The sequence below is a fragment of the Syngnathus leptorhynchus genome, chromosome 3 (assembly GCF_054491065.1).
Source record: "Syngnathus leptorhynchus isolate UIUO chromosome 3, UIUO_Slep, whole genome shotgun sequence".
Taxonomy (NCBI): domain Eukaryota; kingdom Metazoa; phylum Chordata; class Actinopteri; order Syngnathiformes; family Syngnathidae; genus Syngnathus; species Syngnathus leptorhynchus.
Window position 1 is genome coordinate 1,896,039 of NC_141197.1, and position 121,826 is coordinate 2,017,864.

General features: G+C 41.8%; 2 protein-coding genes, 1 non-coding gene and 1 pseudogene across 7 annotated transcripts; 3 read left to right on the forward strand and 1 right to left on the reverse strand.

The window, feature by feature from the left end:
* Nucleotides 1–1,666: 1,666 nt before the first annotated feature.
* On the forward strand, nt 1,667–1,785 carry LOC147058833 (5S ribosomal RNA). Its single transcript, XR_015065764.1, has one exon. It is a non-coding gene; the product is annotated as a 5S ribosomal RNA (ribosomal RNA).
* A 2,825-nt stretch (nt 1,786–4,610) lies between these two features.
* LOC147058834 (ras-related protein Rab-11A) lies at nt 4,611–15,477 on the forward strand. Its single transcript, XM_085908685.1, has 5 exons — nt 4,611–4,800; nt 6,657–6,852; nt 8,363–8,556; nt 11,360–11,440; nt 13,030–15,477. Exons 1-5 carry the CDS (start codon nt 4,761–4,763, stop codon nt 13,164–13,166), a joined length of 648 nt encoding a protein of 215 aa, XP_085764811.1. The 5' UTR covers nt 4,611–4,760; the 3' UTR covers nt 13,167–15,477.
* On the reverse strand, nt 15,216–118,588 carry LOC147058835 (multiple epidermal growth factor-like domains protein 11). Of its 5 annotated transcripts, XM_085908684.1 has the most exons (24): nt 118,496–118,588; nt 95,801–95,934; nt 94,682–94,783; nt 89,002–89,102; nt 84,436–84,528; nt 53,434–53,680; nt 52,897–53,017; nt 52,682–52,818; nt 44,724–44,936; nt 43,685–43,859; nt 41,717–41,837; nt 40,229–40,392; nt 40,035–40,137; nt 37,767–37,913; nt 33,981–34,115; nt 25,681–25,809; nt 25,450–25,578; nt 24,455–24,583; nt 24,256–24,384; nt 22,876–23,121; nt 22,358–22,503; nt 21,889–21,958; nt 20,540–20,758; nt 15,216–17,336 (listed from the first exon to the last, which is right to left on the reverse strand). In XM_085908684.1, the coding sequence occupies exons 2-24, from the start codon at nt 95,914–95,916 to the stop codon at nt 17,152–17,154; spliced, it is 3,357 nt and encodes a 1,118-aa protein (XP_085764810.1). In that variant the 5' UTR covers nt 95,917–95,934; nt 118,496–118,588; the 3' UTR covers nt 15,216–17,151. The 5 variants fall into 5 exon arrangements, with proteins under 5 accessions (XP_085764810.1, XP_085764806.1, XP_085764805.1 ...); XM_085908680.1 differs by lacking the exons at nt 21,889–21,958; nt 22,358–22,503 and having other exon boundaries at nt 22,888–23,118; XM_085908679.1 differs by lacking the exons at nt 21,889–21,958; nt 22,358–22,503 and having other exon boundaries at nt 22,888–23,121.
* Nucleotides 97,721–98,369, forward strand: LOC147058836 (uncharacterized; annotated as a pseudogene).
* Nucleotides 118,589–121,826: the final 3,238 nt, after the last annotated feature.

Below are 121,826 nucleotides of genomic sequence, written 5' to 3' on the forward strand. Positions count from 1 at the left end.
CCACGACCACAAGGCATCCTGTTTAAGGAGAGCACGCAGCGGTGCTGTGGTTTCGGAGTAGTGGGGAAGGAAACGCAGGTAGAACGCAGTCATTCCCAGGAATGAGGACAGTTGTGCCGGGCAGGGGGGCTCAGGCAGGCGCAGGATGGCATCAACATTGGAGTGTAGCGGGCGGAGACCGTCAGTGGTCAGACAGAAACCCACGAACTCGAAGGTGGACGCCGAAAAGGTGCATTTCTCAGCATTCAACGTCAGGTTGTAGCAGGAGAGAACATCCAGCACCTTGGAGAGGCGGTCGTCGTTTAGGGCTGACGACGCTCCATGAACCACTATGTCATCCAGGTACACGACCACGCCAGGGATGCCAGCGAAGATAGTGGCCATGATCTTCTGGAAACAGCTGGGGGCGGAGCTAAGTCCGAAAGGCATGCACGTGTACCTGAAGACCCCCAAGTGAGTGATAAAAGCGGTGAGGTTGCGGCTCTCTGGGTGCAGGGGAACCTGGAGGTAGTCCTGGCGGAGATCAAGCTTAGAGAAGACTGCTGACCCGTGAAACTTGGCTGAGAGCTCCTCTGTTGTGCGCCTTGTTCAACTGCCTGAGATCGATGCAGGGGCGTAGGCCGCCTGTCTTCTGCGCCACCACCAGGTTGGAGATCCGTGGTGATGCGTCCACCCACTCAATGATGCCTGCGTCCAAGAGTTTTTGCAACTCGGCCGTGACCCCGTCACGCAGGGAAAGGGGCAGGCCCATAGCCATACAGGTCCTCTGCGCCTGGTTCAATCGTCAGTCGGGGAAAGAGCGGACGGACCGTGGAGATGTTCAAAAGAGACCTGGAGGCCGCAGTGTCCAGCAGCAGTGGCAGGCACACACCATACAGCTCTAATGTGCACCTCTTAAACGGCTTTGCACTGGAATCCACAGAGTGGATGGTGGTGTGGCTTTTTTACGTGCTCACTGTCGTTTATTTTCCATCACACACACACTTCACGTTTTTCTGTCAAACAAACTGTTTTTAAGGCAGTCACGCCACACTAATGTACTGTGATGTAAAGTCACATACCACATTCTCACAAACCACAAGCACTAACTTAGTTGCTGTGTGGGGAAACCAGCTATGTATCCCCCGATTTCAAAGTTTTAATATCATTCTGATTCTGATTGTCACTCATATTGTTTCGCCTCTGTTGTGTACAGGCTTCATTACATTATGAACAAAGCTCCGTCAGGCAGCACTAACTTAGATGCTGTTGAAGAAACCAACTATTTATCCTCCAATTTCACGTTTTAATAGAATTGTCAACAAATGTCAATGTAGAAATTGCTGAAGGTTGGTAGTGTGGCCGAGCGGTCTAAGGCGCTGGAATTAGGCTCCAGCCTCTCAAATCCTGCCATTTATGCATCAATTCAGGTGTGTTCTTCTTGCCCAACTCCTGTCAGTGCAGCTGCGTAGAGTATCTGGACCCTCAAAAGGTCTTTGCGAAATATCAATCTTTGCCTTTCATTCTAACCTGGAGTACCTATTTAATAGGCAACGACACTGTATATTTGGACTCAGAATGGTGAAAGAAGGCACATAAGGAAAGGAAAGCCATCAAGTACCGCCGTTGCTTGGCAGTTTCAGGGGCGCTTGTGTCTATAAAATGCAAAACTTGGACGAGTTCCACGGCTTACGGCCATACTACCCTGAGAACGCCCGATCTCGTCCGATCTCGGAAGCTAAGCAGGGTCGGGCCTGGTTAGTACTTGGATGGGAGACCGCCTGGGAATACCAGGTGCTGTAAGCTTTTACATATTTACTTATTTTTATTTTTATTTTTTTGGCAATGCGTCCTCTGAGCTCTATAAAGTTACGTGTGGTGTCCCACAGGGATCGGTACTAGGACCAATTCTATTTAATATTTATATGACTCCGCTTGGGAACTTAATACGTAAATATAATATTAGTTTTCAATGTTATGCGGATGACACCCAATTATATATGCCATTATCAATGACAGATCCGCGGGACTGTTGTAATCTTGAGGCATGCCTTGCAGAGATCAAGCAATGGATGTCTCTCAACTTCCTTCGTCTGAACCCAGATAAAACTGAGATGTTGATAATTGGTCCAGCTCGTTATCAACATTTATTTAAGGAAACCGCTATAACTCTAGATAGCCGTACTATCACTCAGAGTGATACTGTAACTAATCTCGGGGTAATATTTGACCAAACGCTCTCCTTTCAAAAGCATATTAAAAATATAACCAGAATAGCATTTTTTCACCTTCGTAATATTGCTAAGATTCGCCCAATCCTCTCGACCGGTGATGCGGAAATTATTATACATGCATTTATCACGTCGCGCCTGGACTACTGTAATGCATTATTCTCTGGTCTTCCCAAGTCCAGCATCAAAAGTCTACAGTTAGTACAAAATGCTGCTGCAAGGCTGCTCTCACGGACAAGAAAATTTGATCATATTACCCCAATATTAGCCCATTTACATTGGCTCCCGGTCCATTTAAGATGTGACTTTAAGGTTCTTCTATTAACCTATAAATCATTGCATGGCTTAGCGCCTTCATATCTCGTCGACTTAGTTGTTTCTTATGTTCTGTCTCGTAACCTTCGTTCGCAAAACGCTAGTCTTTTAGTGACACCGAGGGCCAAGAAAATGTCTGCAGGGGCCAGAGCATTTTCCATTCGGGCTCCAGAGCTCTGGAATGCCCTGCCAATGGATATTAGAACTGCTACCTCAGTAGAAACAAACAAGACACATATTTCTATAATATGGCCTTTAATTAACCTCTCCCCGACCCCACTCCCCTTACCCCTCCCCGGCTGGGGAGGTGGTTAGGTGACACCCAAGCTGACGACGGCTATCTAGATTCTCGTGGACCAATTCAGCATGAGGGAACTTCAGCGGAATACCCTCCTGGAGGACACTGCCAGGACAATCGAAGGCACCTCCGACAGCTCTTGGCTTTGGCCTGGACATCCACTTTTTGATTTCCATATTAGGTATTTTATGTGCCCTCTTTGCATCCATTGCAGCCTGGTGATCCTGAAAGGGGGATCCTTCCATCTGTGGTCCCTTCTCAAGGTTTCTCATTTTTCCCCTGGTAGGGGTTTTTGAGTTTTTCCTTGCCCTTTTGGGAGCATAAGATCAGGGGATGCTTTGAGAATTATTGTCAATTGATTGTCTATGTGAAGCCCTTTGAGACTGCTTGTGATTTAGGGCTATACAAATAAACTTGACTTGACTTGACTTGACATATATGACTCGTAAGCTGTATGCATTGAGGTTGGGTCAACTTCCATGCAGCACAGCCAACGTGTGGAAAATATCCGCACAAGATTTCTTCTCAAAAGTATGACTACAAAGAAGGTCCAAAGCCCCAAATAGCAGAGGATGGTTTCGATCCATCGACCTCTGGGTTATGGGTTATGGGCCCAGCACTCTCCCACTGCACCACTCTGCTGCTCAGCACTAGTAACTAACCTGCATGCTATCATATGCTCTGGTTTAAAAAACAACTCGCCCCTAACCTAACAACTTAAAGATGAGTCTAATATATTTTATAATGGATTAAAATGCTTCCATATTAAAATTTTATAAATATATTTTAAAAATTGAGTTCACTGTAAAATTTTGCCGAATAAATTTTTGAAGGGATCGGACATTGAGGTAGTGGAGAACGACAAATTCCTGGGTGTTCACCTTAACACCTTAACAACTATACTGGACTGATCACTCTCACGCCCTGTACAAGAAGGGCCAGAGTCGCATCCACCTGCTGTGGAGACTGAGGTCCTTTGTTGTGTGCAGGGCTCTCCTCAGGACCTGCTATGACTCTGTGATGGCCTCAGCCATCCTCTATGGTGTGGTCTGCTGGGGTGGGGCAGTACGGACCGGGACAGGGGGAGACTAAATAAGATGGTCAGGAGAGCGAGCTCTGTCCTGGGCTGTCCCCTGGACTCCATAGAGGTTGTGGGTGAGAGGAGGACATTAATTAAGCTGAAATCCATCATGGACAACACCTCTCACCCCCTCCATGACACTGTGTGGTCCCTGAGCAGCTCTTTCTATTACACCCATGGTGTAGGAAGGAGAGATTCCACAGGTCCTTCATTCCCACTGCTGTCAGACTTTACAACATGTGTGGCACCTGATTATGTGGTTCGTCTCTACCGCCACTAGTGGCGCTTGTCTTTGTCCTTGTCTTATTATCCATTTTTATGTTTATACATTTGGCACGTGTCTCCTATTCTATTCTGTTCTATTCTATTCTATTCTTGCACTCTTGTACGCTGCTGTGGCATCATCATCATCATCATCATCATCATCATCATCATCATCATCATCATCATCATCATCATCATCATCATCGTCGTCGTCATCATCATCATCATCATCATCATCATCATTAAGTCATTGTGAGTTTGCAGGTCAACGCGTTTGGGTTGGAAGAATCTGAAAACAATGACAGTTGCGTTTGGAAGTGTTATGTTCCTCAGCAAAACGTACATATAAGTTTCCCAATGCATTCAAACAAGGCACATTGCCAATATGAAGTACTGCCCGCGGAAACTACACTTTTTCAGTTCCTGTGTGTGGCCGCTAGGCACAAGAGATCTCTTGGTGTGCGAACATGCAAAAGAAGAAGAAATTACGGAAGTAGGGCTTCCAAACAGATTCCCATTGGGGGGAGTAAATCAAACTAGATTGTTTCTTTAACTTAAAACGAGCTCGATCGTGGACTAAATATTGCTCAGTATGGGCACCAGAGATGACGAATATGATTATTTGTTCAAAGGTAAAATTACTTTATTATCATTATCTTGCCCCTTGCTTATGTTAGCTGTCAAGCTAAACTTAGCCGCCACTACCTTTGTGCTCGTGATTGCTTTTCGTCAAGCTTCTCGGACAATGTCAGCAAGTTTATTTAATTTACACGAAACCAACGCGTCATTTCCCAAATATAACTGTCGTAAAAAGAGAAAGACAAGTTTGAAACGCGATTTGTGACCATAAGGAGCCAGGCCTTTTGACAGTGTTGGGTGCGGACTAGCGGACACGCCTAACGTTTACCGTTATCAGTCACATTATCTTCATGGGATTGCCACGAGGAGCCAGTCCACACGCTTTATTTGCTGATACCAATATTATCGAAAGCAAATATTTAACAAGTCGGTTAAACGCATCGTATACGTATCGCACTTTAAACACGGAATAGTCTGGTAGGGCATTTACCTTGATTTCAAGTAGGTCATCAAAACTTAAGGAAGGGATTTTTTATTAACATTTTTAAGCATCTTGCAAATTAACCAAATGTATAAGAAATAATTGCAAGGCAACAACTAATCAAGTATAATTGAGCTATATTGCGTTTTTTGTGGCTGTATAGCGGGTGGAAACGTTACGTCTTTCCATTTGTAATGTACATTGCTTCGAAGCCCCATATTCATTAAAATTGACATTATATCCGTGACACTTAAACGACTTTATACCGTCATCAACCACCTTGAGGACTATCTTAAACGTGTTCCTAGTGTTAAATGTATGCCAAGACTGGTGATGGTTAGTATTTTCATTTTAGTGGATCAATTTTATTTACGAATAAAACTACATTCGCTGGCTCCACAGTACCATCAGCACAATCTCATGAAATGTAGTATATAGTACTGTAGTATATCTAAAGTCATTTCTAGAGTACAATAGTACTGTAGTATATCTAAAGTCAATTTTGAAGAAAACACATTTTTAATCATTACCAATTTGCCAGATAGCTGTTTATTCAGATATTAAACTTCAAGAACTGGCTATTACCAAATGGAGGCTAATGTTACGGTATCATTTTATTTCTATATTTCAAAGTTATTACTATAAATGTTGTAATCTCCAGCTACAAGAGTTGATGTAGTAATATTGCCACTGCATAGTTTGTGTACTTCTCTGCCATAACTGAGCCTTCATATGTTCATAAAGGCTTAATCTTTGACAGAGCTCTTGGATTAGGTTACATTATATTTCAGGTGTACCTGCATGTACCTGCTATGCTTTTTCTAGTGATGTCCCAATCATCAAGATTTTTTGGCTTCCGATCCAATTTATTTAAGACATGCTCTTTCCAATACCAATCCGATACCTACCTCCCCCACACACACTTTTTTTAATTTTACTTCAACCTTAATGTGTGGAAGGTATCATATACGCATTTAAGGGATTTCTTACGTGTTCGTGGTTAGCTGTTTTTAACAAACCTAAACTGTCAGTCAGGTCATATAAAAAGAACAAAATATATTAATTATTATATCTTAAGTCTTAAAATTGCTTGGTTCAAATTGAACGGACCCAGGAACTTGGGTCAGTTTGTAGGGTTTTCTTGTGCAAAACAACCCAGGAATGTTTAACCCAAACTGAGTTGTTTTTAACTCAGCTCTTTTAAGGGTTTAGTAAAATTCAACTTAAACTGCAGATTCATATAATTTATGGATACCGTAAAGCACATAGACGCTGTAAAAACAGATGAAACATGATCCAATTCTGTCCAATACTTACAAAAGTGCTGAATCAAAAGCCAATACCGATACAGAATATCAAATCGGGACATTCCAACTTTTTACAATGGATGCGTGGATGGAACATTAATATATATTTTCTGAATTGTAGTGGTCCTTATTGGGGACTCTGGTGTGGGAAAGAGTAACCTGCTATCACGTTTCACTCGCAATGAGTTCAACCTGGAAAGTAAGAGCACCATTGGAGTCGAATTCGCCACGCGCAGCATTCAGGTGGATGGAAAAACAGTGAAGGCCCAGATCTGGGATACAGCTGGTCAGGAGCGCTATCGTGCCATCACTTCAGCGTGAGTACTGACAAAAAGAAGCAACGGGAACTGTGAAAGCCACCTGGTATGAGCCTTTTTTGGTGCACAAAATTCAGATTGGTTATGGGAACATTGCTATTTGCCCAAAACATTATGGTTCCTTTAGACAAGAGCTATAATCACAGTCAATTACTGATGTTTTTTTATTTATTTTTTTTTTTTTTATATAAATCATCTGAATCAGGCTTGTTGAAATTGTGCTTCCACCTTGCAACTGAAACATACTGGCTCAGCTGTCATGCTTTAACGTTCAATTAGGGACCTATGTGTTTCTTTTCATGCTTTGTTTTGTGCAAATCAAGCGTGCAAATAATTGCGACATATACTCTCCTCCTCAAGTAATGGAACAGTGAGGCAAATTAGTTTTTTTTCCTGTAGACCACAAAAAACATTTGAGTCAAAAGAGTGAAAGCTGCAACCCAGTATCATCATTGTAGCTTTTTATTAACCCACAACCCACTGCTCAAACAACAAAGTACTTCCAACAGAGAATAAAATATTTTTTTTTGTCTGACCAAGCCAATATTCAGACCTAAAACCACAATAGCTTGCATTTTATAATGCTAATACTAGAACATCTAAAAAATATGCTCAAGTGTAGTACAGTAATCCTTCGTATATCGCGGATAATTGGTTCTAAAAACCATTCCGCGAAGTAGGGTCACCCTCTCACATGTACATTTTTTGTGTCAAATGTATATGGAACCATTTAAGTGCATAGTTTCAAACATGTAAATAATACATTAATAGTTGAAAGAAAATATTGTATAAATATTGAAAATATAAATATGTGTGTGGGTGTAACATATGTAGATGTGAGGTTCTGTTGTTAACCTTGGTTAAACAGGGACCTCTAGTGGTCACAAGTTACTATAGCAGCGCTATACACATTTTGTAGATGTATATGTAGATGTAGCTAAAGTATACATACTGTAAATACGATTTTAGGACTCTTTTATTATTATAACAAGGTACAATACTGTAAATATGTTTTCAGAAGTCTTTTATTATAACAACTTCTTTTATAACAAAGTACAACACTGCAAATGTGTTTTTAGAACTCTTATAACAACTTTTTTTTGGGCTGGAAGACATTCACTATGCAGTGAAGCCACGATAAACGAACCGCGAAGTAGCGAGGGATCACTGTAATGCCAATTGGCCACAGGTTTGTTGTATAGAGTACTCCTAGATATGAATTAACTTTTAAGACATGAGTGTATTATATATAGTATGTGGCTGGAACAGTTTCAAGGCAGTAATCTCAAGGTGGGAAATCTTGATGTGCATGTTCTCCTTTTCTCCCTTCCTATACTCGATCTCAAACAAGTCTCAGCAATAACTCTGTTTCACAAATGATTTCCAATCAGTTGCATTGCCAATGACAAAAGCTGACTTTCTGAACTCCGATTACCAAATGGCTGTAAATCACTAGCTTTGTAAGGATGAATTGACTCAGATGAAAATTGATTCTCAATGGACACTGCAGGTACTACCGCGGTGCAGTGGGCGCTCTTCTGGTCTATGACATTGCCAAGCATCTAACTTACGAGAATGTGGAGCGCTGGCTGAAAGAGCTGAGAGATCACGCTGACAGCAACATCGTGATCATGCTTGTGGGCAACAAGAGCGATCTGCGTCACCTCCGGGCCGTTCCAACTGATGAGGCCCGGGCTTTTGCAGGTAAATCAAAGTTCACTTTGATTAACTTTGCAGTTGACTTGTACGTGCTTTTTGTATGTTCTACCCTTCACATACGGTAACCTATGCTGTGCACTCACCCAAGAAATAGGTTGACATTTTTCATCCAACTTTTTAAAAATTAAGAATAGGGTCAGCAACTTAAATTGTTCACGATCTTGTCCTTGTAGGAATATTTAGTGTGGATACAATGCACTTCAGTTGGATGGACTCTGTCAGTTTGATTGTTTCAGCTCAGTGTATCTTTAAGCAAAAAGACTGCATTTTTCACAAGTTCAAGACTCATTGAATTTTTTGCTGAATGATGTGTCATTAGAGTAAATACATCCACGTCAATACTTGAGTGCAATATGAACTATTAGTGCAATGCAAGGGTGTGAAACTCAATTGCACAGGGTGGTAAAAGTCAAAGGACACTTAAGGTAGTGGGTCAATTATAGAGAACTGATGAAAATGAAATATTTTTTAATATAGATGTGAATCCAAAATGTACCGTAATTTTTGGACTGGGGGGGGTGAAAGCGTGTCAATTTTGTGTCACAGGGCTGGTGCAGTAGCCTGGCAAGCCAGCTTCCAACAAGTGAATTTCTGAAGCGGTGAAAACCAGAGCACAGACATTTGGAAGGAACCAATCAGCCAAGAGTGGACATGACACCAAAGAAAAAAGAAAAGAACAACACATCTTCTTTTGATTGTACTTTCTGTCTTGAACCAAGGCAGAGTCGTGGTGAATGGCATGCTCTCCAGACTCCTTTGCTTAGTGGGTGCGGCTTGCCGGCCTGCTACTGGTGCACAGCACAGACCGTCTGTGATGCATGAAGGTTAATTCCTTCCCGTATAAATAATTGAACAAATATCAGAGTCTACTTCTGTACTTTGCAGCGTTCACGTAATGGCCGTCTAACTTAAATTGCACAATTTGCTACGTTGTGTGCACATTTTGTGCTGGCTCCCTCGATCTCCTCCATTTACTAAAGCACAGCCTGGCTTTTTAGCAATCACAGTGATGGACCAGTGGTACATGTAGAATTATGAATTCTGTTTTGTTCAGTCCTCTTGTAAACGCAATTATATGGCCGGGTGGGTCTTGAATTATCAAGCGATCGCAAACTTGAATGCTAAATCTATATTTAGTTTGTGTTTGAAGCAAAAGTAGTTGGATCACTCATTCCATCCATGTAGCAGACTTGTAGCATATGATTGACTATTGTTTTATGCGGTTCAAACATAGAGGAACGTACTGCAAAGTAAACATTGAAGTCACGCGTGATTGACACAAAGTGCATTCACAGTAAGTTACTTCAAATTCAGACAGGAAAAAACCCTCAACATTTTACTACAAATATATAAACATTGTGGGCTTTTTACCAATCTCTAAAAGCTGACACAGATAAAAAAAAAATGATGGGATGAACTCACTTTGCTATTTTACATCATTACAATCAATGGTTCATTTGGTCACTAGGCTGCCATCCTCCAATCAAGTGGTTGGGATGTCAAATGTTAGATAATCAGTGAGATTTTATAATGTCTAAAATAAAGAAATCAAGACCTTTGTACTCAATCTGAAAATTATTCGCAGTGTTTAAACATTTTTCTCTTAAATTGCTCTTAAGTTTGCAGAAAGTGTTTAAAAATACACAATTTATCAAAAGTATTCTAGTAATTGTTTGAATGACTACATGTGTGAGCTGTTAATCCAGTTTTAAGTTTCTGTCAAGGTATCGTTTCAGTTTCAGTATTGGGGAAATGTATGCAGATATCGTATGTGCAAACATGTAGTACACTATCGAAATTTCTGTATGTTTACGGTGAATTTACAACACTATACTACTGTTTTTCATAACTGTTAAATATTCATCTATAGGAAGTCAATTAATAGTTGAATCGGTCAGTTAACAAAGACATCAGTGTAATTTAAATAATAATGAAAAAATACCATTAAATTTTCATCCCGCATATAAATTTACAGTTAAGATTACCAAAATGTAATTTAACAGTATAAAAACGTAGTTACTGTCAAGCAGTAGCGATAGACACCACATCAATTGTATTTCCACTGCTTGACGGAAAATATATTCCACTTCTTTATTGATCACCTTTCATTAAAACAATTGACACAAAGATGGAAACACCAAATATTATTACTAACCCTTTTTCTATCGATACCTTAAAATGAGCTATCCGAGGTGCACTTTTAACCTACTGCTTTTTTTCAGTTGGCACAGACAGGCTAAGAGTGTGGAATGATGCTGGATGTGTTTGTAATTAGGTTTCAGAAACACAAGAACAATTTAAATGAAATATAAGAGATGTCAAACTACAGAGGGGCCCTGGTGCAGTAGCTAGCGCGGGTCGAATCCCACTCTGTCCGCCTCGTGTCGTCAATTTAGTCCATTTATTCCCATCTGATTGTGAACATGCGAGCACATCCATCGTGGGCACTTTCGGTGTGTGTCATCTCTTTTCAGTGCTTCTTTTCTAATTGTGTAGAAATTCAACCCAATTAAAATATATAAAAAAGAGGTTTTCCATACCACATAATGGCCATAGTTAATCACAAGTGCACCCCAACACCGACTTAACTATGTCACGAATAACAATGCACACATTCGCAGAAAGAAGACATTTCCTTTTTCTTTTACTACATGAAGCATCTCACAGAATTACTGGTTTGTACTTGTTGTGCAATCAATACAATTGTGTTTGAGCAAGTCAAGGTCGTGCCATGTACTGACTGCATCACATTTCAGCATTAAGTAACATTTTTGATTTTGTCCTGCAGAGAAAAACGGTTTATCCTTTCTGGAGACATCGGCGCTGGATTCCACCAATGTTGAGACTGCCTTCCAGACTATTCTCACAGGTGTGTATTCTATCACTGATGTGTTTGTAAATCCATCAGAACAGTAAATCACAGATGTAATGATGATTCAGCACATTTAGAGAGATTTGAGTATTTTCTGCACTGAGGCGCACTTAAAAGCGTTTAATTTTCTCAAAACTAAGGTGCACCTTTTGTGTGGACCGAATTCCAAAATCTGTGAAGTTGTTTTGTGTGACGTCCTTAATATACAGGCGTAATATGTAGACCTGATGAACCAATCAGAGGACATTACGTTGTATGTAGTCGGGGCAAAAAAGACAATCAGAGGATTGCACGTAACACATACAGTACGTACCGCCGCCGCCATTGATAAAGGAATACTATCGTTTGTATAAAGCAAACAGCATTAGGACCCTCTAAAATGGCATAGACGGAGAGACATGCTTACAAGGCACAATTAGACCTTTCTGGAAAGCCAGGATTATTGCAGAAGAGCAATGTGACAATGATGAGAGGGAACTTGGCATGTTTAATGGCGGGCTTGCCCAACTGTTTAATTTGAATACAAAAGATGAGGATTTTCATGGATTTGTCACCTGTCAACAATTTTTGAAGGACATGTTTTTAATCAGAGAGGCAGGAACCTTTGAGATAAATGTCGACAATTTTTGAATATGTTTTTAATCCGAGGCAAGAACCGTTGATATAAATATTATGTAATGACTCTGAATCTGCCTCAAATTTAGTTTTTTGTCTGTTTTTTTCCAGTAATACAAATAATTACAATATTTACAAATATATATAAATTAAAGCTTTAGTTTCAGCATTAGATGGATTTTATTTCCAAAGTGTCATATGTATTACAACACACACACACCTTTATAGGTCAAAATTAGAAAAAAATGAACATATCTTGTGTCTAAAATATGATTAGGGACACTAAGCTCTTCAAAAAAAAAAAAATGTTGTTCGCTTCAGAGTGTATTGAAGAATCAATTATATTTTCTGTTGAGTTAAACAAAATGTAATACGTAAATGAATCAAAAGTTAATGCAGGATATTTTGTTTTTACTTTTGTTAAATTGTTTTTTTTTTTTTTTTTTTAGAGCTGAGCATTTAGAAAGTTATGAGACGCGAGTTTCATTTGCATAACCAGCTTTCCAGAACTGGTGTTTCCACTGTGCATAAACTGTATATGGGGAAAAAAAAGTGTTAGGATGCGTGGCCAGTACGCCAACTGACCCTGAAAGTGGAGGATTTGCAGTTGAACCACAATTTTCTGTAATCGTGAAGGAGAGGAAAGTTCTCAAATCAGTGTGGCTAATCTTGGCCCAGGATAGACGCAGTTTGATTTAAGGTTCAAATTGACTTACAGATTCCAGTGTCTGTAATTTCTTATAAACAGCGGCACAGGGAAACCGCCTTTTTTTTTTGCAATAACTTGTGATATCATAAAATCAAATTAGTTCATCTTGTCTTCAATTGATTTTTGTTTGTTTTTGTTGTTTGTCAAACAATGATGTTCTTTATTTAGGTAAAAATAGAACCGCATTGTCTGACTGAAAGTGAAAATAAATCAACTAGTGGATGTTACAAAATTAGGCATTTACCCTCTGGTCCCTCTACAGAGATCTACCGCATCGTGTCCCAAAAGCAGATGTCAGAGCGCCAGGAAAGCGACATGTCCCCCAGCAACAACGTGGTGAACATCCAAGTGCAGCCCACTGAGAACAAACCAAAGATGCAGTGCTGCCAGAACATCTAGCTTACCCCTGGCTCTTCCCACCCTTGCCTCCAAGACCCCAATCCTGTCCCCCTTCTTTCATTCTCCATAGTCCCTTCAAGGCTCCAGGGCTGTGACCTGAACTCGCCACTACTTTTAACCGATTTCTCTCCCCTGTCCCAAGCCCCTCTGCCCTTTTGCCCCCACCCCTCCAGTTAATGTTTCAGTATAGAGTTACAGCCCCCCCCCGCCCCAAACTGAGCCGCTCTGTCTTTAGGCTCAGAGACAGAAGGCTGCAGGCATTTCATATCACTTTAGATTTCATTCCAGTTGTTGCACTGACATGTCACAAAAATGTCTTAATATATGAATGTGATTTGTTTCCTTCCTCTTATGTCTTTATTCTTTGTCCGTTTTGATTCTTCCACATTTTTTCTGATCTTTTTCTGTATTGCATCAAATATCAACTACTAGTACATATGAATATAAAGCACATGAAAGTAGATGAGCTCCTGTCAATGTAGACTCCCCTCTTTGCCACTTAGTGCAATGTACTGTTTAGGAAACCACATGCAGGAGTGTCATGACCTTTGATCCCATTGCTGTGAACATGATGGTAAGTGAAATTTAGAGCCGTCAGTCCTCATTATGCTGTGGAGAGGACACTAAGTGCGCCACAAACGTGCGGCCTCCTCATACGTCGTTACCATCTCGTTTACAAAACAAAGCAGGTTAGGGGCAGCTTTGCATGTTTTGAAAAGATGGCCATATGCTCTGCTGCATGTTTTATTAGTCAAGAAACTCTCTGGGCTTTGCTATCGCCTTGGACGTATGCCACCTTGAAAGCTCGCCGTGTTCATTTGTTTGCCCTCCTTCACAGAGGAATGCTCACATGCTTGTGAGGTTGGGAACTTCTGTTCTGAATTGAGGAACAGTGCTTACATCTGTCACACAATTGACAACAACTATACAGGAACTAGCATGCGGCTGTTCAGATCTTTTCACCAGTTGAAAGAATTCTGATCACACTGATGGAGGCTTGTGACATCTTTCTGTGGTTCTCAAGGCTAAAACACGCATTTGACCACAAAGCTAAGACAACACTGTTGGACGACCTTAGTTTTTTTTTTTTTTTTTTTTTTACTAGCTTTAGTAAACAAGTGTAGTTTTCAAAACTCAACTCATTAAGAGGAAAAGACTGGATTCATCCATGTGATTGGCTGTTTTTTCTAGTGCCTACTTCACCGGTCACCTTTGCAACCCCCCCCCTCCCTCTCTCTCTCTCTCTCTCTCTCTCTTTCTCTCTCTCTTTCTCTCTCTCTTTCTCTCTCTCTTTCTCTCTCTCTTTCTCTCTCTCTTTCTCTCTCTCTCTCTCTCTCTCTCTCTTGGGCTCTCCCTCTCGGGCTCTCTCTCTCGTGCGCTCTTTCTCTCTCTTGCTCTCTTTCTCTCTCTCTCTCTGTGTGTGTGTGTGTGAGACACACACTGAGACAGAGACACACACACACAGACACACACACAGACACACACACAGACACACACACACACACACACACACACACACACACACACACACACACACACACACACACACACACACACACACACACACACACACACACACACACACAGACAGACAGACAGAGACACACACTGAGAGAGAGAGACACACAGACAGTGGTCTGCCCCCTCAACATATTTTCCCTGTCACATAAAGCCTACTTTACACCAAGCTGCCTCTGACTTGAACACAATGCATGGCTTTTGGTGGGACTCCCTCCACACTCCCGCCTTCTGTTGCAAACATCCGATGTCTACTGAATCAGTTTAGCGTGCTAGGACGACAAGCTAAGTGTCAGTCCAACACGCCAGTGTTTATTCAGCTTTGTGATGATTTGGCAGGCATATATGCACTACCCGCACTCTGTGTATGTATGTGTGTGTAGAGGCAGAGTATGGCTGGATCATTGGTTGGTTCCATGTGATAGCTTGGCTGGCAGTACCAATGGCGTTTCCTCGAACAGACGGCGCTGCCAACCAAGCTACTCCACATTCGCAAGCTGGCAGTTTCACAATGAGTTGAAGTGATTCCTTTCAAGATAAAAAAATTATTCCAAAATAATAATCCATTGTTTTATCTTTTTTATTTGTCATTTTTATGTTTTGAAATTCATAAACTGACTGTAATTCCAGTGTAAGAGTGAAATGATGTCATTTCAATTACTATGAAGCGTTAAACGTGAGTGGCGGCTCAGAATGAATGGTTTTATGTTTTGTACAGACTGATAAAATTGTACAATTGTCTATATCTTAAGTTATCAGTTCATCTTAATAAAGTGCACCAGTCATAAACCTAGATGCTTTGTCTTCTCACTCGAGAGTTCACTAACCTATTAGTGCATATGACTACCACTCCCTGAACCTTTATTGATTGGAAGCATGAGCAGTAAAGAACATTTCTATTTATATTGGTGATAGAAAAAAGGTATATTAAGTGGGTCTGTTTGGAACAATAACAGGAGGTGAGTTGAGCGGGAAACAAATCAGATTGTCTGCATGTCATCTTATTGCTGAGTGAAGTTGTACTTTGACATAGTTTCACAGTACTGATTTATGTGTGCATACATACAGTATTTATCAGTTTGACTGGGGGAGCACAATTTTTGTTGCTTTGTTTTTGGGTGCAGAATCCAAAACTGATATCAGTTTTTCTCTCACATCAAGTGTTTGGGCTTGAGCCTTGTTTTCTTAAAAAGTACACATGTAATATAAGTGCATGTAGCTGTGTTAATAAAACACTAAGATTTACATCTAGTTATGTGTTCAAATTTAAAATAATTGCATAAAACATATCACTTATGTTTTTCACATGGTTACAAGTTAAGAGAAAATCCAGCACAAATGCTCTTAATTCTGACCATGCTATCTTTTTTTTGTTCTTTCTATTGGGAGCTGCATGCACCTCTCACTGCACGCATTTGTCATTGCACAAAAAGGTTGACAGGTAGCTGTTGAGTCCAATTGTAATCAGACCTTATCACAGTCTTGCTACAGCTAAAATGTAAAATTTAGTTTATCTGGAGAATATGCTGTGGAGAGAAAAACTGACTGCAGTTTTGTAATCAGCATGCCTATTTTAATCAATCTGACTCTTATTTATGTCAACAGATTGTTTTGTAATTGTACCCCAGTGTTATACTAAATTCAGCAGTACAATATAGATAATGTTGATAGTAAATACAAGTTAACCTTGGCATAAAATGCCATCTGTTGGACCAAATGACTAGGTTGCTTGAATAAATGAGTCTCAACCAATTCTTGTTTCAAATCCTCTCACTTTAAAACTGCTGTTGGCACAACAGTATATGTGGATTGACAGATGACTAACTTTGCTCCAACTAGTGTAATTATATTGTTCTAATAATCTTAGGCATGCATGTGTATTCACCCGGATGCAACAACAAAATGTAAATGCAATACATCACTTTTTTCTACACTAACCACGAAAAAGAGTAAGAAGAAACAATGTAAAAAAGTGTATTGATGCTTTGTTTATCTGGCTTGATGATGTTGTTAGTGATCACTTAAAAGAATACTGAACAAGCTGAATCAGCCGAATTTGCTAACACACATAAGGGTGTGTTCAAATGGGTCCTGTCCACCTTTGAATGTGTGAAAAACATCTGCATACCACAAAAAGATACACTGCTGTACACAAGCATATAAATACCTCTACTTCCTCTACTGAGTTTTGTTGTTGGTTAGGGGTATACAGTGAAAACACAAAAGGATCATGGCACAAAACACCTAAAGTCGAATATATTTACAATGATAAAAGATCAAATAGCAGTGTATTGTAGTAGACACTGCACCTCAGATCTGTTGTCCTTTCCGTTTTTCTGGTCAGCACTTACCGAAAACTACAAAAACAAACGGCTTCTTCACAGTTTCTGAGTACGTCACAGTGAATTCTATCCAGTTCACAAAAGGCAGGCAGGGATGGCCAGGATTCCAGCGTGTGGAGAGTGTTTTACAGCAGTGAACCAGTGGGGCTTCCCACCACAGGGGGGCTATGGCTCTGAGAGGGGCTGGGCCGCACAGGTAGCAGGTCATAGTGGCTGGGGATGTGGCTGTTCCTGGGCAGGTCATAGGGGTTCTGCGGGTAAGTAGGTACCACCACCTCTCCAGCTCCTGGGATGATACTGATGGTGGGTTCTGGGCGAGTCAAAAGACCAAAGCTGTCATTTTGTGCGCTCCTAACAAAACAGCCATAGGGGAGTAACATTTGTTTTTCCATCAATGAATTGGTATTCTCATTCAAAATGATCTTGTATTGAGCCACCTTTGTCTGTTACAATTAACACACACTGGATTATCTTTGACAAAACTGTCGGCCTCAACAAGATGCATGCTAGTTTCTAACAAGGTTCATATACGCGGTATATGACTGTTGTGAATGCAGCCTTTTATTTGATGTGATAAAGTTTGGTTGAACAAATTCAGTTGTGGTTTGAGATACAAGTTTTATTTATTCCGTGACCATGCTCATAACTCAAATTGCATATACTCAAATCATCATTGAAAGAAATGAAAACGGCACAAATTTTTTCCAGCTTTCTAAAACAACACAAAATTGTTGTACTGCAATTTAATGAGAAAATGAGCAGTCTATAATGGATGAATAAAAACATACAGTAGTTGAATAATTAAATCCATCTATCCATCTTCTGTACCGCTGGGGTCGTGGGCATGCTGGAGCCTATCCTAGCAGTCATCGGGCAGTAGACGGAGGACACCCTAAACCAGTTGCCAGCCGATCGCAGGGCACACAGAGACGAACAACCATCCGCACTCGCATTCACACCCACGAGCAATTTGGAGTGCTCAATCAGCCTACTATGGTAGGCATGTTTTTGGGATGTGGGATTAAACCGGAGTTCCGGGGGAAACCCACGCAGGCACGGGGAGAACATACACACAGGGAGGGTCGGAGGTGGACCCGCATCCTCGGACGTGCTAACCTGTGCGCCACCGAGCCGCCCAATAATTAAATCACATTAAAAAAAATGGTGATCAAAAAAAGGACTTGTCACATTTAAATGCACATTATGCTGGTCATTCTGGTAAATATTTACACCTTGGCCAACTGCCCCTCTCTCATCTTCACAGAACAGCAGTAATATTAGTCATTCTTCGCATAGGATAAAGAATAAGTTCCTGTGAGAATTACTATAGTATTATCCTTGTACACATATGTATGTTGTTCTACTGTTTGTGTTCTGTTCGTTAAGGGGTAACAATACCATGACATAGTACATGGTTATCGTTATACTGTGTGCCTATGGAATTCGCCATTGCATTGTATGTTAGCATAAGATTAGCAGAGGCCTATAAATCTGTTTAGCTTTATGTCTACGTCTATAAACTGAGAATGGCAAATGGCTTGAATTTTTTTTCAACTACTGATGCCTGCTGTGAAGTGAGCTGAGTCACCTGCCACCACAACACAAGGCTCACCATTTTAAGCAAAAATAAAAGAATAATAAAAACTAGTAGATTGGCGCCTGATATCTTGAAAAATGTTGATGTTGTATCTCAAGTTACCACTGTAACTTTAACTACACTTTCAGTGGACGGTCTTTTTAGATACTTAGTATTTTTAGGGCAAATTTTGCAGATGACGTGGTGCTGTTGGCTTCTTCAGTCCGTGATCTCCAGCTCTCACTGGAGCGATTCGCAGCCGAGTGTGAAGCGGTCGGGATGAGGGTCAGCACCTCCAAATCCGAGTCCATGGTCCTCGGTCGGAAAAGGGTGGAATGCCCTCTCCGGATCGGGGATGAGATCCTGCCCCAAGTGGAGGAGTTCAAGTATCTTGGGGTTTTGTTCACGAGTGAGGGCAGGATGGAGCGCGAGATCGACAGGTGGATCGGTGCAGCGTCGGCAGTAATGCGGACTCTGTACCGGTCCGTCGTGGTGAAGAAAGAGCTGAGCCAAATGGCAAAACTCTCGATTTACCGGGCGATCTACGCTCCTACCCTCACCTATGGTCACGAGCTATGGGTCGTGACCGAAAGAACGAGATCCAGGATACAAGCGGCCGAAATGAGTTTCCTCCGCAGGGTGTCCGGGCTCTCCCTTAGAGAGACTCGGAGTAGAGCCGCTGCTCCTCCTCCACGTTAAGAGGAGCCAGATGAGGTGGCTCGGGCATCTCATCAGGATGCCTCCTGGACGCCTCCCTGGGGAGGTGTTCTGGGCATGTCCCACCGGTAGGAGACCCCGAGGACGACCCAGGACGCGCTGGAGAGACTATGTCCCTCAGCTGGCCTGGGAACGCCTTGGGATCCCCCGGGATGAGCTGCATGAAGTGGCTGGGGAGAGGGAAGTCTGGGAGTCCCTCCTAAAGCTGCTGCCTCCGCGACCCGAGCCCGCATAAGCGGAAGAAGAGGGATGGATGGATGGATGGATATTTTTAGGGCAAATTTTACAATATACATTTAGTTTTGTTTCTTGTGTGACTAAAAATAATAATAAATATTGTTATTTTAAATGCAGTTTTGGTGTTATTTCTCTCTCTCTCTCTCTCTCTCTCTCTCTCTCTCTCTCTCTCTCTCTCTCTCTCTCTCTCTCTCTCTCTCTCTCTCTCTCTCTCTCTCTCTCTCTCTCTCTCTCTCTCTCTCTCTCTCTCTCTCTCTCTCTCTCTCTTTTTGTCTGTATCTCACTCTCTCTCTCAGTGGTTGTTGGAGGTATCGAACCCCACCAGTTTCATATGCGCATTCACCGAACTCCTCTTTAGTAAAATATATATGTTTTTGTTCAAATTCAAGACATCAATGGTTTTTTATCCAAATTTTTCATCTTTGTGTATATATTTTGTATCATAGTCTATTTTATTGCATGACTCATCGTCAAAGTCATTTTAGATATTTTTATTATTTATCCTAACCTTTTAATGTTTCATGTTGCACGGTTGTACAACAAAAAATTCCTAGTTTGTGAATGCCTTCACAGACCATGGTAATAACGCGAATTCTGTTCCTGATCTCAATTTCTATATGATAACGGTATAACGTCCAGCCTTAGCTTTAATTTATGAGTTTAGGTAGTTTTCACCCTTTTTTGGATCAGAATCCTGACCAAGCATGCTGGGTCAAATCCTCAAATTTAGGCGCTGGGGATAAGTAACCCAGCATTGGCTCAATCCCGTTTGGACCCAACGCTAGGTTAGTATTTCACCCCACTTTTAACCCAACAGTTTTAAGAGTGTAGAAGTCCACCGCCGGTCCCCCCAGCAGGTGAAGAAGATCTGGAATGGCATCCACAGTCCACTACTGACTTGTTGAGGCAATTTTTTTTTTTTCACCCCACTTTTAACCCAACAGTTTTAAGAGTGTAGAAGTCCACATTCAAGTCAAACATACCCATGTTGTAGACATTCTTGGCAGGCACATTGGTACTGGAAGTGGTGATGATGGTAGCTGCACAGCAGTGTGCCACGTGTTGGTGGTGAGCTGGTGATTTCATCTCCACGTAGCTGCTCTCTGAGTGTTTGCACACCAAACCAGGTGGGTCGTTGATGGTGGCGTACGGGTTTTCACTGTTGAGGGAGCAAGTGCTGGACATGGAGCTCTTCATGTAGTCTAAGTGAGCAACAAACACAAAAGAAAATGTTTATCGCTAATTGTCAGCAGAAGTATTCTTTATCGTTATCATCCTATTAAATATGATCATAGAAAGGTTCTGTCACACGTTAGTAAATTCCAGAGATCATATGCACACAAGCTCAACATCAGAAGTGGTGGCATTCTGTGAAGCTTAAAGGAAAAACAGCACACAATGATAACTTTCAGTGGTGGAGAGATGTGGGTGGCACACAGAGGAGAGGAATCAGTTGCAACCTGCAGACAAAGACATTCATAAGGACCAGCTCATACACAACATGTCAGCGGTGTAAAAAACATTCAGGTACAAGTTTAGGTTGAGGACACTGATGATTTCCATGCTTCACCTTTTTAGTTCACCTTGTCAGTCTTATGTGTAAAATTCTAAAGACAATACACATAATATAGGCAATTTTATTGATCATCTGTGATGGACACCCCAAATTCCATCACTGCATCCGTTTTCTCCTGCTTATCCCATCCAGGGTCAGGGGGAGTTTTGAGCCTATTCCAGCTGTCTATTCTATTCTATTCTATTCTATTCTATTCTATTCTATTCTATTCATAACTTCACTGAGTAAGAAACTTAACCCACGCTTAGTTTAGTAAGATCTTGTAAGATTTTTTGTATGGCAACAAAGTTCAGTCTGTGGTGACTTTAAAACACAGTGTTGTATGACATTCAGTGCTCCAATATCAAGACACAAGTGAGGAGGTTTAAAATGCAGGAGAGGCAATCTTTGGCTAGGGAAAGTGTACAAATGAGCGGATTGGATGAGGAGTCTGAGGTGATGAGATCCCAACTTGGGTCCTTCTCTCAATGTACCTCTGTAGAGTGGCTCCACTTGGTAACTGTAACGCCGGTCAATGCAGTACACACCTATATGGTAGCAAAGACCAATTGCCAGACAATTAAAGCAAGGCCGAGGGGGTGCGTTCATGTATGCATTTCATCTGAAGTGTGTGTGTGTGTGTGTTTTTTTTAGGCGAGTTTCCATAGAGAGGTTGAGGGAGGTGGGGATTTTAATTCTTGTGAAGCATTTGAGTTGACCTTTATGTATGAAAAAGTTTGAGTCATCAGTTTGATGCAGCAAAAAGAGGTGACTGACCCAACTCACTGAGGTTACAATAGGCGCCCCACTCTGGAGCACTGTTCCTGTGTCGTTGCTTGGCCTTCATCTGGGCAATAAAAGGAAAGCCTCATTACAGAAACAGGGGAGGAGTTAGAGCATTGACATCATTATCATTATTGAAAGGCAAATTCAACTCATTATCATTATTAAACAGCAAATTCAACTTGCACAGCTGCACATTTGCGCTGCATACCACACAGAATCGGAAAACACACAGAGAAGAAGCGTAAAGAGGCGCAGAGCACAGACTTAAGGTGTTAAAGTCAAAGTAGCCTCACTTTATTTGCCACATCATTTTATGTGGCACCTAAAGTGGTGCTACTTCATGTTTTTTGCCAAATGGCTTTGTTTCTTTTCATTTTGTCAGTACCTTTGTCTGCAGCAGGACTTTCACTAGCACATGACATTTAAGGTCTCCCCTATGAGAGAAGTTATGTTGGCCCACCTTGGTGGAGCGCCTCTTGTCTGGTTTGGCGTAGGGGGCAGCGCAGGTGTAGGGGGCCAGTGTGCGGTAGCTAGGGTTGGAGAAGCAGTGGCCTATGGAGCTGTTACAAGGTGATGACTCTGAAGAAGCCAGCAGGCCAGCACACCCTGTTGTCACCACATTCTCTACACATCATCTTTTTTACAGTACATACGTCTGGTGAACATGACAATCAGAGGTAAAATTCTGGTATCTGGCGCAGAAAGAGCTTAAGTGACACCTTAACGATGTTGCCTTATTTGATGATGGTGGATGCTGCAAAGGAAGGATCAGATTATCTCATTCATCTCAGGTGTAGTGCCAGCAGCAACTTGTATCCCAATAAATTATGCTTTGCCAGGGTTGCAAAGAAGCATAGGATCAACTCTGTAGCTGCGAGGCACACACTAATCTTCTTTTTAGAGAGAGAGAGAGAGAGAGAGAGAGAGAGAGAGAGAGAGAGAGAGAGAGAGAGAGAGAGAGAGAGAGAGAGAGAGCGCGAGAGAGCTTACCAGAGAGGGAATAGTCGGTGGAGTTGATGTGCAGGGCGGGTGTATAGGTGACGTTGGGGACATTATGGCCTTTCTCCCTCTGTCGGTAGCGCAACCAAACCACCAGAGACAGCATGGTCATGATGAGCAGCAGCAGAAAGATGATACCCAGGATGGCGCCCGCTGATTGACGCTCCGATGCAAGGGCAGGGCTGATCTTGGTGTAGGGGTTCAGCTCCTCCATCACGAGGGCTGCTGAAAAGTAAAATTCATGAACATGTAAAACAGGGCAACTCAAATGCTTCTTGATATACAAAGCTCTGAATGGTCCTGGGCCCAAAAACTTTGTTTCCTATAAGACTTCCGGACCACCCAGGTCATTGGGTGCAGGCTTATTGAGCATTTCCAGAACCAGAACTAAACCAATGGAAGCGTCTGTGTTCTTCAACTGGGGAATTGATGAACTTGCTGAACATCTGAGAGCTGATTAAATTGTCCATGGATTTAAATCTGGCCTGGAAACTAGCCTGTTTTCACTAGCTTGCTTTTCATTATCCTGCTTTTATTTGGATTTTTCCTTGTTTTAATCATTATAATACATTCAATTAATGATTCAGGGGACTATCCCACGGTTGGGTTATCCAATTATTTTTTGAACCACGTATCCTCCCGAGGGTCGCAGTTGTGTTGGAGCCTATCCCATCTGACTTTGGGCAGCCGGCGGGGAACACCCTGAACTGGTTGCCAGCCCATCGCAGGACATAGAGAGACAATCAACCATTATACCTATGGGGACTTAGGAGTGCTCAATCGGCCTGCCACGGATGTTTTTTGAGACGTGAGTGGAAACCGGAGTACCCGGAGAAAACCCATGAAGGCACGGTGAGAACTCCAAACAGGGAGGACCGTAGGTGAAATCGAACCTGCAACCACTGGACTGTGAGGCGGATGTGCTAACCAATGCTTCACCGCGCCACCCTGCTTGTGTCCTATTCATGAAGACCCAGTTACGAGTAGTGTGTCTACCAAAATCATTAACATCTAGAACTAAACCATTGTTCCTGCACACAAATGACAATGCGCACGCTTTTATACCAAGCGCAGAGAGACCTTTCTTTCATATTGGGATGCTTCGTGCGCCGGCACGCCCAGATGTGCAGAATATGGCCCCAAACACGCAAGACTGGACTTGCACGGGCACAAAAATGAAGTTACGGCTATTTTTTGCAGTTGCCCTAAATGGAAACTAAATAATAAAGGTCCATTTACTCCTCTACTCCTCTCAAAATGTCGTTAATACAACATTTGAAGATCCCTGTAAATTCGATTTATTCACACAGTCTGATTATCAATGTGAACCCGTGTATCTTAACACAAGAAAATGATCACCTTGATCGCACCGGATGCCTTTGAATCCAATGCTACAATAGCAGGTTCCCGTTACGTAGTCACATGTGGCGTTGTTCATACACTCACATAGCTGCTGGCAGCCGTAACCAAAAGTCCCAGCGGGACACTCTGCACACAGAAAAAGAGGTTTTACCTGGCTCACAGGTTGGGCAAACGAAACAATGGAAGCACCACTCACTGAGTTCACAACTTTCGCCAATGAAGCCCGTCCTGCACGAACACTGCCCACTGACGTGGTCACAGTCAGCCCCGTTCTGACAGCGGCAAACTTCAGCACACTGAATACCGTAGAAACCTGTTGGGCAGCCTGAGGAAGGAACAAAAACAAAACACACAAACAAGCAAAAAAACAAAAACCAACGTAAGTATGTTAGACACACAAATCACTTAAGCCACTTTATACTTGCTCCAAACATGCAAATATGAAATAATTTCTAAGATTTTAACCCACTTTTACTCATTCAGTTTTTGAGGTTTGTATTTACAAAAAACAAGAAACAAACTGGACTTATTTTCAATGTAATTAGCCAATGGTGATTATTAAATTATTGGAGATTTTTAATCAAGCAGAACTGCATTTTTTAAATGGATATTGCTCCATCAATCCGTTTGCTATACTGCTTCGACTCAGGGTCTTGGCTGTGCTGGAGCCTTTCCATCTGACTTTGGCGAGAAGTGGGTTACACCCTTGACCGGACATTGACATTTCATATGCACATAAGGAAAATTTACAGATTCTAGGTAAAGCAACTTGTATGTTTTTGGAATGTGGGAGCAAGCCAGAATATGCGTAAATCCCCCCCCCCCCACAAGCACGAGGAGAACATACTCCATCAAGAAGGCCGGAGTTCCGAACTGATTTGCAGTTACTTCAATAAGAGGCTGTGCGTTAGCCATGTAGCTTTATCAATCAACCACTAGATGGCGACTAAATCGCAGAATGTAATACGTGTGCTTGTGTATTCAACGCAGGTGGACACTGACATTGCTGATCTTGTATTAAAAACAAGTTTTAAACCTGTAATTACAGTTAGAAATGATATATCGTTTTGGATTGAAGGTTGATGTAGTTCACATGATTTACAGGTCGCTGAAGTGTGGGATAAATGTATTTTTTTCTAAAGTTGTGACTAAGGTACGTGTGTGTGGAGTCAGAGAGCGACAGAGACGTACGCTGAGTACAGAAGAGTCCTGTCCATCCAGGGCTGCAGTCACACTCTCCATCCGTGGGGCTACACTGAGCATCATTGTGACAGTTACATGTGTGAATGCAGTCGGGACCCCACGAGCCCTGAGGACAGGCTGCCAGCAAGACACACAAATATGTCACAGAGATGACTGGATGTGCGAGTAAAAACATCTGAGTGGTTATGCTTATGTAGAGTATTGTCATTCATGTCTTACGTTTGGAGCAGTCATCTCCAATCCATCCAGGGTAGCACTGACACGAGCCATCGATGGGATTACAAGTGCCGTTGTTTGTGCACAGGCACGTCTCGGCGCAGTGTTTACCATATTTTCCACTGGAACATACTGTTGACACATAATCACCCAAAAAGGATGCATTTTATTCCTAAAAAAAATTAACATTCACATTTTTCATATTGTATGCAAAGCATTGGCCATTGAATATTATAAGCGACTTTAAAATTCTGGTATATGAATTTTTAAATATTTTCAGTTTTAATGAATGTATTATTTCAAATTGTGATAAAGTACTGAGCAAACAAAACATATAGCGAATGATCTGTTTTTCTAATCGAAACAAAATTAAGAGAGATGTTAATTATACAACATTGGCAACTGTCAGAAAATTTTCAAACGCACGCGTGCGCGCGCACACCCCCACTCACACAAAAGGTTGAAGGACTTACACAGAAGATTTGCAATTAATGTTAAGGACAGATTTATGAGGCATGCAATGAAGATGAAGAAGGTCAGACAGTTAACTAAGTACAAGGTCTTTGTGCCTTGTTGGTTCCGGGGAGTAACTTGGGCATTTTGAATGTGGATTCTGAATGTTGTGGAAGTGAATAGTAGGTATTGGAATCAATAATAATGCGGTCCCAATTAACTCTTGTTTAAGTTTGGACAAAAAGCGAGGCACCTGATTAAGGCACAAATATACAAAGGTAAACTATTAGAACCCAGATTAAAGGGAGGGTAAAGCGAGCCAAAATTGGCACGTATGTGATAGAAATGTACCAAAAAATGGTCAGTGCTACAATTCCACCCTGAAAAAAAACTTTGAAGCGATTTAATGGTATTTTAGAACAGAAGGGTGGTACACTGAATGAGTTTTTTGGGTGGAGTTTGCTTGATTTGACACATCAGTTTGACTACGTCACAGAAGGAAGCGATCACAATTTTCCCATTGGAAATCATTGTAAAGACTATTGCTTTAAATGTCCAAAAACAGCTATCAATTAGCACCAACATTTACATGAACATCTCTACTTATGACTACTTCAACATATCACAAGGATTAGCCTCTCCGTGTCTGATTATAGAGAACCGAGCAGCCTCTCAGCAGCTGAAGTTTCCTGTCGCGTCAATTTCTTTTCACCAGTCATCAACATATGCAAACACAACGCATTTTGAGAGGTTTTATGTAATGAATTCTCCATCCATCCAATTTTCTTACAGCTTTTCTCTACGGGGGTTGTGGGCGTGCTGGAGCAGTCATAGGGCGGGGGACACCCTGAACTGATCGCAGGTCACAGAAAGATGAACAACCATCCGCGCACACACTCACACCTACAGGATATTTGGAGTGCTCAATCGACCTACCATGCATGTTTTTGGGGTGGGGGAGAAAACCCACGCAGGCATGGGGAGAACATGCAAACTCCACACGGGGAATCGAACCTACAACTTCTGAACTGTGAGGCTGATGTGTTAACCAGTGGTTTACCGTGCCGCCGTGTTCATACATTGTTATATATTCAATTGAAATAGGCAAGGGTTAATTTCCCCTGAAGTCCAGGTATGGGGTACTGAAAAGGAGGTGCTGTGAATGGCCACATTCAGCTGAAGGGTTAGCCTCCTCTCGAAAGTCCAGTGCTGCTAATCTTCCCAACAAGCTGACCTCCGGGTGTTGTGACACGGTCCATACATAAACTGGGCTAGTTATCCATCCTCGGTTTACCCTCTCTGATGCCCTGACCCTCTCTGATACCCTTACAGTTCATAAGCGTGTAAACATTCAGCGTTCAGCAGCATCTGACAATTTTAGACCAAAATAACTGATACAGTGTTCCTCCACATTTGATAAACAGATACTTCAGTCAACCTACTTGATCGGATCATAAATGATACATTGACCAAAACCATAAGAAGGTCCAATCCAAACCGACTTAATTCTTCTAGTCACACAGACCAAAAGTTACCACTATAACATCAAATCAAATTAAAAGGCAAGGCAAGGATTTAGGACCTGAACTGTACAAAATGGGCCACACCAGGAAGACGTGTTTTCCACGAACTAATCAGTGACTGAAAATGAGGATAATACTGAACACATTATCCATCCATCCATTTTCTGTACCGCTTGTCCCCACGGGGGTTGTAGGCATGCTGTATTCTATCCCAGCAGTCATCGGCAGTCGGCGGGGGACACCCTGAACCAGTTGCCAGCCAATCGCAGGGCACACAGAGACATACAACCATCCGCACCTATGGGCAATTTGGAGTGCTCAATCAGCCTACCATGCATGTTTTGGGAAGTTGGAAGAACCTGGAGTGTCCGGAGAAAACACACGCAGGCACGGGCAGAACATGAACACTCCACACAGGGAATCAAACCTGCACCCTCTGAACTGTGAGGGAGATGTGCTAACCAGTGCCCCACCGTGCCGCCTCTCAACACATCATAATGCAACAAAATATTGTGAAGACAAATTAATATAAAAGCATATTTTGAAAATGCAATAAAAAAGATCTTGAATTGCATACTAATTTTAACGTGTGTCCTATAGAAATGTCCGCATTTTTTTTGCGGGCTGCATTGTAGTCATTGGTTCTTTTGGAGGGCCATTATGAACCCAAATAAATGTGTGAGCACTTCATATTATATACAGTAAAAGCTACATAACAAACTGACCAATAACTCATTTTCAAATCAGACGAGTAAAAACTGGTCAAATATTAAAAAAAAAAAAATTTTTTTTTTAAAAGCGAAGACAATTAGCAATTCTAGTAATGACACACGAATTTGATGCACAATTTGTCTTCGCGGGCCACATAAAATGATGTGGCGGGCCTTGAGTTTGACACCTGTGCTATGGAGAGTCCATAAAAGTCCTTTGAATTAAATTAAATCCCAGTCCTCTCATATGCTGGCGGTGAAGGTCTGATGTGTGAGAGGATGGATGGGCGCTAACACCGGACATCGACTTTATCGGGGCTTCCAAGTTATCTATGGATTGCCTCAAAGATGCAGCAGAATAACTAATGTAGGACAGACTGCCTTCATGTTTAATGCGAATGAATATTTTACAGCTCACTTCTCCAGCATCTCCATTTAGAATTCAACTTGGCAATGAACCTTTTATGGCCTTCATTGATGAGTTAAAATCAGTTTAACCCACAGAACTATGAATCGTGCGAAATATACAGCATATCAAGAATGTGATCAAATGTATCCCCCCCCCCCCCAAATGTGTGTAATGGATGGAATATGTAACAAGAATATGTAAATAATCTCAAGGTCCACAGGAAAAGAGCAGGGTAGAAGCGCCACTTGGACTGTGAGGCAGGTATTCTAACCAGGTATGATGCTGCGTAATTCGTTGAAATTAGTCAGGAGTCGATGAACCACCTCTTGGAAAATGTACCTAATTTGGCCACTCGTCAGGACTCAAATGTCTCGCCACAATATCAACGAATCATGTGAAGAGCGAAGACAAAATGAAAATCAATACAACACTTAAACCTCTCAAACTTTCATGGAATCGCTATATAGAAACACTGTGACTAAACATTTTGACTACAGGATATTGGTCTTGGGGTGAGAGAAAATACCTCCAAAACAAGCTACAGTGTGTCACATAGATAACAAAACATACCCCACAACTTTCTCTGAATTTGCAGTTTATGCCACTTTGAAAAACAGTTCCTCTCCAGAATAAGACTCTCTGGTGGTATTCTGACAAATCTGCCTGGTAAGCCTTGTAGGTGTTGAAATGGTACTATGTTGATTACCAATATGGCTAGCTGGACTATTAGCATTGATGGTCAAGTCAAGTCATTTTTATTTATGTAGACATTAATCACAAACACGTCTCAAAGGCAGACACGTCACATGGCCACAGTTGATAATTATCTCCTGACCTTAACTCCCAGGAGGGCAAGGAAAAACTCACAAGACCCCAACTGGGGAAAAATGAGAAACCTTGAGATGGGACCACAGATGGGAGGATCCCCCTTCCAGTACGACCAGGCTGCAATGGATGCAGAGAGGGCAACATTGAATACACTATATAAAACAATCCAAAGAAAAGGTATTGTATATGTCCATAGTCAAATGAAGAGCTGCAGGAAGATGCCCTCAGTCGCTCGTCATGGCAGTGTTTCGAGGAGGTGGTTCACCTCGGATTTCGTGGTTGGTTGGCGCGGAATCCAAACAGCCACTTTCAGTTTGGGTGTCACCCAGCCCCTTTACGTTTTCATGTGATGATTGACAACCAAAGGGAAACTGGAAGAATCATACTCTTTAATCAGCATGCTGGTATGTCTCAACTGCCAACCATAAGCATTATGTCAGGAAAGGTGAAGGTACACAAACAATTATTATGAAACATCTGTGAACCATATTTTATTTTTCAGATATAGCCATATCTGACACCGATTCTGTTCATAATTTTTTTGGACAGAATTTCTAGGCGCAGCCGAGGCATTGAGGGGGTCCGGTTTGGGGACCTCAGCATCGTGTCACTGCTTTTTGCAGATGACGTGGTGCTGTTGGCTTCTTCAGTCCGTGATCTCCAGCTCTCACTGGAGCGGTTCGCAGCCGAGTGTGAAGCGATCGGGATGAGGGTCAGCACCTCCAAATCCGAGTCCATGGTCCTCGGTCGGAAAAGGGTGGAATGCCCTCTCCGGATCGGGGATGAGATCCTGCCCCAAGTGGAGGAGTTCAAGTATCTTGGGGTCTTGTTCACGAGTGAGGGCAGGATGGAGCGCGAGATCGACAGGCGGATCGGTGCAGCGTCGGCAGTAATGCGGACTCTGTACGGTCCGTCGTGGTGAAGAGAGAGCTGAGCCAAATTGCAAAGCTCTCGATTTACCGGTCAATCTACGCTCCTACCCTCACCTATGGTCACGAGCTATGGGTCGTGACCGAAAGAACGAGATCCAGGATACAAGCAGCTGAAATGAGTTTCCTCCGCAGGGTGTCCGGGCTCTCCCTTAGAGATAGGGTGAGAAGCTCGGTCATCCGGGAGAGACTCGGAATAGAGCCGCTGCTCCTCCACGTTGAGAGGAGCCAGATGAGGTGGCTCGGGCATCTCATCAGGATGCCTCCTGGACGCCTCCCTGGGGAGGTGTTCCGGGCATGTCCCACCGGTAGGAGACCCCGGGGTCGACCCAGGACGCGCTGGAGAGACTACGTCTCTCGGCTGGCCTGGGAACGCCTTGGGATCCCCCGGGATGAGCTGGAGGAAGTGGCTGGGGAGAAGGGGGTCTGGGAGTCCCTCCTAAAGCTGCTGCCCCCGCGACCCGACCCCGGATAAGCGGAAGAAGATGAAGATATAGCCATATCTTTACAGGTTAATTCAAGCTGATTGGTTTTTTTTTTCCCATTGCATTTTACAACTTTGAGGCTGAGAAAATTGAGCAGCACATCCTGCAGTTAAGGTAGTTCAACCTGCCAAATAAGATGCTGACCCAATTCACTTTGTATCACCAGAACGGATTGCTTGTGTTAGCAGGCAGGACATGGGAAAACCACATCACCTTCCTGATGTATGCCACAGGAAAGATTACAACCGATGAGGGTCTCAAGCTATTTCCCCTCTGGTAGGCACAACAATTTGATTGCTATGAAAACAAGAGAGCACCAGAACACACAGTGCCTTTTTTCTCCCCTTCAGTGGAATAATGTGATAATCAATTTAAATGATGGTTTAGTCATTTAGTCATCATTATTATTTTGTGTATTACAAAAAATGTTAAACTTCATTTTAACCTGTTTGAATGAAAACTTGTTCTTTAAAAAAAAACAACTAGTTTCTTTTATTGTGTGAAAGCGAATAACTTGCGTTATTCCTGTACTTTATTGTGTACTTTATTGTTCTCACATGTTATTCTACACCAGGGGTGGGCAAACCTTTTGACTGGCGGGCCAAATTGGGTTCTAAATTTTGACCGGGGGGCCGAACCAGGAGCAGATAGATGTAGTGTTTGTGTGAAGTAATAGAACTGACATGTAAAGGTCATTGCATAAAAGGTTTTACTTTTAGTAGGTATGGATATTCAAAAAAAGCTTTTTGAAAACAAATGCATTTAAAAAAATATTTCACCAAAAAACTACCATCAGTGATTCTCATCAAATACGACACTGTTATTATGAAGAATACCGTAATTTTCGGACTATAAGTCGCTTTTTTTCATAGTTGGGGGGGGGACTTATACTCAGGAGCGACTTATATGTGTTTTTATTTTCAAAAAAATGTACTTGATCATTAACACATTACTTACTAGTACAGTTGATCACCTCACATATTATTTTTAATACACAGAAAAAACGAATAAAGCAATGCACACTTTAAAGCACAAGATTCAAGTACATGAAACAAATAAACAAAACAAAGAAAACAACTGAAAAAGAAATATAGTGAGGAGAATTTAGTGTGGTGATGTAAAACAAACAAACAAACAAACAAACAAACAAACAAACAAACAAACAAACAAACAAACAAACAAACAAACAAACAAACATAAAAACCGGTAGGGGCAGCAATGCAATTTAGGATGCAAGCTCTGCTTGTGATAGACAGCATGCGAGCACATATCACGCCAGACATGCAAATCACGAGTCCGACGGCGCGCGTACGCGGGATTGTTTACACGATCGATGATCGATGTATTTTATGATTTGGAGTGACAGATGGTTTGGTAATATTGTTGCTATATGATAGTTATTTGAAATATACTTTATATATCGTTATATGGGTCTGTGGAATAATTAGACATGCAAATCACGAGTCCGACGGCGCGCGTACGCGGCATTGTTTACACGATCAATGGTCGATGTATTTTATGATTTGGAGTGACAGATGGTTTGGTAATATTGTTGCTATATGAGTCATTTGAAATATACTTTGTATATCGTTATATGGGTCTGTGGAATAATTAGACATGCAAATCACGAGTCCGACGGCGCGCGTACGCGGCATTGTTTACATAATCGATGATCGATGCATTTTATAATTTGGAGTGACACAGATGGTTTGATAAACGTGTTATTTATGTAATAATCATTTGAATAACTCTGAATGTTACGTTAGGCCCGTTCTCAGCCTCTCGTTTGTGTATGTCACGTTAGCATACCGTATCGTTTAGCCTGTTGTTGCTGGTTCGTGTCTGTTTTTGGTGTTGGATTTTAACAAATACATTTGCCCCAAGAGTGCGACTTATACTTCGGAGCGACTTATATATGTTTTTTTTCACGTTATTGTGCATTTTATGGGTGGTGCGACTTATACTCCGGAGCGACTAATAGTCCGAAAATTACGGTAGTTTCCATCACTTCAGCGCCTGCAGGTCAGATTTATGAAATATGTTTATCTAATGAGGCGAAATCACATCAAACGGCAAACATTCTGACCAAATACATCATCTTGAAGAATCAGTGAAAGAATACATCTAAATAAAGTCATAAAGAAATCAATAGTATTGTTGGTCTTCCTTTTTTGCCAGTACATCATGGTCTGGAGTAAAATTTATTGTGGTAATTCTTAGGATAGAGCCGAGGTGTCGGTCCGTTAACCTAGATCTGTGAAGGGCTTTGTTGACGTTCATGTGGCTGAACGTCTGCTCACACATGTAGGTCGAGCCAAATTGTCCACTCTTTTTTTAAACACTTGGCACTCAGTGTCCACATTTCTTTTCCTCGGGCTACTCATTTTAATGGAAGGATTCCAGGGTAAGGTTCTTGGGTGGCATTACCGTAAAACTGTATCTGAAAGGTTGCTCTTGCTTCTCTTATTTGTCTATTTATTTATTTATTTATTGTTTATTTATTTGGGTTATTTGTTTAATACTTGTTCGTTGCTCTTGTCTGTTCGTTTTTACTCTTTGTGCTATTTGATTGTGAGTGTTGTGTACTGTGTCTAGTCACCGTGGGACGGTGGGAAACGTAATTTCGATCTCTTTGTGTGCCTTAACGTGAAGAAATTGACAATAAAGCGGACTTTGACTTTGATTACTACTAAGTGTACATAGTTGCATGCATAGGAATGATTTATCATCAATTCTGTTCCTGAACTGAGCTCTTGCACTTGCATTGATCTTATTTGTACTTTCTTCTTTTGGTCCCACATTATGCATACATAATATTTTCAGCTGTTTTATTTTTTCATTTGGGTTCATGTCAAAACAGCTGTGTGAAATCCTCCAAACAGTAAAAAACAATTGAATTTCAGAGGAGTCTGTTTTTCATTGTTTCTCAGAAGAATACATCCCAATTTAGGAAAGTGTCAACTTACCCTGGTTGCAGAGGGTACCGAAGAAACCAGACAAACATTCGCAATGGCCAGTGACATGGTGACAAGACCCATCACTGTGGATGCACTGAGGACACGACTGGCTACAACGATGGCCGTAGAATCCAGGTGAACATGCTGCACGTGACACACACATTTTGTTAGAAAAGAGGGTCCGTCATGGAGAGCTGCATTCTGTTGGCTGAAACTTTATTTTTTAACATTATAATACACTGTTGTCTTTGCAAAACATGTAGTTAATGTAATTCCCGACATTGGTGTCAGCCTGTTGGTAGCATTACTTTTGCTTTGTTTGCCTTCCACAACGGATCCTCCCGCAATCGTCTTGCTAAAACCTGTAATTTGTTTTAATTGATGTTAGCCTATGTAGAAAGCCAGGCCATGGAGACGTTCTACCATTTCTCTCATGCTCCTAATTAAGACAATTGACTAAAACTTTGAACCAAGAGCTGTTGAATTGATTCCACCAGGCAGGAAGAAACAAAGGAAAGCAGGCGTGTGCACTGCATTTAAAAATAGAAAGTCATGAACTATGTACATATGATGTCTGTTCTGTCCACTTTTTTGAGTATCTGTTTTCAAGCTTGAGACAGACTTTCAATCAAAGGTAATGACTTCAGCACACCCGATACTATTGTCAATTTATATTGAAAATAAATCTATTCCGAACTATGGACAGATTTGAAGTTGTTGTTGATCAAAGAGCCACAGGACTAATCTGGAAGCAAACCTGGTCCAGCACCTATGGATGTGAGGCACATTTGTGACACAACCTGTTCTAATTTCAAGTTGTTATTAAGGCAGATGCACTTTTTTTTCTGCAACTATGTATTGCATCGTTTGACAAACTGCCATTTTTTAAAGTCAATTGTTAGAGTTGACCGTAATCCCTTGTTTATCGTGGATAATTGTTTCTAAAACCGCAATAGGTGAAACTCCGTGAAGTAGTGTCACCCTCTCATTTTTAACATACATACATTTTTTGTGGAGCATCCATCCATCCATCCATCCATCCATCCATCCATCCATCCATCCATCCATCCATCCATCCATCCATCCATCCATCCATCCATCCATCCATCCATCCATCCATCCATCCATCCATCCATCCATCCATCCATCCATCCATTTTCTGTACCACTTTGTCCCCACGGGGGTGCTGGAACCTATCCCAACGGTCATCGGGCAGTAGGCGGGGGACACCCTGAACCGGTTGCCAGCCAATCGCAGAGCACACAGAGACGAACAACCATCCGCACTCGCACTCATACTTGGGGACAATTTAGAGTCTTCAATCGGCCTACCAAGCATATTTTTGGGATGTGGGAGGAAACTGAAGTGCCCGGACGAAACCCACGCGAGCTCGGGGAGAACATGCAAACTCCACACAGGGAGGGCCGGAGGTGGAATCGAATCCGCACCCTCCTAACTGTGAGGCGGACGTGCTAACCAGTGCGCCACCGAGCCGGTTTTTGTGGAGCAGTACATGTATATTAAATCGTAAAAGTGCAGATGTTATTAGAACATTAAATAATAGTTTCAAACATGTGATAAATACTTTATTATTAGGCAGTATAAATGACATACAGAAAATAATGTATAAATGATATAAAATAAATGTCGATGTAGCTAGTCTACATTCTGTAAGGATGTTTTTAGAATTCATTATTATAACGTTTTATAACAAGGTACAAGTGTACATACTGTAAATATGTTTTTAGAACTCTTATTATTATAACAATTTTTTATAACAAGGTACAATACTGTAAATATGTTGTGTACGTACTGCAATTGTGTGGGCACTCCCTGCCTTCTGCTGGCGTGCGGCCAACTTTCGTGCCATAATTCCTCAATTACATTGGTTTTCAATGTTATGCGGATGACACACAATTATATATGCTGTTATCGATGACAAATCCGCGGGATTTTTGTTATCTTGAGGTGTGCCTTGCTGAGATTAAACATTGGACGACTCTCAATTTCCTACGTCTTAACCCAGATAAAACCGAGATGTTGATATTTGGTACTGCTTGTTATCACCACCTATTTAAGGAAACCACTGTAAATATCGATCTATCTATCTATCACCCAAAATGATATTGTAACCAATCTCTGTTATGTTTGACCAAACGCTCTCCTTTCAAAAACACATTAAGAATATGACTAGAACTGCATTTTTTCACCTTCGTAATATTGCTAAGATTCGTCCGATTCTTTCAACTCGTGATGCGGAAATTATTATACATACGTTTATTACGTCGCGCCTTGATTACTGTAACGTATTGCTTTTTGGTCTTCCTAAATCCAATGTTAAAAGTCTACAGTTGGTACAAAATTCTGCAGCGAGACTGCTCACATGGACGAGAAAATTTGATCACATTCACCCAATATTATTCAAATAACATTGTCCAGTCCATTTAAGATGTGACTTCAAGGTTCTTTTATTAACCTATAACACACTGCATGGCTAAGCGCTTTTGTATGTCGTCGACCTTACGTTCAATCCCGTAACCTTTGTTCACAAAACGCTAGTCTTTTAATGACCCGAGGGCCAAAAAGAAGTCTGCAGGGTCTAGAGTAGTGGTTGTTAACCTTGTTGGAGGTACCGAACCCCACCAGTTTCATATGCACATTCACCGAACCCCTCTTTAGGGAAAAATACAATTATTTTTTTCAAATTCAAGACATCGATGTTTTTTACTGGGGCACAAAATGAGCCGTGCATGAACATCACCTTGTTCAAAGAACAAAACCAACACAATGCACGAAATTACACACCTGCAAATGACTGTGTGACTTCTGCTGTTGCCTTTGCGAGACCAGTTCAGATAAGCGTCATCACAAATTTACACAATAAATCAGGGGTGTTCGGACCTCCACAGTGGAGGCTCTGCTGAACCCCTGAGACCGACTCACCGAACCCCTAGGGTTCGATCGAACCCAGGTTAAGAACCACTCGTCTAGAGCATCCTCTATTCGGGCTCCAGAGCTTTGGAATGCCCTACCGATAGATATCAGAACTACTACCTGAATAGAAACATTTAAGACACGATTAAAGACACATTTTTATGCTATGGCCTTTAATTAACCTGTTGGCCGATTCGGCTAGAGTTTGTGTTCTCTGTCCTATCCTTGATTTCTGATTTCAGAAGTAGTAATCCATCCATTTGTTGTGTACATGATTAAACAAAAGGGAGGCCGTAACTACAAAGTGGCCGCCGTCAAAATTGAGTTTGACACTCCTAGTATGTTGTCAATTTAGTTTCTATTCACAGCTAGATTTTAGCTTAACTAACGAAAAGCTTAAGGCTGTTTGGTTTCCCCAATGTAGAAATAGTCTCACTCCTGACTGCATTACATATACCTGAACGAGTCTTGTGATTTGTATATTTGATATACACAGACACCAAAGAAAGTTCTTGCAAGTTTGTCGGATAAAACAAGGATTGGGGTACAGAGTTGTTATGCCTGACCCATGAAGACCCAAAAGTCTGGATGCTTGTCATCTTTTTCTGACATATTTTGTCCACGGTAGGGATTTTTTTTTCACTTTTATGCTAGGTACGCCAGGATTGTGTTTCTATAGGTGAGGGGGAGTCAAGACGTTATGTATTAGAATACCGTGGAGAGGTTATGTATTGGGATGCAGTCAATTTTGTAGAGTACATTTTACTCTAAAATGAGTTTAATTGGTCCACACTGGACAGAGTAAAAAATAATGTTTACAGTTCAGTCTTTTGAGTGTGGGAGTGTATTTGGCTTTCTTACTTCGTTTGCAGTTGGTGCCACGGTAACCGGGAGCACACACACACGTGCCTTCTTCAGGGGAGCACGAGCCTCCATTCTCACAGGTGCAGCTGTAAGAACAGTTGGGACCCCAGTAGCCCTCATTACACACACTGTCACAATGGACACCTGTGAAAGACCAACACACATGCATGCACACATGCACACACAGAAAGTCGTATGAATTTGAGGTAAAAAGAAAAAAACAGCTTTAAAAGACTTTGAATGGAATTGGTCTGTCATAGAAATAAAATGCTAAGATTTTGATGAAGAAATTTACTTAAAATGACCAAGAGCAAACCATCAGCACACTTGCCATGCTGTAAACTTGAGAATGTGATCCCAGAGGTGAGTCCAAAGATTTTGTTTTTTGTTGTTTTTACCTTACAGGACACACTCAGTAGCTCCGATGCCCCCTCCCAGAATTCCAAAAAGGGTGGCTACCTTCCTTGAGCTGGTGTTTTCAAATTCCAGGATTTATTCAAGTTTAAGTTACGAGTTCTCTGTCTTGATCCCTATGCATCACAGCTGTTGTGTGCACATGAGGTAGGCCTACCTCATTTTGAACTAAATATTGAACAAACTACTATCCTTGTCTTCAGACAAACTAACATACCGTTTGTTGCTCATGTAGGTTATTACTGTCCGTTATAAATGGACTACAAGTTAAGGAAAAATCCCAGAAGCCTTAAAATCGGCCTCAGTTCTTTGCCTTTAAATCATTCTCATGTCTCCGTCTTTCATCAGATTTACACTTGTGTCCTAAGAGAGAGTCTTAAAGAATGGATCAGAGTTGCCAGTGTTGACGGGGGACAGTCTGGAGGCTGCAGTATCCATGAGACTCACAGTGCATACATTCACATTTACACACTGTCATACACATGCAGGCGCACGCACGCACGCACACACACACGCACACGCGTGCCACACAGCAGGACAAGTCAAGTGTGTAAATGGAGAATTTCCTCATCCCTCCTCTGTAACTTGGCATATCAGAGGCTTATTAGAGACTTCCTTTGACATAGAATATGAGAGAATATGAGAGTGAAGTGTTAGCAGCTATTATAATGACTCAATTGATAAACTATCTTTAAGCTATACCATGATTGCAAAGCAGTCGGGCTGTGTTGTCCTGAAAACCCACCGCGAATTAAAATTGAAGAATTGACAAAAGGTTAACCAGGCACTGATCAAAACGAGGAGGTAGATAAAAAGTGCTATTTAAGTCTTCTGCAATTACTTGTTTGGGCAAATTTTATTTTAGGCACTCTTGTTGTTTCTGTCATGGCTCACAGATGAGGGTTGGAACCTAAAAGAACAGGTAAACAGAGATTTTCCCTCCTTCACTACAACAAACTGATACAGAGTCAGCATCACTGCAGATGGTCCATCTGTCGATCTCTATTCTTCTCTTACAAGTGAACAAGACCCCAAGATACTTGAACTCCACTTGGGGCAAGACCTCAAGTTTTAAGTATTTCAGGGGAAATCGTGTCAATATATGGAGTGACATCGCTCTGTTGGACTAAAAAAACTCCTCATTGCCACTTTAACTTTCAGCAGGACTGGGTCGCGCTTAGAACCCAGAGAAGATTAAGCGGTAAAGATTGATGAATAGATGGATAGTGCACTATTTGTGATTCATACAGTACAACACAGCTGCAAATTAACATTTCTGCTACATTCACACTGCAGGTCTTTTTGGGTGACATCAATTTTTCTGTGTGCAAGCATTCACATTCCATTGTAAATGCCCCTTGTGTGTCTTGAGATTACCAAACCTGTTGGGTTGTTAGTGCACAAAATGTATGTAGATGTCCAACGGATCTGAAATATCAACATCAAAGCTCTCAGTTGATCCAAAGGCCAGCGCCATCAGGTTAGCTTGCTTAAGCCTGTTCCAATCATCCAATCCGTCCAGAATTACCATAATTTCTAGACTATAAAGCGCACCCAGTATAAACTGCACCAGCTAAAATTAGGAGAAAATCCTCTTTTGTTCATATATAAACCACACTGGACTATAAGACACAGGTGTTTTAATGTTTAATTTCCTTATATAAGAGTATGTGCACAAATCATACGATATCATAAAAATGATGAAAAATCCATAGGTAAACCACACTGGACTATAAACCGCAGGGTTCAAAGCTTGTGCAAAAAGTAGCGGTTTATGGTCCGGAAAATACGCTACTCCAGTCTTTACTAGACTGGTGACTATAAACTCATAGTATATTCTATGTCTCTTACCTGTCCAACCTGCGACACAGCGACAAGCACCAGTTATTGGATCACAGCCATCAGCATTCACACAGTCACATCTCTCTTTGCAGCCCAGGCCATATGATCCCTCCTACAAGCCAGGAAGCAAATGAGCAACATGTTGACTTCACTAGAGTAAAAAGGAAAAAAGAAAAAAGAAAAAGGATTTCATGATCACTAACATGACACGGTATGTCACACAATGCATCCCTCCAGCCTGGAGAGCAGGTGCATGTTCCATTAACAGGGTCACAGGCTGCCCCGTTTTCACACTGACAGATCTGATTGCAGGTTAGACCCCAGTTTCCGCTGGAGCATGGAATGGAGCAGTCAACTCCCTGCCAACCTGGACACAGAACCCAAACTATTAGTTACCTAACACTGTTTGGCATCTGAGTCTTTAAGAGAGATTGATAAACATTTGATTAGTGTCAATAATTAACAACATTTATTCTCATTATAACAACTCAAGGAGAAACTCAGCACCTCTGAGATCCATTTAGCATTTTTTTCTTTTCAGTGGGATTGAACTGTCACCCTCGGGTTCCAAAGCCCAAGTCCTTAAAGTAACTTTATTTAACATAAGACACCTGTCGATTATTAAAACACAAACAAACAATATTTAATCTACGAGTATACAGTAGATTACTACTACTGATTACTACCCACTGCTCCACCGAGCCGCCCTGCGCCACCGAGCTTTGTATATATATATATATATAGGCGGCTCGGTGGTGCAGTGGGTAGCACGTCCGCCTCACAGTTAGGAGGGTGCAGGTTCGATTCCACCTCCGGCCCTCCCTGTGTGGAGTTTGCATGTTCTCCCCGTGTCCGCGTGGGTTTTCTCTGGGCTCTCCGGTTTCCTCCCACATCCCAAAAACATGCTTAATAGGCCGATTGAGCACTCTAAATTGTCCCTGAGTGCGAGTGCGAATGGTTGTTTGTCTCTGTGTGCCCTGCGATTGGTTGGCAACCAGTTCAGGGTGTCCCCCGCCTACTGCCCGATGACGGCTGGGATAGGCTCCAGCACGCCCGCGACCCCCGTGGGGACTAAGCGGTTCAGAAAATGAATGAGAGTATACAGTAGTATTGTTTCTGAACGTTGACAAATATCTGGCAGGGGTTTGTAAGCTTTTGTCTCATTGGCTACATTCCCCTTTCTGCTCCCTTGCCATCCAAAGCCACAAACCAGGCACTTGTTTTCCTGATCTAATTGTTTTGAAGTTACAACTGTACTAAACTTACTTTCACAACTTTAACTTTAAACATGCCAGCACGCCTGCGACAGATAATGGGAATGATGGATGGATATTAGACAAAAATAATCTAATTTAATAAATGCCACATGACATGAGGATAAAGTTTGGATGAAGTAACAATAAAGACTTAATTTATTGTTCGGTAGGAAATTAAACGTTTGCCTAACCTTAAAATGTTGGTGTTTTCCTCCCCTTAACTTTTACTAGACCATCAAAAACAATCAGAAATACCCCACACGTGTGCGTTCATTTGATAAGATTCTGCTTTTGTTTCTTTCTTTAATAAAATAAAATGTGATAACTAAAATCTGTTATCTATCAAGATTTGTTCATGGTGGCAACTGGTATTTAACCCTCTGGTTAGCATCAAGATGTAAAGAAGGGACAATAATGACCACAAAAAAAGGCTACCTTCTCCGCAGATGCAGGAGCCATCGACGTGTAAGCATGATATCTCATTGTGACAGAAACACGACGATGTGCAGTTGGTCCCATACAGGCCTGCAGGACAGACAATAGAGCAGTCCTCCCCCTGGAAAAATGGAAATCAGCAGTGAAGAGGGCAAATATGTGAAAGCTTACGCAGCAGGATACAGTCATTGATTTACTCATTTTCTATCATTCATCTATCCTACTCATGGTCCCAGAGAAGCTTAAAACTATCTGGTCTGACATTGGAGTGAGTCGAGGACCTCACTTTGGCATGATCACCAGTCATTAACATGGCACAAACTGTAACATACACATTTTTGCAGTACAATGGGGATGTAAGAGTACCTGTACTAAACAGCTTTTGAGCAGGACAGAACATGTAAACGCTGGGTTCAACACTGTGATGTACTGCTTTACTCAATTCACTGTATAATATATAACGTATTACTGTAATGTATTGAAAGACCTATATTCAACTAACTGAGGATTCGTGACTTCTTTGAAAGTAAGCAGTAGTGAAGTACAGTATAATGAACTAATTTTGAAGGTTTGGATTGTGGTGATTGGTGCTTGGTGAAGAAATCTTTCATCCTGTGCCCACACATTCTCAGCTTTTTTGACAAAAACAAAACATTAATTTTTTCATCTTTGGAACCGCTTAACATTTAAACCATAAAAGATTTCTCACCATAAAACATGATTCTGGTATTAAAATGTGTTCAAATAACTAATATATAAATAAATGATAGCGCAAATAACTGCGGTTAAATTTGATATCAACAAACAACTGCTTTGTATAGGCAGGCACCACCACTGATGGGAAAGGCAAGGCTTGCCAACACCAGGAGGAGCAACATTTGTTAGTTAAAATCAACATTTACCCCTGTCTACCGTCATATCACTCCCGTTCTACACCAACTTCACTGGCTCCCCATAAAACAGCGCATTGATTATAAAATTCTCCTCCACACATTCAAGGCCATCCATAACCTTGCTCCTCCATACCTGTCAGACCTCCTTCATGTACACATTCCTACCCGGTCTCTCAGGTCTGCCTCCAGTATCACCCTCACTGTCCCCTCATTTTATCTGTCAACTATGGGGGCCAGAGCCTTCAGTTGCTCTGCCCCTCGCCTCTGGAATTCCCTCCCCCCGGAAATCAGAAACATTGACTCCATCGAACCTTTTAAATCTCACCTCAAACCCCACCTGTTTAGGCAGGCATTTGTCTAATTTTATTATTCTGCTCAAGTTGTCTCTTTGTTTTTAGACTTCTTTTCTTTTAATTGTGTCTATTTTATGTGTGTTCGGCGACCTTGAGTGCCGTGAAAGGCGCCGTACAAATAAAATGTATTATTATTATTATTTAGACGTAAATAAAAATAACATAGTATATATACATGAGTAAATTGTGGCTTTGGATGAAAAATGGTGGTCTTCAATTGATCCATGGATACATGGCTGGAAATGACAAAAACGAGCATGCAACAAAAATAGGCACTCTCCTTCACACTTGCACCTTCATCAAAAAACAGAATAGCTGACAAGCACCCACTGGGAACCTGGTTGTTGTCTTGCTGAGTGTGCAAAAAACAGCTCTCAAAGGAAGGAAATCTATTTATTTCCATCCATCCATTTTCAACACTGCTTACCCTGTTCAGGGTTGCGGAGGGGGGGAAGGTGCTGGAGCCTATCCCAGCTGACATCGGTTGAAAGACAGACTACGCCCTGAATTGGTCGGCAGCCAGTTACGTACAGGGCACAAATAATCACACCCACCCGAACACAGCCACTGACCGGGACTCGATTCCATGCTGCCTGGCCTCATGATATACATAGCATGATATTGCATGATAGGACGTGTCCAAATGTTTGACTGGTACTGTATGGGGCCTTTAGAGTGAACTCCTTTTGAATGTAGTATTTCTTTTAAACCTCTGCGCTTACTATATATCCTGGAGCACACATGCATGTTCCAGTGACGCCGTCACAGTCGGCTCCATTAGCACAGTCACACACTTCTTTGCAGCCTTCACCGTAGTAACCTGCCGGACAAGTCTCGTTGCAGAATAGTCCAGTCCATCCTGCAGCACATGTACATTCGCCTGACAAAGGGTGGCAGCTAGACTCAAGAACAGAAGGAAATAAATAAAAACACATTACAAACTTCAAAGCTATAGTATGGTAATAAAAACTTTGATCAATTGTGAGATATTCCTGTTATAACATATCAATAATGTTTTTTTTTCTTCTTTATATAATGTTGTTTTGGTTAACATACAGTAACTCAGCCAATCAAATTTCTGGCTCTCGGTTCCCTTCAGTCCTGTCAGTGTCCTTGAACAAGTTATTCCTGATACAGCATTACTGAAAGCACAAAGTTCCATGAAGGCTTTGTCACCCTGCACATCAAATTTCTTTTTATTTCTTATCATAATGGCTTTCCTATTATCTGCAGAATATGTTGAATTGAGATGACTTGCTGTTCATCACAGAATATTAGATTAAATCACTACATTCTGGACTACGTTTACAATACAGATTTTTCAACACTCCTGGAAGGAACGGCTGTAAAAAAGCAGTTTCTGGATTTAAAAAGCTTCATAAACAATTGTATAATATATACACCTAAATCGCGTTAACCCCGAAAACGTTTTGTATTGAAAGTCTCGTTTTTTGTTTTTTTTTAGAAAGGAATAGAATAGAAATGTTTTTAGGCAGCCGAAGGGGTCCTTTGTTACGTTAATTTAAGTCTTTAAATTGGTCACGGAAATTCATCAAATCGCTAGCGCTAAGGTTTACACGTTAGTAATTTAGCTTTGCAGTCCTTATATCATCCATTTAAAATACTACTTGAAAATGTACTAATGACAAAAAAAATTGGAGTCCATGACCAAACCGCGTTGGACAGAAAGTCACGTAGGATTGAAGCAAGCAAAATTGAGATTTAGGTGGATTGGGAGCCTTGACTTGACTTTTTGATCACCTGAGTGTGTTTGCCATTTTGCAGGGGCACTCCTTGTCACAGAGGAGTCCATATATTCCAGCTGGACAGAAGCGGTCTTGGCAGCTTGGGCCCTTGAATCCCTCATTGCAAAGACAGGCCCCGTTGATGTGGTAGCATTCCGCCCCATTCTGGCAGTCGCATTTATGGGCACACTGAGGCCCGTAAGTGCTGACTGGACATTCATCCTGGCACCTGTGATCACATAAATTAAGGCACGCTAAGTTGGTGACAAAACAGACAAAGGTTTTCCACTTATTCTTTACAGGGTCATTCATAAGTGACCTAGAGTGTGTCTGCGTTGACTTTGGGAAAGAGGTGTGTGGTATACAATGGACTCACCTGTCAATCACAGGGCACATATAGACAATTCTCATTCACACCTATGGGCAAGTTGAGGTGGTCAATTTGTCTCACCTACATTTTTTGGATTGCAGGAGAACCTGGAGAACATGCAAACTCCACACAGAAATGAGGCCACGAATTACATATTATGTAATTCATGCAGCAAAATTGTATCAAATAAATTTCATTTGTAGTCCACTGGTGGACAGACACTGCCGAGCGGCCAGGCAATGGACCTACTTGACAGACATGACATCAAAATGATCATATGCATACTGCTCCCCTGGCGTTGAGTTGAAACTTAAATATGATGCTAATCTTACTTTGAAATATATTTCACAAGGAGGGGGTCAAGGTCTCATCCACATTTACCAAGTTTCTTTTAGCTCACATAAATTGTACTATTAACCACATTCAAATAGTTTCAAGGCCAAAATGACACACAGTATGCTGGCAACGTCAGCAGCACTCAAGGTCAGAGCTTACAAAGTGTCTACGGACGGGAAGGTGCATGAGTGAATTCTGGCTAGTGAATTACATATACATATACATATATATATATATATATATATATATATATATATATATATATATATATATATATATATATGGCCAAGAAGCCTGCCATCACAGGATTGATGATTACAATCTGTGGTCAGAGGCCGGTGTTAAGCAACCTAAAGGACATCACAGCACGACCCCCTGCAGTTTGCCTACTGAGCAAACAGGTCGGTGGATGATGCCGTCAACATTGGACTGCACTACATCCTGCGCCACCTAGGCACCTCAGGGACGTACGCCAGGATCCTGTTTGTGGACTTCAGCTCGGCGTTCAACACCATTGCTCCCGACATCCTCCTCCACCAGAAGCTCATCCAGCTCGCGGTGCCTGCCTCCCCACCTGTCGGTGGATCACCAGCTTCCTGACCAACAGGAGACAGCAAGTGAGGCTGGGGACCATCACACCAGAAACCCGGACCACCAGCACTGGCGCCCCCCAGGGGTGTGTACTCTCCCCACTGCTCTTCTCTCTCTTGACCAACGATTACTTCTCAGGCAACTCTTCTGTGGTAGCTCCTGAAGTATGCGGACGTTACCACTCTCATCGGACTGATCCGGAACGGTGACAAGACTGCGTACAGACAGGAGGTGGAGCGGCTGGTCCACTGATGCAGCCAAAACCACCTGGAGCTGAACCCACTCCAGACTGTGGAGATCACAGTGGACTTCAGGAGAGACCTTTCGCCAATTCCACCCCTCACCATCCTTAAGTAATGCTATTCCCACCACAGACACCTTCAAGTTCCTGGGATCCACACTCTCCCGAGACCTAAAATGGACCGGCCACATAGACTCTGTCCGGAAGAAGGCCCAGCAGAGGTTGTACTTTCTGACACAGCTCAGGAAGTTCAACCTGCCACAGGAGCTGCTGAAGACCTTCTACATTATCATCATCCAGTATATCTTCTGCACCTCCATTACTGTCTGGTTTGGATCGGCCACTAAACAAGACAAGCACAGACTGCAACGGACAATCAGGACTGCAGAAAAGATAATTGGAATCAACCTCCCATTTATCCAAGACTTGTACCTGTCCAAACGTGCAAGTAACATCTCTACAGACCCTTCTCCACCAGGTCACAGTCTGTTCAAACTACTCCCCTCCGGACGGCGTTACAGAACGCTGTACGCCAAAACCAGCAGGCACAGACACAGCATCTTTCCCCCAGGCTTTTGCTCTGATGAACTCAAACTACTCATAGAGTCCCAAAGACAATACTGGGCAATAAGATCCTGCTCTTGCCTCTTAAATGTCGTTAGTTGCCTGAATATTGTCAGTCACTGTGTTTGTCAACCACTGTTGCCATTATCCAATTTCACCTAATTGGTCAAAAAATATTTTTTTTGAAAACGAATTAACCAGGATATCAGCTCTGTGTTCATCCAAACATGCACAGGTTCACACTAAGTAAAATATACTGAGATTGATATTTTGTACATGCAACTTTTCATATTGTAACAGTGAATTTTTTCCCAAATATTATTGCACTTTCACTGCACTTTTTATTTGAAAGAAGAAATATAAAAGATGATAAAATATGTTTTTGAGTTGATTTCTATTCAAGACACTTTAATAAGAATGACTACCGTAATTTTACACAAGTCGCTCCGGAGTATAAGTCGCACCAGCCATAAAATGCACAATAAAGTAAAAAACAACATATATATAAGTCGCACTTTTGGGGCAAATTTATTTGTCAAAATCCAACACCAAAAACAGACATGATCCAGCAACAACAGGCTAAACGATACGGTATGCTAACGTGACATATACACAAACGAGGAGCTGAGAACGGGCCTGACGTAATATTCAGAGTTATTCAAGTAAGTATTACATAAATAACACGTTTATCAAACCATCTGTGTCACTCCAATTCATTAAATCCATCGATCGTGCTTTATGTAAACAATGCCGCGTATGCGGCGCACATGCTGACGTCGGACCCGTTGTAAGTGGCATTTCTAATTATTCCACAGACCCATATAATGATATATAAAGTATATTTCAAATAACTATCATATTAAAACAATATCAAACCATCTGTGTCACTCCAAATCATTAAATCCATCGATCAAATTCTTCGTTCTTTATGTCAACAATGCCGCGTGTGCGCTGCAGAGATCTAGTATCTAACTATATTGTAGCATTAACAAAGTACCAGGAAAGACGTGGGTTTGGTAAACGGCTCTTTATTTAACAAATCAAGAGTTCAACAAGCCAACAACTACTGAACTTCCAGCCACGGAGGTGGAAGAGAGCTCCATAGAATAGGAGCGGGCGTGCGTAAAAGCCATGTCCGAGCCCCATCCACCGTCCCCGGACAGCCACCCGGCCGAGTGCCGGCCCCCGACTTCCATCCACGGAGGTGAAAGAGAGATCCCATTGAGAAGGACCGGGCGTGCGTAAAAGCCATAATAGTTTTTCAAACCTTCTGTGTCACTCCAAATCATTAAATTCTTCAAACTCTTCTTCCTCCGTGTCACTTACAAACAAAGCCGCTAATGATGCCGGTAGTACGTGGGGCCCTTCGTCATCTTCTTTATCCCGTGATGGAATCCTTTGCCCTTTATGTAAACAACCGCCGCGCGGCACGGGTGACGTCACTTGCAGTTCAAATGACAGTAATCCCTTGCTACATTGCGGTTCGTTTATCGCGGTTTCACTACATCGCGGATTTTTGAATTTTGAAAATTTGTGAAAAAAATCACATATAAGTCGCTCCTGAGTATAAGTCGAAAACCGCGACTTATAGTCCGGAAATTACGGTATATTGTTAATATAGGTGGCTACGTCTTCACAGATTTTTGTTGGTGTGCCTTGAGATTTTTTCTAATGAAAAGGTGTGCCGTGAATGAAATAAGTTTGACAAACACTGATTTAAAGCTATACAGTGGTCTAGAAATCTCATATGTATTTTATTGTTCCAGTTTCCCTGTAAGTTCTTGTTCCAGTCCCTGTAATATATATATTTAGAAATGATTTATGATTTTATTGATTCGGGAAGGTGCATGAGTGAACTCTGGCTCGTGAATTATGTGGATCAGACAAATCTAGTTCATAAATAAAAGATGTATGATTTGTTTATTAGGGTCACAAAATTGTTGTGACCTTTGTTAATATTATAACTAAACTAAAATGTTAACATTTAGGCCTTTCCTTTAGGGAGTTTGGTGAGTTGCACACATAGAACATGGAGGAGGGTTAGACTGGGTGATAGTATGGGATTTACTGACATTTTCCTAAAGGCCAACACACCCCTCATGTTGGTAACTTATTGTACGACCTCATTGTACAAAGTTTTGACTTTATATAGAGTATGTGTGCTTGCTTGTGCAGTAATGCACAACAATCAACCGAATTTGTGGAGGAATGGGTCAAGAAACTGCCACATTTTCTTGTGTATTAAACAATGTCCTAAACAGACGCCATAAACAAACTACGCTACCCGACTCCTTTACTAACAGCAACAATGACCTCGCTAATGAATTCAATGACTAATTTATAAAATAATCTATAGGTGACAATTTATCAAGTAAGCTCAGCCATTACATGACAGGTAATTACCCAATTTCTTTCTTCCTGAAGCTCCAGTTAGCTCTTAACTGGTTCAAAAGTTATCTTACTCAGAGACAACAATATGTCAGCATTAATAACACCAAGTCGCCACAGAAATGCATCAAGTGTGGGGTCCCACAAGGCTCTATTCTTGCCCCGTTGCTCTTCATCATCTATAAAAATGACTGGGTTAATTCCTCTAAAACTCTCCGTAAAATAATTTTTGCAAATGATACAGATTTGGAATGAGTTGAGCGACAGCCTCAAACTATCACAATCTGTCTCCATATTCAAACATCAACTAAAACAACAACTGTTGAACTCTTACACAAAATTATAATTTATGGAATCCCAAACTGTATGTTAAATGTATATCGTCATGTTGTTATGTTATGTTAAGTGCACGTTGTTATGTTAGTGTCATGTTATGTTATATGTCCGTTGCATTACACGCAGCATATTAAATGTATGTAAATGTCATGTATGTATATGTCCTATGTGTATGTCTATTATAGTGATAGCTCACCAACAATTAACTCTACGCAGAAGGCTCCTACCATAAGCTTTAGTTAGCTTCCTCAGGAGACCTATTCACATGCCTCAATGATATGTCCAGCAAGCTGTATAAATGATCTGTATATGTGTGTGTGTGAATAAATGTAACTTGAAACTTGATAAACCACTCGATGTGTGGTTTTGTTCCCCTTTGTTAACTGTTTACCCTCTTCACATAAAATCAAAAACATTTCATTCTTGGCAGAGTTAATGGGACACAAAAGAGAGAGAAAATAAGATGAAAACTACCCTCCAAAAATGTTTATGACTTCTGATTAAATGTGACACATTCCGTTTTTAATTTACTCTTTAAGACACAGCAGGTCATTGCGAGTAAATCTTTTTAAATCTCACGTGTGTGCTGAAGCCTATAACAGCGCTCTTGGAGTGGTAGGTTGCCCATATGTGGCACATCTTGACAAACAACCATTCTCACTCACAATAACGCCTATGGACAATTTGGAGTGGTCAGTCGACCTACCATATTATCTTCGGAATGTGGAAGTAAATCAGAGTACCTGAGAGAAACCCACGCAAGCATAAGGAGAACATACAAATTCCACACAGGAAGACCAGAGCTGGAATCCAACTGAACCTCTGAACTATGACGTGGATCTGCGTAGCACATCCACGTCATAGTTCAGAGGCTACCCCATCGTACCGTCCTGATGGAACATTATTTATGCTAAGAGAAAGCCAAGTTACATGCACCACACATTTGCTATTTGAAACCACTGAGAAATAGACAAATCACTCAATTAAATTGTCTTAGTAAGGATGTCTGTTGGGTATCATGTTCACATCACGTTAACTTACTTGAAACACTTATCTTTGCTAATTCCATTATAACGTGGACAGGGTGGAAGAGAACTCACTCGAGGAATTATTCCGTGTGGGTTAATTTACCTGTCTGGCCTGAAATAAATGGATGTAATTCAGAGTAACGGTGGAAAGAGTGAAAAAAGATGGTGAGGACAACAGTGGGAGATATGAAGCTTCAAAATGGCTCTTTCAGTTATTGAGATGATGGAAGAAAAGTAAATTCTTGATATCAATATACGAGTTACTAAAAAAAAGGAAAATCCTTCAACAAAGGGATTACTGAGGAATGCTTTTCTCAAACACCAAATACTAATAAACGAATTCATAACTCTTCCTGGTTCCTATAGTGGATCATATTTTAGCAGTCTCAAGACTACATGCAAATGTTCCCCTAGAGAATGTGGGCAGGCTACAGCTTGAAATCAGTGTATGGGTAATCTGCATTTAATGGCATCATATCAATATTAATTAATGGATAAATTTACTGTATTTTCCGGACTATAAGGCGCACCGGACTATAAGATGCACCTTCAATGAATGGCCCATTTTAAAACTTTGTCCCTATATAAAGCGCACCGGACTATAAGGGGCACCATTAATGCATCATGTCAGATTTTTAATCCAAATCAAATCATTCTCCATTTTATCTTTTTTTTTCAACTTCAGATGCAACAAATTACTTTATAATAAATAATGAGCCATAGTCTTTTTGATTCATAGTCTTCAGCGGGCCACTTGTGATTGATTTCATGACACAATGTAAATTTAGGAATTTGGTCCATATATAAGGCGCACCGGACTATAAGGCGCACTGTCGGCTTTTGAGAAAATTTTAGGTTTTTAGGTGTGCCTTATAGTCCAGAAAATACGGTATTAAACATCCTCACCAAGGTAAATACATGTATGATTACAATAAATTAGGTAAAGACAGTAACTAATCAGCTAGAGGACAGTACCATTTGATTATTACTCTATTTTAGCACGTGTATAATCAATGCATATTTTTATTTCAGGCCTCCATTCAGAGTTGATAATGTATGTTTGTAAATTTGTGGTTGTGTGGTTTGAACTGCGTCGTCTATGGCTGGTGAGACCAATACGAGAGTGAGAGAGACTTTCTGTGTTGGGGCTTCGTCTGGAAAAACGTGTTAATCCAACAAATTGGTATAAAATCCATCTTTTGCCTCAGGTGTAGAAGTCAGGCACTAATGAGAGTGAATGGACCAGCAGAGGTGTGCAGACAGAGAGTAAGCAGTTGTTCCCATCCTTTCAACCATCTTTCAGGTGAACTCAAAACCCACTCTACAGTGTTTGACACTCTTTACCTGACAGTAAAAGATGGAATATTTAATGTTAAGATTCAGTGTCTACTCGGTTAGTCTCCTGCAGAGCTGCTGTGTCTATCTGTAGTCACAGAAGCGGATGTTGATGACAACTGTCTTTCATGCGTCTTTGATGTTTTGGGACTCAAAGTCCGTTGGAGATTGTGAGGACGTTCCAACATGCCAGTTGTTCCAACATGGGCTCATGCTTTTTGGTTTTGGTGTTTTTGTTTGTGGTTGTTGCAGATGTTGCGGTCTGCTCGTCATCTGTCATCTAATCCCCATGCACCCAATGAAGAAGGCAGACCGTGGCGGGACAGCACCCTATTGGCCGGGGGCTGCCCAGTTTGGGCGATAGTCGCTCTCCAATGAGATGTGAATATCTCTCCCACCATCAGAAACAACCACTGGCGCCAGGCTCTATGCCACAGGTGTCAAACTCAAGGCCCGGGGACCAGATACGGCCCACCACATCATTTTATGTGCCTCGCGAAGAGAAATTGTGCATCAAATTTGTGTGTCTTTACTAGAATTGCAAATTGTCTTAACTTTTAATAATATATATTTTTTAAATATTTGACCAGTTTTTACTCGTCTGAATTGAAAACGAGTTATTTGTCAGTTTGTTTTGTAGCTTTTACTGTATATAATATGAAGTGCTCATACATTTATTTGGGTTCATAGTCATAATGGCCCTCTGAAAGAAGCTATGACTACAATGCGGCCAGCGAAAAATATTTGTTTGACACCCCTGCTCTATGCCAATCAAGCACCTGTACCTTTCTCCAATGTAGCCAGCAGTGCATTGGCACTGGCCGCTGATGTGATCACACAGGCCTCCATTACGACACGTGCACTCCAGGGAGCAATTGATGCCGAATGAGCCAAACTGACACGGCTGTGCGCACACAGGACCCTGAGAAATAATGACAAAACCTTACACTGGTTAATGCGGAATTTTTGTTTCAAACAAAGGGTGCAAAATTCATCATACCACCCAACCAGCAGGACAGGAGCACACGCCAGTCACATGATGGCACGTTCCACCATTCTGACAGGGACAGCGCTGCTCGCACAGGGGGCCATGCTTCCCTGGTGGACAAGGGTCCTCGCAACTGGACCCAAAGAACATTGCTACATTTTACAAATTAGTATGTTGGATATGAAATGGAAACATTGAATTTTGAAATACAGTAATGGAAAGTGATTAATTTTAGACTGGTCATTTCATGTTGATATATAGTGAATAAATATATCACACAGGTGCAGACACAGTTGTTAGGATAGCAACACATGATGCAGAGTAGTATGAATTACCAATGACTTTTTTCTTGTCAAAGTTGTAATATGTTATACGTATTATTGATGAGTGATTCAGTACAGAATCTACAACGCAGAAAACAATTGAAATATTTAGTATATTACTAAATATGACTAAATTGAAAAGAATCTGAATACTTTCTGAATGTACAGCAAGTCAAATCAAGCAGAATCCTGTTAAAGGCATTCACAACAATGAGGAGCAACCTACAATGCCCCAGTATATCCGGGTCCACAGAAGCACTCTCCACTTTCGTGGTGGCATGTTGCACCGTTTAGGCATTGGCACTCGAGCAGACAGTCCTTTCCATAGAAGTTGTGCTCACACGGCTCCTCGCAACGCCAGCCCTGGTAGCCATCTGTGCAGACGCAGGCTCCCGTGATTGGGTTACATTTGGCCCCGTTCCGACACTGACAGCGATTAGTGCAGTGGGGACCCCAGAAGTCACTTTCACAGGCTAGAGAGACACAAAGTAGTGGGGAAATCAACACATTATTTATTACTGAGCATTCATAAATATTTGTGGTCTGAATCGAAAAAAGCCTGTGAGTATTAACAATAATTAAAAATGCTTTGGGGCAATAAATGCATGCTTTTATGTATAAATCAAATACTGGAGGATTTGAGAGGTATAGGTGAGGAGCTCAAGAAAATAATCCAGAAAGAATGGATAATCCATCCATCCATCCATTTTCTGAACCGCTTTGTCCCCACGGGGGTCGCGGGCGTGCTGGAGCCTATCCCAGCCGTCATCGGGCAGTAGGCGGGGGACACCCTGTGTTAGGGTTTATGAACTATCTTGATCGTATGATTATGTTGGGATGTAGACTAGAATGATGAACTTTGTTTTAACCTTCTACCTTTCTTTGACTCTGAAAAGTTTAACCATTCAGTTGTTGCCACTCTCCAAATGGTGTGTTGTTTAGATAGTCATCTGGAAGGCTCCACTAGGTTTTATTTCCACGACCTCGTAAAACAATAAACTGGGACCCTCTGAAGTGGTCAACCATTGTCTGTGGTGACCACCACACATGTAAATTGTAACCCCCACCTTTGCCACTCTCACCCCCACCCTTCTTCTCTCAATAAATACTGTCTTGCATGAATGCAACGGCAGACTTTGTTCGGACATTGCTGTATCTACAGTAACGAACAAATTCTCCACTTGCAAGTGTTCAAAGGGCATACTGTCTCTTGTGTGGTTCTTGCAAAATATGTTAGAGTCAGAACATCCCTAACATTTTGGTGCCGTGACCCGGATCCAACATACCCACTGCTGATCGACGGAGGACGACGTGCTGCATTGTCGACAAGCCAGCGTCCATTAGGAGGACCTGGTAAAGAAAAGTCCGGGCAAGAAAATTCTTCGCTGGGCCAGCATCTTAGGTCTGCCTTCGTCGGACAACAGTGGATTGACGGAATCCGGCAGTGCAACGAACCAGGGGACAAGTAAGTTAAAGCCCTAAGTGTAAACGGGTAAAAAGTTAAAGGTGCACAAGATATACGGCTTTGGTTTGTCCGAGTTATGAAGTTTACGGTTTGGTTTGTCCGAGCTAAGAAACAGCTGGGGTTCTCGCCCCAGGGGAAGGAACAGGCTAAGAAAAAACAGAGCTTCTTTTTCTTAATTGAAGAAGGGCGTAGATTCTTTTTTGGTCTGTTTTTCCAAGCTGTTTGCATGAAAGTTGTGTGGTTGAGTGTGTGACTGGTAGGATAATTTGACTAAGAGGCAATTGTTGTTGAAGGGTCAATTTAATCCTACATTGGGGATCCTCCAAAAAGTAAAACAAAAAATTGAATAAAAATTGGAAAAATCTAAAAATACCAAGTTAAGATGGGAAATAAAAACGGTAAATCTCTAACTCTTGAAGGTGATGAGAAGTACATGGCAAGTAGATTTCTTAATTGTATGCGATACATGCCGAATTGGAAGAAAAAGTATGGAGTAGAAGGGAAGTTGAAAGTTGAAATGTGGAAAATAGTGGTTGATGTTTTGGAGGAGAGTGTGGCTGGGAAGACAAAAGGGATTGAGAAAGGAAAGAAAAGAGGGAGAATTGCAATGTGCTAGAGTGTGGTTGACAACTTCACAAGAGCGAAGTGAACAAATTCAAAAGACCAAAAATGGAAAGATAAAAAGTGATGAGGCTGCCATTCCATTAACATTTGGAAAAAAAAAAAAAATTAGGGTGCATAATGGCATCCCATTCAATGATGCAGCTGAGAGTGCTTATCAGCAACGGCTAAAATATGCGCTCCTCAATGGTTCCCCACCTGAATTAGACAACAGGGTGCGGAAACACTTGGTGGAAGCACACATTGCTTGTGTTACAACAACCATGCAGTGGGCCAGAGACGCTGACAAAGTGATCAAGAAAGGCAAAAGTTCTGATGTATTTCATCTAGATGATGATGATAATCATGTAGATGAAGATGCAACAGTCTTCTTCCAAAGTTCCCAATGGGGCAGAGGAAGAGGTCAAGGCCAACAAGGTCGCAGGCCGCCATATGGTTCAAAACCCCCACCAGATTCTGACAACTGTTGGAACTGTGGGAGACGAGGACACTTTGCAAGAGTGTGTCGTTGTGCAAAACGAGACCAATCAAAGGGTGGAGGAAGGGGCAGAGGAAAAGCCAAATTTTCAGCAAAACGGGCTTCCTCTCCTTTGACCTCTCATGCTCCTACCTTTGGTTTAAAAACATTTTTTTTAGGTTATTAGAACTCCTGTACATACAATGAAATTATGAAAATGCTGATTGTATGCCCGGCAAATGACAAGGGGTCAAATTATGTGTGCACACTGAAGTTAAAATTTGCAAATCAAGTGGTAAAGTAATACAACTTGTTTCTAAAAGATAAATAGAAAAATTAGAATGTGCTGTCCTCGCGTGCGTGGGTGGGACCAGCTTCATGATCGACCGCAAGAAATGGCCAGCTTGTGACGAATCATTGATGCCAGGTCCCCTCCCCTCGCACCGAGAGCTGTGCATGTGTGTGCATATTTGTTAAACTGATAAAATTGGCTAAACCTGTGTACAAAAGAAATTTGTTAGACTGTGGTCTATCCAATTTGCACCGCAAAACAGAAACAATTTTGAAGAATACAAATAAAAAAAAAATACAAGAGAGGAAAAGAAAGACATCTGTTTGTAGACAGAAAACTGGTTTACACTAGTGCTCATTTGTGTCTCACCCTGATGACAAATTCGAAAGATAGAGAAAACATGTTTTCTGGAATTGGATGAAGCAAAATTGTGGTTTTTACACACTGCAAAACTAATTTGAGAAAAATAATTGATTAGTTGTGTTGTAAGAGTCTATAAACTTCTATATTTTAGTTAAATCTGAAAGATTGAGTTGGTTAATTTAAAAAAAAAAAAAAAAAAATCTGATTAATTCGCAAGCTGGTTTTTTTTGTGTTGAGTTTTGTGGGATTGGTGAATTGTTCTATCGGGAACATTAGGAATAATTACGAAAGGGATTGTGTTGAGAATGGTATATGAATGTTGTGTGGAGGACTTGGATAACTTGAGACCAATGTGTTGAAAAGACTCCTCTTTGGTGACTGTGTGTGAGATGCAAATGAGCAGGGACGAATGATTTCCTGGATCAAAGGAAAATATAGGTTGAATGGTTGAAGTTGTTGGAGACTACTATGGGAGATTGGTAGAGCAACTTTGATGAAAGAGTGATTTTGTGCAAGTTAAATGCTAAGGAAACAAAAACAAAAAACCCAAAGAAAATGTTGTTTTTGGATTGCTAATTACTCAAGAAGCTATGAGGAAGTGGTGTGGGTGTTTTGGAGGGCACGTGCTTATGCGCTTCCCTGACTAATCAGCATTTGTTTGACTGATCAAAGGAACCATTTGTGACAGGACTTAACATCCAAATCTAACCGGGATCAGAGAATCTCCTTTGGGCCAGGAGGCAATAAATGGGATAGCCCCTGTGGTGAGTGGTCTTTTGTCAGGAGGAATCTTTAGGAAGTGCTTGGATTCTCCTTGCAAGACTCCTGTTTTTCCAGTCCAAAAGGCCAATAAAATTGATTGGCGAATGATACAAGATTTCCGAGTAGTAAATGAAGCAGCACCTAATGTGCCTGACCCACACACGCTTCTAAACACTTTTTGAGGCAGCAGCAATTGCGACACATGGGCCTTGCCATGTGTCGACAGGAGGGGTGAGGTCAATTCACTACCTTTGGTTTAGATGCTTACTTAATTTTTTTTTGTAAAGCATGTCCTGTTTGTGTGAAACATAATCCACAAGGAAACATGAGACCTAAGAGAGGCTCATTTCCAAAACCGTCTTACCCATTCCAAATCATGCACATGGATTTTATTGAACTCACACAAAGTGGACCTCACAAATACTGCCTAGTGATGATTGATGCATTTTCCAAATGGGTTGAAATAGTTCCATCTAAACGAGCAGATGCCTTAACAGTGGCAAAAGCCATTTGCAAAACCGTCATACCGGTTCATGGCATCCCACAGATCATTTACAGTGACAATGGTCCACACTTTGTGAGCCAAGTTGTACAAAACATGGCTGTACACCTTGGGATAACGTTAAAAAACCACTGTGCTTGGCACCCGTCCAGTGCAGGCCTGGTTGAACGAGCAAACGCTACTATCAAAAGCAGGTTGAAAAAATGCATGGAATCAACAGGCAGAGCCTGGCCAGAGTGCCTAGACTTGGTGAAACTCTATATGAGAATCACCCCCAATTCAGAAGGGCTAGCGCCTTTTGAAATTATACATGGGAGACCATATAGACTACCTGTGTTCCCTACAGATTTCCAAAAAGCAGATGAAGAACAGACCTTGGCAGATTACATGATCAGAACGCTCAAAATGAAAGATGTGTTAAATGCAAATTTACTGCCGCCTGGTCTTCTTTCACCACAGGTTGAGAACCTTATCAAGCCAGGAGACTGGGTCTACATCAAGGTCATCAAAAGAAAGAACTGGGCCAGCCCGCGGTGGGAGGGACCATTCCAAGTCTTGCTGACTACCCCCACTGCAGTAAAGATTGCTGAACGGCCCAGCTGGATTCACCTCAGCCACTGCAAGTTGCAGAGAGTGCTGGACCCCTCATTCGGAGTGGTGGGGAAGTTCCGACTTCAAAGGGGTTTCATCGCTTAGGGTGGAACGTCTCAACGTCGGTGAAGAATTCAGCGATCCCCACTCCGCTAGGCGAGGAGATGTCCCGGTGTCTCTGCCATCCTAGTAGCAACGGAATTCCATATGCCAGGTGGATTCTATGCTGCGCTGTGGTTGGAGTGTGCTATGGTTTGTGGGCTCATCTGAATGGACCAATGGACAGTGTCATTCGTGGAAGAAGGTGGTCACATGATGAGAATTTCGAGGACTGGTCATGAGACCCCAGAAACACATACGAAACCAACGCTTGGTACCGATATGTGAAGTTCAGTGTGAGAGCTCACACACAGGAGGGATGCTATGTGTGCTCCAGTGTGGGTGACAGACCACACCTACAGAATACAACATCATCAGCTGACGACAGCACACAACTCTTCTGGACGTCGACGCAGGGTTGTTGCAACCTTTGACCCTCATGACCCTGTCTGGGGTGCGAACGTGCCAGACGATCATAAAATATGGTCCGGCGGAGACAAAGTTGTTCATGCGCTTTTTCCTTGGATCGGAGTTGGAAAACAAGGACTCTACATCGAGACACTGAACTATCGTTTCCAATCGTTTGTGAATCTCTTGCTGCAGGTCAATGATGGTCAAAACAGAGAGATTCAGGCTATTAGGCTAATGGTCTTACAAAACAGGATGGTTCTGGACTTGATGACTGCAGCGCAAGGTGGTGTGTGCCACAATATTGGGACCTCCTGTTGCACATACATACCAGGAGAAAATGACACGCACATCAACGACGCCATGAATTCACTGAAGAACTTACAGCAGGCCATGTTAAAAGACAAAGTCCCACACCAATGGGATTTCTTTTCGTGGCTATTCTCTGGCAACTGGTGGCAACTGCTGTTGAAATTTGTGGCTCCTGTGCTTTTTGTGCTTGTGTTGATGTGCTTATTTACAACTTGTGTTATCCCGTGTTTGAAGTCTGCTGTATCAAGACTTTTGTCTTCTACCATAGCACAAGTGCAAATACAACATATCAGACATGTCAAATGTGATGACTATGACGGCTGAATAATCACGAGCAGTTTTTGTCTTGACTGTTGTTATTGATAACATTATGGTCGCCTAAGGCAGAGGGACCGTGTGAGACTTTTCCTGCATTATAACATCTTGCCGCAGGTTTTTCACTCACACACTAAAATTGATCTACGTAGATTGCGTAGATGATGTTTGGCCGAGCATGTTTTACAGAAACTTAATGATTTGACCATCGAAAATGCTTCGCAAGTGATGGGTACAATGATGTGCTGTTTCTGTGTTTTGATTTTATTGTTGTTTTTCTTTCTTCATTATATTTTCTTACTTATGTTTGATTGATCGGGGTGGGCATAATCATATGATAAACAGGAGGGATATGTTAGGGTTTATGAACTATCTTGATCGTATGATTATGTTGGGATGTAGACTAGAATGATGAACTTTGTTTAAACCTTCTACCTTTCTTTGACTCTGAAAAGTTTAACCATTCAGTTGTTGCCACTCTCCAAATGGTGTGTTGTTTAGATAGTCATCTGGAAGGCTCCACTAGGTTTTATTTCCACGACCTCGTAAAACAATAAACTGGGACCCTCTGAAGTAGTCAACCATTGTCTGTGGTGACCACCACACATGTAAATTGTAACCCCCACCTTTGCCACTCTCACCCCCACCCTTCTTCTCTCAATAAATACTGTCTTGCAGAATGCAACGGCAGACTTTGTTCGGACATTGCTGTATCTACAGTAACGAACAAATTCTCCACTTGCAAGTGTTCAAAGGGCATACTGTCTCTCGTGTGGTTCTTGCAAAATATGTTAGAGTCAGAACATCCCTAACACCCTGAACCGGTTGCCAGCCAATCGCAGGGCACACAGACACGAGCAAACCATCCGCACTCTGACTCAAACCTAGGGACAATTTAGAGTCTTCAATCGCATTCGTCTCAGGACGAAGAAGAGAGTAACAACTGAGTTTGAGAGGAGATTGGCAATAAATGAAGCCCAGCTCTAGGCCAAAACCAAGAATAACACAAATACACAAAATGACGGCAGCTAGTGGCAGCAAATTGACAAAAAATCGAAACAAAAAAAGTCAACAATACAATTACATTGGTTACTCATTCTGTAAGAAAAGCCCAAGGCATACAAATACGAATGGTACTGTGCAGTAATACAGAGTTGTGCGTTGATTTCTATATCTAGGATTGCACGACAACCTCGCATGGGCGGCAGAGGAAAATGTCTCAGTGATCACCAAGAACAAGAGATCTGTAACATGGTGTTGGCAAATAATGCCATCACCTTGAGACAGATCTGCACTGCCATCATTGAAGACAATGCCATTTTCCGAAATACCAACTCCATAAGCATCTCCACAATAGACCGGAAATTGAAGAAGCATCACATGACCATGAAACAAATTTACAAGGTACCCTTTGAGAGGAACTCTGATAGAGTGAAAGAGCTACGGTACCAGTTTGTAGAAGTAAGTCAGTTAGTGCTTGTTTATTGTCAGAACCTTAACTGTATATACTGTAAGCGGTGGTTCCTTAACTTTTTGGGCTTCTGTTCCTCCTTTACCTGATTTCAGATTCCCAAGCATTTGGTTTACGGTATCTGACATTAACATTTGAGCTAAAAACTGTGGCAGAAAACTACTGTATGATGCAATTATCATTATAATCCTTATCTTGAAAGGGGTCAAGGAGCTGCAATTACTGTAGTGCCTCCTAAGTACAGTCGCCTACTGTAATACATACTAACAAGTACTACTGTACTACTGTAATACATACTAACATTTCAGTGCAGTAAATTTTCAGTATTTCCCTTTCCTTTCTGTCAAATACCCCCTGCAGTACAGGAGGGTGAGAATGGCCATGACAGTGATCATGAGTGAGGGGCGGCGGAGGGGGAGCAGGCGGGTGAGCGGGAGTGGGAGGACAGCGACCAGTATAGAGTTGCTATTGTGTTTTCTGTAAGCTGCAGATTTATTTGCAGTACACTGTAGGCCACATCAATTTGCTTGTTTTTTGTTTATGTCTTATATAGGACTTATATACACGACAGGTAACAAGAGGCAGGTGAGACTAATCAAACTAATCAGGCACACAGGAGGGGAGGGGCAACCACACAGACAGAAACCATGACAACAGACACATAGTGGCACGGCTGGGGACGAGATGTGACAAATTCTCCCATTCTTTGTGTTCATGAGCTTAGGAACAGGAAATGTTCTGCGCCAAATGGAAGAAATTGTGGCAAAAATAAAGACATAAAAAATAACATGCGCCTCAATCAAGGTTCTGGAGTCTAACCTTTGGACAGTGGAACACTGGTTAGCACGTTGGCCTCACAGTTTGAAGGTGCAGGGTTCAATATTGGCTCCGGCCTTCCTGTTTACATGTTCTCCTTGTGCCTGTGTGGATTTTTGCTGGGTTCTGCGGTTTCCTCGCAAATTTTCAAAAAACATGCATGGTAGGCCGATTGACCACTCCAAATTGTCCATAGGTGTGATTGTGAGTGTGAATGCTTGTTTATCTAAGTCTATGTGAGTGGTTCGGGGTGTACCCAAACCAAGGACCCCTGGTATAATCTCAAACATGCCTGCAACCCTTATGATTATAAGCGGTTCAGAAAAAGGATGGATGGATGGATGGATGGATGGATGGATGGATGGATGGATGGATGGATATATTTTTTAATTGAACAATCAAAAGTAGTCGAAAACACTTTTAAGTCTGCAACGCTTGTTTATTGGGTTTTTCTTTACTTTTGAGGAATCCTGCAACTTTGAAAGATTTAGATAAATGTGAATAACACCTTAATTCTCCCATAACATTTGTCTGGAACCTGAGCAATCTTTTTTTAACAAGTTCAGCTGCTGCGGTTTTGCTATAAAATAAAATTACCATTGATTATGTTGTAATAAACACTTAATAAAAGCTAAACCTGGATGTTGCTTTCCGCTGGCTCCAAGTAAATAGGACAAATGTAGGTATAAAACTTTAATAAGCATCTTCTCTTTAGCATATCTCATTTAAATTCAAATTCATTTATGGCTGGTATGAATTAGAACTTGTAGGCCTTGACTAGTGGAGATATTAAGTATTAAAAAATCTTACTGTACAATGTTGAATAATCCGTGGCATGAAAAGGTTGTCAATTACCTTCCTGATATAGTACAACAAAGCAGCACTCCTCAGAAGGGAGTTAACGAACAGAGAGTTTGAGTGCCAAGCACCTTAGCCAAAGATCTCATGGAACTGTGCTGAAACACATCAAACAGGGATGAGCAGCATTGTACGTATTATAGTGAATATTTGGACAGAGCGCAGAACAAACTGGAAAAGAAGCAGCATCATCGAATTCTCTATTTCCTCCCATTTTTTACACAACTATTTCTCCGGGCTTCTTTTTTTTTTTTTTTTTTTGATCATCTTCTGTCTCCTTCTCAGTGAGGGGAATACTCTTTATTACACTTAGCTCAGGAGCAAGCATCATCAAATACAAAGCCTCAATTATTCAGTAGCAATGAGTCGAAATCAAATGACTTATGACTTTGATCAAGAGGAGTTTGCTGGCACGAAGCAGAACATTTTTTTCCGAGTAAATTAAGAACAGCATAATACCCTGTTCTTATTAGTAGTAATACTGTTCCTTACTCAGTAAGGAATAGTTCCCAGTTTATCAATGGTGGAGTTCCGCTCTGGAGTAGGGGCGGCTTCTGGCATGTGCAATATGTGCAGCCAAATGGGGTAGCAACAAAGGTGAAAAATATATATAAATGTACAGTGGGGCAAAATTGTATTTAGTCAGCCACCAATTGTACAAGTTATCCCACTTGAAAGATGAGAGATGCCTGTAATTTTCATCATAGGTACACTTCAACTATGAGAGACAAAATGAAAAAATAATCCAGAAAATTACATTGTCTGATTTTTAAAGAATGTATTTGCAAATTATGGTGGAAAATAAGTATTTGGTCAATAATGGCCTCGATCTGGAGCTCCACACAAGATCTCACTCCATGGGGTCAAAGTGATCACAAGAACGGTGAACAAAAATCTCAGAACCAGACGGGAGGACCTAGTGAATGACCTGCAGAGAGCTGGGACCAAAGTAACAAAGACTACCATCAGTAACACACTATGTCACCAGGGACTCAAATCCTGCAGAGCCAGACGTGTCCCACTTCTTAAGCCAGTATGTCCAGGCCCGTTCATTCATTCATTCATTCATTCATTCATTCATTCATTCATTCATTCATTCGTTCGTTCGTTCGTTCGTTCGTTCATTCATTCATTCATTCATTCATTCATTCATTCATTCATTCAAAGTATGTTTACTGAACACATTAGCACTGTGGAAAGCAACATCAGTTTCACTTCAAAGAGAATTTATTGTCATTCTTGAACTACAAATTACGGGCAGAGAAGGATGGAAGCCTCAATATTGAAGTCAACAGGGATCTTACCCGCACAAACCGATAACCTGCCCTTTGACTACCATCAACCGCTAGAAGACAAGCCAAGGGTTATTAGAAGAACCCTCAAAGGTAGAGCAGAAAAAGGAAGGCATAGTCACGTCTTAACTGGGCCTTTGTCAAAACCGCTAGTTGAATTTTCTCAATTCATGATAGGTTGATCATGTGACACTGTTACGGCAGAGCACGCCAAAACTAGTCAGAAAAATTTAAAACATTACCATATTATCTTAAAAAAGAAAAACAAGTGTTACGTACACAAGAATACAATATGAATCTCGTTAACCAAACAATAGCTTGGCCCCATAATACCGGTAAGTGCCACACTTTCCTCATCCCCTGAGACTAAAACGCACGCGTCAAGGTGATTTGAAACCATCACAAGAAGGCTTTAGGGCAATGTTGCATTTAGAGCTCTTCCGGGACCCTGGAAACTGTCATTTGTAGGGTAATAACTTGGCTGATGTGCAAGTGAAGCTGAGATCATCCAAACAACAGCCAAACTCACTCGACCCAGCCGCAGGATGTGCTGTTATTACCAGGGAAGACCAGCCTCTCTCTCTCCCTGCGCCACCCACAACTCATGCAGACATGAGTTGTCATATCAAAAGAAGACACACAGTGTTTTGTTTCCAAAGTGGCCATCATCCTGAGCTCCGCTGCAAGCTGGCTTCACCTCATGGTGAAGCTGTCCAGCCCTACTAAATGAATGCTACTATCACAGCCTTGGCAACTCACTGGATTACTTAATATAATTCCTACATATAGTGTATTATCAGGTGCCTGATCTGACGTTATTATAACAACAATAAAGAACAAAACCCCTCATGTCAGCATCCCCAGACAACTCACCCACCAGAAACAAAAAACCTCAAATTTAGAAATGAAGAAGACTTTGGATCAAAGGCAGCTTCAACTGCCAAGAAGAGTCCTCCATTCAACCTTTGTGAATTCCCATGACACAGATGATGGCAAATGTAATACATTTTTACTAGTTCTGACCACCTTTCTTGTCATATTGTCCTGTTGTCGGATCACTTGCCTGATGTGACTCGGCTTAGTTGTACTCAGAGACCGAAAGGGATGAGGTCATGAGTGCAATTTTTATAGACTTGATTCCAAAATCACAAGAAATTGAAATGTTCCTCTATCTCTTCTTTCCAGTTATTTGTGACAAAAAGGGTTTCATTGCGCACATTTTTCCTGACACAAGAAGAAAGTATGCAAATGTCAGCTCATTCATTAGCCATTATCAGGTGGCACTCATTTGGTTGAGTTGTTTTTCTTTCAGGAAAATGCTAAACAAAAATGATATCAGTGTGCCTGAGATTAATTTAAACAATGCATGGATAACTCCTCACGAGTAACTCCTCGTGTTGCTGACATTCCAAGCCGATGTCAATCAACAGCGATCGGCCCTAAAGGGACTGTGGTGGCCGTTTGTCTACCGTCGATCATCGAACACGTAAGTATGGCTGCGGAACAAGAGGTTTGTACTGCTTCGTACACCAACTGCACCCTTCTGTTAGAGAGGTTGTCCCTGCTAGAGGGACGTGTCCGCCAGTTAGAGCAGAATAGTGCGATAACAGTAGATGTGGCGGACACAGTCGCGGACTGTAGTCAGCCCGCTAGCCCCATTATCATTAGCCCCAAGCGGCTTGCTAATCGCGATGAGCCAGGTAAGACGCATAGCCGTCCAAAGTCATCTCGGTCTACTGGCCCTCGCACCTTGGTCATAGGTGACTCCATTACCTGAAATATCACGCTTAAAAATCCAGCCACAGTAATGTGTATTCCTGGGGGCAGAGCAACCGACATAGAAGCTAATCTTAGGGAGCTGACTCGCAATAGGACTAGTCAACAGCGTAGTTCCAACAACACTAGCTACTCTGATATAGTGATACACGTCGGCGCCAATGATGTTAGGTTGAGGCAATCTGAGATCACAAAGAGAAACATAGCGAGGACTTGTGATCTCGCCAGAAAGATGAGTCGGCATCGAGTATTTGTCTCTGGCCCCCTGCCTGGGAGAGGCTCTGATGAGAGGTTTAGTAGATTAGTCTTCCTTAATCGATGGATGGCTGGGTTCTGTAAAAAGCAGGGACTGTATTTCATAGAAGGCGGCTCGGTGGAGCAGTGGATAGCACGTCCGCCTCACAGTTCGGAGGGCGCGGGTTCGATTCCACCTCCGGCCCTCCCTGTGTGGAGTTTGCATGTTCTCCCCGTGTCTGCGTGGGTTTTCTCCGGGCACTCCGGTTTCCTCCCACATCCCAAAAACATGCTTGATAGGCCGATTGAGCACTCCAAATTGTCCCTAGGTGCGAGTGCGAATGGTTGTTTGTCTCTGTGTGCCCTGCAATTGGTTGGCAACCAGTTCAGGATGTCCCCCGCCTACTGCCCGATGACGGCTGGGATAGGCTCCAGCACGCCCGCGACCCCCGTGGGGACTAAGCGGTTCAGAAAATGGATGGATGGATGTATTTCATAGATAACTGGTCCTCCTTCTGGGGCCGCCCCGACCTGCTGAGGAAGGACGGCCTTCATCCTAACCGTGAAGGCGCCTTCACTCTTTCTAGGAATAAGAAAGATTCCTAGAAAGAGTGAACTGTTTGAGCCACTCATGACAGGTCACCTTAGAGCAGGCCGGAGCACAGGTGACTAGACCACCTGTCAGGATGGGTTTGGAGTCAGTTAAGTTAAAGTTAACTAGCGCTAGGCTAGACTTCCAGCATGCACATAGCTCCTTGTGTAGACTAGAGCGTCACAGTTTGAATAGTGCTACAGTACACATGAACACACTTTCTACTGAGGTGGCAGACAAATCCAATCGCTCCACCCCGACCGGTATAGCTGATGATATGGTGCCTGTTTCAGATAATATTACGTGTGTACCAAATATTTACTATCTAATTCCTACGGTCGTATTGTCCCACCGCGCGAATAAACAATTGAGAGCTGATGTCAGGCCTAGAGAACACAATCTTACTTTCATTTCGTTCAAAAATCCTTTGATAAATACAAACCCTGATCAACCGATTACACTTAAACTTGGTTTTATGAATATTAGATCGCTTCATACGAAAGCAGTTCTCGTTAATGACCTCATCACGGAACATAATCTAAATATATTTGGTCTTTGCGAGACTTGGTTAAAACCTAATGAACTGCTACCGCTTAATGAGGCCTCGCCTCCAAATTTTGTGAGCTCGCATGTGGCGCGTCCTTGAAAAAAGTGTGGGGGTGTTGCCCTCATCTCAAATTCCGATCTTAGATTTACGCCTTGTTCGATTAACGTATTTAAAACATTTGAAGTTCTCACTGTCCGATCCACCGCTTTACCGTCATTTTATCTTGCTGTTATTTACCGTCCACCTGGGGCTTACGCTGGCTTCCTGGATGAATTTTCAGAATTCGTGGCTGATCTAGTGACAAACGCGGATAATATAATAATCATGGGCGATTTTAACATCCACATGAATTTACCGTCAGAGCCACTTACTTCGGCGTTTCAGATTCTAATTGATACGTTTGGTTTTACGCAAGCCGTACAGGTAGCAACGCATAAGAATGGTAATACCTTAGATTTGGTATTATCCCGAGGACTGGCAACCTCTAATATAACAGTACTGCCATACACTACTGTTTTGTCTGATCGCTACTTAATAAAATTTGAAATTTTAGTTCTTAGTCAAAGACAAGAGAGCAATCAGTATTATAGCAGCCGTAATATTAACTCCATGACTGCGACTGCGCTATCTGGGCTACTGCCACCAGCAACTGCCGTATTGCCCTCATATACCGGCTCTATTAATAATCTTACAAATGAATTCAATGCTACATTGTTAAATGCCATTGACTCTGTGGCGCCGCTACGTCTGAAAACTCGCCGTAGATTGCCTACTCCGTGGTTCACAGATGAAACACGTTCGCTTAAACAATTAAGCAGAAAGCATGAGCGCAAATGGCGTTTAACCAAACTTGAGGTTTTCCATCAGGCATGGCGCGACAGCCTCCTGAAATATAAAGATGCGCTTATCTTAGCAAAAACTCGTTATTTTTCGCAGGTCATTAATCTCAATAAGAACAATCCTAAATACCTATTTGATACGGTGGCAAAGCTAACACTATGCCAGCCAACCCCCGATAGCTCCTTTCACTCGGCTGACGAGTTCATGAAATTCTTTGCTCGAAAGATTGAATCCATTAGGGATGAGATCAAGATGACCATTCCGATCGCTCAGTCGGGACCGCCGATTACCGACGCTGACGATCATGCAATAACCCTTTCAAATTTTAAAAGCGTGTCCCTCGAAAGGCTTACACAATTAGTTAGTGCGGCTAAACAAACAACATGTTTACTTGACCCGCTTCCAGACAAACTATTTAAAGAATTATTTCAAATCTTAGGACCGTCCGTTTTAAATATAATTAATCTGTCTGTCTCCTCTGGGATAGTGCCAACAGCCTTTAAAACCGCTATTATTAAACCGCTACTTAAGCGACCAAATCTTGACCTGGACTGTCTTGAAAAAGTAGTAGCGTAGCAATTTATTGATTACATGGTCGCTAATAATCGATATGAATCTTTTCAGTCTGGGTTTAGAGCTAATCATTCCACTGAGACAGCACTTGCTAAAGTGACTAATAATCTCCTCTTAGCTATGGATTCAAATACTTCATCGGTATTGTTACTACTCGATCTTAGTGCTGCCTTCGACACTGTTGACTTCAATATTTTATTAGAGCGTCTTAAAGGTTGTGTTGGTATTTCGGGGTCAGCACTAGGCTGGTTTCATTCGTATCTATCAGACAGGACGCACCGAGTGGTCCATGGCAATGCGTCCTCTGAGCTCTATAAAGTTACGTGTGGTGTCCCACAGGGATCGGTACTAGGACCAATTCTATTTAATATTTATATGACTCCGCTTGGGGACATAATACGTAAATATAATATTAGTTTTCAATGTTACGCGGATGACACCCAATTATATATGCCATTATCAATGACAGATCCGCGGGACTGTTGTAATCTTGAGGCATGCCTTGCGGAGATCAAGCAATGGATGTCTCTCAACTTCCTTCGTCTGAACCCAGATAAAACTGAGATGTTGATAATTGGTCCAGCTCGTTATCAACATTTATTTAAGGAACCGCTATAACTCTAGATAACCGTACTATCACTCAGAGTGATACTGTAACTAATCTCGGGGTAATATTTGACCAAACGCTCTCCTCTCAAAAGCACATTAAGAATATAACCAGAATAGCATTTTTTCACCTTCGTAATATTGCTAAGATTCGCCCAATCCTCTCGACCGGTGATGCGGAAATTATTATACATCCAGTTGTACTAAGTTCATTCTGTTTCCTTTTTTCAATCACTTTTTGGTTCTTTTATCACAAACAGGGTATTTTGGTTACATTACCTGACATGTTTCGGCATGAACTTCCGCCTTCATCAGAGTGTCACTGTTGTAATCGTGACGCGTCTTTATCAGCTGATCGAACAATGAAGGCATGACTCACCTGTCAGATTTGACAGATGAGTCACGCCCTCTGCTGTCCCTTCACCTCTCCAAAATGCTGCTCCAGGTGGTAGAGAGCATGTAGGCTCCCTCGTCTCTGTTGATGGTCCTCGGGCCTCGTTTACGGATCTCAATGGCCTCCCTGATCCAACGCTGATGTTTATTTTCTTCGGTGCGGATGACTCTGGCCTTTTCCCAGTCCATGATGTGGTTCTCTCTTTTACAGTGGTCGGTGATGGCTGATTTGTAGTGTTCCTGTTCCGCTTGCTGTTTTATTGCTCTTGTTTGTCTTATTGCTGTCTCCTTCTCACACTCCTTTTTGTGTTCCATTTTTCTGGTGATGAAATTTCTCCCTGTCTCCCCAATGTATGATTTATTACATGATTTGCATGGTATCTCGTATATGGAGTTGCATTTATTTTCCGGGTTGATTCTGTCTTTTGGGTGGACCAGTATCTGACGGAGTGTTGTGTGTGGTTTGACAGGTGTGTTTATGTTATATTTTTTCATGGCCCTTTTGATGCGTTCCGTAATGCCTTTGACATACGGCAACGTCACCATACCGCTGGGTTCTTGTCTCTGTGTTTTCTTTTTTCTTTCCCCCTGTGTTGTGTGTTTTTTGTTCTTAACCTGTTCTGCACCTTTAGTTATTGCCCACCGCACCGAAGAAAATAAACATCAGCGTTGGATCAGGGAGGCCATTGAGATCCGTAAACGAGGCCCGAGGACCATCAACAGAGACGAGGGAGCCTACATGCTCTCTACCACCTGGAGCAGCATTTTGGAGAGGTGAAGGGACAGCAGAGGGCGTGACTCATCTGTCAAATCTGACAGGTGAGTCATGCCTTCATTGTTCGATCAGCTGATAAAGACGCGTCACGATTACAACAGTGACACTCTGATGAAGGCGGAAGTTCATGCCGAAACATGTCAGGTAATGTAACCAAAATACCCTGTTTGTGATAAAAGAACCAAAAAGTGATTGAAAAAAGGAAACAGAATGAACTTAGTACAACTATTACGACAAAGTTATGGAGAGAACTGCGTCAAGGAATTTCGCCTCCTCGAAAAGCTGACGAAAAAGCGAGCTTGCTACAGGAACCACCTGAAATTCAATCTACGCTGCCGGGATGAAGAAGTAACGCCGGCAAGCCTGTCAATCAAGAACCCGATCCCGACCAGGAACGCGGAAAAGATGATCAGGAGAGTGCGGATGACTCTGGTCAAAGAACGGATACGCTGCACAACCAACAAGCTCAACAACATCAACGATGATTTCTATGATATGGCCTTTAATTAACCTGTAGTAGCCGATTCGGCTGGAGTTTGTTTTTGCTCCCTCTCCCCGACCCCACTCCCCCCACCCCTCCCGGGCTGGTGAGGTGGTTAGGTGACACCCAAGCTGACGACGGCTATCTAGATTCTCTTGGACCAATTCAGCATGAGGGAACTGCAGCAGAATACCCTCCTAGAGGACACTGCCAGGACAATCGAAGGCACCTCCGACAGCTCTTCGCTTTGGCCTGGACATCCACTTTTTGATTTCTATATTATGTATTTTATATGCCCTCTTTGCATCCATTGCAGCCTGGTGATCCTGAAAGGGGGATCCTTCCATCTGTGGTCGCTTCTCAAGGTTTCTCATTTTTCCCCTGGTAGGGGTTTTTGAGTTTTTCCTTGCCCTTTTGGGAGCCCAAGATCAGGGGATGCTTTGAGAATAATTGTCAATTGATTGTCTATGTGAAGCCCTTTGAGACTGCTTGTGATTTAGGGCTATACAAATAAACTTGACTTGACTTGACATGGATTGATTCTATGAATTCTGAGCATGATCCTCAGCAGAACAGGGTTTGAGGGCAGTGATTTACAGGATTTGGAGTCCAGTGAAAAATGATCACTTTGCGCCCATCATATCTATGCTGCAAAATGAATATACTATTTTCTCACGCCCGTGAATCGTCATTACCGTAATTTTCGGACTATAAGTCGCGGTTTTTGTCATAGTTTGGGTGGGGGTGGGGGGTGACTTATACTCAGGAGCGACTTATACGTGATTTTTTTTCATAAATTTTCCAAATTAAAAAATCTGCGATGTAGTGAAACCGCGATAAAGAACAGCGATGTAGCAAGGGATTACTGTCATTTGAACTGCAAGTGACGTCACCCGTGCCGCGCGGCGGTTGTTTACATGAAGCACAAAGGATTGGATCACGGGATGACGAAGATGACGAAGTACTACCGGCATCATTAGCGGCTTTGTTTGTAAGTGACACGGAGGACGAAGAGTTTGAAGGATTTAATGATTTGGAGTGACACAGAAGGTTTGAAAAACTATTATGGCTTTTACGCACGCCCGATCCTTCTCGACGGGAGCTCTCTTTAACCTCCGTGGATGGAAGTCGGGGGCCGGCGCTCGGCCGGGTGGCTGTCCGGGACGGTGGATGGGGCTCGAACATGGCTTTTACGCATGCCCGCTCTTATTCTATGGCGTGCTCTTCCACCTCCGTGGCTGGAAGTTCAGTAGTTGTTGGCTCGTTGAACTCTTGTTTTGTTAAATAAAGAGCCGTTTACCAAACCCACATCTTTCCTGGTACTTTGTTAACGCTACAATATAGTTATATACTGGATCTCTGCAGCGCACGCGCGGCGTTGTTGACATAAAGAACGAGGAATTTGATTGATGGATTTAATGATTTGGAGTGACACAGATGGTTTGCTAATATTGTTGTAATATGATAGTTATTTGAAATATACTTTATATATCGTTATATAGGTCTGTGGAATAATTAGAAATGCAACTTACAACGGGTCTGACGTCAGCATATGCGGCGCATACGCGGCATTGTTTACATAAAACAAGATTGATGGATTTAATCAATTGGAGTGAAAAATGACACAGGAGTGACACAGATGGTTTTATAAACGTGTTATTTATGTAATACTTATTTTAATAACTCTGAATGTTACGTCAGGCTCGTTCTCAGATCCTCGTTTGTGTATATGTCACGTTAGCATACTGTATCGTTTAGCCTGTTGTTGCTGGTTCACGTCTGTTTTTGGTGTTGGATTTTGACAAATAAATTTGCCCCAAAAGTGCGACTTATACTCCAGTGCGACTTATATATGTTTTTTTCACTTTATTGTGCATTTTATGGCTGGTGCGACTTATACTCCGGTGCGACTTATAGTCCGAAAATTACGGTACTTTTTACCTTTGTGACTACTAAACCGATTTTTACTCTTAGCGAGTTTACTCCCGAGACTCAACTTTGCACTGTTATCATCCAGGAACTGTTGAACACACTTTAGTCACATCACATAAGCCATTGCCTGGCATACTGGAAAAATGCAAACTTTCTAGGGATCAGCCACAAATTAATGACTTCATTTTAATGACCTCATTGGACCTCGGCTCAAAGGCCATAACAAAAAGGGAGAGCGACTGCACATAGGATTATTCAAAAGGAAACTTCATTCAAGTAAATAAAATGAATAAATCAAAATTCAACCAAATTAGACCAAATAAGAATCTTCTAATCAAATAACTACAGAAAATACTAACTAGAACAGCAAACAATGGAGAAAAGACTTAAAGCATGCAGAGAACATTCAGTCTGCTTTGTGAGAGCTCCATTGAGCCAGCATCCAAATATTAATTCTATATTAACTGCGTGTTGTTGTTTTTTTCCTCTTGTTTTCTTACAATATGTTCCCAGCTATTACATTAGCTGCTAGCACAAGCAATTACCTTTACCACTTAACATTGCACACTAAATACATTTATTCAATTATTTTTTGCGCTGTTGTCAGTCTATTTTTCAATTACATGTGATGTGCAACAATGATTGTTCTTATGCTCTCCTAATTCGTTATTACATGATTGTTATTATGCTCTCCAAATTCGTTATTAGAGTTAGGAGAGAGTTTATATGTAGATGTATGCTGTTTTAACATTTAAGATATGACAGTTATTTTTATTTATTCAGATTTTTACGTCTGCCTATGGTTCTGTGCTGGCACTTGAATTCCGGAATTGGGTTATTTCAAGAAATGATTTCTTATTTCTGCAATGATTTTACTTCAGCCTTTATTTGGTGCTGCCTTTTTGTTTATGTTCTTATTTGGTATAATAAAAACATTACTCCAGAAACCATATAAAAAAACGCCCCTGTCAATTCTTAAAAGTATGAGCATCATGTAGCATGGCAGACAGATACTGACCGGAGACTCGTACTCTGAACTGTTATGGGTTGTTGCATGAATGAATAAACGCTCATGAAGCTGTTCTGTCATCTGTCATTTGTCTTTGCAATCAGTTAACTCGGGCAAGAGGTAAAAGATCGATGCAACTGTCAGCCAACAAACACCATGCTGGGTTAAAATTTAATGTCATGCAACCTCCTAATGAAGGAACCAATCAGAGGCAAAATATACTTTGTTAAATGCTGCAATTTTATATTGAAAACATACAAAAGGCTTTTGCTGGTTCTGTAAACTAAAATAAGCAAACTTTATATTAAGTGTAGCTCTACAATGGGATTTTCAAAAATAAAGGAACATTATTTGATCATTTAATCATCCAGATATTAGTGGGATGGAAAAGAAAATGTTATATGAATAAAATTACAACGTATTACCTGAACGCAGTATAACTTAACAGATTTATATGAAGGGTTTAACAAAGGGAGAACAGTCGTGCCAATATAAAGTTGGATGGTCGATCCATTTATATTTTTAACAGCACCGATTCATTTCCCTGCAGTGCACAACACTTCATTCAAGTTGACATACTTGGACATGTAAAACTATTTGCAAGTGAGCGCTTTTTAGAATGCCATAAAGTCCCTTGACAAATGATTAAATAATATTGTCAAAAAGAAACAGCAGCATGGTAAGTACTAAGCCAAGTAATGTAGCTCATCATGTATGTGCAGTGTAGTAGCTTCCAGATAATGTCACAGCAATAGAAATAAGACATGAATTGCTTGTAATTTATGCTCAGGTTTTTTGCCCTTTAAAACTGTCAAATTAGTTGTGTTGTTAGCCAACAAATGACCCATTAACCTATATGCGCACTTGTGTTTCATTCACAACTATTGATTTCCTATTTTCAATTAATAATTGTAATTAGTGGCAGCATATTTCAGGTCGTTTGGGAGACAGGTCGATGAGGGCATGGGTTGGCCACATGGATGAAACAGTTTACAACTCACAGCGTGTCACTTTAGACTCTAAAGTTTAGAGGAACACTGACTGGCCAGTGCCTATGTGCCTTTGCGCATCTTGATGATCAAGACATTTTTCTTTAACGGAGACCACACTGAGGAAAATTTCCCTCATCCACAACTAATGGGACTTTCCTTGCACTGCCCTTTTCCCAGGGGTTCAAGCCTGTATAATCGCTGTAATTAGACTTTGTCAACATATTTACTGTCCAATGTTGCATGAGACCTGGCAAGACTCAACACAATGAGTTTTGACTGACTTAGATTTGTTGGAAAATATCCCACCTTGCTTTCATGTACGCTAATTATATTTTAATGATCTTGTTTTATGCAAAGTGAGCCTTAAATCTGAGTTTTGCTGAAGGCTCCATTTGGCTTGGGTTAGAGGTGAGACTCCCATCACATTACTGAAGAGGAGTCATCCATTGACTAAACCATAAAAGTGAATTTGCAGGAGGATTATTTTACCAGCACTACAACAACTGAGGCACACATCAATATCAAAATTACAGACAATTAGGGCCCCATTAAAAACAAAGGATGAAAACGAGGTACAATATTACAACGGTAATCAATACATTTATTGCAATCCGACGCCCAGACACTTTGCAACGTACAACGTCAAATTAATCTTAGTTTTGAGTCAAATCTGATGGTAAAAACATGAGTTGCTGAGAAAGAAGTACACAAACTCTTTTTTCTGTATTTAATTGCAAGTGTTGAATTTTTTAAAAATGATTTTCAACATATTAATATTGGACAGGTTCTAAATAGAGATGGGGTTTTTTGGTCATGAGAGTCAAGTCTGCAAATTAAAGAGGAGTGGGTATGCTGTGGAAGCTGCTACTGTGCCCCTCATCTCTGGACCAAACCGAAGAAGACAGCCAATGAATATTTTCTAGCTATTTTCAAGTCAAAGAAAAATCAATTCTCTGAGGTGGAAAGGATCTATTGTGCTGGTTGGTCACTTCAGCTGAAAGGCAGCAGTGGATGATAAACATGTTTTGTGGAAATTAATCAGAGTGCAGCTGGAGAGCGAAATAGGAGATGGTTAGTGAAGGAGAAGGGAAGCAGGTGGGGAAGCATTGTCGATTGGGCAAGTTGTTTTACTCGTTAATGGCTTGTCCATCACGAGGTTTGGAAAACGTGAGCTCATGTGGGATTAGAGGGAAAATGGCTAATAAAAGGTTTCTGAGGTGAGTTGCCAGTGAATTTCACAATTTCGCTTTAGACAAACATGATTGATGACATTTCTGGGGTTGGAAAACGGTTTCATAGGGTGTAACAGACTAAATGACTGCTGATAAAATCCCTGTGCTCTTAAAAGCAATGTAAGCACAAAATTATATACTTGGCAAAACATGTAGATTATGGATTTCCAACTGCTACGAGGATTAAGTATCAAAGACCCTCTTATTTATTGAATTAATCAATGGGCTTGCACAAAACCACTTTTCAAATGAGGTCTTTTTCAACTATGACATTTGTTAAAGGGAAAAATATTTTTCATACATTTCCCACAACATCAGGGCCCCTATGTTGATGCCGAGCGCAAATCTAGCAACCACGGGGGTCGCGGGCGAGCTGGAGCCTATCGCAGCCGTCATCGGGCAGTAGGCGGGGGACACCTTGAACTGGTTGCCAACCAATCGCAAGGCACACAGAGACGAACAACCATTCGCACCTAGGGACAATTTGGAGTGCTCAATCGGCCTATCAAGCATGTCTTTGGGATGTGGGAGGAAACCGGAGTGCCTGGAGAAAACCCACGCGGACACGGGTAGAACATGCAAACTCCACACAGGGAGGGCCGAAGGTGGAATCGAACCCGCACCCTCCTAACTGTGAGGTGGACGTGCTACCCACTGCCCCAACGAGCCGCCCCAAATCTAGCAAACATTAAAAGAAAATTGTACGTAAGAATGTTTGTTTTAATTAATGCTGATAACTTGATGACTTGACTCTACTTGATTAAATCTGAAATATGTCTGTCCTCTGGGGATATGAAGCATGAATTAAAAGTCACTATTTATTCTGCGGCCAAAGAATCTTAATTAATGTGTGTGTGCGTGTGTTGTCAAGCTGTTTATGTATATTATCAGACAACAGCTTGCTGTTAAAATTTACTTACCTTGTGCTCAAGGATACCCTTCATTTTCACTTGTCACAAATATTGCATATTAGGAGAAAAGCCTGAAAACTGGTAAGTTTTAACTCTTAACTCAACTCCTACAATCCAAACAGTGATGGCATACATCCACTACGGGCATATGTTGTTATTTTGCATTTTTGTAGAGTTGTGTTTTTTGTTTTTGTCAGAATTGAGCAAATGAAGCTGTAGTTTAGAAAAGTACCTTAAAGAGTGGTAATTCAGTTGTTAAATTAATCCAGCAAAATCTCACAATATCCCTACATTGCTGATTTTGGAGTTATTTCCTTGTGTGTGTGATTTCTGTAGTCTTTCCTTTTCCAAGATGCCAACGGTGTGACGGGCGAGTGTTATTTTTTTCCGTTTTCATTTTTACAGACGAACAAACAATGGAAAGAAGAGAACGATTACCATCAGTGGTTAGTTGTCTGGAAGTGTGGTCCAGTTTCACGCTCAAACGCCGACTCACTATAAGGTTCATTATTTTCATCATTTTCAAATCAATCGCCACTTTCTACCCTTGAAATGCATCAGCTTCACAAACAGTTGTTACCAAGAAGACTATCAATACATTATGATATCATTTCATCGAGGCCCACGCTGTCCGTAATTCATGATATGTTGTCATAAGTGTTGTATTGTATTGTATTGTATTGTATTGTATTGTATAAAAATAAAAATAAAGGTTCTGCTTGTTGTTTGTGTCCTGCGAAAATGTCCTACCCAATGCGAAACGTCCTACTGGAGGCTAATTTGACAGGTGATTTACCGTACACTTTCATATTGTTTTGTTTAGATGCATACAGGTAGAACATTCAAAATAATTCCTCAAGAAAGTACTTTTCCATAAATGCAAGCAGGGAGGACGGTCCTGACAATTAAAATAGCCTCCTAAGAGTACACGTAAGCATAAATATAAGCAGATGCAATGTTTTGACAGTTGAATTCACCCATTAAGAGTACATATGCATTGATATAAGCAGGTAGGACCTTCTCAGCGGACATTGTAAGCATGCGTGCAAAAACGCAATGGGCAAAATTTCTTCCTCCTAGTTAAGATGTGTGTGTATGCATGCCAATTGTAACTGAACACATTTTATGAAATCATCATGTTTGCTCACAAACTAAATGTTTTACAAGCTTAATGGAGCCAATCCTAGCTATCCCTGACCCTCTCCTATGGGGCTGTGGTGAATGTTTATTTAAAACCTTTCTAGTGAATTGATTGACAAAACTAAAGAGGTACACTGACACAGCTACAGCCAATAGTTGGACCTGGCAGAAGTGTTGTGTGTAAAATGTGTTTGGGTTGGACAGTAGTATATTTAGTATACGCCCCAGGGTTGGATATTCACTGAGGACATCAATGAGTTGCTAGAATAAATATTTGAGGTTCCGTAGCACTGCTGCAAAGCTACTATGATCATGTCTATCCTTTGCACATCTGCCTGCAAAGCACACACTGAATGTAGTCTGTGATAAAATAAAGTATGAGGCTCATTGAAGGAGCTATGGGATTGTACTTTGTCATAACCAAATTTGGTTACAAAAAGTAGACTTGATTTTAGAGTTCGTGAAAGAAGGTCCAAATGATAGTACAGATAATGTAACACAATTTTGGTGTATTTGATCAAGGCAGATATTGTAGACATCATTGCAAAAATCAATTAATTGAATGAATTATCTGGTTTTATTTCAATTATTCATAGATTATTTCAATATATAAATTATTATTATATTATTAGTCATTATCATCTGAAAAATATTAGCCCCCCCTGGCAGTATTGTGGGCTGGGCACACAACGCAGGGTCATGGGCGTAATTGCCCACGTCACATGAATCAGTCGACAACATCATCCACAAAGGGAGGTCTTGCATTTTACCGATGTCATGTATAGACACACGCTAGTCTATTTCTGTTCCCGCAATGACAAGCCGGTATGCACTCGGACTGCTGTGAACCTGATTTTCATGCAAAAAGTTGCACCATACAAGTAACTGGGAACAGGCTATGTTTCATCCCACAGAGGCACAAATGCCCCGTCACGCCCAATTGTACTCAGAGTTCAGAGATCAGATCACAGTGATCGATACATATCTCAACAGGAGCTTCAATGGGTGCAAGGAGGGGACTGAGTTCAATGAATAAGTTGCCCCACATTCTTCTGCCTCCTCACATAGTATGAATGTAAAAGTGAAACATTGATTACTAAGCGCTCAGCTCAACCCTTCAATGTTGGTAGAAGATATTAGCTTGTTCAAGCATGACTCAGTTTTAAAGCGTCTTCTGAGAAATCTAGTACCGTAATTTTTGGACCATAAGTCGCTCCGGAGTATAAGTGGCACCAGCCATAAAATGCACAATAAAGTGAAAAAAACAAATATAAGTCGCACCGGAGTATAAGTCGCACTTTTGGGGCAAATCTATTTGTCAAAATCCAACACCAAAAACAGACATGAACCAGCAACAACATGCTATCCGATACGGTATGCTAACGTGACATACACAAATGAGGAGCTGAGAACGGGCCTGACGTAATATTCAGAGTTATTCAAGTAAGTATTACATAAATAACACGTTTATCAAACCATCTGTGTCACTCCAATTCATTAAATCCATCGATCGTGCTTTATGTAAACAATGCCGCGTATGCGCCGCATATGCTGAAGTCGGACCCGTTGTAAGTTGGATTTCTAATTATTCCACAGACCCATATAACGATATATGAAGTATATTTCAAATAACTATCATGTTACAACAATATTATCAAACCATCTGTGTCATTCCACATTCCAAATCATTAAACCCATCGATCAAATTCCTCGTTCTTTATGTCAACAACGCCGCGCGTGCGCTGCAGAGATCTAGTATATAACTATATTGTAGCGTTAACAAAGTACCAGGAAAGACGTGGGTTTGGTAAACGGCTCTTTATTTAACAAAACAAGAGTTCAACGAGCCAACAACTACTGAACTTCCAGGCATGGAGGTGTAAGATAGCTCCATAGAAAAGGAGCGGGCGTGCGTAAAAGCCATGTCCGAGTCCCTGGACAGCCACCTGGCCGAGCGCCGGCCCCCGACTTCCATCTACTGAGGTGAAAGAGAGCTCCCGTCGAGTAGGACCAGGCGTGCGTAAAAGCCACAATAGTTTTTCAAACCTTCTGTGTCACTCCAAATCATTAAATCCTTCAAACTCTTCGTCCCCCGTGTCACTTACAAACAAAGCAGCTAATGATGCCGGTAGTACTTCGTCATCCCGTGATCGAATCCTTTGGCCTTTAGGTAAACAACCGCCGCGTGGCACGGGTGACGTCACGTACAGTTCAAGTGACAGTAATCCCTTGCTACATCGTGGTTCGTTTTTCGCGGTTTCACTACATCGCGAATTTTTGAATTTTGAAAATTTGTGAAAAAAATCACATATAACTCGCTCCTGAGTATAAGTCGCCCCCCCACCCAAACTATGACAAAAAACGCAACTTATAGTCCGAAATTTACGGTATTTTTTGCATTGAAAAGTGTGTTGAATTACAAAACATGTACATTGAAGGTGAACAAGACGTTAAGGAAAAACTGCTTAACCGCCTTTGTCATAGCCTGCATTATCTTTAAAGTTTCATACTTGTTTTTGCTATGCTGCAATGATCAATTATAAGTATAATTCCACTAAGTACAGTATAGACCTCCAGCGATGCTGAACTACTTCCATTGAACGCATTGGAAACAATTCAATGAGCTTTCTTTTTATGTTTGTTTGTGTATCTTTTTGTCATTTAGCAGACTGCTTTGTGCTTCATGGAGAAAAAGGAACACAGAATGAGGTGCCATTATAATTCTTGGTGGTTCGAATGATCTCATATTGAATCAAACAGTCACCAAAATGGATTCAAAGCTGATAAGTTGTTAAACAAATTCCTCTACAATGTTTTGCAGACGTTGTTCTAATCCTTGAAAGGCAATGTTGGACCAAAATATTGAAAGAATTGTTGGAGTTGTGATTGTTTTATGATCAGTCGTGGTTTTCACGTGTCCTTGCAGAAGGTTTGAGGGGACGTGTGCTCTTATCTTATCAAGAAAGCAAAGACTACAAAGGCACCAGTTATCTCCTTTTATCTCATAATAAATTTTACCAGTGTTTGCTTGTCGCACTGTTCAGTTTAACTTAATTCATTCATGTCAGTGCTGAGTCTTGGCCATTATGGCATCATTTGTGTTGTAAACTTGAACAAATCAGCTAGTCCTTGAGCAACAGTTGACAGACACAGAAGGAACCATAGTACCTTTTTGTAATGCACAAAAAAAATCTCCATGAAAGGCCACGCTGCAGCCTGTTCCCAGAGGTTTTTGTCTCCTATTTAGCCAACAGCTGCCTATCAGCTCAAACCAGCGGCTTAGTTCATTCTTTCCTATGATGATTACCTGTAGTATCTTGAGACTTTGTTCCCCTAGTCTCCCGGTGGAAGGATGACCTTCCCATCTCATTCAGGACTGCAGAGTCGCTGCTTATGCACAAGTGCGGATTGAAAATTCATCTCCTCAAGAAACATGTCACGTCTTACTTGGGCCTACTTTTCCACTTTTTCCAGCACATGTCCATCTCATTTTACAGGGAACTTAACCTTTTAGACCTGTATACATTATTTACTTTGCATATCTCATGAACTCTGTCCCATAAGCTCAAGCAGATAACACAAAAAATGAAGGTGACCAACTACATGTAAGAAACACATGCTTAAATGCACGCCTCTAAATTTCTGAATGCTGAAAAAAATATATATATATATACAGTGACACACGTCAAATCCAACACAGTGCTCTTACATCTGTCAACCACACCAGGGTTTCTTTGGCCTTTCTTCCGTTTAAAAGCTTTTCTTAACCTCATGTAAATATTGAGGCATAAGCATCGTTGCTTTAAGATGTCTTGCAGCCAAATTTAACATCCTAAAACTGATAAGCAGAAGGATCAAATGTGCTCATATTTTATTTTATTTGCTTTTCCTTTATTAGATGCGCCCATATTTTATTTTATTATAAATATCTTATTTTAAAATATGCCCTATGTCAAATGTGTTACCAAAATTGCTTTACTTATATTCATGACTAATGTCCACTTATTTTTGTTCCGGCTAATTTGTATTGAACAGCAAGAACAGAGGTAGCATTCACTTTCGTTGCCAAGCTAACATAATTCCCATCCTATCCACTCACTTGCCTCACTTCACTGGGCTAGAATCAGAACAGCTCTTGTTTGTCCAGCAACAACCTAATTGATGCCAGTGTTCTGCTTGTAACACATTGAGATGTCCGATTTAATTCAATTCACATTCAAACTACTCAAATGAATGAAAATCATAAAAGTCCCTGCTTTCATCCGTCCACCCTAATGGCCAGTTCACACTAAAACGGATGTGGAACAGAATGCTAGGTAGATCCAGTATATTTAAAAGTTGTGCTGCGAACTCATTTTGCCACACGTTTACTTGTTGTTACACGTGCAGCAGATGGCCAAATGTCCCACTAGTCCTTATAATGACCACAGGTGATTAGGGTGGGAGGGGAAAGCCATGCGTTTTTTACCACTCGGTCCCTCGGACACTTGGTTACTCTGTCACTCAGTGATTTGGATGTTCAGGACACTAGGACATCTGTAGCTAATAAGCTTCACAATTCGGGCCCTTGTTTGTATGAAGCAACCTGTAATACACTTGGAAAGGAAAACAGTAAGGACAATTGACGGTCTGAGCAACGAGTGCGTCAAAACATCTCCCACTCTCATGTACAGCGACTACTGGAACTGAGGATAGTCGCTATATATGTGCGTTGTCTTGGGAAGAAAGCCAACTACATGACATTTGACAAGAGTTGGGCATATAAAAAAACAAACTCAAAATCAATTAAACATGACAAAACAAGACTATTTAAACACAAAACATGCTTACCAATGGTAGAAGTCCTGAAACTAATGTCCAAAAAGCGTACCAATGTGAACAAAAGGCAAGTATCTCCATATACACAGTTGTTATCGCATGATTTTAACTTTTCTTTGTTCTTGTGGTTTAGCGGAATACATTTTTCTTGACACGAGCAATTCACGTATCACAGTTGTTGTGAATTGTATTTGTGGACATCACTCTGCGTATGTACCACACTCAGTGTGAACTGGGGCTAAGGCTAGCTTCACACTAGATGAACAACTTAATGAGCATATCGGATTTTGGGGGTGAAATGTATTTGAGAACAATGCCTTACAGAGGTGAAAATAGACAATGGAAGTTGCAATAAATACAGTATACAGCCATATATAAGCCACACCGTCCCTCCATGCATGTAAACGCACCCACATGAACACGCACATTCCCCTACATCCACGTGCACATACAAAAAGATGATCATTGGGACTTTGACTTTAAAAAGACCTACGCACACACAAACACACACTCAGATTTTTTTTTTTAAATCCTCCTCCATGGTAATGCCCTGTAAACTCACAACAAAAGCACTCAATGAAGGACTGACCACAACGTGCTCCTTTGCCTTACATTGACGAAGCCATCATCCACGAAATTTGCTCAAACATAGCACAATTCTGGTTCTAAAATGCTGTGGAACTTCTCTAAAAAAAAAATTGAAGCCATTTATTCTTCAATTCCTTTAATGGTGGCAGCTGAAGCAAAGTTGTTGGGTTTTTTTTTAAATCTTTTTACAAAAGGCATTTGAAAAACGAAGGTCAAATCTGTTACAAGGATTCCAAAATCTAAGCTTTTCAAGCCTTTCATTTTTTGTTGCAGGCATTTAAATCATGTCACGGATTCATTTTGACCTATGTTATGCATGAAACATTTGGAAAAATTTAGATTTTGATGGCAGAGGACCATTAAGAAACAATTCAGTTGACAGGTAGAAATGCCTAACACAATGGGCAGTCACCTAATCCTAAAATGCTAGGAATTATTTTCAGTCTGATTCGCGCCTATCTTCAAACTGAGAGTCGATACTTCATCTTTTGCCTTTGCTCAGCCTGGAGGAGGTGGCAAATTTACCTAACCCTTGTTTTATACATGCCTCAGTCTTTTAAACCCTGGCAGCAATAAAGGAAGGTAAACAATGTGGTGGCTGGGTGACTGATGATGTGTCAAAAGGGCCACAGACAAACAGGTTGCAGTATAGGCTGTGAGAGAGTTTGCAGAGTTCTCGAGAAAATAATGAGACTGATAATTCAATGAAACACAGCAGAACGATTGTCATTCGTAAAATGCAACTTTTACATTTCAGCTTCTGTCAAAAAAAGAAAAAATAGCCTAAAAAAATAGTTGCTCTTGAAATCAAACATCTAAAAAGATAATTCTCCTGGACCAATATCTTCCAAATCCAAAACATGCTTTGCTCAAAAAAATGTTAGGTAATTCATGAGAATTCTGTACTTCATTTCCTTTTCTCCTTCTATGCGAGAACCTAGATTGAAGTTGATAAGTTCAATGATGCTTCTCAAATGTAACTGGTCATTTTCATGAAACTTTTTGACAATCAGTCTGTGTAAAATAATAACGCCACTTGGATTTGCATGTAAGGTATGCAACACACACTTCACTTCCCTCATACAGTTTTCCGTGACCTCACAGTGTTGTGGTGAATGGTACACAATGTAGCTACATCTGTAGCAAAGATTAGTTTTGAACTCACCGCTTGAGCAGTCCAGACCTCCCCAGCCGGGCTCACATTGGCAGGTGTCAGGAGAGACACACCGACCGTGGGCACACTCCTCAGTACACAGTGCTGACATGAAAACAGAAGAAACATTTTAATTACAATCAATTAGAATACTCTGAGGTAATTAAGACCAAGATTACCTCCTTTAACTACACTACTGACAGACATCATTAGATGATGATTGCTGCATCAAAATTAGACAATTGTTTTATCTGCATTTCAAAAATGTGTTTGTATTTTTGTGATCAAATCAGTTACTTTTTTTACAGATATTTCCGTTATGCACTCAAAATCAGTTGGGCTATTTCATCAAGAGTATATGAGGATATTAAAAAGATGATAATCAGAATGTATCAGTCAGAATGCATTCCAAAGCAGAACAAACAAAAACTACCACGTCGCTATAGAAAATAAGTGGAAACAACACGTTACACAGAGGTGAAAATATATATAAGCCGTCTTTTTTCAGTATGAGGTTGTGTAGTTGAGCAGAGCAGATTTTCACCAAATGCTTCAGTGTGTGTGGATTTGATTTAAAAGCATAAACAAGTCAACACGGACTTCACTGAAAATCAATAAACATGGATTGAATGAGTTAGAGAAATTAAGAATAGACAGGATTGTGGTGCCAATAAGACGTCTAGATTCTTATTTACGTTGTATCTCAAAAATGTATACCGTAATTTTCAGACTGTAAGTCAGGGTTTTTGTCATAGTTTGGGTGGGGGGGCAACTTATACTCAGGAGCGACTTATATGTGATTTTTTTTCACAAATTTTTAAAATGAAAAAATCCGCGATGTAGTGAAACCGCGATAAACGCACCGTGATGTAGCAAGGGATTGCTGTCATTTGAACTGTAAGTGACGTCACCCGTGCCGCGTGGCGGTTGTTTACATAAAGGACAAAGGATTGGATCACGGGATGACGAAGATGACGAAGGGCCCCACGTACTACCGGCATCATTAGCGGCTTTGTTTGTGACACGGAGGACGAAGAGTTTGAAGGATTTAATGATTTGGAGTGACACAGAAGGTTTGAAAAACTATTATGGCTTTTACGCACGCCCGGTCCTTCTCTATGGGAGCTCTCTTTCACCTCCGTGGATGGAAGTCGGGGGCCGGCGCTCGGCCGGGTGGCTGTCCGGAGACGGTGGATGGGGCTCGGACATGGCTTTTACGCACGCCCAAACATACTCTACGGAGCTTTCTTTCACCTCCGTGGATAGAAGTTCAGTAGTTGTTGGCTCATTGAACTCTTGTTTTGTTAAATAAAGAGCCGTTTACCAAACCCACGTCTTTCCTGGTACTTTGTTAACGCTACAATATAGTTATGTACTACATCTGTGCAGCGCGCGCGCGGCGTTGTTGACATAAAGGAGAGGAATTTGATCGATGGATTTAATGATTTGGAGTGACACAGATGGTTTGATGATATTGTTGTAATATGATAGTTATTTGAAATATACTTTATATATCGTTATATGGGTCTGTGGAATAATTAGAAATGCAACTTGGATTTAATGAATTGGAGTGACACAGATGGTTGGATAAACGTGTTATTTATGTAATACTTACTTGAATAACTCTGAATGTTACGTCAGGCCCGTTCTCAGCTCCTCGTTTGTGTATATGTCACGTTAGTATACCGTATCGTTTAGCCTGTTGTTGCTGGTTCATGTCTGTTTTTAGTGTTGGATTTTGACAAATAAATTTGCCCCAAAAGTGCGACTTATACTCCGGTGCGACTTATATATGGGGTTTTTTTCACTTTATTGTGCATTTTATGGCTGATGCGACTTATACTCCCGAGCGACTTATAGTCGGAATGTTATATAGGAGTAGTAGATAGTTTATGCATGAATGAATGAACTAACGAATGATTGAATGAAACCTGAGCACGAAAGGGTATCTGTCCAAAATAAAATATTTGATACAAAGTAAATCAAAATGCAAAACAGCTATGGAAGCCTGTCACTTTTGATTTGAGCCTCAAGCAGCTTACTTTCTCTATAAGAGAGGGACCTTTCAATTTGCTCATTTTGAGAATGTGGCACAACAAAAAACCTGTCCTAATTTGTTAATGTTAGCAAAGCTAAAAGGCATCCTTTGTATGTAACAAGGCCACGGGTCGCATTCAAACCAGGAGTAGGGCAGGCGCTTGTCAGGGGGTGGACGCAATAGACTTGCGGGTTATTTGTCCAGATCCTACAGGAGAATCGAATTAGGTTGTTTACAAACTGTTGCTGAATAAAAACACACAATGTACTTTTCTTTAGCATCAACTCCCCCCAGGACAACCCATTCACTGATAAAAAAAGCTGTGCTGTGCTATAGAATTTACCATCTAGGGTGGATAATTGATTTCATTTGGGAAAAGTACATCAGTATGAAATAAGTAGAGGAGATCCGAAAAAAAGTAGACTAGATTAATCTTAAAACAACGGTTAAATTATTTTCAGATTTTTCTTGAAAAAAAATCTATCCATCCATTCATCCATTTTGTATATGATTAATTTAAATACAGTTGAATAATTTCATTGCAGGTGTGATAACAACAGTCGGTGAAAAGGTATCTTTTGACCGCAGCCATCTCAGTCATCTTGTGTTGGTTTTAAAATCTTTAGGGAAAAAGCTCCAAAGAGAGAATAAGTTACTTCGTAAAACCGACGTATTGTAGCAAAAAGTTATTAGTTTATTTAGTCATCAGAAGCTTTCTTTGACTCGAATGGCTTCATGCAGATTAATAGAATGGTTTGTCTCTCAAAGGCAGTTATCTTTTGAGTTTATGTTAAATTGGATGGAATAAATATTTAATTAGAAACGCATGAAAGACAATGCTTTAATGGCCCCATCTGATGATAAGGCGTTATGATTCCAAAATATGTTTTTAAAAAGCCTTTGATTGTTCAATTTTCTGAACTTTCTGACACTTTCATCGAGAGATTTGTTTTCTGCTGCTAAGATGTGAGTGGACAATCTTAGTAGAAATTGACTCAACTCTAAAAGTCTAAAAGCTGTAAGTAACTGCTGGGTGCATGTGAAAAGATGACAGTTTCATGTACTATACTGTTGCTGTTTATAATTCTGTATATATATATATATATATATATATATATATACAGTAATCCCTCCTACTTCGCGGCTTCAACTATCGCGGCTTCAACTATCGCGGCTTCGCTGTATCGCGGGTTTTCAAAAATAAATTAATGATTTTATCGCAGAAATTTCATCATTTCACGAGGTTTCGCGGCCACTTGAGTTTCTTCATTTTCCTTTAATAATGATAGCTTATGTTTAAAAGTCGTTTTCTTGTTTTGAAATGAATAAATTAAAGAGTCAGTACAGTATACTTTATCGTCACATGTGACTTCAGGGCGTTCTCTCCACCGGCGGTGGCCTTCATCTGGACATAGCAATACACTGTTAGTCTCGTCGCTAAGGCATGAATGCGGAGCGCACAGTCCATTGATATGAAAGTCCCCTAGCAGCGAGCTGGTTGATGTCAGCGATAAAAATAGAATATCTTCCAAGAATAGCTCAAAAAAATCTAGTTTCTATTTCGCGGAAATTCCCATTTTGCGGGTGGGTCTGGAACGTAACCCCCGCGAAGTAGGAGGGATTACTGTATATATATATATATATATATATATATATATATATATATATATATATATATATATATATATATATATATATATATATATATATACACACACACCTATATACCGTAATTTTCGGACTATAAGTCGTAGTTTTTTTTCTTAGTTTGTATGGGGGGGCGACTTATACTGAGGAGCGACTTATATGTGAATTTTTTCAAAAATTTTCAAAATTCAAAAAAAAAGGGGAAACCGCGATAAACGAACCGCGATGTAGCAAGGGATTGCTGTAATTTGAATTTCAAGTGACGTCTGCATCGCAGCGGTTCTTTACATAAAGGACAAAGATTCGATCACGGGATGACGAAGATGACGAAGGGCCCCACGTACTACACACACACATATATACACACACACTCACATTTATACACTGTTGAAAGTGTACGTATATGTGTGTGTGTGTGTGTGTGTATGTGTGCGTGCGTGTGCGTAAATTCTGCGAATTTAGCAGGCTAGTAGGATAAAGATGCTATTGTGGCACTCACCTGGTGAGTTAATCTCCCTAGGTTAGTGGTCCTTAACCTGGGTTCGATCGAAACCTAGGGGTTCGGTGAGTCGGTCTCAGGGTTTCGGTCGAGCCTCCACTGTGGAGGGCCGAACATACCTGATTGATTGTGTAAATTTGTGATAACGCATATCTGAACTGGTCTCGCAAAGGCACCAGGAGAAGTCACACTGATTTGCAGGTGTGTAATTTGTTTTGAGTTTGTGCATTGTGTTGGTTTTGTTCTTTGAACAAGGTGGATAAGTTGTGAAATATTGTGTTTCTCTTATTTTGCATTAGTTGTCAAACAAAACATGTATTCCCATAGAATTTGCACTATGTAAATACAAATCATATCATGTAAATGCAATAAATAGAAAATGGCCAGAACTTACGAACACACAGCTCTCCACTTTCATAGAAACCCGGGCAGCACTGAGAGCGTCGCCTGTACATGGTTCTCACACCTCTTCTGTAGGCTGTCTTGTAGCTGATCCTGGATAAGATAACACACACAATCCGTTTGTGTTTATTATACTTAATTGTTAGAACGCCGTTGCTAACAGTAAAATGTGGCACGTTACTTATGCTGCTTGGGACAGGATGCGCAACGCAAAAACGCACATTCCGCCTCTCTGAGGACACAATGGAACAACAGGCCTTCTTGTTTGGGGAAAAAATAATAAAATAGAGGAAATGATCATCGTCACCGTCCAAGCTCATCCCTAGCTGTACAATACTTCTTTGTCTATACCGAGGCGAAACAAAGCGGGCGCATACTTGAAGGACTTTGAGTGAGGAACTTGACGTACTTGGTATGTTTGTACTTTTTTTCTTCGTTTGTTTTTCAGCTGTTGGACTTTATGAAAGCACAACATTGTTTGCATTACCATATACCAAATTGTTGGCCACTCCGTTCTGGAATTGTCTGGAAGTTGTGTGACAATTTATTTTTCATCCATCCATCCATCCATCCATCCATCCATCCATCCATCCATCCATCCATCCATCCATCCATCCATCCATCCATCCATCTTCTTATGCTTATCCGGGGTCGGGTCGCGGGGGCAGCAGCTTTAGGAGTGACTCCCAAACTTCCCTCTCCCCAGCCACTTCATCCAGCTCATCCCGGGGGATCCCAAGGTGTTCCCAGGCCAGCCGAAAGACATAGTCTCTCCAGCACATCCTGAGTCGTCCCCGGGGTTTCCTACCGGTGGGACATGCCCGAAACACCTCGAATTTCCTCGAAGCCATCCGGAAGTCATTCTCCATGGCCTCGCCAAACTCCTCCGACGCCCGGGTTTTTGCCTCAACAACCGCCGAAGCCGTGTTCCGCTTGGCCATCCGGTACCTGTCAGCTGCCTCCGGAGTCCCGCAGGCCAAAACGCCCCGATAGGACTCCTTCTTCAGCTTGACAGCATCCCTTACCGCCGGTGTCCACCAGCTGGTTCGGGGAATGCCGCCACGACAGGCCCCAACGACCTTACGGCCACAGCTCCGGTCGGCTGCCTCAAAAATGGAGGCATGGAACATGGTCTATGTCTCTCGCCTACCCCGGGACGTGGGAAAAGCTTTGCCGGAGGTGGGAGTTGAAGCTCTTCCTGACAGGGGGTTCTGCCAGACTTTCCTAGTAGACCCTCACAGAGCGTTTGGGTCTGCCAGGTTGGACCGGCATCTTCCCCCACCATTGGCGCCAACCCACCACCAGGTGGTATTCAGTTGACAGCTCAGCCCCTCTCTCCACCCGAGTGTCCAAAACATGTGGCCGCAAATCCGATGACACGACTACAAAGTCGATCATCAAACCGCGGCCTAGGGTGTCCTGGTGCCAAGTGCACACACGGACACCCTTATGCTTGAACATGGTTTTCATTATAAAAAATCCGTGTCGAGCACAGAAGTCCAACAATAGAACACCACTAGGATTCAGATCGGGGGGGGCGTTCCTAATCACGCCCTTCCAGGTCCCACTGTCATTGCCCATGTGAGCATTGAAGTCACCCAGTAGAACGATGAAGTCCCCACAAGGAGCGCTCTCCAGCACCTCCTCCAGGGACTCCAAGAAGGGTGGACACAAACTACAGTCAGGACCCGTCCCCCGACCCGAAGGACGAGGGAGGCTACCCTCTCGTTCACCGGGGTGAAGCCCGATGTACAGGCGCCCAGCCAGGGGGCAATAAGTATGCCCACACCTGCTCAACGCCTCTCACCGTGGGCAACTCCAGAGTGGAAGAGAGTCCAGCCCCTCTCAAGAGGGCTTGTACCAGAGCCCAACTATGTGTGGAGGCAAGTCCGACTATCTAGTCTGCTCTTCACCCTGCTGACGCATGACTGCACTGCGACCTACAGCAGCAACCGCGTGCTGAAATATGCCGACGACACGACTGTGGTGGGTCTGATCACCGGTGGCGACGAGACTCACTTCAGATCGGAGGTCAACCTTTTGGCCGCATGGTGCAGGGACAACAACCTTCTGGTGAACGTCAACAAGACCAAGGAGATTGTCATTGACTTCCGGAAGGGTCACACCCACCACCTGCCGCTGACCGTCGTGCTGTGGTGGAGAGAGAGAGCAGCACCAGATTCCTGGGGGTGCACATCAGTGAGGACCTCTCCTGGACCACCAACACTGCGTCGCTGGCGAAGAAGGCCTGTACTTTCTGCGGAAACTCAGGCGAGCAAGTGCTCCTCCCGCCGTCATGACCACATTCTACCGTGGCACCATTGAGAGCGTCCTCTCCAGTTGCATCGCTGTGTGGGGTGGTGGCTGCTCTGAGTACAACATGAAGGCCCTGCAGCGCATAGTGACCACTGCGGGTAAAATCATCGGGGCTCCACTCCCCTCCCTGAAGGAAGTTTACGCCTCCCGTCTCACCCGCAAAGCGGCCGCGATTGTGTGTGATGTGAGTCACCCCGCTCACTCTTTGTTTGTACTTCTGTCCTCTAGGAAGAGGTACAGATGCCTGCGCTCCCGCAGCACCAGACTCAGAAACAGCTTCGTACTCCAAGCTGTCCGGATCCTGAATTCCCTCCCCCCTCCACCCTCTCCTGCATGACGTCCTGTTCTTTTGCGCTATGATCTGGCTGTCTGCTATTAGCGCGCTTGCTCGATTTTGCTGCTCTTATTTGTCTATTTATTTATTTATTGTTTATTTATTTGGGTTATTTGCTTGTCACTTATTCATTGATCTTGTCTATTCGTTTTTACTCTTTGTGCTGTTTGCTTGTTTGTGTTGTGTACTGTCTAGTCACCGTGGGACGGTGGGAAACGTAATTTCGATCTCTTTGTGTGCCTTGGCATGTGGAGAAATTGACAATAAAGCGGACTTTGACTTTGAACTTTTTCTGCCTCACACACCAGCTTCCATGTCCCTAGGGCCAGCCTCTGCAGCCGGGGATCGAACCGCCAAGGTTCTCCCCGCCTTTGGCCGTCGCCCAGCTCACTTTGCACCCGACCCCTTTGGCCCCTCCTACAGGTGGTGAGCCCATGGGAAGGGGGACCCACGTTTTCTGTTTGGGCTATGCCGGCCGGGCCCCATGGCCGAAGGCCCGGCCACCAGGCGCTCGCCTTCGAGCCCCACCTCCAGACCTGGCTTCAGAGGGGGGCCCCGGTGACCCGCGTCCGGGCGAGGGAAAACTAGGTCCATTTGTCTTTTTCGTCATGATGGGTCTTCTGAGCTGCGCTTTGTCTGGCCCCTCACCTAGGACCCTTTTGCCATGGGTGTTGGAATAATCTCGGGGAAGCCTTGGCCTGCCAGACCTGGAGGCCTCATTTTTCACAAGTTTACGACTCTCCTTTAAACTACGTAATTCCTATTCAGTTCAAGGAATGTCTTTTGATACCCGTCAGCTTCTTTGCATAGGCGAGATGTTCTTTGTTTAATTTAAAGGGACTTCATTCCTTTTAGTTAACTGTAGCTTTGATTCATAGATTGTTGTCGATAGGAACTGTTTTTCTTTGTTAAAACGTTATGTACAGTTTGAAGTAGTCACATATAAGTTATCCCATATTTCCTCAATGTTTGTTTCAGGAACTGTATATCAGTTACCTCACATTTACTTAATATGTGTTGAACTGTGTAGCCTTCTTTTTGATCCTTTTTATTCTTTTTTTTTTTTTTCTTCGTTTTCTGCAGTTTTTTAGGACTTAGGTAGTTACTCGTTATTATTATGTGTCGTGTTAGTTTATTAAGAAGATAAACTCAGCAAAGGTTTGTTGCATTGTTCCACAGGAAAGCGGCATTCAACGTGCTTCAAGTTATCTGATCACAGTCATGGAGAAGACAGCTGATTGAGGGAAGACAACAGACTCTGTGTGTCCGGTGCAGGGGTCATGGTGCGGGGGTCATGGGCCGACAATTAAGTGCTAAATCACACCACACTACATTCCTTAGCTAATCAGTGTTGCTACAGCCACTATCTTCCCTCCCTATAGTGTAGCAACGCCTCTGTAACCAGGGCAACCAAAACATTAAAAAGAGGAGTACGCGTGGTTGGGACTCAGAATGGATGGAGATTGTAACTGAGTTTCCTTTCTCTATCGTTCTCCTCGCGAGTAAACTTATCCTGGTTGTCTTCTCCTCTTTGTTCTAGCGGTTGATTTTGTCTGATCATATTTAGACCTGACAATGGGAGACCCTACCAGGGGCATGAAGCCCAAGACAACATGGCTCCTAGGATTATAGGGGCAAGCAAACCCCTCCACCACGATAAGGTGACGACTCACTAAATTTATTTTTCATTTTTCGTTATTTTACATTGTTCTTCAATATGTAAATATTAAGTTAAATAAAGTACTGGTCTATGCTGTTCTACTCTATGCAACTGTATTGACACCTGCTAAAAAATCTGAATTCTTCAACATTTTTGAAAAGGTAATGCAATCATTACTTTTCCTAGTAACTAGTTACATTTATGAATGAGTAATTCAATTGCTTTTTTGAAAAGGTAACTAGTAACTGTAACTAATTACATTTAGGAAGTAATTTGCCCAACACTGGTCACTAGTTATACGTACATACTGATTATTATTATTTTTTTTTTATAAATTGTAATAATAAAAATTCTAGGGCTGCTTGATCCTGTGCTAATAATTGCAGTGGAGGCAACATGAAAAACTGAATCGCCACACATATCTTGAAGCACCAGGAAGTAAGGCTTTCCCAAATCTCTAGCTTGTCACTGTTACATGTCACATAATCACTCATACTCTGCACACTCTGGTAGGGATTTAGCCCTCCTCCCTGCCAAGCCACCAATCTATACTGCAAACAAATTCATCCTGTAATTGTTTGGTGGTACAAGATAAGTATTTGGAGAATGTATCATTGGTCAAAAAATTGTTACTAAATTGACTGAAAAATGTGTGTGTGTGGGGGGGGGGGGGACATCACATGCCATAAAGACGTCCTTGTTTCTTCCATATTTGCTGATGCTCTGATTAAAATAGTGCAACTTAATTGAATAAACCTTTGATGTAGCTAATCAAATGTTATGATAGTATTAAGAATGAAGTCTCTTTCAAAATCTCGTAAAAACATGATACAATCATACATCTTCAGAAAAGATGAAAGTAACTAAAATGATGTGAATCTCTCAAGGACGATGTTTTCTGACTTTTTTCCCTCTTAAGTTCAATGACTCAGCTCTTAGCTGAAGGAGCTTAACTGGTGGCTATAAAGCTTAATGTGATCATTAAAGCCAATACACTGACAGTCCTTCATGAAAATGACCACATCAGACAGAGATGAACTGCCAAGTGTTGGGTAGACTGCAGTGAATGTCTGCGTGTCACAGTTGCAGTACTACTATAGTGTACTCACTCTAAGTGCTTTACAAAAACACCATAAACTGATTAAGTGTCTTGATAATCCACGCTAATGCTGACAGAAAAATGACCATCCTGACGTACATTTTTACAATCAGCTTGAAATCAATATTTTCTTCTTTGAAAGGTTACACATCACAAACATTTCTTGAATCATATCCATGTAAGAGAGACTAATTAGTAGACAACATAATCGATCACATTGAAATAGTCTGAAAAAGTAAAGACTTCCACAAAATGTTATTTACCTGTGTCTTGTGCATTTGAACCAGTTGAGAATGTCAGTGCAACGAGTATAGTAGACCTGGTTGAAAGGATGAGCATAAGACTCTTGGACGGTCACTGCGTAACTAGAGGAAGAGTACATGCAGAACATTAGTAGGCTTTGGCAGTGACATCTCCTTTCTCCTCTAGAAAGAAATAGTCTTGCAATGTTTAATTCACAGATTTCTGCACCACAAATTTTGAGTTTTTACTGAAAATTAACCACAGCAATGACAATGTGAAAGACACCAAAATTCATCAATTAAATTATGTGATTGTTTTTTCACTCCTATATAATAATGTGTGGCATTCCCCTGAAAAGTGACTCTGGCTGTGGTATTCTGAGCATTTTCAAGAATTTGTAATGGACTTTATTTTCATGCAGTAAAAACATGTTTCTTTCAATGTATGTATAGTGCATTTATGTCAATTGAATGGAACAAATTCAAAAAGCAGAACCAACATTAGAACACTTTGAGAAAAATGTAAAACAGCAATTGAAAAGTTGGATCTAAAATATCTAATCTTACAAGACCTTAGCTCAAACCTTTGGAGACTCAATGTTCATATGGTATTTTGACTAAAATGTATTTTTTTATATTCAAAAAAACATGTTAACTTCAAACCCCAAGATGGTAGACTAAAATTGATAGCATTTTTTAGGAATGGCAGGTCCGAAAGGTACACGATTGAATTGACTTATGATGCCAATTTACATTTATATAATATATTGTGAGCCGGTTTCCTTTCTCCAAACATGAATGGATCTAATTTAGTCAACCGTGACAATTATCATATGGTGCGATATCTGCAGATTACACAGTTTATTGATCACAGAACCTGCACTCAGGGTTACCCTCATCAGGACTGGCACTGGGATTTCACGCTCTAGCACTGAGTGGTGAGGTCACTCAAGCGATCACATTAACATCATTCTGAATTTACAGTCTCAGTCTGTCCTCAGGAGTCAACATTTTTTGCTTGATTACTGACAAAACTGTCAGCCTTGATTTGTAACAGGGATCCATTAGTTCACTGCATTATTTTAAGTGGCATTATTTCATTTTGTCCAGTATATTGTAGATTGAGTTCAAGAACCTAACCTCTCCCAGTGGCTGCACACGTTGGGATCATCTGGGTTCAGGGCAGTCACCAGAAAGATTAAGCTCAACAGTCTGAGCCACAGCAACATTTGGGGGGAGGCACCTCCAACCCCCATTGTTCTCCTCCCACTGTCCTTTGGGAAGAAGAACATGAAAATCAGTTAAGAAAACCTTTGGTAGGTACAGTGGGACAAATACAAGTTCTGACAGCAGTAATCAAATCATTAGCACACCAACAAAAATCTGTTAAGACGTAGCCACCTATATTAACAATATAGTCATTCTTATCAAAGTGTCTTGAATAGGAAACAACTCAAAAACGTGTTTTATCATCTTTTATATTTCTTCTTTCAAATAAAAAGTGTACTTAAAGTGCAATGATATTTGGTAAATATTTCACTGTTACAATATGAAAGGTTGCATGTACAAAATGTCAATCTCAATATATTTTACTCGGTGTGCAACCTGTGCATGTTTGGATGAACACAGAGCTGATATCCTGGTTAATTTGTTTTCAAAAACTATTTTGAGACCAAGGTGAAATCGGATAATTTTCCACGGCACACTTAATGATCACTCATGGCACACAAGTATGCTGCGTCAGTGGTTGACAAACACTGCTTTAAATAATGTTTCGATTTGTTGGTGAAATATATACATAGGCGGCTCGGTGGCACACTGGTTAGCATGTCCGCCTCACAGTTAGGAGGGTGCGGTTCGATTCCACCTACGACCCTCCCTGTGTGGAGTTTGCATGTTCTCCCCGAGCCCGCGTGGGTTTCCTCCCACATCCCAAAAACATGCTTGGTGGGCCGATTGAGCACTCCAAATTGCCCCTAGGTGTGAGTGCGAGTGCGAATGGTTGTTCGTCTCTGTGTGCCCTGCGATTGGCTGGCAACCGGTTCAGGGTGTCCCCCGCCTACTGCCCGATGACCGCTGGGATAGGCTTCAGCACGCCCGCGACCCCCGTGGGGACAAAGCGGTACAGAAAATGGATGTGTGTGTGTGTCTATGTGTGTGTGTGTGTGTGTGTGTGTGTGTGTGTGTGTGTGTGTGTGTTTGTGTGTGTGTGTGTGTGTGTGTGTGTGTGTGTGTGTGTGTGTGTGTGTGTGCGTGCAGTATGTCCATCCATCTATTTTCAACACTGCTGATATTGAACTGAAATTATATCAATGTATTCGCAACATTGTATTCCAGGATTTAGCAACAATAAATAAAGCCATTTGGCGCATTGTCTTCCACAAACAAACAAAAATCTCCACAGGGAACCACAAAACCCTGATGGGCAGTGTACGAAATGGAATGCCATTGGCTGTCGGTGAACTGATCACGCTGAATTACTATTAGCAAATCAGAGCATGAGGTAGAGGAGTAGACTATGAGATAGTACAAAAGCAAGGAATGCCCTTGAAGAAGACAATAAATTGAGCGCAGCTAAATGTTGACTTTGATTTGTTCCTGCCTAAATTATGAGTTTGTTGGGCAAGGTTGGTATTAATGTGCTTTTTTTTTTTTTTTTTTTTTTTTTTTTATTATGAAACCACAACTGGCTGGTATGATAATCAATGAATGGATTCCTACAGAGACATTTTTAACATTTGCAGTCTCCTGAGAATAGTGAACGACGAAATCATTCCAAAGGAGGAACTCTTTTATTGTTTTGTTTTCAGTATAGCAAGACTTATATACCTCCGGACTTTTGTAATTTAATGCATTTATAATTCTAAGATAATGTATGTCTGTGTGCGTGCGTGCGTGTGTAAAGAAATTTAATTTGCTTATTCACTTTATAGTCAATTAGGCATCAACAATGAGAAGCAATTCAAAGAAACCGTCTCACTGGTGCTGTTTGTGAGCTCATATCTCACTTTATACTGCAGGCCCATGATCATTTCTGAGAATACAAAATAGCAAATATCCATGATGGATTCAGAGGCCTGCTGGACAAATCACCGCCTGATACGATCTACGATGTCCATCAGACTCAAGAGGAAGAGGAGTCTGCAAAAGAAGCAGAGCCGGCAGAGACTAAACCTTGAGACCCTGAACGAAACTGCCACCCTGCAGCTGTTTCAGGCCTCTCTTGGAGAAAGCCTCGATCAGGAATACCCTGAGGAGATTGAATAACACTAGAGCCCGCTCAAGTCTTCCATCCTTGATACCTGCAGTGCCACTCTCGGGTACAAGTCCAGAAAGCATCAGGACTGGTTAGATGAGAACGACACAGAGATAGAACAACTCATCTCCAAGAAAAAGGAAACCTTTTGTGTCCGGCAAAATGACAAGCAAAGCAAAGCAAAGAGACAGACTCACTCTAGAGCAAAGGCTGACGTCCAGAGCCGGGTGAAGCAGATTAAAAACCCCTGGTGGACAGAAAGGGAACTGGAAATCCAGTGTGACTTACTCTGGTGACACCAGAGGCTTTTTCAGCGCTACTAAGGCTGTCTACGGCCCAAGCCATCACGGCCAAAAACCCCTACGCTCTAAGGATGGGCAGAACTTGAAAGCTTTAGCTTTAGCATTGTGTGCAGAGGGCCACAGATTTGGAATGAGCTTGACGAAACACTAAAAATGTTGCAATCCATATCCATCTTCAAGGCAAATCAAAAAAATCAACTCCTATCAAAGTATGTTTAATGTGCTGATTATTAATCGCATGAATGCCTGTGTCCTGTTGTTAATTTATTAATTAGTGTGAAGGCGAAGGCCTTCACACTATTGTTATTGCTAATGTACTTCACGTCAAATCCAGTGTAACCAGAATACTGGGACTATCTATTACTTGTTGTATGTTTATTGTGTGTCTATTGCTTGTTGTGCCTTATTGTGTGTTTATTGTCTATTATATCTGTATGTTGTCCGTAATGTAAGAATATCTGGCCAATATCTGATACTTATGGGAATAAGTAAATAAATAGCTTAAATAGCTTAAATAGCTTGGTTGGGGTGACCTTTCACGCTGTGTAATACTGTTTGCTGTATCATGTTGTATGTCTTGGATATTGCGTTAACTAAAACTAAACTAAAAACTAAACTAACTTATGGCAGGCTCTTCAACCTTAACAGGTTCAAAGCCAAAACCAAGATCAGAACCACCACGATCATGGAGCTCCAGTATGCGGATGATAATGCCATTGCAGCACACTCTGCAGAAGACCTCCAGGGCATCCTGAACGCCTTTGCTAAGGCATACAGAGCCCTGGGTCTGACCGTGAACATCAAGAAGACCCAGGTGCTACATCAACCCCCTCCCAACCAGCCATCTACTCCGCCCATCATAAATGTGGACAACACTGCACTTGAAAATGTTGACCACTTACCCTACCTTGGCAGCCTTCTCTCCTCCAAAGCGGACATTGACTCTGAGGTCAACCATCACCTGAGCTGTGCCAGTGGAGTGTACGCCAGACTCCGGAAAAGAGTCTGAAGACAGAGACCTCCAGATTAACACCAAGCTCCTCGTTTACAAAGCTGTGGTTCTCCCCACCTTACTTTATGGGGCAGAATCATGGACAACCTACAGCAGGCACCTAAGAGCTCTTGAACAACACCACCAGAGAACCTGGGAGAAATGGGAGGACAGACGCACAAACATCAGCGTTCTGGAGGAACCCAGAACACCGAGCATCACCTCCTTAATAATACAGCACCAACTTCGATGGGCAGGACATCTCATCCGCATAGCTGATACCCATCTCCCCAAACAGATGTTACTCTCCCAGCTGGAGAGAGGTCCGCGAGCCCCAGGTGGGCAAAATAAACATTTCAAGGACAACCTCAAGACCAATCTCAAGAAATTCCAAATCCACATCTCAGGACTTGGAGCGCATCGCCTTGAACAGGAACAGCTGGAGGGCAGTGGTGCAAGAAGGTGCAGCACATCACGAAAAGGAACTTTGCCGTGTCGCAGAAACCAAATGACAACTTCATAAGGAAAGATAAAAACAGGCTCCAGCACGACCACAACCCACCACCACTTTCCCCTGCCCAGACTGCACAAAAATATGTGGATCCCGTTTCGGCCTCTACACCCACCTGTGGACCCATAAATAGACGACCCCGAGAAGAAACCAGTCATACTCGTCCCGAGTGACCGCCGATGATAATGGTGTGTGTGGGTGTGTCTGTGTGTGCGTGTGTGTATGTAAAGAAATTTAATTTGCATATTCACTTTATAGTCAATTATGCGTAAACAACGAGAAGCAATTCAAAGAAACCGTCTCACTGGTACTGTTTGTGAGCTCATCTCTCACTTTGTACTGCAGGCACATGATCATTTCTGAGAATACAAAATAGCAAATATAGCTCTGTGAGAAGCAACAACTGCACAACTTTATATAAAAGTGATTGTTAAACAGTAACGGGAGCAGTAGCATATCATGGCTATGCAACTGGAAATAAACAACAAAATACCTTTCAAATCATTTACTCATAATGTACATGTCTGATGTTGTTGACATTAGCTGTGACATTTGTCAGCAGAACAAGAGACAGTACCCACTCATTGCTCCATTTTTTGTAGACACTATGAAAGCCCGAGAAAATCATGAAGATGATGAATCCACACACTATGCGCTGGCTGCTCCCACTCATGCTGACACTCGACAGCTGTTTCACTGTTCCCATGAGTGGTAATACAGAAAAGAAATATAATGGGAAATCTGACAAACTGTGCATAGAAGATGAAGTGATATGTTATGACTTGCTGTAACAAGTCTATCTATGAGCGATACAGCTTTCTTGTGTCATGGGCATAGCTTTTTTTTCTTATGGCTGAACTCACACTAAAGTCTAGTCACAATTGATAAGAAGAAATTGCGTGTGAAGGTGAAGAAGTTGAATAAATACTAGTAGTTAAGCGGCAAAAAAATGGGCACAACAAAAAAGTAGAATAACAATAGTGTGAAGGTCTTCACCTTCACACTAATAATAACTAGAATTTGCAATTCCTGAAGAAATTGCGTGTGAAGGTGAAGAAGTTGAATAAATACTCGGGGAATGCGGAAGAATGATGTTGAACCGAGTTGAATCGGTTGAAAAATGTAGAAATTAGAGTGGAAAAAGGAAATTTTGGAAAATTTGGTTGAATTTTAAATTTGAAATGTGGAATTTATGGTAAGTGTGAATTTGGGGAATAGGGAGGAAGAATATGAAGAGTTGAAAGTTGGAATGAGTTGAATCGGTTGAAAAATGTAGAAATTAGAGTGGAAAAAGGAAATTTTGGAAAATTTGGTTGAATTTCAAATTTGAAAATGTGAAATTTTTGCTAAATGGGAAGGTGTGGAATAGGTAGGCAAAAGATGAACAGTTGAAAGTTGGAACGAGTTGAATCGGTTGGAGTATGTTGAAATTAGAGTAGAAAAACGAAATTTTGCAGAATTTGGTTGCAAGGTGTGGAATAGGTAGGCAAAAGATGAACAGTTGAAAGTTGGAACGGGTTGAATCGGTTGAAGTATGTAGAAATTAGGAGTGAAAAAGGAAATTTTGTGAAATTTTGTGCAAATTTTAAACGTGAAAACGTGAAATTTTTGAATTTGCCAAGTTTGGGAATGTCCCCAATGTGATTTGAATGTGTTGAATTATGTGAATTTCAAACTGGAACAACGTAAATGTGAAATGTTGAATCTGCCATTAGGAATGAATGGGGCAAAAATTGCCGGAAATTTGTGAATTTTGTGAAAACGGAAAATTTTTTGAATGAAAAAAATGTAAGCTCACGTGTCATGAATATTTGGAATACGTGAAAAGTGGAACGGAGTGAATCGGTTGAAGTATGTTGAAGTAGTTAAGGGACAAAAAAACGGGCACAACAAAAAAGTAGAATAACAATAGTGTGAAGGTCTTCACCTTCACACTAATAACAATAGTGTGAAGGTCTTCACCTTCACACTAATTAGTATGAGTATGACAACAATATAAGTAAATTTACTCTATAATTGGTTCAGTTTTATTATTTTGTAAAATTAAGTTTTAAATATTAACATTGGCCGCTAAGCTGCTCTACCTAATCTTCCGTTAAAATGTGGTAAAGTGATGGAATTTTCCCTTCTTTCCCTTGAAAACAATCCACTGATATATATATATATGATATAGTAGTTTAACTCATTTTACAAAGTGCCACGCGATATGTTTTTATTTTTTAATTCTTTATTTTTATATGCACACTTGAGTATGCAAGATAATTTTGGTTTGGAAGTGAACAAGATGCCCTTTTTCAAGCTGTTGTTCTTGGCCAGAAGTGGCATTTTGTACGGTTCCTTTTTCTCATTAATTAAATTAAAAATTATCCAATACGTCTAGTATCAAATTGCAAGAGGCATAATGTCAGTCGTAAAGGTAGACCTCCCAGCTGGTAACCCAATATGCACACACCTAAATACTGCAATCTTTGCCAATAAATAAAAATAAATAAATAAATAAATAAATAAATAAAACAAAGAACATGCACTAGCTGAATGTGATCCTGAACCTTTAATGAATGTTAAACCACCACTCCGGTTTCATTAACAATACTAATCCCAGGTTTTTCCTACAATGTGCCACCGAAGAGCCACTAAGATCTTAATGAAATGTCTACCTGCCAGAGCCTAGCAAAGCCATCTAAACTGAGAGCTTTATTAAGGAACTGAAAGCTTCATTGACCAGTTCACTCCCCCGTGGGCTCTATGTGGCTCCATAATGATAGACAACACCATTTTGCTGACAGTGCAAGCTTACTTGATGCTCTCTCTGGGCTTTTTGGTAGACCCAAAATTATGATGCAAAGTTTCCTGTGAGTGAGTTCAGTTAAAGGCAAAGAAAATCAAAAGCAAACTATTTTAAAGCTATAAAAAAAGGGGTCATCATGCTCCAGCAGAGAACACATTGTGTTTTAGCTTCACACATAAAAGATACAACAGAATTGATTAATATATCAAATGATTCATCAAAGACATATTACCCTACTTCAGGTCTTTGGAGAGGCAAATTCTAAATTAACCAACATTTCTGTCAAACAGCTTGTCAACACAATCACACGGGGAGTAACTAGCCTATATCAACTGAATAAACTTTATATAATTAGTATTTATCTTGATAACACAAATGTTGAAGTTGAAGGAGACTTACTGCTCATGTTAAATTTTGTGCAGCTTTAAGCTAAGGCATTTATGCCTGTAGGGCGTGGTTTTAATCTTAGCTCTCCATCCTTTGACACCACGCTGCACCTAACGCTTGTACTACCTATATCGTCCATATGCCTAATATATCCAGTCAGAATTCTGAAGTAATATGTTGGTCATATTTGTTAGTGTGTGGACCTTATAATTCAATACAATCAGGGAGTGTCCATGAGGTTATTAAAGTCCAAGAAGTTATTAAAGTAGTTAGTAAATCATAACCGCAGTGACACATACAGTAAAAAAAAAAAAATAATCCTCCATTGTGCAATATTCAATTAACAGTGCACCAACACTCAAAATCAACCTGAACTGCCCATTCACTTCCTTTTATCTTACCTGGATCAATAGTCAAAGACAGGTAATCAAGCCAAGGCTGGAATGATGGAATTAACAGTCATTGAGCCTGTCAATAAATTGATCAGCTTAGTCCCTTCTACAATTAAGATGTCGTATTTTTGTTGCTTAAAGGGTTCTTGCATTTCACTGCTAATGGCTTTCAATTATTAGCGTTTATCCAACTTGCAAAACAGGATCACCAAAAAGTACATGAACATATCTACGGTGACAAGGAAGAAAAAATAACGCATGGGGTTGCCTAAGAAAAAAACAAACAATTTATTTAGCAGAATCATATGTGTGTATCATCATATCACCTAAAACCAATCGGGCGACCATGCATGTTTTTGGGATGTGGGAGGAAACCGGAGAACCCGTAAAAAAACCCAAGCAGGCACGGGGAGCATGCAAACGCCACACAGGGAGGACCGGAGGTAGAATCAAACCAAAAGCGTCTCAATTGTGAGGCAGACGTGGTAACCAGTGCACCACCGTGCACTAATAATGTTAAAGACCCTCGTGTTGACATCAACTGCCACAAGCCACACAAACTGAAAACCAAAACAAGAGCTCACCATAAGAATCACCAATCATGTCATGTTCTACCTAAAAAATGGGGCACTTAAGGTTGAGAGAGCGTCTTCCACTGTTCTTTCTCTGCCTGCAAACCATTCAAAGGTCCGGGATGAAGCCTTTGAATGTGGTTCATAGTCTAGATTAAAGAAAAACAGTAGGCTGTGGAAAGCTGAGCTATATTTACGTAGAGCCCCACAATGACAACTCCTTAATGGAACATTATTCTGCTCAAATTGACATTTCAAGTTTTGTAAAATAGCCATACATCTCTTCTTATTCGTTGACTTTCTACATGAAAAACTTATGACAATCGCAACTAAAAGACACTATTAAATTTTCCATCTCATTCCACCAAATCTGTCCACTATGAGTAGGAAGCAGATAATTTTCATGATTGCCCTGATTTCCATGGCCTGAAGTCTTATTGAGGTTTGCGCATTACTAAAAATCCACACTTTCCAAAATTTTGCACTGTTAATGAATGGTGCACATACGGCATGGACAATGCTGCGTAATGAGTACAAACCAACTAAAGACTATGGGTTACTTTCCCTTTTAAACAAAGCTTGAATCGGGTTGCCGCAGAACATAAATAGTTGATGTGGCCTGGCTGGTTTCTGAAACAATGAGTGCCCTATTTTCCTTGCTTACTCGCTGATAGTGCGACCAAAGTCTATTGCGGAAGGTAAACACACAGGGCTGAAGTGAGCAACGACAGGCAGTCGGACAATTAAACAGGGTTCATTTCGTCACTGCAGTTCACACCAAAACTCTAATGACATTCAAATCTTCATTAAAGTGATGAAATCTCTGGAAGAAAGACAGGACACAGGAGTGTGAAACCGGCACCGGCACAATGGTTCATTGCATCAAAAGTCCTGCTTTCTTTGTAAGGCCATTTTATTTAAATCTGAAGCCACATGCCAGATTTGAATGGCATTTATGTCTTAAAGAGCAGTCACACATAAGGAGACAAAGACATTGAGCTTTTCTGAAGTTCTTTAAGAACAAACAACTGATGCAAACTCTCGACACCTCAGTCGGCACTTTTCTCCCGAGAGCCCCGCTATGTCAGCTGCGTAATTCATGAGTGAAGTCTGTCAGGCAGTCAAGGTGCTGTAGCCTGTGAGCTATTTCTAAAGCCTTTGCGCAACTCACGTAAGTTACCCGCTGTAATTTGTCAGGCAGGCTGGACCTTCCACCCAGTTTGATATTGATTAAAGGCCTAAGTATGGTGCTGATTAAGAACAGGGCATTTCAGGATCAATTTCGGCTGTATCTGACTGTATGGATTTTGTGTACACATACACAATATATCCATGAACAATTTGACTGTGCCTAAATATAATACTAGAAATTTCCTGCAGCAATAACAACTTTGCAGATTAGAGTCAGATCAATCAAGATCGAGTGAAAATTGATGTTCCTTGGTGAGGAATGTTCAAACCAATGTGTATAACAAGAGATAATGTAAACAAAGTACCTTGGTAGTATTTAACAAACTCATGCACCAAGCAAGGCTATTTTCAAGGGGTATTTCATTTCTCATTACACATGCATTCAAGGGAGAATCATTCAACAAAGAAAAGGATATAAGATGTTCATAAAGGCTCATTATGTATTCTACTGTGAATCTCTGCTTTTCAAGGAAACTGTGCTGGTGCGATTTGTACAAACTCTAAAATCAATGGCATAAAACAAGCACATGTTCACACCTTCCAGAAAAATTAACTCAATTACACAATTGTGCTTTTATTAAATATGTACGCTTTATATACATAAAAATTTGACGTTTCATGACACAACTGCATGCAAGTAACTAAAATGTTGACAAATTGATAGCCCTAAATATTGTACAATTTAGAAGATAACCATTTTTTAAATGCCATTGAAGTCTAATACGAAAAAAGTCACTGAAAAGAGTAGTTCGTAGTTAGTAGTTCTTCTTTTACATATGGTCATAAATTAGATGTCTAATATTGTTCTGTGTTGGCACCCTCATTGACTGATAAGGTTATGAGAATGTTGAGAGAAATTTGCCTGAGTGTTACTTTGACTGTGGTTAACTTATTTTCACACTTATAAGACCGTTAATAATGTTAAACTGTTGCTGAAAACATTGCCATTACATTGAATAAAAGTTACAGTGGTGTCAATTTGACTTCAGAGCAGGTACTGTTTCATATGAAAAAACCAATCATAAATCTAAACAAAGAATCTGATTCCTGTGGCATATTTCTTGAAATAATAATCAGTTTGGCTGGCATCTATCCATCCACCAAAATCCATCCATCCTCCCAAATCCATTGATCTACCCAAATCCATCCATCCATCCATCCATCCATCCATCCATCCATCCATCCACCCTTATTGTGGTCGTGCCAGATTCCTTAAAGATGCTAAATGAAAGCTTTCTGCCAATAAATTGAATCCTATTTCCTTCTGTTTCACTATGCACCACTAATATTACATTTCAATTAGTTTTTGTTTTGTTTGTTTTTACTGTGTCAGCCTCATTTCTTTGGTTGAGAGATACTTTGGTATCACATTTTACAAAAGAATGTGTAACATTTGTTTTCACCACAGTGTAATCCACACATTGGCACTGAGACATGTCTTGGTATCATGCCCAACAAATGATTTGAGTTCAGTCAGCGCAGGAGTATGCTGGCAAAGGCACCAAGACTTGTATAGATTATGCCGTGGCTGGGAAAGGTGTCACAAATTCTCCCAAATCAGCTAGAACCAAAGTGCTTTGCAAAAACGAGAGAGGGAATTATACTGACTCTGTGACCTCTTACATCGCGAAGTGCATTGATGATGTGACCCTCACAAAATACATCGTCACTCGGGTTAACTGGAAGCCATGGCTGACAGGGGCTGTCCTCAGGCTGCTGAGGCCCAGAGACAAAGCCTACAGGGCTGGGGATGAAGCGGCCATGAGATCAGCTCGGACGAACCTGTCCCGGGGCATCAAGGCTGCGAAAAAGGCATTCTCTTCCAAGATTACTGCCCACTTCAAAGACAGCAGGGATGCTCGGGGCCTGTGGCAAGGCATTCAGACCATCACGGACTACAAGCCCGCTCCGCGGAGCTGTGAGGGCGACGTCCCTCTGCTCAACGAACTGAACCGCTTCTTTGCTCGCTTTGATGCTCAAAACAGCACTTGCCCGCTGAAGACCCCTCCCCCTCCGAACGAGCAGCCCCTGTACCTCTCTCCCGTTAGCGTGAGGAGGACGCTTGCCGATATCAACACCCGTAAGGCGGCGGGCCCGGACAACATCCTGGGACGAGCGCTGAAGGACTGCGCTGAGGAGCTGATGGATGTCTTCACGGACATCTTTAACATTTCCCTGCAGCAGGCCGTCGTCCCGTCATGTTTCAAGGCTGCCACCATCATACCTGTGCCGAAAAATCCTGCTCCTTCCTGCTTCAATGACTACCCCCCTGTGGCACTGACGCCCATCGTCATGAAGTGCTTTGAGCAGCTTGTCATGGCGCACTTCAGATCTGTTCTTCCCCCACCATAGACCCCTTCCAGTTTGCCTTCCGAGCCAATCGGTCCTCTGAGGATGCCATCTGCTCTGCCCTCCACTCTGCCCTCACCCACCTGGAGAACAGAGACTCGTATGTGAGATTGCTGTTTGTGGACTTCAGTTCTGCATTCAACACCATTGTTCCACAGCGTCTCATCTGCAAACTCGACAAGCTGGGCCTCAGTACCTGCCTGTGCAACTGGCTACTGGACTTCCTCTGTCAGAGGCCTCAGGTAGTACGTGTTGGCGACAATGTCTCCGGCAGCATCACATTGAGCGCGGGGGCCCCTCAAGGCTGCGTGCTCAGTCCGCTGCTCTTCACCCTGCTGACACATGACTGCACTGCAACCTACAGCAGCAACCGCGTGCTGAAATATGCCGACGACACGACTGTGGTGGGTCTCATCACCGGGGGCGACGAGATTCAATACAGGTTGGAGGTCGACCTTCTGGCCACGTGGTGCAGGGACAACGACCTTCTGCTGAACCTCAACAAGACCAAGGAGATTGTTGTTGACTTCCGGAAGGGTCACACCCAACACCTGCCGCTGACCATCGACGATGCTGTGGTGGAGAGAGTGAACAGCACCAGATTCCTGGGGGTGCACATCAGTGAGGACCTCTCCTGGACCACCAACGCTGCGTCGCTGGCGAAGAAAGCTCAGCGCCGCCTGTACTTTCTGCGGAAACTCAGGCGAGCAAGTGCTCCTCCTGCCATCATGACCACATTCTACCATGGCACCATTGAGAGCGACCTCTCCAGTTGTATCGCTGTGTGGGGTGGTGGCTGCTCTGAATACAACATGAAGGCCCTGCAGCGCATAGTGAACACTGCTAGTAAGATCATTAGGGCTTCACACTCCTCCCTGAAGAACATTTACACCTCCCGTCTCACCCGCAAGGCGACCGCAATTGTGTGTGATGTGAGTCACCCCGCCCACTCTTTGTTTGATCTTCTGCCCTCTGGGTAGAGGTACAGATGCCTGCGCTCCCGCACCACCAGACTCACCAACAGCTTCATACTCCAAGCTGTCAGGATCCTGAATTCCCTCCCCCATCCACCCTCGGCTGCATAACGTCCTGTTCTTTTGTGCTATAGTCTGGCTGTCTGCTGTATGCACGCTTGCCCCATTTTGCTGCTCTTATTTGTCTATTTATTTATTTGTTGTTTATTTATTTGGGTTTTTGCTTGTCACTTATTCATTGCTCTTGTCTATTCGTTTTTACTCTTTGTGCTGTTTGCTTCTATGTGTTGTGTACTGTGTCTAGTCACCGTGGGACGGTGGGAAACGTAATTTCGATCTCTTTGTGTGTCTTAACGTGAAGAAATTGACAATAAAGCGGACTTTGACTTTTCGTTTAAGATTATTTATTTTAGAGGCAGCTCCTCTACTCCACTGCTGCTTGTTTCATCCTTGAATAGCCGCGATGGAGAACTCCAATGGATTGTAAGGGTCAGCTGGGAAAATTTGGTCAGTAGTTGTAACTCCAATTTACACCAGATCTTTGACTTTTCTAGAAGAGGCAGCGAACATGCAGTCACAGTACGCCATGTTACGTGCTTCGATTGTTGACACGGCTAACAGGAGCCCTGGTCGTCCTACTCCTCATTCAAGTGACCCCCAAACCCTTTGGTACTTAACATTGGCAATGAGAGTGACGGATGCAATCAAGCTGTAGAAGGTGTCCTACTGAGCCCTTTTGGCCTGTAGGAAACTACAGGCTTTGGTTGTTCCCCAGCCAAAAAGAAAAACAGGAACTCTGTTAGTTCTTTTAACTTGACAGGAGAAGCCATTTGGATTAGTAATGGACATGCATCCAGCTTGTTTACTGACGGTGACACGTGGGCCAATGCACCAGCATAGAACACTGATGTCCTGATGGCAATGTCTAATACAATGTCTGTGTTGGCAGGAACATTAAAACGTATGCACACAACCAGATGAAATTCTGAACAGCTCAAAAATGCAATCGATTTGGTCACAATCTCAAGCCCTGTTGTTACGATCTCTCAAACATTTGTGTTTTGCTCTTTTTATTCACTTGCTTGATTTCAATGAGTGCATCACAATCAGTCACATCGGAAAACAGCAGCGCAATGGCAGAACAACTTTGAAAACTTCATTTCACTTTCACAAGAGAATTATTTTTTTGCCTCTTTTATGGCTATTTCAAGTCTGTCGCAAGTGCTTCCCCACTGCTCTATGAAGACGTGAATACCTGAAGCAAAGAGCAAATTAGCACCATATAAATGTTTTTACATTATACAGGCCTACTGTTAATGGCATAAGACTGGATGCTTTTATTTCACTTGAGTGAGCAGCAAAATTTGACACCTTTCATTGCCTTCATTATCTGTTCGCTAAGGTTAAACAACCTCAGAACAAATATTAATAATACCATAAAATACCATAAAATTGAGTGACTATGAGATGTTAAATCTGAATAATTGATTGTAATTACAGAGTCTCAATTGCTACATTTACTGTAGCTGCTGTTCAAGCCACAACACAAAGTTGCCAAAACATGAGTCTTTTCGAATATGAGTGATAACTTGTGACTAAAAGTAGCTTAGCCCAGGGTTTTGTCATAGACATTTTGTCATTTTGTTATTTATTGAGAAAATGGGATTGAAACCCGTATTTTAGAGATGAAAGACTAAGTTATGAAAACTAAGGTGATAAATCCTCACAGCTCTGCCTGCCCACCCTCCCAGAATCATTCTTTATAGCTCACTTGCTCTCATGCTGGTCAGATCCACTGAGTGTATTGACAGATGGTAAGACGGGTTGAGTCAAGAGGCTGCCGTGAGTGCCGTTATCCCCCAGAGTGTGCTGGCAGACATCCATCCATCCATCTTCTTCCGCTTATCCGGGGTCGGGTCGCAGGGGCATCCAGCTCATCCCGGGGGATCCTAAGGCGTTCCCAGGCCAGCCGAGAGACATAGTCTCTCCAGCGCGTCCTGGGTCGTCCCCGGGATCTCCTACCAGTGGGACATGCCCGGAACACCTACCCAGGGAGGCGTCCAAGAGGCATCCTGATGAGATGCCCGAGCCAGCTCATCTGACTCCTCTCAACGTGGAGGAGCAGCGGCTCTACTCTGAGTCTCTCCCGGATGGCAAAGCTTCTCACCCTATCTCTAAGGGAGAGCCCCATAGCTTGTGACCATAGGTGAGGGTAGGAGCGTAGATCGACCGGTAAATCGAGAGCTTTGCCATTTGGCTCAGCTCTCTCTTCACCACGACGGACCGGTACAGAGTCCGCATTACTGCCGACGCTGCACCGATCCGCCTGTCGATCTCGCGCTCCATCCTGCCCTCACTCGTGCTCGTGAACAAGACCCCAAGATAGAGAGGCACAGGGGCTGCTCGCCCGGAGGGGAAGGGGACTTCAGCGGGCAAGTGTCGTTCTGAGCGTCGAAGCGAGCAAAGAAGCGGTTCAGTTCGTTGAGCAGAGGGACGTCGCCCTCACAGCTCCGCGGCGCGGGCTTGTAGTCCGTGATGGTCTGTATGCCTCGCCACAGGCCCCGAGGATCCCTGCTGTCCTTGAAGTGGGCAGTGATCTTGGAAGAGAACGCCTTTTTCGCATCCTTGATAACCCAGGACAGCTTCGCCCTGGCTGATCTCACGCCCGCTACATCCCCAGCCCTGTAGGCTTTGTCTCTGGCCCTCAGCAGCCCGAGGACAGCCCCTGTCAGCCATGGCTTCCAGTTAGCCCGAGCGACGACGTACTTAGTGAGAGTCATCAATGCACTTTGCGATGTACGAGGTCACAGAGTCAGCATACTCCTCAATGTCCGTCCGATCGTCGCATGTGGCCGCCCGGTTAAACATTTCCCAGTCTGTAGTGCCAAAGCAGTCCCGAAGAGCATCAGAGGCCCCCTCAAGCCACACTCTAACTCGCTTGCAAACCGGCCTGGAAGTTCTCACTCTCTGTCTGTACGCGGGCGTAAGCAGTACGGTGACGTGGTCAGAAAGTCCGATGTGGGGGAGGGGGGTGGCCTTGAAAGCTCCTTTATGTGCAGTGTAGACCAGGTCCAGGAAGCTGTCACCACAAGTTGGAAAATGAACATGCTGGTGAAGCTTTGGAAAGACAGACTTCAGGTCAGCATGATTAAAATCACCAGCGAAGATGATGAAACCGTCAGGGTGCGCCGTCTGCCGATCACTGACAGCCTGATACAGTTCACTTAGGGCCGTGATCCTGTCACCTCCAACATTGGAAGGCGGGATGTAGACCGCGACAAGCAGAATCGCAGTAAACTCCCTTGGTAGGTAAAAAGGACGGCACTTAATGATCACAAACTCCGCCAGTGGCGAGCAGTGTCTGCACACAACTACAGAGTCCCGGCACCATTCGTCGCAGATGTAGACACAGATACCTCCTCCACGCGATTTTGCTCCTTTTTCAATGGCCCGGTCCGCCCGATAGCACGCTAGCCGTTCCAGTTGCACAGCAGAGTCCGGAATGTTGACATTCAGCCAAGTTTCAGTAAACACGAGCACACAGCAGTTACTCACTGCCCGGTTCATGGATCTCAGCAGACGAACGTAATCCAGTTTGTTGTCCAGCGACCGTACGTTCGCCAGAAGAATGGAAGGCACGGCCTTCCGAGTTGGGAACGCCGCTTGCCTGGCCCGGACGCCTCCGCGCTTGCCCCTCTTCTGCCTCCTTGCACACCGCTTCCGACGCTGCCTATCCGGGGAAGGAGTACCGGACGAGTCCGGATTTGATTCAGGCCGGAGTAGTCCCCATATCAAAGTTCAAAACGCCGCAAAACTCGCTCACGCCGATGTCGAGCAGAACCTGCCTGCTGTACTTGTAGCACGACGTGGTAGGAACAGATAAACACATAAAACTGTCTGACAAAATCATTAATTGAACAAGACACCAATCGTTTGTGTAGTATATGTCACGTTAGCATACCGTATCGTTTAGCCTGTTGTTGCTGGTTCATGTCTGTTTTTGGTGTTGGATTTTGACAAATAAATTTGCCCCAAAAGTGCAACTTATACTCCGGTGCGACTTATATATGGGTTTTTTTCACTTTATTGTGCATTTTATGGCTGGTGCGACACCTATTTAAGGAAACTACTGTAAATGCAGATAAATGTATTATTACCCAAAGTGACACTGTAAGGAATCTTGGTGTTATATTTGACCAAACTCTCTCCTTTCAAAAAGACATTAAGAACATAACTAGAACTGTGTTTTTTCACCTCCGTAATATTGCTAAGATTCGTCCGATTCTTTCAACCCGTGATGCGGAAATAGGTTGTGCATGTGTTGTTACGTTGCACCTTGATTACTGTAATGTTTTGTTCTCTGGTCTTCCTAGGTCTAGTATTAAAAGTCTACAGTTGGTACAAAACGCTGCAGTAAGACTGCTCACAAGGACGGGAAAATTTGATCATATTACCCTGATACTAGTCAACTTGCATTGTCTCCCGGTCCACTTAAGATGTGACTTCAAGGTTCTCTTACTAACCTTTAAAACATTGCATGGATTAGCACCTTCCTATCTCGCCGACCTAGTTCTACCTTACGTTCTGTCCCGACACTGTCGTTCGCAAAACACTGGTCTTTTAGAGACCCCAAGGGCCAAAAAGAAGTCCGCAGGGTCAGGAGCATTCTTGATTCGGGCTTCAGAGTTTTGGAATGCCCTACCCATAGACATCAGAGCTGCTACCTCAGCAGAAGCATTCAAAACACGATTAAAAATACATTTTTATACCAGAGCCTTGAATTAACCCATGCTGGATGATTCGGCTGCAGTTTATGCTCTCTGTTAAGTGACACCCTGGATTCCACATAAACCAATCGGGACGAGATCTGAGAGTTAGGGTCAAACTCCACACCAAAGTGCTGGTCTACAGAGCAGTATGTATCACTGCACTACTGTATGGATGTGAAGCATGGAATATTTACAGCCACCATCTGAGAAGCCTGGAGACCTTCCATGTGAGATGTATCCAGAAGATTCTTGGTATCATATGGAAGGTCACCGTGCCACACACAGAAGTGCTGGAGAGGGCAAGCAGCCGTAGCGCGGGGTCCGTCATGGCCCAACGTCAACTCAGGTGGATGGGGCATGTCATTCGAATGCCCAGCCATAAACTCCCACGCAGAATCCTCTATGGTCAGTTATACCTGGGCCAACGCAGTGCTGGTGGGCAGAAGAAGCGGTTCAAAGACCAAATGAAGACCACCCTGAAGAGATGCCATATCAACCCCTCTGGTGCTCCTCACAGGGAGTGGATCATATGGAGGAACAGCGCACACAACATCGTGCAGCAAAGCGTGCGAAGAGGTACGCTCGCCAAGCCACCCCTGCCCCCCCCAGCCCCTCCTTCACATGCCTGGTTGTGACCACACCTGTGGGTCCAGGACCGGACTGTTCAAACATCGGCAGACTCACAAATAAAAGATGGTCATCATCGAATCGATGGACAACCATAAGTAAGTGTGCATGGGGGTGTGTGTGTGTGTGTGTGTGTGTGTGTGTGTGTGTGTGTGTGTGTGTGTGTGTGTGTGTGTGTGTGTGTGTGTGTGTGTGTGTGTGTGTGTGTGTGTGCGTGCGTGCGTGCGTGTACCACTTGAATTTGACATGGAATTGGACAGTAAAATATAAATACTGCCATTACATCAGAATTGCACACTTGGTCTTGCACTCTGAGTCCAGGCTAAATTGTCCAAAGGATGTGAGTATGTCTTGATGTGTAAGCAGCGTGATTGAATGGTAAACCATCCATTTCTGTTTTATCTGATCAAAATTTACTTCGATACGTTTTATATAATCTGCCCATTGGAATGGTATGCTGGATCCTTAGCAAGGTTATCTATCACCAGGTCAGAAGGATGTGCAAAGCAATAAAACATTTGTGGGAAGTTAAGCCATCATAAGTCACTGAACAAACTTTCCATAACAATAAATCAAGCAAAATGCAAACTCGTGATTTTTCTTGCCAAGAAATCTTTGACTTGGCCGTACCAACACACCTGGTTTTACTTTGCGAGCATTTCTCCTGCAAGTGCTGCACTTTACACAACACACAAAACCCCGGAACCCTTGATAGCATATAATGCCGTGAATTTATGTTTGATAAGTAACAGCACAGAATGACAGCCTGTCTTGTGCATGTCAATTGCCCCGGGGTGCGTATTCATGTGTCAAGTCCATCACCCTCTTTCCTATCCACTCAGAGCGCCCACAAGGCAAGAAGCACTCAAGAGTCTTTCATGTTGCCTTTCTATTTACACCACTTTGTCTTTGTATTAGAATGAATAAAACAGCCGCTGGGCTGCTGCCCTTAATGGTCTCTCCCTTTTACCCTCACCTTGTGTGCTATTTGAATTTCATGACTGATGTCCAGCCTTTCCTTCATCTCGAGTACAAGGGCTGTGGCTCAGACTTCTTAATGCTTTACCTTGTGTGACCAGTTGATTGTAAATTAAGATTTTTGTTTCCCTGACATTGGTAAAACTGCAAACACTTGAACGCAAACAGAGGACACAACGAGATGAATTCATTATAATCACTGAAACATCTATACGGTATACTGTAACATGTCCTTGAGAAACAACAGCCAGTGTTCGCCCATTTTTCAACACTGATTACACATATTGATTTGACAGAACATGGAGGCTTTCGAGTTGAAACAATTCATCAGACTGGAAACATAGCGGGTGCTTCGTCACAGGTCAAAATGCTGACTTACAAATATTACCAACATGTACAGAACCAACAAATAAACACAATTGTCATTTTTTGCACTGTGACCCTCTACTCGGGAATGTCAAGTCACACTTTTAAATATTATGACAACCCTCTGGTTTTAGCACATATACAAAACGAATTCGGTTGAAGTTGGGAAATTGTGTAAAATGTAAATAAAACCAAAATACAAAAATAATTGTATTTTGTTTTTATTTACATTTTACATAATTTCCCAAATTTAACCGAATGCAGTTTGTACAATAAATAATTGGCTCGTTTAATAGGCAAGCTTTGTGCAATAACATTTTTGCTATTCTTAAAATGGGGGGAAAAAACAAATTTGAACATGCACAATCAATTTCCTGGAAGCTTGTTGATCTCCTTAACAATATTCTTATCTCATCTCAAATTGCATTCACAATCTACATTAACTCTCGAAGCAATTTCTAAGATTATAACAGGCATATTCTGAAACGGTTAAAACAAGATCACATGAATATAACCAATAAATTTCACACTCAACCTGAGTGAGAAATTTTGATGGGTGATTCATATTCCAGATGACCCTCACTCAGTTCATAAACTACAGTATGGAACAGTTTTAGGTGAAACTACCGTAATTTTCGGACTACAAGTCGCGGTTTTTGTCATAGTTTGGGTGGGGGGGCGATTTATACTCTGGAGCGACTTATGTGATTTTTTTCACAAATTTTCAAAATTCAAAAATCCGCGATGTAGTGAAACCACAAAAAACGAACCACGATGTAGCAAGGGATTACTGTCATTTGAACTGCAAGTGACGTTACCCGTGCCGCGCAGCGGTTGTTTACATAAAGGCCAAAGAATTGGATCACGGGATGACGAAGATGACGAAGGGCCCCACGTACTACCGGCATCATTAGCGGCTTTGTTTGTAAGTGACACGGGGGACAAAGAGTTTGAAGGATTTAATGATTTGGAGTGACACAGAAAGTTAGAAAAACTATTATGGCTTTTACACACGCCCGGTCCTTCTCGACTGGAGCTCTCTTTCACCTCCGTGGATGGAAGTTGGGGGCCGGCGCTCGGCCGGGTGGCTGTCCGGGGACGTGGATGCGGCTCGGACATGGCTTTTACGCACGCCCGCTCCTATGGAGCTCTCTTTCACCTCCGTGGCTGGAAGTTCAGTAGTTGTTGGCTCGTTGAACTCTTGTTTTGTTAAATAAAGAGCCGTTTACCAAACCCACGTCTTTCCTGGTACTTTGTTAACGCTACAATATAGTTATATACTAGATCTCTGCAGCGCACGCGCGGCGTTGTTGACATAAAGAACGAGGAATTTGATCGATAGATTTAATGATTTGGAGTGACACAGATGGTTTGATAATATTGTTTTAATATGATAGTTATTTGAAATATACTTTATATATCGTTATATGGGTCTGTGGAATAATTAGAAATGCAACTTACAACGATTCCAACGTCAGCATATGCGGCACATACGCGCCGTTGTTTACATAAAGCACGATCGATGGATTTAATGAACTGGAGTGACACAGATGGTTTGATAAACGTGTTATTTATGTAATACTTACTTGAATAACTCTGAATGTTACGTCAGGCCCGTTTTCAGCTCCTCGTTTGTGTATATGTCACGTTAGCATACCATATAGTTTAGCCTGTTGTTGCTGGTTCATGTTTGTTTTTGGTGTTGGATTTTGACAAATAAATTTGCCCCAAAAGTGCCACTTATACTCCGGTGCGACTTATATATGGGGTTTTTTCACTTTATTGTGCATTTTATGGCTGGTGCGACTTATAGTCCGAAAATTACGGTACTGATATAAAGAAAAATGAGAAAATAGTAGAGCACTCCACCTTAACTGACAGCGATGATGCAAATAGTGACACTGGAGTTTTATTGTTTTGAATGCAACTGTTACAAAATTGCACAACGGGCTTGAGAGCAGTGTAGTCGTTACCTTCTAAAATATTTGCCTTGCACACATTATGATGCTCTTCTTTTAACCTGAAACTATACCTGCTGCAAAGTGAAAAAGTACACTTGAGTATTCTCTGTGTTAACTACTAACATAGTAAATTCAATAGCATTTGATATGAATTACATTGTTGTGTGGATTATTATTAGAGACACACTCCGGGCAATTGTGTTCCTGGACTGAGCCGTGAGATGAACTGTGGCTTCACCACTACAACCAACAGCAATAAGCCAAACCACTCCTGCAACGTCATCTTAAAAAAAAAAAAAAACATTTAATTAAAGTAAGAGCAACCGAGTCGTCAAACACTGCATTACTGTTATTGCAAGGGCACATTTGTGACAAATGTTTCTGTGACATACTGCAGAGTACACTCACCAGAGCTTCTCACTAAATGGAATATGTAAGTTGAAGAAGAAAAGAAAACAGAAATTGAATGGGATTTCTCTCAAGTACTCGCAAGGCTTTGTCACTCGAGGTGTTATTTACTACTCTCAGGATGTTTGCCTCAGGGTCTCAGCTCACTGAGAGGAAATACTGAGAATGTTCAATTTATTTGACACAGGGAACATAACCTTCTCGGTACTCAAACCCCAACTGGTGGAAAAACAGATGCCACCTGAAAGACGCGGCCTGCCAGTCTTGCTCAAGATCGCCATCTAGTGGTACTAGTGATTTCTGAGCCTGTGCACTGTAGTAATGCGCGACTTCTCTGCCTCAGGGACTCAATGACCGTCTATCTGTTGTGAAGCCGCAAGAGAATCAATGCAAGAACAAACAGCAATGATCATCCTGACATGTCTAATTAGTATCAAACATCTTCATTACCGGAAAGTGTATCTTGCTGGAAAATTGCCCCAGTAGTGAATAGGCCGACTTGCTTTTGCTTTGTTCGTTTTATTGTCACCATAAGTAACGACTCACTTTGCCTTTAAGTTATGTTTTACGAATGTCATGTAAACTTAACATTGTACCGCTTCTTGTTTACTTTTCCCCAAGTTTTTGCTGAAGCAATCAAGTTTTGATTCTTAAATATTTAAATATTTTTACTTTGTGAATATTTAATTAGCCCAATACAGGTAATATATTACAATAATAATATAATATGACTATAATGAATATAAATACATAAACATAAATATAATATAAAAGTAATCTTACATCGTACATTTTGGATGAATTCTATTTTTTTTTTTTAATCCGCACGTGCCAATTTCAACTTTTGTACTTAGATAAAGTCACAACATCTAGACGTAGGGTTTCCGAAACGAATTATTCTGGCGTGGCGTGTAAAAAAGGATGGAGTTAGTGCGAACCCGAGCATCGTATGCAAGAAAATGAAACAAACGTAAAGGAAAAATTAGCAATAAATATGCAGCTTTAGAGCTTACCTTTCGGACACGTCCTCAGTAAAGTTATTTTTCGTAACTTGGCTGGAGAATCGTAAACATTTTTTACTAGTGTATATCCTTATTTCCCTGGAGGAAAAGGCAAAGTCTGAATTGGATGCTTGTAGTTGAGAACTTGTACCCAGGCTGTGCTGATGCTCCTGCTGCAGCCTTTCGCCTGGTGCAGCCAAAGAGTAAGAAAGGTAGCAAGATGAATCACCCACATCTCTATAGCCTTGGCTATAGCTATTGCTAAACTGCGACTGAGAACCCCAAGAGATACTTGCATTGCAATGCCTCTTTGGCTGAGTTGTATTTCCTCTGTTAGACACGATTGTTGAAACAACTCCTGTTTCGTTTCACTTTGGATTGTTCAGGGTGCTCACTAACTCATAATACCTGGGTATGAGACAGCACTATATATGAGTATAATGCAGTGCACTTTTACAAAACTGCAAGTTACACTCTCATATTAAGCACGTTGTTCATAAATAATGCTTCTGTCGAGGTTGATCACGGTTTACCCTTCCCATTATAACTTCAGATATAATGTATTGTCGACACGTTCTCAGTGTTTGTGCCCATGAAGGACAAGACTAAAATGTCAAGATTTACTACCCATTTAACCAAGATCATCCTACTGATGCTGTGAGAAACGACTTAATTTCAGTTAATTTGTCAGAAAATTCATTTTTAATTTCAAAATACAATTTAGACGTAGAGTGACATGTGGAACAATGAAATGTTCTTCCATTTGATGGCAGAATGTACTGTAAACCAGTGTGCCCACTTGTTGCCATTCATACAGCTGAATAAGTTGATTCATGCAAGTATAAATAAACGTTCTGTTCAACTTAACAGGCCTAGGTTTCACACTGTTGTAAATGTGTCATGAAACCTCCACATCGATGGATACAAGTTCACAGACGCAGAAGCAACAAAACAGGTGGTAGAGTCAAAATCTACCGTAATTTTCGGACTGTAAGTCGCTCCGGAGTATAAGTCGCACGAGCCATAAAATGCACAATAAAGTGAAAAATAACATATATAAGTCCCATCGGAGTATAAGTCGCACTTTTGGGGCAAATTTATTTGTCAAAATCCAACACCAAAAACAGACATGAACCAGCAACAACAGGCTAAACGATACGGTATGCGAACGTGACATATACTACACAAACGAGGAGCTGAGAACAGGCCTGACGTAACATTCAGAGTTATTCAAGTAAGTATTACATAAATAACACGTTTATCAAACCATCTGTGTCACTCCAATTCATTAAATCCATCGATCGTGCTTTATGTAAACAATGCCGCATATGCACCGCATATGCTGACGTCGGACCCGCTGTAAATTGCATTTCTAATTATTCCACAGACCCATATAACGATATATAAAGTATATTTCAAATAACTATCATATTAAAACAATATTATCATCATCAATTGATTAATTACTGTAATTTTCGGACTATAAGTCGCTCCAGAGTATAAGTCGCACCAGCCATAAAATGCACAATAAAGTGAAAAAAAACATATAAGTCGCACCGGAGTATATGTCGCACTTTTGGGGCAAATTTATTTGTCAAAATCCAACACCAAAAACAGACATGAACCAGCAACACAGGCTAAACGATACAGTATGCTAACGTGACATATACACAAAGGAGGAGCTGAGAACGGGCCTGACGTAACATTCAGAGTTATTCAAGTAAGTATACGTTTATAAAACCATCTGTGTCAGTCCAATTCATTAAATCCATCGATCATGCTTTATGTAAACAATGCCGCGTATGCGCCGCATATGCTGACGTCGGACCCGTTTTAAGTTGCATTTCTAATTATTCCACAGACCCATATAACGATATATAAAGTATATTTCAAATAACTATCATATTAAAACAATATTATCAAACCATCTGTGTCACTCCAAATCATTAAATCCATCGATCAAATTCCTCGTTCTTTATGTCAACAACGCTGCGCGTGCGCTGCAGAGATATAACTATATTGTAGCGTTAACGAAGTACCAGGAAAGACATGGGTTTGGTAAACGGTTCTTTATTTAACAAAACAAGAGTTCAACGAGCCAACAACTACTGAACTTCCAGCCACGGAGAATCCACCGTTCCCGGACAGCCACCCGGCCAAGCGCCGGCCCCCGACTTCCATCCACAGTGGTGGAAGAGAGCTCCATAGAATAGGAGTGTGCGTGCATAAAAGCCATGTCCGAGCCCCATCCACCGTCCCTGGACAGCCACCCGACTGAGCGTCGGCCCCCGACTTCCATCCACGGAGGTGAAAGAGAGCTCCCGTCGAGAAGGATCGGGCGTGCGTAAAAGCCATAATAGTTTTTCAAACCTTCTGTGTCACTCCAAATCATTAAATCCTTCAAACTCTTTGTCCTCCGTGTCACTTACAAACAAAGTCGCTAATGATGCCGGTAGTACGTGGGGCCCTTCGTCATCTTCGTCATCCCGTGATCGAATCCTTTTCCCTTTATGTAAACAATCGCCGCGCGGCACGGGTGACGTCACTTGCAGTTCAAATGACAGTAATCCCTTGCTACATCGCGGTTCGTTTATCGCGGTTTCACTACATCGCAGATTTTTGAATTTTTAAAATTTGTGAAAAAAATCACATATAAGTCGCTCCTGAGTATAGGTCGCCCCCCCCCCACCCAAACTATGACAAAAACCCTGACTTATAGTCCGAAAATTACGGTATATTGAAAACACTACTGAGTATGTCAATGGTGATTAAAAACGTTTGTGAATGTGTAACAGTCGAAATCAGTATTTTTCTGTGACTATGAAAACAAAGGGCACACGCACCCTACAGAAGTTCTTTTTTGAAGAAGAAAAACAAAAATGCCAAACTCGATATGCCCCCTAACAAACAATTCAAACTGAGACTTGGGCGCAGAGGACTGTTGATATTTTAACACTTGCTTCCAGTGAACAAAAATCTCTTGTATTATGGCTGCTGCCTGTGCGGCTGAAGTGTGCAAATGTTACTCTTCAACACTGTTGTCAATGCTGATAGCGATATACTACATAAATAATATTGAGGAATGTAGCGGCACGGTGGGGCACTAGTTAGCACGTCCGCCTCACAGTTAGGAGGGTGCGGGTTCGATTCCACCTCCGGCCCTACCTGTGTGGAGTTTTCATGTTCTCCCCGTGCCTGCGTGGGTTTCTGCCCACATCCCAAAAATGCTTGGTACACTGATTGAGCACTCCAAATTGCCTCTAGGTGTGAGTGCGAGTGTGGATGGTTGTTCGTCTGTGTGCCCTGAAATTGGCTGGAAACCGGTTCTTGGTGTTCTCTGCCT

What these genes read in the sequence shown, in the direction of transcription:
- LOC147058834 (XM_085908685.1), top strand. Translation starts at nt 4,761, where the DNA reads ATGGGCACCAGAGATGACGAATATGATTATTTGTTCAAAG. An exon ending in ATATGATTATTTGTTCAAAG is followed by an intron (nt 4,801 to 6,656) that starts GTAAAATTACTT and finishes TCTGAATTGTAG; the next exon opens with TGGTCCTTATTGGGGACTCT. An exon ending in CTTCCAGACTATTCTCACAG is followed by an intron (nt 11,441 to 13,029) that starts GTGTGTATTCTA and finishes GTCCCTCTACAG; the next exon opens with AGATCTACCGCATCGTGTCC.
- LOC147058835 (XM_085908684.1), bottom strand. Translation starts at nt 95,916, where the DNA reads ATGGGGGTTGGAGGTGCCTCCCCCCAAATGTTGCTGTGGCTCAGACTG. An exon ending in AAAATGGCAAACACACTCAG is followed by an intron (nt 43,860 to 44,723) that starts GTGATCAAAAAG and finishes TCTTGAGTCTAG; the next exon opens with CTGCCACCCTTTGTCAGGCG. An exon ending in CTCCTGCATCTGCGGAGAAG is followed by an intron (nt 40,393 to 41,716) that starts GTAGCCTTTTTT and finishes TTCTGTGTCCAG; the next exon opens with GTTGGCAGGGAGTTGACTGC.